Below are 144179 nucleotides of genomic sequence, written 5' to 3' on the forward strand. Positions count from 1 at the left end.
AGGAGTATAGCCAGGGCAATGTCTGGCCTGCGGGCTAAACACCACAGAGTTAGGTTATCATCTGTGGTGAGGGACGACCTGATGATTTGGTCGTGTTTCTTGCAGGAATTCAATGGCTCTGTGCTGTGGCGGGCCGCTAGCACTTCAAATGCTGATCTGGAATTGTTCACTGACGCGGCCGGAAGTATTGGCTTCGGAGCAATTTTGGGTTCCAAGTGGTGCATGCGGCACTGGCCTGATGACTGGGTAGAGCGAGGTCTGACTCGGAACATTTCCTTTCTAGAGTTGTTCCCCATAGTGGTGGCATTGCATTTGTGGGGGGAGATGCTATCGAACAGGCATATTGTATTTTGGTCTGACAGCATGTCAGTAGTGATGGTGATCAATAACCAGAGCGCAACCTGCGCATGGGTGCTTCGTCTGTTAAAGAACTTGATCATGAAATGTTTGAAGCATAATGTCCATTTCACAGCTAGGCATGTTCCCGGTGTGGAGAATAAAGCGGCTGACGCACTGTCTCGTTTTAAGTTAACAGAGTTCCGGGCACTTTGGCCGCAAGCAGAATCGACAATGTCAGCCTTTCCAGCGGAGCTATGGAAGCTTGGTGCCCCACTGCCTCCGAATTGATAGCAGCATCCGTGGCTCCCAAGACGAAGAGTATGTATCAAAAATCTTGGGAATGCTACATTTCGTTCTTAAGGGGAGCGGGACTGGTGGAAGTCTTTGGGCCGCAGAGCGTGTTAGGTTTCATTGTACAACAGAAGGAGAAAGGAAATTCGGTGGCCTGTATGAAAAGGCAGTTATCAGCGATAGCATTCTATGCGGGTTTACAGGGAACCCCTGACCCAACGAAAGATCAGAGAGTAAGAAGGGCAGTGAAGGGTTGGGAGCGCTTGGTACCTGGGGCAAAGGATTCTAGAAGGCCTATAGATGTAGGGAAATTGGTAAACATACTGGACACATTGCCATTGGTTTGTTTTTCACCATATGAGACGCAACTATTCAGGGTGGCATACGTGTTAGCTTTTTGCGGCGCTCTAAGAATCTCAGAATTACTCCCAGCATCGAAAACAGATAGTGAGGGCGGACTAAGGTGCTCCGATGTGATAGAATCAGTCGATGTACTGAGACTCAGGGTGCGAAGGTCGAAGACGGATCCTTTAGGTAGAGGGTCTTGGATACAACTGGGTAGAGTGGAGGGGGAGTCTTTCTGTCCAGTTCGTCTGATGAGAGAATTCATGCGAGTCAGGCCCCGTGGGGCTGATGATAGAGTGCTGATTCACATGAATGGGCTGCCCCTCACTAAGTTCCAATTTACAAGGGTGGTTAAGCTGGCCTTAGCAAGGATGGGGTCGACCCTTCCAATTTTACATCCCATTCTTTTCGCATCGGGGCAGCAACAACAGCTGCGGGCCTGGGGTTACCCGAGCAGGCGATTAAGAGGTTGGGTCGTTGGAAATCTGCTTGTTACGAACGTTATGTGCGTCCACAGTTAGTTTAACAACTGTATCATTAATGTTCTGTCCACCTCTGCTTCATATCGTCTCACCATGTCCCTTAATGTTTGCTGTAGGTACCCCCCCTAGGAGAGTCCAAATATGTTGGTGCGGCCATTCCTTTATTCGCAGGGCCGGAGCGATCTTCAAGGAGACGCTCGACAAAAGGGTGCACATGGTGCAAGGATGTGATCATCATTGGGTGGGGATAGGCGGCCAGCTCCTAGCCGATGTCCCCAAGGATTTAAAGGCGGCATTGGCCAAGGGCATGCCATATCCGGATGTATTTGTGTTGCACTGCGGTGGCAACGATATGATCCCAGCAGGAAGGAGAGGAGTGAAGGAGTTTTTGTTTTCAACTTTAGCAGCGGTCAAAAAGATTTTGCCCGAGGCTACGCTACTGTGGTCTGAAGTCATCCCGAGGTTGGTATGGTCGCGGGCCGCACCCACGAAGGCAGTTAATAAATTGGTAAAACGGTTAAATCAGGCGGTGGCAGAGATCTTGCGGAGGTCCAGTATAGGAACGATCCGTCACAAGCTGATACAAACGTCCAGGCCCGATTTGTATGCGGAGGATGGAGTACACCTGTCAGAGGCGGGCACCGAGATATTTTTAGAAACAATTTTAGGAGCTATCTCCGAAGCTCTCGAGCGCGGGGGGGAGGTCGAGCCCGCCAGTAAGCGCCTCGCCCTGTGGCGGGGTTTCCGGACAAGAATAACACGGGAACTTCTTGTCCAGTGACAGTTCTTTACCTCTGATCAGGTTTCTTAGAAATCATTATGGACTCCGGGCTGGCGGGGGAGTTGAGGCTGACCTGCTGGTGGCCTTGGCTTCTCCAGCCCTACCCTGGAAGCCGCTGGTTGCCCAAGTGGGGGCAGATAATTCACCTGCGGCTCTGTTGACCGGAAGGGGGTTAACGTGAAGAGAGCAGGCTATCTGGGTTGTGGCCTGCTGGCGCAGCCCTGAAGTTAAACCAAATGCTCATTGGAGAATGGGCGGTAAAAGACTATACATGTAAATAAGTGTGCGTTTTTTAATGCTGTGGTATGAAAAAATAAGTTGGATTTTTAAATAAAGAAGAAATGCGGTCAATGAAGTAATTGACCAGTGAAGTTAATTTTAATAAACATACGCACTGCAGAAAATCGAGCAAGACTCCCGAGTTTAATTGTTCTAAGAGGCCTCTTGTCGATGCATGCATGGGGGCGGGTGAGAGTGCACTTTGTTTGCCATCTATGCAAGGCGCCACCCCCCTTCGGGGAGTGGCGCCGTTAGTGGTAAACAGAAGGGCCGACCCGGCTGGCCTTTCACTTCCTGGTCGGACGACCCGGAAGTGGACTTAGACGTAGTCCAATGGGATTGGGGCTTATTAGCGCCCCGGAAGTAATGTGGGGGCGCGAGGCTTAAAAGCCTGCGTCCATCTTAGGGCGGCCTCTTTGTCCACTGACCATCCTGGGAGCCGGACGTCCGCGAAGAAGACACCCACCCACCCAACCCTAGATTTAGGCTTTTGGGCATGTTAATTGCGGGGTTTCCGGACAAGAATAACACGGGAACTTCTTGTCCAGTGACAGTTCTTTACCTCTGATCAGGTTTCTTAGAAATCATCATGGACTCCGGGCTGGCGGGGGAGTTGAGGCTGACCTGCTGGTGGCCTTGGCTTCTCCAGCCCTACCCTGGAAGCCGCTGGTTGCCCAAGTGGGGGCAGATAATTCACCTGCGGCTCTGTTGACCGGAAGGGGGTTAACGTGAAGAGAGCAGGCTATCTGGGTTGTGGCCTGCTGGCGCAGCCCTGAAGTTAAACCAAATGCTCATTGGAGAATGGGCGGTAAAAGACTATACATGTAAATAAGTGTGCGTTTTTTAATGCTGTGGTATGAAAAAATAAGTTGGATTTTTAAATAAAGAAGAAATGCGGTCAATGAAGTAATTGACCAGTGAAGTTAATTTTAATAAACATACGCACTGCAGAAAATCGAGCAAGACTCCCGAGTTTAATTGTTCTAAGAGGCCTCTTGTCGATGCATGCATGGGGGCGGGTGAGAGTGCACTTTGTTTGCCATCTATAAGGACACGACCGTCCTCCCTATGACTTAATATCATGTCAAATACTGATAGGGAGGAGAAAATAGAGGGGGATAATGCAAAGCCAAAGGATGCTCACCGCTCCGTCGGTGATACTTCCGATCAGACAGGGCCCTGGACTGTTTGGCTATTAAAACGGTGGTTGGAGGATTCTAGTAACAGCAGACAATCAGAGCAAGTACAATGAGCAGCTCTGTATGTGAATAGGTTTGAAGAAGTGATGCATGAGAGTGGTCAAAAGTCCAGAGATAAGTTGCCTGCTTACCTATGAATTTTTATCTCCGTAGTGCGAGATATACTGAGGTGAACAAATACAACGTGGGACACTCCAAGAAAACCTTGAAAGTGCTGTGATAGAAGATCTGGAAGAGAGAATAATAATGGAGGGAGGAGAATCTCAATTATGCGTGATAAACCGCATATGCAAAGTGGACTGGTTGCAGAGACATGAATTTGTATCTCTATCTGTCGGGGAGCCAAAAGATGCTTAAAAGTCTACTTTTACATGGAAATCGTAATAACGATGTCCCAAACCCATAGTAGAACCATACGTGGAGGAGTGATTAACAGTAGGTCTGTATTGCGAGATAAACTGAATATGCAATGAGTTCTGATTGCAGGAAAAATAATTTTTAAATCTATGTGCGGGGAGCAAAAACATGCTGGAAAAATCTACTTTTCCATGGATATCGTGATGATGGTAACAATGGGGCCGTAAGGCACTGGGTGACACAAAGTGATGAGGCGAAATAAACATGAGGGGCACACACTTACTTAAGGTTATCAATCAGTGTGTCTCCACGGGTTTCTGGACGTCGGAGCCATATTAATGTAATTATCGGAAGGAGTAAACCCTCAAAAAAAGGAAATAGCATTGTAGTATCTAATAATCTTAAACGGAGAAATGGTGATAACTACATGAGCCATCCCGTTGAGTGTGGGCTGGAAATACGTAGCTTACTTGGTTATTTAGACAGGTGCATCCGCATAACAGCTCTCCGTTCTGTGTGCCGAGTGAGGCCACAGTGATCACTTCCACCGGAAGTGAATAAATATGAAATCGAAAGGGCACTAGAGGAGCCCGGATATTAGAACGCTAGAGTGTTAATCTGGTAGTAATTGCTGCGGCGTCCAGCACTCATGAAACGATGGTTCACAGATGTGAACTTGGAATATGTTTATTGGAGGTAAAAGAGCTGAATAAAGCTCAAGTGGTTCTGTCTGATTTCATGAAAACGGGAATAATTAGTAATTATGTCGACCGTAAAATTCTGAATAGACGTGGTAGAGAGGGTCTGTGTTGTTGAATGTAACAGACAGGTGTAAAATCAGGCATGCTGGGCTGGTGTCCTATTAGTCAACCTCCAATGAAATATAGGAAATATAACCAATTGAATGCATAATGGAGCAGCCAGGGCCAAGTGCAACACAGATCAACAACCCCCCAAACCTCCAACAGCCAAGATGACCAGCCAGAGTCCCAGGGGAAGAGAAAATGCAGATTCAGGCTACAGTTATGAAACAAGGGGCATGACTGGGAAAAACCAGAGATGCATCACTTTTCATAGCGCCCTCCTTGCAACACCATAGCAGCCAAAACATTGAAAGTGGGGACTGTTCCAAGGGCCCGGATGCTTCACTGGGCCTGCATTTGTGACCCGGAGTGGAAGGCATAGGTGCTGTGGAGTTTCTGGGCCATGCTGGTAGACACTGAGGCGTCAGCGATCACCCTTACGTGGTGGTGAAGTCTGGCAGGCCTCATGGAGACACATTGCTGACCAATGTGAGAAGACCGCCCGGAGCACCTTGGAGCGTTGAATGGTAGAGGCAGTCCTGCGCACCAACGTAAGGCGGTCTGCATCGCATACCAGGCACCACCACTATAACAGGGCACACAGAGAAGATTACCAATGGTGGGCATCGCCTCTCTGCATCACAGACCGGAGGATGTTGTGCTTGCTGGATGCTGTGGAGGGTAAGGCCCCTGAGCTGCATCGCAGATTTGGAGAGAGTGCACTGCATTGAACCCTGGTGTCAATGTCTAGGTAAGGAGATGGTGGGATGCGTAGCAGAGTTGGGCCCAGGGCTAGTGCCTGTTGGTTTACTCACACTGTGTCCTGAGCAATCCCTGCGCTGCACCTGAACTACATCACCAGGGGCATCGCATGATACTGGTGGGGGACTCCACTAACTGGCTTAAGTCACTGAGATTGGTGACGGTGGGTGCCAGGGGCATCGGGGCCGGTTCTGGCCCAGGTCCTTGGGTATGCAGCTTGATCTGCCATTACTCGCTGGGGAACTGAGGAACACGGAATCTGGTCTCCACTGTTAGATCGGACTGGACAACTGGGTGGTGCTGCCTTTCTTTGGCCCCTGTTTGTTTGCTTTTAGGTGTATTGGGGACTAACCCTTAGTGGACTTCCTCTTCCCGCAGCATTGAGCCATCTGGTTGCGGCTACTGCTCTCCCCATCTGTTGCTGCTGGTTCCTCTAACCCGGAGGTCAGGTGTTCGAGTCCTTCATCCACCCACATGCTTCTGCCTGCGCCTCATCCCTTGTGGTCCAGTGGTAGAGCATCACTGCTCTGCAGCTTGACTCCTCTCCTGTTCCGATTTCCTGCTGTTCCTGTTCATCTTTCTGCTCTTCTCCATTGCTTTTCTACCTTTGGCTTTTATTTTCCTGTGCTTTTTTGCAGTTCCTTTTTCCCTATCCTCTCCCTCATTGCTACTGCGATCCCTTATGTTCCCACCCCCTCCAGTGTCCTTTCCTGCGTCTCTTGTCTCCCAGCTGTCTAGCCCACATGCAGCACTACTTAATGTTGGACGCTGTGCAGCCATGCGCAGCAGCTGTGCCCCTCTGAAGGTAAGCCAAAGGCGAGCCGTCTGCGTTTGTCCACCCCTGTACTGCACCCAGCACCAGTGACCCTGCCTCTCGGACACTCCACCACTACGACGCCAGTACCCTCCTCACCCTCCAACCTAGGCGCCATGCCGCCTGCCATACAGCATCACCGAAGAATACCCTTGCACCCTGCGCCTGCCGAAACTGCAAACGCACCTCCTGCCACATCAGCACACCAGTGCCTCTTGCTGCCCAGCTGTCCAACAGCACACCCAACTGGCTCAACTGCATCCTCCTCAACGTGCGGGCCCTCCACAAATACACCGCTGAAATCTGGGACCTTCTTGATGCCACCTCTTCAGACATCGCCTTCTTCACAGAAACCTTGGACCAATCTCTGCTCCAGACTGGACATCGCCATCCCCATCCCCGACAGCTACAAAATCACCAGCAAGGACCTCCCCGACTGTCCAGGAGGAGGCACTGCCATTGTCTACAAAAGCACACTCCGACTGACCATGCACTCTAATGACTCTACGGTGACCATGAAACACCTCCACTTCCAGATCTGGACCAACTCCAACAACACCCTCGTCTACATGCCCCCTGGGCCATGATCCCCCATTCATTGAATCCATTGTAGACCTCATTGCACCCCAGGCTCGCCCATCCACTGACTACATCCTACTTGTAGACCTCAGGTTTCACCTGGACAACCCCAGTGACCAGAACACCAACCCCCCCCCCTTTGGGGAACCTCGCCAACATCAGACTCAAACAGCTTGTCACTGCACCAACCCACATAGCCAGACACACTCTGGAGCCCATCTTCTCTGCCAGCGGGAACTTCAACTACAGCCACACAACAGAACTCTCCTGGACCCATCATCAGTGTATACATCAAGCCTTCCCCATGCCTACCATAAACCACTGCCATCATCACCCCTCCCCCGCCACAGCTGGATCACGACCACAGAAGAACTTCTCATGAACTCCCTCAGCACCACCTCTCCGCCAAAGCTTTCGGACGTCAACACTGCAGCGCGCAACCTCCACCAATGGATCTCCAACTGCGCCGGCACCCTGGCACCCCTCAAGAAAAGACCAGGCAAACAACAGTTCGAGAAGGTCAACTGGTTCACTCCCACCCTCCACTAGTCCAGACGCACCTGCAGATGTCTTGAGTAGAGGTTGAGCCACAACTTCAATCAACTCCTCAACACAGTCACCCTTGCACCATGGCGCAAGCGTGCCTGCGTTGGCACATGGCAGCCATTTAGTGCCATCGTAGGGGATAACGACAGGGAGGCTTATTCCTCAGCCCCTTCCTGAAGTTTAATGTCAATGATGTGTCATTTTCCTGGGGTACTTGCTGCTTGAATCTTGCACCATGTTGCGCCGTATTTTTAAAGTGATGCATCTTGGCATATGGGTGACTTTGTGAAGACCTGTGCCACATTATACCTCCAAACTAAGAACAACTAGGGTCGGCTCATAATCAGCAAGGCTGAGCCACAATTCTATAACAACAGAGAGAATTGCCTATACTGATGTTTGGTTAACCAAAAGATTTACCACCAGAGCAGAGAAAATTTGCAGCGAGGGTGCCAGACCCACAGCAGGGACCCCCAGCACCCATATTAAACCCCAGGTCAAGTAAGTAATGGTCACCAGCTTGGAAGCTCTGTTAATTCTTCAGTATTTGTCATTGATCTCCACGTGTGGCTGGTTTGGGTCTGCCCCTGCATCGTTCCCGATAACTCGCACAGAGGCTGTTTCTTAAAAAAAAGTGTGTTGGATTCTTTTCCTTATACCTCCGCTCCTGTTCAAGGACGCATTGTGGCACGACCATCTGGCTCGCCACTCCACTCTTACTTGAACACGCAACCTTTACAGACGTTACTAAGGCTCTTCCTTTCTTCGGATATTCTCCATAGTGAAACTTTTGGCCCTGACGAAAATCCCTGTCAAACCCTGGGGATTTGAAACGCGTAGGCCATCTTACCTTCAGTGTCTGCTTCTTTCACATTTGTGTTGCCCTGTAGTGTGAATAGAGTGACACATTACTGGCTTACAAAAAAACGATGTATATAATGTTGTTGATTTGACATTTAACTCTGTTGATTTGCTTTTTGAGTTACACTTGTAAATATAATTGTATATATAGAACTGTATAGACTGTAGCAGACCTAATACATCACACGACTATTTATTTCCATCTAGCCGTGGGTGTATTTGTTTTCATATGTATTTTGTGTATGACTGAAATGGTATGAATGTGATATGACTGGGTTTAGAATGTATGTTGAATTTTAACATTCCATTGAGTTCTTTTGTCCACAATTTCTTTAGTGTTTGTTGCTTCCGTTCAAATTGTATATGATTGATACAAATATACCCTTGTGTTTTTGACTAAGATATTCGAATAAAAGGCTACTTACAAGCATATCCCAGCTTTGATAAATTTTCTCTGCTCTGGTGGTAAATCTTTTGGTTAACCAAACATCAGTATAGGCAATTCTCTCTGACATTATACCTCGGTCAGGTATGATGTTTGCAGGGTGGGCATTCCCACACAACAAAACCTTGTAGAATTGGAGCAGTGAAATCTCTCAGATTTCACTGCGACAATCCTAGGACGCCACTGTGTGAGAACCTTACGCATGCCTGATGGCAGACTTAAGGGTAATGCAATGCCATAGGGATAGGTTGGCCCCATACATTAGTGGAATTGCATCATGCTTGTAACACAACCGTAGCAATGCATGACTTTAGTGCTGCTGGATACGTCAGGATTCCAGACATATCTGTCATTGATTGCGACATGGAGCGCAATACTTTGAATACAGCGCATCCATGGTGTCGCAAGGAGAGTGCAGTGAAAATTGTTGCATCACTGTTTTGTTGCAGCGATGCAACACTTTTCATGAATGGGGCCCAGGAATGCACCCTATCAATTAGATCCTTTTGTTTTGGCACAGGGCAGCATTGCAATTTTCCTTGCAGCACTGTCCAGCACCCAAACACGCAAAGCCATGAACTCCATCCACTCAGGATCACCGTCAGACTCCTGCCCACACCACATTTTCAACAAAGCGGACGCAACCATCGCACCCCAACTACGGAAGGTCATCAACATCTCCTTCGACGCAACAACATTCCCGGAAAGCTGGAAGCATGCCGAGATCAACGCCTTCCTCAAGAAGCCCAAGGCGAACCCCAAAGACCTCAAGAACATTCGGCCCGTCTCCCTCCTCCCCTTCCCGGCGAAGTTCATCGAAAAAATCGGTAACTCACAGCTGACCCACCACCTCGAGAACAACAACATCCTAGACCCATCCCAGTCCGGATTCAGACGGAACCACAGCACCGAGACAGCCCTCATCGCCGCCACAGACGACATCAGGCGCCAACTGGACAACGGCGAAACGTCAGCCCTCATCCTCCTGGACCTGTCGGCTGCCTTCGACACTGTCTGCCACCACACACTAAAAACACGCCTCTAAGAAGCCGGAATACAGGAGAAAGCCCTGGACTGGACCACGTCCTTCCTCTCCTGCAGAACTCAGGGAGTTCGCCTCCCACCCTTCTGATCCGAAGCCACCAACATCATCTGCGGCGTACCCCAGGGCTCATCCCTCAGCCCGACCATGTTCAACATCTACATGGCTCCACTCGTACAAGTGTCCCACCAGCACGTCCTGAACATCAATTCTTACGCTGACGACACCAAGCTCATCCTCTCCCTCACCAATGACCCTCACACCGCCAAGACCAACCTCCACGAGGGAATGAAGGCAGTCACCGACTGGATGAGGAGCAGCCGCCTGAAGCTGAACTCGGACAAGACGGAGGTCCTCATCCTCGGCCCCAACCCCTTTGCATGGGACGACTCTTGGTGGTCGACCACACTGGGAACAGCACCGACACCCACGGACCACGCACGCAACCTAGGATTTATCCTCGACTCCTCACTCTCCATGACAAAGCAGGTCAACACCGTCTCCTCCTCCTGCTACAACACCCTCCTCCTGCTATGCAGGATCTACAAGTGGATCCCGACCTAAACCAGAAGAACAGTGACCCAAGCCCTCGTCAGCAGCAGGCTGGACTACGGCAACGCACTCTACGCAGGAATCCCGGCCAAACACCTGCAACGACTACAACGCATCCAAAGCGACTCCGCCCGACTGATCATCAACGTCCCCCACCGCAGCCACATCACCCCCCACCTCAGAGACCTGCCCCGCTCCCCGTCAACAAGAGGATAACCTTCAAGCTCCTTACCCATGCACACAAAGCACTCCACAACACCGGACAAGCCTACCTGAACACCAGACTCAACCTCTACACCCCGCCCGCCAGCTCCGCTCTACCAGCCTCGCCCTTGCCGCAGTCCCACGCATCATCCAACATACATCCTCTGGCGGCAGATCCTTCTCCTTCCTTGCCGCCAAGACCTGGAACTCCCTCCCCACCCATCTGCGGCAGATCCAAGACTTGCTCAACTTCAGAAGGCTCCTCAAAACCTGGCTGTTCGAGCAGTAGCAGCACCCACCCCCCCTCAGCGCCTTGAGACCCTCACGGTTAAGTAGTGCGATTTACAAGTTCACTGATTGATTGATTGAAAGATTGATTGAAACACCTAATATGTGGACCCAAGTGTTTGCACCAATTCTAAGACCAGCTATTTTCTGGTTTTAAAAAGCTTGACATAGAGGCAGTTTTGGGGGATTATAGCCGTATGTGAATTTCATTGTAAATATCGCAAAGTGGGGTTAGCTGCAGTTTTTGCACGGTAATGTCCACCTTGCATCTCATTTTCCGCTAACAGAAGTGTTGATCTTAAAAATTCACGTTTACGTCGGAAAAGTGCAGTTCACTGCAGTGAGGGGCACTTTGTAAATAAGGCGGTTAAAAATAAAAACTGCCGTAACGTCAAAAAAATTATGTTACGGTGGCGTTAAGTTCTTGTACATATGCCCCTAAGTTTAAAGTAATATTATATTTAAGTGTAGTAAACATATGTTTTACCTTAAATAAAAACCATAGAAATTTACTTACAAAATGCAAAGGTTAAAGAAACGCTATAGTTAGGTAAATTCTTCAGTTAAACACTAATGTTTTGAACTACGAAAACCACAGAAATTAACCTATTATAGTAAGCAGGCTAACTATAACTTGCACCCCTCATGCACTGCTTATGACATGTTCTATGACATCATTTATGACATCTCAAATGATAGGAGGGCGCATTATTTCCTATGCTGTCTGTAGAAACAAGGGATTGTGGTAAAACAGGTTCTTAGGATACTGTCTGTTTGACCTGCAGCTGCAAAGAGAGGCTGTACAGCATCCTGTCTAGATGAGTGTACAGGTTGTAGGGCGGCGAGTAATAGGAATACTCTCTAGTGGTCGAGTAGAGTGTGTACCAAATATCGGACAAGGACCAATGCAATATCCACATGGATAGGTAGGACGCAGTGCCAACTATAGGAGAAGAAGTCAATGAGGGATGGGAGCAATCCAACTGCATGTCCAAAATGCAGTTGAAGTCTCCGCCTATCATCCAAGGGCAAATGGGACCACTATAACAGCAGTAAGAAGAGGTGTGCCTGGAATTGCTGTGTCACGTTTGGAGCATAAATGCTCCCCAGTAGGATGTCTCTGCCATCCAGCTATCCCTCTACAAAACCAGACCCTCAGGATCTGCTTCAACTCTTCCGTTCCAGAAAGGTACTGAAGGTCTAATCCATCTGAATGTTCCCCTGGTGAACCTTGAGTAAGTGATGCTATAACTATTCAGCAATCTGTATGAAATCTTGCATCAATGAATAATATGTCTTTAGATGGAATTAGAGTGGACTCTTAACAGTTTATGAGGAGCCCATGTCTTGGAGCACTGATAGAATTTGAGCATTGGACTGTAAAAGATCAATTGAAGGAGCCTGTATCAACCATGAGCCTATACCAACCAGTCGAGTTAAGAGTGAAGAAAATTCCCACTGCAGGTAATAAAGCCCCAGGGAAGCTAGCAACTTTGTAAAAACTATCAGGGAAAATTTCAAACCAAAGTGGAGGACTCTGAATTGATAGTGGATGTTGCCTACTGCTAACCTTCTGGAGATATCCATCCTCTAAATCTATAGATGCAAAATAGCTGAGATTGAGCGTGAAGCATTAGCAGGTGGAGATGATCTGAACAATGAAGAATACAAAAAGACATTAGAGGAGTGCCATGAAGTAGCAGATAGTGAGGTCAAACACATGGGAAAATATGCAACAGCTAAAACATACGGGGAGGGTGAGTGACCTGGGGCGACACTGGCAGCACTGCAGTGAGGCATATGGGTGACTGCAGGAGTCTCTGAACTACACTCAGTGACAGGTGAAGAAATTAGAGACCCGGCAAGCATAGCTGATAGATTTAGCCAATACTACTTTGAGCTGCATTGCTCCAAAGGGTCTACTTATAACGCAGCAATACTAGAGTACCTAGAACGTATTAAACTACTGTGGCTGGCAGACGTTCACAGGGAATACCTTATGAGATCCCTGGAATTTTGGGAAATTCTAACCGCTTTGAAGACTATGCGCTCTGGTAGTGCTCCGGGTTTAGACTTCCTCACTGTAGCCTTTTACAAGGAGTTTAAGGACATCTGCTGCTGCACTTCACTACCTGTTTGGGGAGCTGGACGAGCACGGGGAGATGCCCCCTCTATGTGGGAGGCATTGATAGTAACTCCCAAAACTGAATAAACCTACTAGCAAATGTTCCTCATACAGACCCCTCTTGCTTCTCAATGTTGATACTAAACTATTCCCTAAAGTGTTGGCTAATCGCTTAGCCCCGCTGGTTCCACATCTGGTTGGGCCTGAGCAAGCTGGATTTGTACCGGAGCGCACTCTGATATACAACTTACGTGCAGTGTTTGGGTGATACAACACACAAAACCAGAGATTAAGACAGCAACGGTCTTCCTGGATGCAGAGAAGGCCTTTGATTCTGGAGAATGGTCATTCATGTCAGAAGTATTGCGGAGGATGGGCTTAGGCGACGTCTTTTTACAATTAGTGGCAGAATTATATCAAGCCCCTTCAGCCAGGATCAGGGTCGGAGATCTGGTGACAGCCCCGATTAAAATCTCTAGAGGCACTCAGCAGGGTTGCCCGTTATCCCCACTTCTTTACGCCTTAGTAGCTTAACTGCTGGCCTGTGCCCTTAGAGAATATCACAGGCATAGGGGGATTAGGTTCCCAGGATATAACCTGATTGTACCCGCATATGCCGACGACACACTCCTGCACATCAGAGATCCTGAAACAAATCTGTCCCCAGTTCTGAGGGAGGTTGTGCGCTATGGGGACTTTTCTGGTCTTAAAATAAATTGGACAGAGTCCACAATTTTTCCACTGTAGCCCATTGAATTGGAATTCCCTCTTCCTTGGACTACTAACTCGGTTTGTTACCTGGTAATACAGATGGAAACGTCTTCAGAAACAGTTTTCACAGAAAACTATGGGAAGGTAATTGCAAAATTGGAAGATAAGGTGGAGCGCTGACTTCGCTTACCTTTGTCGCCCCTCGGTGAAAATGGTGATGCTACCCATATTTTTATTCTTGTTCCTCAATGTACCTAAGACCCTCCCCTCACATTTTTTTAAGAATGTTAAATCACTATTGGTGTAATTGGTACGGGCAGGTAAACAGCCTTGCGCCCAATGGAATGCTCTCATTCTCCCTTATTCCAAGGGGGAATTAGGGGCTCCAGATTTAGAGCTTTATTACAGGGTGGTGCAATGCTCGCATGCCTACCACTAGGTGCATCATTATTATACCCTGTCTCACCTGAGGATTGAAAAGGTGTCAGCTTGGCCTGCCCCCTTCCAAACCTACTGTTTAACGCTCCATCTAGGAGAGCGGGTCTATTGGACTCTATTAATACCACAATACATGCTTGGCACAATCTACTGAAGAGACAAGTGAGTATAGCATTACCCTCCGCTGACACTGCTGGAGTGGTGCCATTGGTTACCAATCTATGGGGAAAAAGAGGTTGTAGGTGCACTAGGAACACTCCAGATAAGTAAAATAGGTGACTTGTTTCAGGATGGCCTGGCTTGTAAATGGGCTGAGATTGAAGCAGAAGGTCACAATGTGACTCCGCTAACACGATTTAACTTCCACAGGGTTAAATATGCCCTCCATGAATTACTCGGGGTGACATGTTGGAACCTCCAGAGTTCACCCCTTATCTTTTATTCTGTGAGCTACGTTCCCCAATAAGATAGTGACCATAATCTATGAAATAATGCAAGACGAACGTAAAATTGTATATACCTAGATGAGGCTGGAATGGCTAAATGACCTAGACATGGCCCTTGACGATGTCACATGGAGTTACTGTTGTGAATCCACGCAGTGCGTTTCCCTGAATGGTAGACATCGACTAATTCAGTTCAAATTTCTAAACAGAATATATTACACTCCGGTACGGCTCCATAGATGTCGCCTCCAGGAATCCGCTGAGTGCGAGAGATATAGAACAAATCCAGCTGGGTTCATGCATCTAGCCTGGATATGCCGGGACATTGCTAATTTCTGGAGGTTGATATTTTTAAAATTCAGTGACATTGTCGGATTCCCCCGCACCCCAGACCCAACGCTGGCTCTCCTTGGGCATTGTAGGCAGCTTAGGAAGGATGCATGGCGCCTGGTAGACATGGGCCTCCTGGTAGCGAAACGCAGAAAAGCAATGGGATGAGCCAGGGGCCCAGTTCCTACTATAGCAGACTGGACTAGGGACATAATCTTTTGTAACACGCAATCTGATCTGTACAGCAAGCTGATCCCCCCCTCAGAGATGCCCCAAGTGCTTCTGGAGTTTATGTCAGAGTTATTTAGCTGGTAGTGAGTTAGAAACATCATGACGAAGGGATCCAGTACTATTTTTTCTTTTTTTTATTCTTTTTTTTTTGTCCTCATTTGCCTTACCCTCAATATGGCGATACCAACCACCTTACACGACCCAAGGACCCAAGTTGTTATATTGGTGGCAGATATGTCCCAACAACAAAGAGGCTTTCTTTGACTCCATCTAGGTGTATTCCAACCTGCAGGACCATAATCGTAACTAGGCTAAACCCGGTCCAAGGAGTGTTCATGGCATAATCATAGGACCCGGGGAAAAAAAAAAATACGGGATTATCTCCATTTGATCAGCAGATCCCAGAAAGCCAAGTTACGTTTACTACACGATCTATTGAGGTCAACTTTAAATGTTTCATATAGAGACGAAAGCCACCCAGAGTGTGATGGGGCTGTTTTGTCTACCCAATGTATACAGATTTGCCTTCTTGCCAATAAAATTGCATAGAAAAGGAAAGATCTTGCTTCGCCTGTGATGTTGTCTTCCAGCCCAAAGATGACAAGTGGTAGGGTTATTGACAAAGACACCTTTAGGATAGAATTTAAGGTATTCTTCACTTCTTCCCAAAATCTTGCAATGTCAGGGCAATCCAGGAACATGTGAACATCACAGTCTCCTACAAAATTACATTTATTGCATTTTTTGTCGGGGAGAAATTTAGAAAGTGTTAACGGTGTTATATATGCACGATGAGCTGAGAAAAGATGATTTCGTCTTAGCCATGATGGGTTCACGATTTTATAAAGTAGACCGAAGGAGTTTAGCCACATCTCCTCACATTGAAGACCAGTCGCCTCCCCCCATAACTCATTTGGAAGAAGAAACTCCCCATCAATTTCCTCCAACAGCTTCCAGTACCATGTGGCTACTTCTCTCCCTCCCATTGGTCGTTCCACTAACCGTTGCTCCAGTATGCTAATCTTCCCAATGTGGGCGTCCATGCGGCGCTGGGATCTCACCCAGCTTTCCAGTTGAATATATTTAAATCTGGAAAGCCCAGGGCCAACGTGGTCGTATAACTCATCCCAGGCTATTATTGATCTTTCCTTAAATAGCTGACCTCATCTTGTGATGCCGGCTTGTTCTATTACACACAAATAATTAGGAATAGTCTTCGATATTTCCTTGGAAATCCCTGCACGTTTTAGCCCAGCATGTACTCGCTGCTGGATAGCCTTGTGAAGCCTGCTGATGATGAGATACGTATAGAAGCTGGAGGCCGGTATTGTAATGCCTGTAGTGTTATATAAGATACGTTTGCTATGTGAACCATCTTAAGTTTGATGGCTTGCAATGTATAACATGATTTGATTGACACCGATGTACACTGTGAAGGTAATTTCAATATATATCCATTTTGGGATGTTCCCTTTTTTACTTTGTTTTCTTTTCGCTTCTAACCCAAATCAATAAAGCATTTTTTTTTAAGTTAATAAATTGTACTGAAACTTATGAAAAAAAAAGAATGTCTATAGATGAAAAATATCTCCCGGCTTTATAATGGGGATTATGGGTAGCAAAGTTACCATGTGAAAGTGAAGACAGTATTCAGACAAAAAAAAAAAAATCCCCGTACCAAAATATCGAGTCTAAAATATGCTATGGAAACAACGTCCGCAAGAATATCGATGTCAAGAATATCTATTTTAAGGTAAGCAATTTCAATGTGTAAAATATTGAACTCATTAATATTGTTTGCATAAATATAGTTGTTTAAAATATCATTTTTTAATTATTGATATGTATTTTTGTATATCTTTTACATGCATATGACGCCATATCAGGTTTTGGGGTTATGGGGATATATTGTGGGAAGTATTTTAGTTATAATAAATGAATGATTATTTTGTGTTTATTATTAAATATTTAATCGATAATTAATTTTGTTAAATGTGCTTTCAATATTGATTTGCACATTTTATTTGTGGGGTGTGGGGTTTATAAGGGTAAAGAGAGGGAAGTAAGTTTATTTTATTCAATAAATAATTAGTTCTTAATTAATATCAACTAATGGATAAATAATTATGTTAATCATATTTTTATTTTAGGTGTGGGTTGTGGGTTTAAAGGAGTAAAAGACGGGTAGTAATTTATTTTGAATTATTTAATAAATAGTTGTTAAGGAATATTAATTAATTAGTTTCGAATAAATTGTGTTTTTTGTGCCATTATGAGGGTTGAAGTTTTTATTGGGTAAAGAGTGGACAGAATGTATTTTTAAATAATGAATAATTAGTTGTTAATTAATAATATTTTATTTATTGTTAATTAATTATGGTAAATGTTTAATTAACAAAAATTGAGGTGCAGGTTGTGGGGTTTATAGGGATTAAGGGGGGAGTAAATTACTTTTAATTAATTAATATTTAGTTTTTATTAATATTTAGGTATGCTAATTGTGTAATTAAATGTATTTTCTTAGATTGTAGAAGTGGGTTGTAGGATTTGTATGGGGTGGAAATGTAATTATTAATTATGTTAATTGTGTAAATTGTTTTCTTTTAAATTTGATGTGTGTTGTGTGTTTTGTGGGAGTATATTTTGAGTAGTACATATATTATAATCAATTAATAATTAATATTGAATTAATGATAGTTTGAATAAAAAATAGCTAAGTTAACGACCGGGCAGAAAAGCGGCAGGCGGTCTTCCTGTCCGCGCAGTCCCCCCGCCATACTAATATGGCGGGGGAAATGGGTGGCAGGCAGGCTAGTATGTAGGGTGGTAAACAAATTGTTGTTCCCGAGCACAGCACAAAATATAATAAGTTCATGAGAAAAGAGAATAAATCAACAATTTATCTGTTTTTAAAGTTCGATCAATAAATTCCTCTATTTTTCTTTCTTTTCTCTTCACAATCTTGGAGTTTTCACCAAATAGTAATTCTCCTTGTTATGTTGATTGGAATCATACAAAATGTAGCCAGAAAGCCAAGCTGACACGTGTTTCGTAATGGGAAACAATCACCCTATGACTTCATCAGGGCAACAACAGAACAACAAAAGGAAATATTGTATACAGTAGATTCAAATCATACAAAACTGACTTTTCTTTACCATCCCCAGTAATAGAATGGGAAAAGTGAAAAGAGAATAATCGGAGAAAAAGGTCGCAAAATCACCATTGAATCACCCAGTGTAAATGAATAAATGAATAAAAATACTGTGACTCTTCAGAACTTGTCGCGGAGAAAAGGAGGCGAAGGGTAATCCTAAGTTTGAGAAACAATATCGGTATTCTAGGAGACCACAATGATTACAAAAAAGACCCATATGTGCTCTAAATTAATTAAATCCTAAGTAACAAGTAACAGGCCAGAGTTTACTACACCAAAGCGAAATACGCTAGGATGGCCCTATACAGCATAAAACTACTAGTTATAAGCAAAAGGAGATATAAAAATATAAAAATTATCTTCCATGACATATATAACCCACTCTCCAAATATTCTAAAGAGCTGTTTCTATTAACTCATCACAACCAAGGTTCTCTTTATTAGCCCCGGTGTTCTAATATAAACGATAATATAAATGATAGTACAATTCTATGTACCCAGGTAAAATCGATTCTCCTCATGAAAGTCACGTGTCCATCAATCATCTATTCAGATATAAGATCAATATCTGTAAAAGAAAATATATCCATAAGTTTCTGACATCAATATTCATATTAAGTATAGTCAAATACAAACTCTCATGATTGTGGTCATACACACGTGAGATATCGGTCTCACTTAATTTAAAAAATATCTCTACGATAAGATTTGGGTCTAGTTAAGAGTAGTCCAGAGACTTGGGGAACTAAGGACTGTCATAGAGTATTCTGCTATAGAAAGAACTCATTCATAGAGTCAAATTACCTCCATAAATTCATATATTTGATGCAATCCAAAGGAAAAATAAATTGGTTTCTGAAATTAAAAATAAATATATACGATCACTAAACAGAATCGCTAAATACTCAGACATAAAATAAAGACATGCATATAGCAATCAGAAATCCTAAAATAGCGTTACTAATCTTACGCTTAGTCCTACATTTCATATATTTAATGATCAATACAGCTCACAGATATTAGCGTCCTCGAATAGGCTAGAGTTATAACTGACTCCATAGTTCACTTTACAAAGTATCGGTGGCGTTTACAAATATATGCACAAGCCTGACTCTGAGAAGAAAGAGACCATGAAAAAGCAGATTATTCCAGCATTAATCCTGATATGGCAAAACAAAAATAGTTCCTCTCGTGAATAATCTGACGACAAAACTTTCGCACAGTCATGATTGTTAAAAACACACATGCACTGAATATCTGACGAACAGATGATCATGTCACATTATGCAAATGAATAAAAACCTAGTCATATATTCAAGTGAAATAAGAAACCAATTCTAAATTACCAATGCATCCTACCATTATCTCAAATATAATAAAAGTTAGCGTGCCTCGTACAAAAAACACAACATAGCAGTACGCCCAATGTAATATGGATACCGACCACGTTAAAAACTAACATCAAAACAAACCCTTTTGTCCCACAAATAACCTTACCTAGAAGCGTACTCCCATCATCATCTTCAGTGATTCAGTAGAAGGGCGAACCGAAGATGCACAAACGGGCGGTAAAATACCCGGCGCCACTGCCCACTTTCCGCTTCAAACATAGTAGACCGACTCTATTACTGGACTAGAATCAAGAATAGGCGCCATATTGGAGTGGTAAAAAGCCCCCAAAATGCAGTCTTGAAAACGTTGAAACAAACTTGATATTTTCAATGACATCCAACTAAGGAAATACGGCAGATACAGTCTAAGTGCTATGTAATATCGTCTTGTATAAAACTTAATAATCGATTAGAAAAGTGAAAGCTGACTAAATCGTAGGTCAAAAGTCATTAACAGACACCACATTAACTTAGTTGATAGCGTCCAAAATATAATCTTAGATAAATATAATTAAACTATCTCATAACTATCTCCTCACGTAGTTTCCGAATCACAATTGTATCATATAAGAAAAACGGGCACATGGACCATTATATATACCACAGGTTCTTTTTGAGGAAAAACAGCCCAGTTTCAGCTAATATCGATTGAGCAATTTTAATTAACGAAAAGGATATTATATATTCAGGAAAAAGGAAAGGCAAAACGAAGGGGAAAAGGAGAGGAAGGACAAATACCACACCATGTACAGCTATAATTTACCTTCCTTCACATATATATCAGTAAAAGACCGATAAAAAAACATATATTCCTAGTAGATACAGATTAACAGTGGGTGTGTACCAAGTTACCTGACTTACAGGCCAGGAGACATATCATTGTTCATAAATAAGAGCCTCAATTTAAATGAGGTACACAATATAATTCTAAATTCACATGTCAACATTTGCACCAGTAGCATAAACACTGGAAATTTACCAGAATAAATGACTTGCAGTCCAAAAACCATCCTTGTCAATGAATAGAAACCTCAATTCATATAAGGTACACGTTACAATTACAGATTCAAATGTCAATATTCGCATTAAAAGCATAGGCAAAACATTGATATTCAATTACATAGAGAGCATTCACGAGATGTATATTCAGTTAAGGAAAATAGTGCAGTTCCTGATCAACATTAATTACGCACTCTACAGCTCAAAGCCTAAGAATCCATCGGGCTTCACATTGTCTAAGTTTATGCTCTCTATCTATGCCCCTGGGATCACTATATACAACTTCAATACCATGGAATTGAAATCCTAATTTCTTCTTTTGTTCAGGGCAGGTTGCCGCATGACATCCTATCGGGTATCTAGTGTCTAGGTTTTTAAGAGCACGAAAATGCTCAGTCATTCTTTCCTTTAACTGGCGAATAGTGCTGCCTACTTAGTTTTTTTTACATTTACATACAATCACATACACTACATATTTAGTTAGGCAGTCTATATTTTGGCAGACCAGAAAAGTTCGCAAACCATTATATCCAAATTCCTTGACTCCTTTCTTAGCCATACTGCAATTTCCACATACATGGGATCCAATATTCAGTTCTCTTAGCCACATAGTTTTTGCCCTTGTTTGTGTTGGGTAACTTGGACTTATCATACTTTGAATCGTTTTACTCCTTCTGTATGTTATACTAGGGGAGTTGGGAATATGTTCTGACAGAGCTTTATCAGCCATTAGGAGAGGCCAGTTTTGTTTGAGTATCATAAACAGTTTGTGTGGCCACGGATGGTAATTCGTCACCAGATGGACTTTATTGTTCTTACTTTTTCTTGCTGTGTTAGCAGGTTGCAGAATGTCTGAGCGTTTCAATTTTAATGTTCTCTCTTTAGTTTGTCTTATTGTCTCACCAGAATACCCCCTGGTGTGAAATCTCTTTTCGAGATCTCTCACATTGGTCTCAAAATCCTCATCTATACTGCAGTTTCTACGAGCCCTCAACATCTCTCCATAAGGAATAGCATTAATCTGACTTTTTGGGTGAGAACTATCTGCGTGCAGTAAAGCATTGCATGCTGTTGTTTTCCTATACATTCCACTTTGTATTTTACCCTCACAATGAAATATTTCCAAGTCAAGAAAGACAATACTATTCAAATCCGATATCATTGTAAATGTAATATTACTCTGATTATTATTCATATGATCGAAAAAGTCTGATAAGTCCTAATCAGTACACGTCCAGATCAACAAACAATCATCAATGTAACGACAATAGAATAAGATGTATTCCTGCCATTTTGTCCCAGATGGGCCCCAGATATGCCCCGCCACAAACCATCCCATAAAGAGACAGGCAAAAGACGCAGCAAATCTGGAACCCATCGCAGTACCACAGATCTGTAGGTACCAGTCGTCATTAAAAAGAAACGCATTATTTTTAAGAATGTGTCTTGACATATCAATGATCATCTCAGAATGTTCCAGTAATTCCACTGGATGTCGAAACACATAATATTTCAAGGCCTCTAGTCCATGGTTATGTAAAATATTTGTATACAACAAACTCACATCCGTTGTAATAAATCTCATATCCTGATCCCAGGTTAAGGCATTTAGAATATTAAGGACATGTTTGCCATCTCTAATGTAGGATGGCAAAATGGTTACATAAATCTGTAAAAATGTATACACAAATTCCGCTATTTTTCCGTTGGTCCCCCAATTCCCAATATTATCAGTCTACCAGGGGGCACAGTCAAGTTTTTATGAATTTTTGGCAGTGTATATAAACACGGATAACATGGTTTTTCTGTCTTCAGGAATTGAAACTCATTATTTGTTAAAAGACCATGATCACGCCATCTTGTGAGTTCAATATTAATTGTCCTTACAATTGCAAACATAGTGTTACTATCAAGTTTTCTATAACAGGACTGATTGTCAAGTTGTGACATAATTTCTGCATCATATTTCAATGTGTTCATTACACCATGTTGCCCCCTTTATCTGCTTTTCTTACTATAAGATCAGAATCTTTAGCTTAGGTAGCAAGGGCATTCCGTTCTTTATATGTCAAAATGCGTGCTTTTGGCGTAAAGTTGTGTTTGGTAATATGTTTCTCCCACTTATCTATCTCCATGATCACTTTTTTGTGGAAAAGAGCAATATTGTTTCCACTCGTAAGTTGTGGGGTCCAATGTGATTTGTTCTTTAAGCCACTGTCTTCACTCAAATTGGTGCGATGCTCTAAATCTGTTGCCACTTCCAACATTTTAACAGGAGCATCCGCATCTTCGTTCAATGATAATAGTGTTGTAACATTATAAATATAATGAATAGACACATCCCCAATAATCCCCTCACACACTTTAGATACGACAGGTTTTGGGTTGCTTTCCAAAAACATTTTTAATTTCAAATGTCGCACAAATTTGTATATATCAATCTTGATATCTGTGACATCATACATCATTGTTGGACAGTAATTCATCCCTTTCTGTAATGCCATAGTTAATTCCTTTGACAGACTTTTACTTGACAGATTAACCACCTGTATCTCTCCTGCGTCATCATCAGTTATTGCCTGTTCTTGTTCCATGAGCGGGTTTGTACCCTCTCTCTTTCTTTGTTTCTCCTCCCTCCCCTTTTTCATCTCTTTGTTTTCCCTTTGTATCCTGATTTGTTCCTATTTCGATCCCTTTGTTCCCCATTCTTATCCGTTGCACTTCCCGTAAAAAAGAATTGTTGGGTAATGTAGCAAGAGTGCTAGTACTTGTACCTTCCTCCCCACTACTCGACAAGTTGCAGGATGAACGGGCACTTGTGCAGCTAGATATAGAAATCTTATTATCTGGTCTGGGTTGATCTTTCTTAACAATATCATCGAATCTTTTCGCAAAGGTAAATATCCTACCATTAGCATAATCTTCAATGTTAAGATCACTAATTTCCTTCTCAAGTATATCTACTTCCATAGCTGTTTTATCACTTTGCGATCTGCATTCTCAATTAGAATATTCATCAGTCTAAGACCATTGTCATTAAGTTCTTTTTCTCAGGCCAGAAGTAAATCTGCTTTTAAGTCGTCATATGTGGGGAATATTTGTGCTCGCAACCCCCATGGCACCCTATTCAGTTTGATATATTGTTTCAGGGTTGCGCCATCCCACCATTTTGAGATTTCAAATTTTCTAAGTGTTTCCAATTGAACAAATTTAGCTTTAAGGCCCTCATTAATCTTTGGGGCTCCCTGAGTCACTGCTCTATTCACAGGTAATCCTGCATGTAGGATCTTAAAAAGATCCTCTGCGACCTTCTCACGATGAAGTCTAGAACTCATTTTTCAAGAAATATAATAAACAGATAGTACAATTGGCCCGCAGCAAAACCCAAGTCCAAAACCCAAGTCTCTGCACTACTCTTAACCTAACCCAAATCTTATCATAGAGACATTTTTGAAATTAAGTGTGACCAATATCTCACGTGTGTATGACCACAATCATGAGAGTTTGTATTTGACTATACTTAATATGAATATTGATGTCAGAAACTTATGGATATATTTTCTTTTTCAGATATTGATCTTATATCTGTATAGATGATTGATAGAAACGTGACTTTCATGAGGAGTATCGATTTGATGAGTTTCATTTCCTGAAGACAGACAAACCATGTTATCCATGTTTATATACACGGCCAAAAATTCATACAAACTTGACTGCGCCCCCTGGTAGACCGATAATATCGGGAATTAGGGGACCGATCGAAAAAATAGCGGAATTTGTGGATAGATTTTTACAGATTTGTGTAACCAATTTGCCATCCTACATTAGAGATGGCAAACATGTACTTAATATTCTAAATGACCTAACCTGGAATCAGGATATGAGATTTGTTACAATGGATGTGAGTTTGTTGTATACAAATATTTTACATGAACATGGACTAGAGGCCTAGAAATATTATTTGTTTCGACGCGCAGTTGAATTACTGGAATATTCTGAGATGATCATTGATATGTCAAGACTCATTCTTAAAAATAATGTGTTTCTTTTTAATGACGACTGGTACCTACAGAACTGTGGTACTGCGATGGGTTCCAGATTTGCTCCGACTTTTGCCTGTCTCTTTATGGGATGGTTTGAGGCGGGGCATATCTGGGGCCCATCTGGGGCAAAATGGCAGGAATACATCTTAAACTATGGTTGTTACATTGACGATTGTTTGTTGATCTAGATGGGTACTGATGAGGACTTATCAGACTTTTTCGATCATATGAATAATAATCAGAGTAATATGACATTTACAATGACATCGGATTTGAATAGTATTGTCTTTCTTGACTTGGAATTATTTCATTGTGAGGGTAAAATACAAAGTAGAATGTATAGGAAAACAACAGCATACAATGCTTTACTGCACGCAGATAATGCTCACCCAAAAAGTCAGATTAATGCTATTCCTTATGGAGAGATGTGGAGTGCTCGTAGAAACTGCAGTATAGATAAGGATTTTGAGACCAATGCGAGAGATATCGAAAAGAGATTTCACACCAGGTGGTACTCTGGTGAGACAATAAGACGAGCTAAAGAGAGAACCTTAAAATTGAAACGCTAAGATATTCTGATGCCTGCTAAAAAAGCAAGAAAGAGTAAGAACAATAAAGTCCATCTGGTGACGAGTTACCATCCGTGGTCACACAAACTGTTTATGATACTCAAATGAAAGTGGCCTCTCCTGATGGCTGATAAAGCTCTGTCAGAACATATTTCCAAATCCCCTAGTATAGCATACAGAAGGAGTAAAACGATTCAAAGTATGATTAGTCCAAGTTACCCAACACAATCAAGGGCAAAAACTATGTGGCTAAAAGAACTGAATATTGGATCACATGTATGTGAAAATTGCAGTATGTGCAGGATGGCTAAGAAAGGAGTCAAGGAATTTGGATATAATGGTTCGCAAACTTTTCTGATCCGTCAACATATAGACTGCCTAACTAAATATGTAGTGTATGTAATTGTATGCAAATGTAAAAAAATCTATGTAGGCAGCACTATTCGTCAGTTAAAGGAAAGAATGGCTGAGCAGTTTGTGCTCTCAAAAACCTAGACACTCGATACCCGATAGGATGTCATGCGGAAACCTGCCCTGAACAAAAGAAGAAATTAGGATTTCAATTCCATGGTATTGAAGTTGTATATAGTGATCCCAGGGGCGGAGATAGAGAGCATAAACGTAGACAATGCGAAGCCCGATGGATTCTTAGGCTTCGAGCTGTAGATTGAGGAATTAATGTTGATCAGGAACTGCACTATTTTCTTTAACTGAATATACATGTCGTGAATGCTCTCTATGTAATTGAATATCAATGTTTTGCCTATGCTTTTGATGCGAATATTGACGTGTGAATCTGTAATTGTAATGTGTACCTTATGTGAATTGAGGTTTCTATCCATTGACAAGGATGGTTTTTGGACTGCAAGTCATGTATTCTGGTAAATTTCCAGTGTTTATGCTTCTGATGCAAATGTTGACATGTGAATTTAGAATTATATTCTGTACCTCATATAAATTGTAGCTCCTATTTATGAACAATGATATGTCTCCTGGCCTGTAAGTCAGGTAACCTGGTACACACCCACTGTTAATCTGTATCTACTAGGAATATATGTTTTATTACAGGTCTTTCACAGATATATGTTATGTGAAGGAAGGTGGATTATAGCTGTACATGGTGTGGTATTTGGCCTTCCTCTCCTTTTTCCCTTCTTTTGCCTTTCCTTTCTTCTGAATATATAATATCCTTTTCGTTAATTAAAATTGCTCAATCGATATTAGCTGAAACTGGGCTTTTTTTACCCAAATAGAACCTGTGGTATATATAATGGTCCATGTGCCCGTTTTTCTTATATGACACAATTGTGATTCCGAAACTACGTGAGGAGATAGTTATGAGATAGTTAAATTATATTTATCTAAGATTATATTTTGGACGTTATCTACTAAGTTAATGTGGCGTCTGTTAATGACTATCGACCTACGATTTAGTCGGCTTTCACTTTTCTAATTGATTATTAAGTTTTATACGAGACGATATTACAAAGCACTTAGACTGTATCTGCCGTATTTCCTTAGTTGGATGTCATTGAAAATATCAAGTTATATTTTAACGTTTTCAAGCCTGTATTTTGGGCGCTTTTCACCACTCCAATATGGCGGCTATTTTTGATTCTAGTCCGGTAATAGAATCCGTCTTTAATTTCCGAAGCGGAAATTGGGCACTGGTGCCAGGTATTTTAATGCGCGATTTGTGCATCTTCGGTTCACCCTTCTACTGAATTACTGAAGATGACAATGGGAGTACTCTCTTAGGTAATGTTATTTGTGGGAGCAAGAGGGTTTGTTTAGATGTTAGTTTTTAACGTGGTCGGTATCCATATTACATTGGGTGTACTGCTATGTTGTGTTTTTTGTACGAGGCACGCTAACTTTTATTATATTTGAGATAATGGTAGGATGCATTGGTAATTTAGAATTGGTTTCTTTTTTCTTTTGAATATATGACTAGAGGCCAGATGTAGGAGCCAAAATACCGGTTGGTAACGGCCGATTTTGGCCGTTACCGACTGGTATTTAGGATTTGGCATGTAGGGGGCATGTCATTTACAGAATCGGTAAATTTACCGATTCGGTAAATATACAGAATCGTAAAATACCGAATCTGTAAATTTACCGATTCTGTAAATGAGATGTAGGGGGCACTTCAGAAAGTGCCACAGGCCCTTAAGAGTCGGTATTTTACCACCCAATCCTATTGGGTGGTAAAATACAGAATACAGGTGTGCATGCACATCTGTGCATGCACACCTGTGCAATGTGACAGACAGACATGCCCTTAGGGCATGTATGTGTGCCACATGTTAGACGTGCCTGTATTTGGGGTGCTAGAGGGTGTCAAAGTGACACCCCCTGCACCCTTGCAGGAATCGATATTTACCGAATCGGTAAATACCGATTCGGTATTGCCCATTAATTCCTATGGGCTTCAATAAATACCGATTTTTACAGATTCGGTAAATCAAATACAGATTTTACCTACATCTCCCTCCTTCTATTTTACCGATTCATAAATACCGAATCGGTAAAATTCGGTATTTATGAGTCGGTAAAATAGAATTACCTACATCTAGCCACTAGGTAATGTGACATGATCATGTGTTCGTCAGATGTTCAGTGCATGTGTGTTTTTAACAATCATGACTGTGCGAAAGATTTGTCGTCAGATTATTCATGAGAGGAACTATTTTTGTTTTGCCATTTCAGGATTAATGCAGGAATAATCTGCTTTTTCATGGTCTGTTTCTTCTCAGATTCAGGCTTGTGCATATATTTGTAAACGCCACCGATACTTTGTAGAGTGAACTATGGAGTTGGTTATATCTCTAGCCTATTCGAGGACGCTTATATCTGTGAGCTGTATTCATCATTAAATATATGATGATGTAGGACTAAGCGTAAGATTAGTAAAGCTATTTTAGGATTTCTGATTGCCTTTTGCATGTCTTTATTTTATGTCTGAGTATTTAGCGATTCTGTTTAGTGATCATATATTTATTTCTCATTTCAGAAACCAATTTATTTTTCCTTTGGATTGCATCAAATATATGAATTTTTGGAGGTAATTTGACTCTATGAATGAGTTCTTTCTATAGCGGAATACTCTGTGACAGTCCTTAGTTCCCCAAGTCTCTGCACTACTCTGAACTAGACCCAAATCTTATCATAGAGACATTTTTGAAATTAAGTGAGACCAATATCTCACGTGTGTATGACCACAATCATGAGAGTTTGTATTTGACTATACTTAATATGAATATTGATGTCAGAAACTTATGGATATATTTTCTTTTTCAAGATATTGATCTTATATCTGAATAGATGATTGATGGAAACGTGACTTTCATGAGGAGAATCGATTTTACCTGGGTACATAGAATTGTACTATCGTTTATATTATCGTTTATATTAGAACACCAGGGCTAATTAAGATAACCTTTGTTGTGATGAGTTAATTGAAACAGCTCTTTAGAATATTTGGAGAGTGGGTTATATTTGTCATGGAAGATAATTTTTATATTTTTATATCTTCGTTTTACTTTTCACTAGTTTTATGCTGTATTGGGCCATAGACAGGTCATACCTGGAATGTGGTGTATTTTTTGGTGAGGATTACTTATGGTGAGTAATTGGATGAGTTTTCCATTTATGATACAATAGGACCGGGTTTCAACTATCCTAGCGTATTTCGCTTTGGTGTAGTAAACTCTGGCCCGTTACTTGTTACTTAGGATTTAATGAATTTAGAGCACATATTGGGTCTTTTTTGTAATCATTGTGGTCTCCTAGAATACCGATATTGTTTTTCAAACTTCGGATTACCCTTCTTCTCCTTTTCTCCGCGACAAGTGCTGAAGAGTCACAGTATTTTTATTCATTTACGCTGGGTGATTCATTGGTGATTTTGCGACATTTTCCTCAGATAATTTCTCTTTTCACTTTTCCCATTCTATTACCGGTGATGGAGAAGAAAAGTCAGTTTTGTATTATTTGAATCTACTGTATACATTATTTGTTTTTGTTGTTCTGTTGTAGCCCCGATGAAGTCATTGGGTGATTGTTTCCCGTGACGAAACACGTGTCGGCTTGGCTTTCTGGCTACATTTTGTACGATTCCAATCACCATAACAAAGAGAATTACTATTTGGTGAAAACTCCACGATTGTGAAGAGAAAAGAAAGAAAAATAAAGGAATTCATTGATTGAACTTTAAAAACAGATAAATTGTTGATTTATTCTCTTTTCTCTTAAACTTATTATATTTTGTACTGTGCCCTGGAACAACAATTTGTTTATCGTGTATTCTCTGTGTTTACACAGAGGATTACGTGGAACATAGGTGGCCGTTGCCTTTCTGTTCTCTTAAGCAACTTATTAAGAGATTTGTTACCAATGCATTGGTTTTGCGCAAGATATAATCCAGCCACGTCTCATAGCTTATTTTAGGATGTAGGGCGGATCGCCACCGCCATGCGGGCGGTAGCGATCCGCCCTACATCCTAATGGGCCCCTTAGTATTACCATTCAGAAGTGAGTCAGACTGAGAGTTCAGCCTGTAACTGTGTGTTAGTCATGATGCTGTTAACTTTTCCACAGCAAAAACGACAATTTGGCAGGTCTAACAATCTGGGCCAGTACCACAGTACACACTGCGCTACTTCTCCTAATGAACTGCTATCTTTCTCTCTGAAAGGAAGAGTGTTTTAACCGAAGCAAACCCATGGTCAGACTACACCTCTAGCAGAACCAATCAGGTATAAATCATTGTCGGTTGCAAAGACCTGCAGCTAGAATGACGTCTGCTGATAAAAACTTAGGATACATTTCTCTTGCTTTTGTTTATGTGTGCGTTTTCATTTTTTTGCTCATCCAGGACACTTTTTCAGTTTGCAGCTGATGTAACAAGCATTTACAATGCAATGGTTTTGCCTTTGTTAAAGTTAGAGCTATTGGCATTGCTCTTGACATTTTTATTTATGTTTTTTTTAACATAAATAAATGGCATTGTCATTTACAATGCCAATAGCTTAATCTCTCGCAAATGCCAAACACAAACACCCACAGAGAGCCCCCCCACACACACAGAGCCCCCCCTACACACACAGCCACACAGAGCCCCCCCCACACACAGCCACACAGAGACCCCCAACACAGATCCCCCCCACCCACACCCACACAGAGCCCCCCTGTCCTGTCCCAGTAGCAGTCCCAGGTGGTGTCCCGTGTAGACGTACCCTTCCCGGAATCTGGTCCCCATACCTGAGCGTTCCCATGTCTGAAGTTCTTCCCGAACCCTGATCTAGGTAAATATGATAGATAGGGATTAACCATATTTTTCAATGTTTTCAGGTGTACGTGCCTAACCAATATTTGCTTCCTCCTAGGAAATGTCATTATATGTTTTCCTGCATATTATAACTTTTGAGAATCCATCAGTGCCGGGGTATGGGACCCAGGCTAAAGTCGGCCTGTGGAGGACTATGATGCAATCTTGCTTGCCCCAAAGATAAGGCTGTTTCATGCTAAGTACAAACCGGCGGAAGCGCTCTCCCATTTTCCCAGCTAATGGACCTCCAAACACAACCATTTCGGCACAACAAAGGAAAGAGGCAACTTCTTGATAAAGAAAATACCCTAGGTGGTCGAGGGCACACCCACTGCATTGCAAATGTAAAAAAACGTATGGGGACAGGAGGGGGCCCAAATACAATGGTGTGATTAATTTATATTCACATACTGCAGGGTGCGTGAAGAACGCAAAATCGGTAGCAACCGGTTCCTTAATGTATTGCACCTTTTTTCAACAGGATATGGGCGTTACATTCCTTTTGTCAATTTACCTAAAAATTCAACCGGGCGCCGGTAAAAACACAGCAGCAGAAGATGTATTATCTTAAAATGCACAGATTGGATTATTATGCCGAAGTTTTCCTTTAAAGAGTACTAAAGGCGAGAATTATCATAATTTGTTCGGCCTCATTTGAGTTTTAAAAATGCACAAAATCCTTCACCAGAGAAAAATAGAACGTTCACAGAATGTCCTCCAAAGTAAAATATAAATTGTCAGGTTATGCAAATATATCACCCGAACAAAAAGTTATTAATTCCGTAAACATGCTACTCTTGCATATCTGATCAAAGGTACTTGCTTTACGTAATACAATTCTAAAGAGCAGCAAACTGTATGTATGGCCAGTTTTATAGTTCGTTAAACTTCAAATTTAATTAAGTTGACTAACATTGCAAGCGCCACGGAAGGACTCGACAGTATTCGTGCTGCAGAAAAATAATCAGCAGCCCAGCCTCACATGAGGATTTCCTGTTTCCTTCACTCGAGGCGCATTGACCCCGCTGCATACATTTTGTAATATAGATCTTTCCTCCAAAATCGGGCTGCTGCGGAACTTGGAAAGGGATAATTCCATTAGACAAAACGTTATTTGTTTCAATCACAGAAAGTTACACTTATTTTACAGAGTTTAGAAGAAATGGCTCAGTGTGCGGTTGTCTTCAAGCATACAGAGAAAGTACATTCCTGCCTAATTTTCTTGCCTCTCGGGTCGTTTGCTTCCATGTGTCTAAAGCCAGGTTTCAACGATTCGGACTTCTCCACCCTCTTTGAGCTTTTATTCCTTAAATGTATGAGTTTTAGAGAAAAGAGGGTCTATAATGACCCAAAGGAAGACAGAAGGAAACACGGTCAAAAAGTGTCCATGTGTGATAACTTTTGTCAATCCTGATATGTTAGTCAACAGAACTTTGCATGTTGGGACTTGTAGTTTCGCTTTTAACATCGCACTGTGTCAATATTTAAATGCGAAAATGCTACAGGCTAAAAAGGTTCACTGGCACCGCCGCATATAATAGTGGGCATCTAACCCGCATGCACACACTTGTCGCCTCTTTAGACGCACTTGGTTGTGTTGAGTAGGCATTAAACGTGAGTTGAAGGCAGGGGGATCTCCCCCACCCCTCTGCCAACTGGACGCAGCAGCCCAAGAGACACACGTGGCCATCTTCTCTCCACACACTTTGCTTTACAAATTAACCAGGGCGGGGTCACATGCGTTAGGAGATTACGCCCCCTCTCCCCAAGTACTCCAAACACATACTGCCAGGACCGACCTTAAGAAAATATTGATGCAAACGCAGATTGTAGCGAATGCATCTGATGTTCCATCACACCCACCCATCTTCGCACTGTACTACTGCCAGCCCTCATGCAGGACCCTGCTTGGATTCTGCTATGTATGTACCGACACTACACCCACCTTAGTATCATCCAAGCACCTCAAGGCTGCCGACATCAGTAGCAACCGGTTATTCACAAACGTCAGCATACTACCATAATTACACCCTTGTGTTCCTGATACTGTACGGAGTAAAGGAGGCTGCGTAGGGTTCAAGACAGGATCACAGACACTCAGCAGAACATTACACACCTCAGCAGTAACAACAGACACTCACCTGCTCTTCCTGGAGCAGCAGAGGGAGCTCGACTAGGCACAGATGCTCCGGTAAATTCCAGTGCGTGGAGGGAGTTCAGTTGACTGTATCAGTCTGTCCGCGCTTCACCCGCCTGCCCTACCCCGGCTGCTCTTAGCGCCAGCAGGAGTTTTGACCCCTGCGGATCGCCGTCTTCCCCCTCTCTCTGCCTGCTTAGCTTCACTGGGGCGTTACCGGCCGCCGGGCCGGCTTCTCCTCCGTGCTGGGGAGATTCAGTAAGAGGTCAGCCCTCTGTATGTCCTCCTGTGCCCCGTCCCACGTTGCTCTAGGCTCAGTAGGAGTCCACGTTGCGTCTGTCTATCTTCCCTCCTCTGTTGCCCAGCACCAGGACCTCTGAGGCAGCAACAGCTTCACATATCACAGGTGCATTCTGGTACACGTGGTCCAGCTGCTCGCTGTTAAAGCCTCGGTACACCTGGCAGAGGCGAGGCTGCAAAGTTGGACATTGGACAACACAGCGTATTGGTGTCACCCCATGTGCTGGTGCGGTCCTCATCCCCCAAGTGACGCCACTGCTACTACCGTGGGCTGACAAAGGAGAAATCGTACAAGTTCTACTTCGGACTTAATTTCCGTTACGTCTTTTTGTTAAGAGTGGCAACACAGGCTATACATTTGATATTGTAGAGCGTGTTGATTGTTGGCACAGAATTGAGACGCCTCCGGCCCCCACATACCCTCTACTAGCCCTTTGACCCTCCTACATTCTCATTTCCTGCCTACCACCTACAACCACGTTAAGGGCTCTTCTCTTGACATTGTGATGAGTGCCAGCGTGGAGGGATGAGTGGCGCTAGGACTATCTCTGCAAGAATCTAAGTCGGTGTCACAGAGAACAAATTAATCAGTGACACACACACAAGTTTGCAGTCTGGTGCAAAGTACGATACTGCACAGCATGTTTACAGCTAGAACGTCAGATAAAGTAGGTTTAATGGCCATTTATAACTTCAGACCGATAACCAGCAAAGGAGACAATTTCATGTGCAGCAGCTGGATCGAGGGAATCGACTTGAAACAACAGAATGGTCGGAAAGGTTTTGTAGCACACGGACAGCGGGAGGGGGGGCGGGAATGGACGGCGGGAAGGCAGAATGGTCGGAATAACTTGGTAATGGTACCTTTGCTGAGTTCGCAAGGACTGACTTCTAGAAGGTCTTGAGCACTCTGGAAGCCGGCGCTGATAAGCTTCACTTTTACCGCTGGGGGAAGCGGGAAGCTGCCGACGTCCCTCTGCATGGTTCAAGATAAGAAGGTCCCACAGAACCTACTAATGACAGCGAAGCTCTGACATACAACACCTCCCGCCATGGCACAATTTGTAAACCGAGCATCACCGAAGCCGTGGAAATAGAAGAAAGACTGCAAACGAACAGAACTACTGAAGTAGTCTCTGTGAGTAAACAGGGCTGCCATCATGGGGGAAAAAATGTAGAAGATACATAATGGATGCAAGGTGAAAGCTGTTGTAAATGACAATGCCATTTGTTTGGGGGGGGGGGTATTTTGCGTCTTCCGCTCCTGTGCCAAGTAAACGTGCTCGGGACTGGAGGTAGGCGCAGGGGCTACCGATCCTCAGCTGCCCAAGCAGCAGCGCCGCCTCCGTGTCCTGCCACTGCGCTTATTGTACCTGAGGCGGCTGGGAGTCAGAGCATATCTGCAGAGAGGAGGCGGGCCAGGATTCCGCTCGGCTTTCCCCTCTCTGCAAACTCACCGGATCCGTCAGCTGGAGGAACACAGCTCCGCTCCTGCCGTCTCTTCCCCCGGGGCTCCCTCAGCACACGGGAGCCCCGCACCATCCAGCACTTCTCCATGCGTCTCCGGGCGGGGGCGGGACTTCCGGCCGGCCGGCCAACCACTTCAGAATTTACGGCGGCTGCAATGAGGGCGGGTGCCGTCAATCCCGGACCAGATTCGGGGGCGTAAGCTGTCTACAATTTTGCCATTTGCAGTGTATACACCATAAAAATTCAGGATTAGAATTTTCAGAAGTCATACATAAACAAGTCAGGTCCGGGGCCGCGCTGTGATTGGCTGACGTCACGGGGGTGTCCCGGGCCGGCAGCCAATCACAGCGCGGCCCGGGAATTACGTCACGGGGGTGTCCCGGGCCGGCAGCCAATCGCAGCGCGGCCCGGGACAAAGGGGCGGGGCTTAAAAAAAGCACCAGAAACGCCCCCGAATCGCGTTTTCAAGAGAAAGCGCGATTGACAGCCTCTGTCTCCCAATGGCTAGCCTCCATTTATGGAGCTAGCCAATGATAGACAGAGGCGGGTCATCACCCGACATAGAACTCAAGAGGTTTTGCTAGCGCATGCGTACTTCGTACGCATTGCTAGGCAAAACCTAAAAATACGGACTGGTGAAGTGGAAACTTGAGGCACTGGGATAAAAATTTGATTTCAAGGAACGTGGTGTTTGCTTTCAAGTAACAATGCAAAAACAGAAATATGAATAACCAAGCAGTAGTGGTCTAATTGAGGCGATGGAAGAAAAGGAAGCATCAACAGAGCCAATAGGTCTGGCATTGGCGTGTTAGTGCAATTTTCAAGTTTTTCTACATTATTTATTGAAAATATACGTCACAAACACAATAGAAAATGGACAGCCACATAAATGTGGATACCATAAGCTTACAATGCAAATGTTAAATTAAACAAAAATCACTGATGTTGCAGTTTTAATAGTAAATTCTTTTTTAAACTAAAGAAAGTTTTTCAGCCGTGTCAGATGTGCATTGAAAGTGAACAATGTATACAGGCTTTGTACATTCTCTCCAAGTGAAGATAGTCAATACAGGTTAATTGAGCTGTCTGATTGACCCTTGCAGTATGCTGTGATGGGCAGAAGCAAAATATGAATGACAATTTAACTGCCAATGTATTAAGCCCATTGGCCAAAACCCCCTTTGAATATATCTATGTAGGTGAGTTTTTGGGACTCAATAGTCTGACGAGACAACTAAAGCTATTTTAAAAACTAGACCTCAATATAAAGGGGAGATAAAATGCAATTTGATCATTAACAATTTGAGAAACAAAATAACAGTAGAAACGTCTAGATGAAAACAGCGACTTTATGGATGAAAAGGCATTCAAGCTACCACAGTACTTCAATCATACTGCACTTATAGATTATATTTAAAAACTATTAAAACATATGAATAAGTTGAAGTGGCAGGTCATCGCCTGGGCTAAAACCAAACCGAAACCGTTGGTGTTTAGAAGAACTGTGACATTTTCATTCCATCCGACAATGGTATAGGTAAGGCGATGCAAAAAATTAAAGGTAAATGAAAGCTTTACATAATGAGAAAAAACATAAAGAAGCCGGGAACAGTACTGGGGATCTAGGGGCATATTATCAAGCAGGGCAATAGGCAATTATCGCAGCTTTTGCGGCCGTTTTCGGCCGCTAAGCTGCGATAATTCTATCGCCCTATTAGCAAGCTGTCGCTAACTGATGTTAGCGATAGCTTTTAGGCGTTAGCGAGCGGTTTGGGGCCCGCTTTGCATGTCAGCGATGTTTATCGCTAATGACATGCAAAGTGGGCATACCCAACCAGTTAGCGACTGAAAGCAGTCGCTAACGTCGCTATCGCCTATTAGCAAGGCAGGCGTAGCGATGGAAATATTCGCGCTAAGCGCGAATATCTCCAAATACTAACACCTGCCTAGACCAGTTTTTAGCCATGTTATCCAATGGGAGGTGGATAACATGACTAAGAGCATTTTGTCGCTAATGTGTAAATATCCCTGTATTCTCAGCGATATTCACGCATTTCGCCCCTATCGCTGGATATTTTAGCACAATGGAGAAAAACGTTGCTAATAGCTTGTTTTCTCCGCTAACATATTCAGCGATAGGCAGCGATTTAAAAAAATGCGCTAAGCGCATTTCGCGATAAATATCGCTATTCCTTGGTAATATGCCCCCTTGTGTGTGAGAAAAGTGCAGGCTGCCATGCCTCTTGGGTGATGTGAAAAGACGGATAACATAGATGAACTCGTTTTACTGGCATCCAGATGTCTGTTTTTTTGCTCTTCTGAAAGATGTACTTTAGCATTATAACTGCTTTCATGACACTGTGTGCATTCTCCAAATTCAGTGGAGCTGAAAAAATGTGAAGGGTACTTCACAAAACAACTGCTGAAAGACCTTGAGCACAAGAAGCCCTTAACTGAAGGGTGCTGGCCCTAAGCTCCTCTCCATATACTGTTGTTTGCCAACAAGAAGTCTCTTTAAAAAGCTAAAGATCAGTTTAGTCAGACCTTAAAATAGGGTCGCTTAATAACTGTAGAGGCGTATGTTTTACACTGCATACACCAACGAGCATGCTCCGGAAATTTTAATCACTGTAATTAATCCCTAAAGTTCAACAAAGTGCATACTGAGAAAAATATCACAGTGTAAAACAATGGCATTCATTCTTCTGCAGGGATAAATCAGACCTGCTGTTCCTGAACATTGCTTCATATCTGTATGCACATTTTTTATTCAAAAGACTTCACATACTCCATTACAAAAAACTTTAGACCAAAAAATCTAAGTTTTGACCTGAAGTTTAACTTCAGACCTGAAATCTAAATTTAGACCTAAATTCTAAGTTTGGACTTCAGGTCTAAATTTAGCCTTCATGTCTAAAGTTATACTTTATGTCTCAACTTTGTTAATCGGGCCCTATATGTTTATTTGGTTTGTTTGAATTTCAGAGGGTATCTTGGTGCCCATCAACAATTGCCTCTATTCAGTACAAGCCATTTTCATTCTTGTTAGACCTAACACCTTTGGCATGGTATTTTCCTAGGCATTTTGCCTCCGCTACCTTGCTTTTGCAGAACCAGTTTTTGATGACATTAGGCTCTATGCACTTTAACTCCACTAACCAGCAGTAAAGTGCTTGTGCTCTATGCTTTAAACATTGCAAAATTGGTATCCACCTAATTGGCACATTTAATTGACTTATATGTCCCTAGTATATGGTACTACATTAATTCTGAGCCTGTATATAAAATGCTGCTAATGGGCTGCAGCACTCATTGTGCCACCCACTAAAGTAGCACTGTCCAGCATGTTTCAGGCCTGCCGCAGCAGCGTGCAGTGTAGTTTTAAACTGCCAATTCGACCTGGCAAAAGAAAGCTTTTACAAGGCCTAAAATTGCTTTTTAATACTTAAAAGTCACCCCTCGGTAGCCCCTAAATGCTTGTAGGGCAGGGTGCCTGGTATTTAAAAAGTATGACATCTGCACTTAACTTTTACATGTCCTGGCAGTGAACAACTCCCAAAGTTGTTTTTCACTGCAGCAAGGCGACCTCTTCCAAAGACTGCGGTACAAAAGGGGGTGGTGATGGACGGAGCATCTGAATCAATCAAACTCTCACACCCAGTCAAAAGATCTGGGTTTAATCCATCACCGTTCTTTAGCCCACTCTGCACCCCAGTTTAGACATGGCTATATGCAAATGAGTCTGACCCTGTGCCTCATGGGAACAGTCCAGCCCGAACTGCCAAGCCATGTCTTCCCTCGACCGGAAACAAGCTTCCGAGGACCGGTTTCTGGCATTCCAGCCGTCTTCAGCCCGGCTTGCTTGAATCCAGTGGCAAAGTGAGCAAGGGACTCACGTCTGAGCATACCCTGCCACACTTATGGCGGCCAAAAGCGGTACAAAAGGGGGTGGTGATGGACGGAGCATCTGAATCAATCAAACTCTCACACCCAGTCAAAAGATCTGGGTTTAATCCATCACCGTTCTTTAGCCCACTCTGCCACCCCAGTTTAGACATGGCTATATGCAAATCAGTCTGAACCTGTGCCTCATGGGAACAGTCCAGCCCGAACTGCCAAGCCATGTCTTCCCTGGACCGGAAACAAGCTTCCGAGGACCGGTTTCTGGCATTCCAGACGTCTTCAACCCGGCTTGCTTGAATCCAGTGGCAAAGTGAGCAAGGGACTCACGTCTGAGCATACCCTGCCACACTTATGGCGGCCAAAAGCAGTACAGGCAGTTGGGCTTGGCAGTTCGGGCTGGACTGCTCCCATGAGGCACAGGGTCAGACTGATTTGCATATAGCCATGTCTGAACTGGGGTGGCAGAGTGGGCTAAAGAACGGTGATGGATCAAACCCAGATCTTTTGACTGGGTGTGAGTGTTTGATTGGTTCAGATGCTCCGTCCATCACCACCCCCTTTTGTACCGCTTTGGCCGCCATAAGTGTGGTAGGGTATGCTCAGACGTGAGTCCCTTGCTCACTTTGCCACTGGATTCAAGCAAGCCGGGCTGAAGACGTCTGGAATGCCAGAAACCGGTCCACGGAAGCTTGTCTCCGGTCCAGGGAAGGCATGGCTTGGCAGTTCGGGCTGGACTGTTCCCATGAGGCACAGGGTCAGACTGATTTGCATATAGCCATGTCTGAACTGGGGTGGCAGAGTGGGCTAAAGACCGGTGATGGATCAAACCCAGATCTTTTGACTGGGTGTGAGTGTTTGATTGGTTCAGATGCTCCGTCCATCACCACCCCCTTTTGTACCTCTTCCAAAGACTAACACTGGTTACCTTATTATATTTAATATGTGTTAACTTCAGATTGAGAGCAGATAGAGAAACACTTCTTCCAATCATTTGCATTGTAATTTTAAATCCAATACAATTGTAAATTCATATTTTAATGTCCTATTCTAAAAATGGCCTTTGTTGAAAGTAGGCATTGTTTTGCTTACACCAATTGTGACTTTCTGCCAGTGTCTAAGGTCACCTGAGTGTAAAGGCTCTGCTGTGGTGGGATGTTTTATTCCTTCCAGTCAGAGAACAAAGGGACTTTCGGTGTGGAGAAGGGTGTTCCTCTGCTGAGCTAGATGGCCTTGATGTTGCACTCAACTGTTGCTGAACTTCAAATTGTAGCTGGAGAGATGAGCACACCCCTTCCAGACTTCTGAAGCTTCCTGCACTGTCACTGGCAAATGCAGTTGATATCTGGGCCTACCTGCCCTTTCTTTCTCTAGACAGATTGTAGAAAAGAGCAGAGCAGAATTGAACAAAACAACTTTAGAGCAAAAACAGCTTTAGAGCACACACAGCTGCTCACGTGTTGTACAGAAATATAATCCAAATATATTTTTAGATCTTCTGATCGCTTTGTCTACATTAAAGAACAGTGCTCCACTAAAATCATATTTCATGCACCTTTGCATCCTGTTTAGAAGCGAACATTCTGAAGCTGTGCTATTGTTAAATGTCCTTAATTATTAGCAATACATAATAACATGGAAAATTAAAAATGCTTCATGATTAGGGGAGTTTTTTTGCATCATGCTTATTTATAAACAAAACAAAAAGGCTGCAAAACCCGAAAAATCATCGAACTTTATATTACTAAGGAATGTGCTTCTTCTGTGAAGAAAAAAACGTGCTTGAGGTTCTTGATATGCCTATGGTGACACTGTTTGTCAATACCCTGCTTCCACTGTCTAACCTATAGAAAGCCAGCCTCTATATTTTGCTTTCATTATCTTCATGTTCCTTACTCTAACCATCTTTAAATTGTTTGGCCTGTGCTCCACTAGCTCCCACCAGAAAAGATAGTTCTAAAACATAAACATATTTTCATTTTTTTGTGGAGTTTTACATAGCACAAACTCACCTCGAAGGTATCTGAGTGCCTCATATGAGCGCAAATTGCTTTACAGACTAGCATGTTACTTTTGTTAGGTGCGGGGAGATTAAGTGGTTTGCCAAGGATCATAGAATGTTGAGCGTCCATGCCTGAGACTTGAACCCCGTTTGCCAGCTTTGAGGTCAACCGCTCTAGCCGTTAAGCCACATCCTCAAAGACTATACATACTAAAAAGGGAAATGTAGGCTTCTTCAATACTATAGGAGTCGTTATGTTCCGCTACAGAAACAATATCACAGAAGGACTTACAAGCCTTCCCTAGAGTTTAATATTATTAAGGAATGTCTATTTCCCCGTGAAAAAGTGGTGTTTTAGATTGTGAAAATGGGTCTGGGTATGCACTCTGCAGATCTTACATAAAGGATTTTAGGTCCGCTGATGCTCTCCCCAGTCTTAATTTGTAAAATAATGAGTGCCAGTGCCCAAATCAATGCTCAAAATCCCATGGCTAGCTATATAAAATGTCAGTGCACCCAAGACCAATGCTGTATAGTCCGGAATTCACCTTGGATGTCTTTAATTCATTCCCTTATTTCAATCTTGCAGGTTCCTTCTTTCTCGTTCAGTGATTGTTTTGCTGTCTTTCGCATACTCCTTCTTTCCTGTGTAGGTTTCCCATGTCCTACTCTTGGGAAATGACTGATGAAGAAAAGTAGGTGCCAGCCACCAAAAATGAGTGCCGGTTGTTCCTACCAGCAGCAACCGGCTCAACTAAAGCACTGGCTGAACCATCTCCTTTATAGAGCAGTTTTGCCTATGCTTTGTTTTGTTGCTCACAAACAGGTCTGTGCTTATTAAGATTTGGTTTTTTTTATGTATCAATTTATTATTAGTAAAAATAAGAATTGGGAAAAAAGCAGCAAATACATTGATTTGCAAGTCCTTTGTATACCCATTTAGAGATATACACATTGATTATAACACATGCACCAATAGCAAACAATACTTATATATAAATTTGAAGAGAGCTAGGAAAGGAAAGAGAGGCGTGAGAGAATAAGCTATAGAAGGAAGTAAAGAGAAGTAGGGAAGAAAGACAGAGAGAGAGAAAGAAGGGCAGGAAGACGGAAACTACAAAGCAGGGAAGAAAGCGAGAGGAGTGGGAGAGAAGGGTAGTGAGGAGCATGATGGTAATGAGGAAGAAGCAAGAGTCTAAGCAAACTATGATGGAAAGTAGGGACATCTGCAAAAACGGGGACCATTTAAGAAGAAAAGTTTCTGCTTTTTCCATTAAATTGTAAATGTTCTTTCCATATGATTGTATATTTCCACAAGCCTTTCCTCATGTGACGCAATTGTGGAGAGCTACAATGTCACAAAATACAGATTTTGGCATCTGTAAGAGCAGTGACTAGTAATCAATGAGCATGGCAGGTCAATAGGGCCATGACAAAAAGTTGTGGAGAAAAACTAAGGGGTGTGGAAGTGGTGAGGGGAAATACATAGATTCGTGGAGCGTAGACTCTACTGACATCCCGAAGTCAAGCAAAAAATTGAAAATATCGCAGGATGCATGATCACATCACCAACAGGCAGAATGAGGGAGCAACCCTGCAGCTTGGTGCCACGCCGGGGTCCAGTGCCAGCCCTGAAGGATCTTAAAAAGACTGAGTGGCATATTTACAAGGAGCTATCGCCACCGCAGCATCAATTTTCTGACACTGCGACACCTTTTTTTTGTGCCATAGTTACAAAGTGACTCTAGAGAGTGACACTTTTCCACCTACAGCACCTATATTTTTCAACACCAAAGCCCCTAGCGGCAGTTTTCGCTAATGATATGCAATGTAGGCATTCCCCCTTTAAAAGCATTGCTAAGCTAAGCCGTACGTACAATGATTTTGGTACATGGCTCTACTTTTGAAAAACAGGTGCAGAGTCCCAATAGCGGCAGTTTTTTACAGCTAAGGAAAATCAGGCGCTAAAATGACTCATTGACACTGGTATGAAAACAGAACATATCAAAATCAATCTGGCAAGCTCAACTATGCTATGGACCTACTACTATTTCAGCTCAGAGCACCAAGAAGACCACAATGGAGGAGGCGTCGGAGAAGGGAGCGGACATACAGCCAGAGGATTACCCTCTTTGACCTCAGGGAGGAGGAAGTCTTTGCCCATTACAGGCTCAGGAGGAATCCATTGTCAACCTCTGGCACCAGGGCTGCACCCAACATTGCAGCGCTGCACCAAGATACCTCTGCAGGCCAAGCTACTGGCTGTCGTGCGCATGCTGGCATCTGGAACTTTGTAACCAATCATGGCCAGAGTGGCCGAAGTATCCCAGAAATCAAGGTTCCGCCCCTCTGTCCTGGATGCCATCATAAGCCTCACACCCCAGTACCTCTACTTCCCCAACACAGCGAGCAATAACAGGAGAACAAGCAAGGCTTTTATGGCATTGAAGGATTTCCACATGTATTGGGGGCAATGGACTGTACCTATGAGCAACTTGTTCATCCAGCAACAATATCACACCTCTACTGCAACAGGAAGCACACCTATTTAATGAACGTGCAGGCAATCTTGGGCCATCTGGGTCTCTTCATAAATATCCTTGGAAAGTTCCATGACAGTTCTCATGATCCCTTCATCTTCTGGCATTCCATCATCAATGAGCCCTTCCAGAATGGGACATATGGGAATGGTAAGTAATAGTTAATTTTGTAGGAATATATTTACAAATCAGTCTAGGGTTGTATAAGACAGTATATAAGTAGTTGGTATGGGCCTACATACTTGCAAAAAGAGTAATTGATGGACAGAATGCAGAACCATGTCATACATTCACCCCAGCATAGAGATCTGGGGCTAAAAGCATCTTTTTTTTGCTCACTGTGCCATTCCAATTTGGACCCAGCCATATGCAAATCAGTCTTGACCCTGCGCCCAATGGGAACAATCCAGCCTGAACTGCTAGACCAGGTCCTCCATGGACTGGAAACAAGCATCCTAGGACCGGTTTTGGCTTTCAGCCCTCATCCGTCAGGATAGCTTGACTCCAGTGGCCCGGAGAGCACAGGACCCACGTCTGGGCATACCCGTCCCACTCGGGGTGACAAATGCAAAAAGAACAATTGATGGCCAGAATGCAGAACAATGCACCAATTGTTTCTTTTCCATATGTCACCCTAAGTGGGAAGGGTATGCCCAGACGTGGGTCCCGTGCTCATTACACCACTGGATTCAAGCTAGTCTGGCTGATGAAGGGTGATGCCCTGAAACCTGTCCCAGGATGCTTGTTTCTGGTCCAGGGAGGACCTGGCTTGGCAGTTCGGGCTGGCTTGTTTCCAAAAGGAACATGGTCAAGACTGATTTGCATATGGCAGGGTCCAAACTGGGGTGGTGTGGTGAACAAAAGAATGATGGATTAAACCCAGATTCTTGTGACTGGTGGTGAATGTTTGCAATGTCCTGAATTCCGTCCATCAATTTCTTTCATTTGAATATGTTGCCCTAAGTGGGGAGGGTATGCCCAGACATGGGTCCCGTTCTCAATACACCACTGGGTTCAAGCTAGCCTGACTGATGAAGGGTGATGCCCTGAAACCGGTTCCAGGATGCTAGTTTCTGGTCCAGGGAGGGCCTGGCTTGGCAGTTCAGGCTGGACTGTTTCCATAAGGAACAGGGTCAAGACTGATTTGCATATGGCAGGGCCCAAACTGGGGTGGTGTGGTGAGCAAAAGAATGATGGATTAAACCCAGATCCTTGTGACTAGCGGTGAATGTTTGCATTGTCCTGCATTCTGTCCATCAATTGTTTCTTTTGCCTACATACTTGTGGCATACTATATGGCAAATTTGCAACACAATCCTACAATCACACATGTCAAGAATGCCTGTGTCACTGTGGGACAGATGTACAAATGTACTGTGCTGATGGAGTATCACTTTTCATGATGCTCTGGTGGAGCAGCTCCCCAAATCATATCACTGTGACAAGGTAAAGTCTGTCTGCATGACATTGCATGGCATCATAGGTATGTAGTAAGGCAAGCCACAGCAAAGTGCAGAATTCCTTCATTAAGGATGTGTACCATGGACCTTGCTGTGGCCTTTCCCATGCTACACCAGTGAAGATCTCACACATTTCCACACATTCTATTTTCAGGGACCCTGGGCCTGTGTGCAAATAGTGTGCCTCCCAACAGTAGGTGAAATGTGGATACATATTCACATGTCTCTTTGTCATGTCCAATTAGAATATGTTCCGCATTCCACAGGACACATAGAAGGAGGGAATTGCAAAGATTGTGTGATTTTGGTGCTAAAATACCCTCCTTAAAGCATGACGTCATATGAGGACACTAAGCTGACACACGTGGACCATGGGTCATGGGGGGGGTGATAGCACTAGTCAAAACCATGTTATGGTGTATATGCAGACAAATTGTGGATGTGCTCTATGTTAGGACCATAGGCACATTCTAACCCTTCACTTTGGATGATGGTCAGCGCAGCCATATTACATCCATTCATACACCTTGTAAAATTATGCAACCAACCACCCTGTTGAAGCAAGGCAATCCCTCTCTCTAATCTGCATGTTTACATGTCAATCCCATGGTCATAAGGCATGGGATATATAACAGACCTGTGAAACTGATAAATATTTTCATATATGAACCTCACAAAATCTTGTCTACAATGCTACATTATATTACTCGTCACATACACACATCACATCCTATGTGCACACCATTTTGTAGTGCGCAAACCACTCTAAATATATGAACAACATTACCACTGTGTATACATTTTCATTCCATAGTCACAGTAAACATCTAAACATTCACATTTGACCAGCTACTAAATGTCACACAGACAATATATGTAGATATGTGTAACAAATAGCATTGAACATCATCTGGTACAAATGTAATAGTGTGCATACTAAATACCTGTTGCAAAGAATCCTCCATTGTCAGCCACAATTAATATAGAATGGTGATGTAAATAGTGTGCATTGACTGTGTGTGTCCCTCCGGCTGCTAGTCATTTGCACGACCTCATACCTGTGGATGTTAGTAGAGGCCACTCATAGTATGATGACTGTGAACTGTTTCGCATAGTATGTGATGGGGACACAGTCCCAAAACTACAGTCTACATATGCGACATCGCTAACTGTATCCACATGTGAAATCAATTAGGTGATCTCATATCACACATACAAATAATACAGACTATACTTTGTTATTGCAACTGTGTTGTATGTGAACACCTACTGCTATGCACAAGCAACACCGCCTTGATGCAGAGTGTAGTTATGGTGCGTTTTACAGTCTTACTACCAGCAATATGTAGGAGGTCACACCAAGGCATCCATGGTGATCCAGCATAGCATCATTAGCACGAATGAGAATCATGTTTGGTATGACCCTCGGATATGAATGGCAAATACTCGAACAATCAACTTGCACACACCCTTTTGGATGGGTGCAGCTAATCTCTGCACACTCCCAAATTTCCACAGAGCTGGATGCCTTCACTGTGGCACACAGCACTGTTTGGCAGTAGGCTGCACTCGTATAGAATGGTGCCCCCATGGCAGTTATAGTCTGTTGCATCCCGGGGGGAAGCTATTACAATGTCAATGTGTGCTAAGACTAATTTAGCCCAAAGGGCACATCTGGTGTGTTGTACCCTTGTACTATCACAGTATTTGGGTTCTATGCGTAGTATGATCCCTGAACAACATGTACTCACACATGTTTAATGTCAACACACATAGTAAACACATGCAAAGACTATAAACAGGTCAACTCCACTATTCACACCCAACACTGCGGTTCCTGTACATTATTACATGAATTGCACATCCCAATACACCAAAAACACACTTTTGTCCTATTGTATCAAAAGAAATGTTGCATGACCATTAAGCATGGTTTTTTCAGCCACAGCAGCAGCCAAAATTGAACCTTCCCAGCCGACGCATACAAAAAAACACATTGTACCTTGTCAGGCATTGTGTGAAAGCAACACATTGACAGGTAGCATAAAAAAAGAAAAACTATGCATCGGCTGATAATGTGATGCATCCACCCAGGAAGTGAAGTAATGGATAAAGAGAAGTGATGTGATGATCCTGCATGCTGCAAACCAGTAACTGTGATGTTACTTTCCTTTTCATTTTAAATCACAGTTTTACTGCTTGAGCTTGGGAGTGGTTGTGTTGTGGCTATGCTGGAAATTGTTATGTTGTATTTGGAGCTAGTTCATCGTGTCTGCTGTTCATATTTTGGTATATATTTGGTGGAGGTGTAGTAGTAGGTTCTTGAGTGTTTTGTTGTGTTTGGGGCTTAATATTTGGGTGGGATCATGATTGGGAAGAGTCGGCTTCACCCCATGAACAACGGTGGGAGAGTGTACATCCCACATGCTGATGCTCTTTAGAATGGACCACAACGCCCATCAGTTCACGGCCCCCCGCGGCCCCGGGAACTGCCACCCCGGGCTTGTTTTTCTTTTTAAAAAAAACCTTTGGAGAGAGCTTGAACCCCCCCCACACGCCCCAGGTACCGCCACCTCCCCGGGGCTCTAAATATTAAAATTAGGGGGTACAGGACCGACCCCCAAGCACCGGGGACCACCACCCCCGGTGTTTTGTAAATGGTGGGAGATGTCATCAGTGATGTCATAAGTGATGCCACTGACCATGTCATGAGTGAGGTAATATGTGACGTCATCAGAGGTGCATTGCGGGTGTGTGAGTTTTAGTTAGCTGAACTAACTACAACGGGGGAATTTCAATGGGTTTGTACAAGTGAAATGTGCAGCTAACTAGAACGCCCTGAAACCTATGGTTTTTTCAGTGAATATATATATATATATTACCTACTGGCGGTCGCCAGTAGGTAGTTATAGTTAGGATTGATTTCCATAGGAAATCCGCAACATTCTACTGGGAATAACTTTGGCACCGGTGGATGAATCTTCGCAGATTTCTCAAAGAAGATGGCCCGCTCCGCTCTGCTCCTTCCCTGAAAGTTTGGGGGGGATTTGTCAAGCGGGGGCCGAGATACAAGGGGGGTCCCAAAACGTGTTTCCCATGTTAATTTCCATAGGGCGGTTGGACTCACTTTTAGCCCGAACGGCTGAATGGATTTCCACAAAACTTGGCAAAATTGTAGGGACTGGTAGCCCGATGTGCCTTTGCTATGTCTCAAGATATGTGCTCCAGTTGATTTTGAGTAATTTAGGTTCAAAAATATATATATATATCTGTGCGGAGCCTAACCACACATCTGATCTGATTGGCTGTCAGCACTTCATCCAAGAAGTGTTGGCAGCCATCTTGGGACCAATATACATGATAGCACCTCATTAAAAAGCATTGTAGTTAATAGAGGGTTTTAGGGCTTTAGTTACATTATAAATCATTTGTTGATGGTACCATACTCATTTTAGGAAATGTGGTGTGTTCTAAGGTGATTTTACCATGTGAAAAAGCCTTCTGCTGTGATCTCATGAATCATGTTTGAAAGAAAACTAATATCTTATGATGTTCCCACAGTGGTTTGGAAGGGGATCTATAAGCTAAACTGAAAGCATATTTTCTGTAAATTCACATTATCTTTCTCGGTCATGTGAGAATGAAGTCTGACATTCTCAGTAAAACATGTACATCCAACAAGGACAGAGACTGTCAGTTGATTCCTTTGTGTTCTACTGCAGCCTCCTAGAGTGTTCTAAAGAACAACTAGAGCGCTAACAGTCCTACTTATTACAAAGGTATAGCACACCTGAAGCCATCGTGATGGGAATAAAGTGGTAACTCTTAAAACATTTAATTTAAAAAGGAACAAAATGAGGGGGTATATTATGCCATAGAAAGTATTATTAGTGCTGCAAAAAGAAAAATTAGGGCACATTTTGAGTGACTTCTCAAATCCTATTCTATTTCATTAAAAAAGTCTGACATGCAGTCTCCCAAGATGGCCACCAGAGACAGAAGAGCCCAAATGTAGGCCAAATATCACCCAGATGTAGCCCAAGTATAGCCCAATGACAGAATGTCCCAGAGTGTTCTAAAGAACAACTAGAGCGCTAACAGTCCTACTTATTACAAAGGTATGGCACACCTGAAGCCATCTTGATTGGAATAAAGTGGTAACTCTTAAAACATTTAATTTAAAAAGGAACAAAATGAGGGGGTATATTTTGCCATAGAAAGTATGATTAGTGCTGCAGAAAGAAAAATTAGGGCACATTTTGAGTGACTTCTCAAATCCTCTTCAATTTCATTAAAGAACTTCTGACATGCAGACTGAAACATGCACTTTGAATACCAGCAGCAGACTTCCCTGGTGAGCAGTAGCTTTACTACAGTGATCTAATGAGCAACTAGAGTGCTAACATTCAGAATTTATGGCAAATGTGTGACACATCTGAATTCCTTCTTGATGGAACCAAAGTAAACAAGCATTGAAAATGCAATAGATCTCGCCCTCGTTTAAGTTAAAGCCATTCTGTTTGTAATGAGGTGGCTTTTTAGCTTTGCTTTTATTAGTGTTTTTTAAACTTTCATGTAAATAACATGCATCTGTATGCATATATGTATATGTATGCATGCATTTATATTTGTATTTATATAGATATACAGATTATATATGTTTATATATGTATGTCTATACATACACATACATATATATAAATGCATATGCATATATATGCATATATATATGTGTATATGTGTGCGTGTAGAGAGAGGTAGAGGTGTAGAGGTAGAGAGGTAGAGGTAGAGAGGTAGCGGTAGAGAGGTAGAGACTAGTAGAGAGAAGTAGAGAGAGGTAGAGAGGTAGAGAGTAGAGAGTGAGTAATAGAGAGTAGAGAGTGAGTAGTAGAGAGTAGTAGAGAGCAGTAGAGAGAGTAGCAGAGAGTGAGAAGTAGAGAGTAGTAGAGTGAATAGTAGAGTGAGTAATAGAGAGTAGTAGAGAGTAAGTAGTAGAGTGAGTAGAGGAGAGCAGTAGAGAGTGAGTAGTAGAGAGTAGTAAAGAGTGAGTAGTAGAGAGTAGTGGAGAGTGAGTAGTAGAGAGTAAGTAGTAGAGAGTAGTGGAGAGTGAGAGAGAGAATAGTAGAGAGTAGTAGAGAGTGAGTAGTAGAGTGAGTAGTAGAGACTAGTAGAGAGAGAGTAGTAGAGAGTGAGTAGTAGAGAGTAGTAGAGAGTGAGTATTAGAGTGAGTAGTAGAGAGTGAGTAGTAGAGAGAGAGTAGTAGAGAGTAGTAGAGAGTGAGAAGTAGAGAGTGAGTAGTAGAGAGTAGTAGAGAGTGAGTAGTAAAGAGTGAGTAGTAGAGAGAGAGTAGTAGAGAGTGAGTAGTAGAGAGTAGTAGATAGTGAGTAGTGGGGAGTGAGTAGTAGAGAGAGAGTAGTAGAGTAGTAGAGAATGAGTAGTAGAGAGTGAGTATTTGAGAGTAGTGGAGTAGGAGAGAGTAAGTAGTAGAGAGCAGTGGAGAATATTCCAAAGTTTGGCACAGCACCACTTGCACAATAAGTCCAATCAAATCATATCACTTAGAGTCCTTATTGAAGCGCTGAATCTTGGTGCATATTCAAATGCTTTTATTTTCCTTAAGTTTATGTACCACAGCCAGCCGAAACGTTTTGTTCTGTACAACAGAACTTCTTCAGGGCGTTCTTATTTCCTTCAAGTTATGTCGGTATCCTGTTGTCATATAACTAGATATTTCTTCCAAATGTTAGACAAGACGTAAGTACATTCTTATTCAAAGTGACTAGGTATCAATTTTACCCACACAATTCGGGCAGACTTGAGTAATTTATAGCATCCTCAAAGTCAGTCTTTCAAAAATTCCAAAGTATAGGACATGATAATCCAAATCCAAATGTTTCTCAAGAAAAGTCATTTTCAATCGTTCGGAATATCGGTGTTTGGGCAGATATGACCCAGGGACCCCCAGTATGCAAGGGGAACTAGTTCCCCCTCTTCAAACATGCATGGGGGCTGCGTTGCAGAGAGGTGTAAAATGGGGCGTGGCTTCATTACACCTCTCTGCAATGCAGTCCCCTGGCACATACTGGAGATTCCTGGTGGGCTTTCAGGTCTTATATAGTTAGGAATTAGCATTAAAAAAACCTTTGAAATTCACTGAAAAAAACATAGGTTTCAGGCCTTATATAGTTAGGAATTAGCATTTAAAAAAACCTATGAAATTCACTGAAAAAAACATAGGTTTCACACCAGTTATAGTTAGCTGGAAATTTTACTGACATAAAACCATTGAAATTCCCACGTTATAGTTAGTTGGACTCACTATAACTTGCGCGCCTGCAATGCACTGCTGATGACGTCACATATTACATCACTCATGACATGGTCAGTGACATCACGCTGTGCCACATCTGTAGTGTGAGCATGTAGTTATACCTACTCGGAGGAACTTTTGTTTCGAACAATGTAACATGTGTATGGTGCTTAGAGGGTGTTATACAGGGAGTGCAAATGTAAATTTGCGTGTATCAAATCAAGACGGTATTTGTGAAGTGCAAACTACTCAGTCCTACGGGTCTGTTAGCGCTGGGGGCATAAGCTGAGCTGCTGACGGACTCAGGGTAAAGTCGCTGAACTACTGACCCCTATCGGTCTGAAAGTGCAGGGGTACGGAAATTAAGTGAGGAATTGCCTAGAGTGTTATGCTGTTAAATTGAGCTGCTGCTGGACTCGGGGGTGAAACCGTGAGCCTCAACTGTGTGTTCTATGCTGTGAAGTCATGCCCTCTGGGCGCTGTGCCACACCTGTCCAACTTTTATGTGGTGCTTAGAAGGTGTTGTATAGGGAGTGCGAAGGTAAATCATTACGGTATTTATAAAGCGGAAACTACTCACCCCTATGGGTGAGTGGAGTTGGTGATTAAAGCGAGAGCTCTGTGCTGCAAAGTGAGATGGTGTGGCCGCTGCGTCACAGCGGTGTGGAGAATACATTTTGGCGAGGGTCTGGGAGTTGCCGTTACCTGGCCCTAAAATAGTGGGCGTAACTTTTAAGTTATAGGGTGGCTCTAAAAAGAGCCCTTGTGTTCATTAGATGGAGCTACATATACGTGTGGATGCACCCCTTCAAGTTATTCAGGAAAACTTGATTTCCCTGATCTGTGAAGTGTACTCCATCACTTCTGTAGATATCAGCCATATCAAAACGTATGTTGTTGTTGTAGATGGACCCCATTTTGTGGTATCTAAGGTATGCAAACACAGCTTTGTTGACTTCCTTCCTAGATTTTACAAACTGAGGACAACATTATTTAGACCATTTCCACTTCTGTCTTTGGCATATATTGGAATATACAAAGACAGTTTGAGGCAAAAGTAACATCAGTTGTCCAAAGGTGTCCTTCATAAGCATTTCCAAACCTACCCCAGGGAATGTGCCTAGGTCGTTTCCACCACAGTGCACAATCATGAGGTCAGGGTGTTGGGGATGCAAACAGGTTTTAACCAAAGGCAATAATTGGTGCCACTTCAATCTTCTCTGTGGAAATCATTTAATGTCCACATTTTGTAAACCTAAGTCTAAGTCAATACGTCTCTGTTATGCATACCTCTTGCACGAGAAAACATAGCTATGTCCTATGATCCACACTAGCATTTTAAAGGTATGGCTGGAAGGTATGGAAAGATGTCTGTAGCTCATGCAGTTCCTTCGTAGAATAAGAGATATGTTTAAAGATGGGGAACTAGTTTTTTTCACATACAAAACGATACCTGATTGGGAGATAAAAAATCATTGTTTTTAAAAGTAGGGTGAAAGTTTGTTTTGTGGAAAAGCATCTTTGTGATTGGTTAAGAAAAATAAGTTTGAACGTGAAGTACATATTATAGGATAAAAGTTGCTCAACTGAACCACACCTGCTACTTGCATTTGGAAGGCACTGTTCGAACTTAAAACAATCGTGAACTTTTAACCTGCACGTGCCGTTAAATGTTTGAGAAAATGTTGCAAAAAATATCGTTAGGTTTAAAGAAATTGATGAACTTTTAACCTGCACGTGTTGTAGAATGTTCTAGAAAGTGTGTTTATAGAATATGTTGCACTGCTGACTTCGATGTGTCGTTGAATATGAAAAAAACTGTTTATATGGAAAATTAAAAAGAAATTAATAGAGAGAAGTTTTGAAATGTAGAAGACTCACGGAAGTATTCTAATTTGTTCTTTACATGTATTTATGTGTGGAGGAGCAAAATTATAGAAACAACAGCAGCAGGAAGAGGAAGAAGCAGGGAGTGGGGGGACGGGGAGATTGGCACAATGGCACACATGTTTAATCAAGTACAGCACAAGTATAGACAAACAATGGCTAAAATGAAACATACCAACAAGGAGCATAAGTCACACAACCCAGCAACATCACACCACTGAACGAGCATAGAAGTGAAAACCACGCTGCATTCATACAGGATGTGTACAAAGGCCGGTCGTGGGTGTTGTGGGATATCTGCTACCGTGGTCATCATGGATGAGATGTCCGGCACGTGGCACATGGGCAGGTTCACTGTGTGTTATGTTGCTAAACAGCTGCTCTGCCCTCCCACAAGCCCCCACACTTCTGTACGGTGCGCTGTTGTATCTCCTGCACTCGTACGGCATAGCATTGTAATGCCTATTCCGGCATGTCCTGCGGCATTCGAAGCACACCATGAGAGTGCCGCTTGGTGGTAGTGTATGCCACTTTACATCATCGTATGCTGCGGCCCTTGTGGCAGGCCACATCAAAACACAGAGACACACTCACAGCACTTCCTGCACACAGACATGTACGAGACACTCCATTTCCCTTGCCGGTTAGGCACACCCCTGCGCTGACCTGTGTAAGCCGGACCAGTACATGTGTGTTGTGCTTGCAGGAGGATGCGTGCATAGCTAAATGTCCAGGGTCACTGCCAATGCTGAGGTGACATGGTAACGTCTGCTGAAGACAGCACACTGTGATGTTACAGGGCCCATGCCTATTAGGCTAACACAATGACCACATGGATACACTTGCTCAGATGCGGGTTTGGGGTGCGATGGTGGTCCTTGGGTTGTTGCGAGGAGTCTTGTGGCCCTCATGGGTATCCCTGTATCGTGCTCATTGACTCTATGGCACCTGAAGGTGTTCTGGTGTGGCTCTTGGCTGTGTTTCCTTTCATGCTGCAGATAGATGTCCTGCTTAACACCAGCAGAAAGCAGGTGTAAAATTCCTGGTGGTAATGTGGGTTATCGCTGGAATTTAATTCCGCATTGCAGTTGTGATGTCATTTTTTTTCGTGTGCAGAACAATATACGAACTGGGCAGTGTATCCCGTCAAGATCCAGCACCTGACGCACTATTCCTAATCAATATAAATACAATGATATTTCTTCATTGATTTTGTTTGTACACTGTAAGTGCAGGCACTACCTCAGTGCAATTCAATACAGGATTTTAGTATTTAGACTAAATTGCAAAGGTGCACCTTGTGTTTTTTTTTCCACGGGCATGGCTACTCTGCATTTCATTATCAACACGTTAATGCAAGTAAAGTTGAGATAAATCTAACACAGCATTCAGAAGTTGGTGCAAACTGCAGAGATCACCAGTATTCCCTGGATAAGTGCTCCATAATTGAACACCATGGTGGATACCAGCAAATAACAGTAATAAGAACGAGAAAGAGTCACATAGCAGTTAAAAAAACAACCGAAAAGGTTAATAATTTTTTTTGTCAACCTTTCTTTTGTTATAAACCATAAACTATTTTTAAATTAGATTTTTTTATTAATATTTATATATATATAAAAAAATAAACCAATAAACAAAATTTAACAAAAATAATAGAAAAAAACAAGGTGGTAGACTCCTGTGGAGACCATGGATGTCATTGACAGAGCCTGAAAAATAAAGCACAAACTAATGGTGTGTGTAATGCGCATATCAAAGGACTGAGAGAGAGAAACAGAAACAGAGAAGGAAAAACAAGCCAGAGAGAAAAAGATAGGGAAGGAAAGAAAGGGAGTGAGAAAGGGAGAAGGGAGAGAGAGATGGAAGAAAAGGAATGAAGAGAGAGAGAGAGAGAGAAGGAAAGGAATGAAGAAAGTGAGAGATAGAGAAGAGAGGGAAGTTAGAGAGACAGTGAGAGAGAGACAGAGAGAGAGAGATTGTCGCCTCTGTGCATCCATGAGCAAATAATTACCTGGTGCCGGCGGAGTGTGCAGCAGTGGGCGGACTGCACGTGCCCGTCAAAACCCCGCCGATCTCAGATGTGTTGCTGAGTCCTGAGTCCTGAATGGCAGGGACCACATCAGATACTCTGCCGATCTCAGATGTGTTGCTGAGTCCTGAGTCCTGAAAGGCGGAGACCACATCAGATACTCCGCCAATCTTAGATGTGTTGTTGAGTCCTGAGTCCTGAATGACAGAAACCACATCAGATTCTGTGCGGATCTTATAGATGTTGCTGAGTCCTGAGTCCTGAATGGCGGAGACCACATTAACTGTTCTGTGGATGTGACAAATGTCGCTCAGTCCTGAATGGTGGAGACCACGTTAGCTTCTCCGCGGGCCGGCAGATCTCACACATGTCGTCCTGAGTCGTCAATGGCAGAGACCAATTAGGTGTTCGGTGCCGCTAAGCCTGGAGAACTCAAGTTTGTGCCACGTGGTGGTAGGCTCCTGATGGGCACATGAGTTTGGGTTGGCACTAACTCTATGCATATGAAGTTCGTGCCAAGGGGATGGTAGGCCGCTGACGGCCATACTGCTGAGGGTGCGACTAACCTTCAGAGCAACATTTCATGAACTCTTTTTGGTTGAGACTCGTGGAGTGTTCCCCAGCTAGTCAGCAACGGCATTAAAGGATGTGACGTTTTCGATCTAATATATTTGGGGGGGTCACATGGCCTGTGCCGCATGTGCTGGATGGGTGGGGTGTGTGTGCAAACTTGCCCTCAGCGAGTGGCCATGAGATGTTGAGAACTAGACCACTGACCTGCACACCAACAGCGAGTATGCCTGCGACAGGTAGCTATGTGGGACCAACGTCGGAATGTAATCGGAGTGGCGTGGAGTGGCGTGCTGTGCTGTACGACGGAACAGGGCAGGGATAGACATAATGATGCGGACGGCTCATAGTACTGCATCTGGGAGTCGAGCGGACGGGCCCCAGCTGCCCTTCTGCGAGCCTGGGTCCGAGCTGTTCATAACTCACACTACATAAGTAGTGAAAAACCATTTTGCGATTCAGTTCGTCAACTGGCATCTATCGAAGGCATTTGTGAATAGATATCGGAGTTATTTTTGTGAGTGATACCCCTTTGACGCTCCCTTCCCCCACATTAGCAGGTAACCTACCATCTTCCCACATTACCAACATGCCCCCAACAACCTTCTTGGGCCCGGAAGTTTCCCTGTGTGGTTGGAGAAAGAAGAATCTTAGTTATGTATAGATTTACATATAAAAAACGTTATTTAAAGAAAAGAACAACAAATAAGACTGATGAAAGTCTGGTGTTGTGGTCGCTGGCACAAAGTTGTGGTCACTACCGTTCAAGAGTCAGGTCACAGTTACACATGTGGGATCGGTTTGTGTTAAACAGCGTTAGTGGTACAAGAGGCATTGAGACTGTATGAGCCTGTGATGATGGTTGATGTGGACGGGTCGCAGTGGGAGCAATGTGTCTTGCCAACAGAACTGCGTCATGTGGAATTGGGACTGTATCTGAATTGTTAGTCCTGCTGACCATAGTGTAGGCTAGAGGTAGAGATGAGGAAGGACTCGCAGGCATGTGCATACATTGGTGGCCCCACCGGCCTGCATAGTGTAGGTTCAGTGACAACACTTCTCGGCAGACTTCAATCTGTAAATACTCCTCACAAATTGAGGGGAGTGAAGAGGGTTAGTGGGACTATGTGTCGACGGCTTTGCATATCAAAATATGCCTCACTGATTGAAGGGAGTCTGGTGCTGTGGTCGCTGCCACAGACTTGGGGTCAGTGCCTTTCAGGACTCGGGACACATTTACACATGTGGGATCGGCTTGTGTTGAAAAAGTTAGTGGCATCAAGTGTCACTGCCGTTGCATGTGGATATATGCCTCACTGATTGAAGGGAGTCTGGTGCTGTGGTCTCTGCCACAGACTTGGGGTCAGTGCCTTTTTAGGACTCAGGACACAGTTACACATGTGGGATCAGCTTGTGTTGAAAAAAGTTAGTGGCATCAAGTGTCACTGCTGTTGCATATGGAAATGTGCCTCACTGATCGAATGGAGTCTGGTGCTGTGGTTGCTGCCACAGACTTGGGGTCAGTGCCATTTAGGACTCAGGACACAGTTACACATGTGGGATTGGCTTGTGTTGAACAGAGTTAGTCTCACGGAGTTGGGGGTCACTGCTATTCAGGACCCAGGACACAGTTACACATGTGGGATCGGCTTGTGTTGAAGATGGAAAGTGGCACCATGTGTCAACGGTCTTTCACAGTATAGGCCAGAGGTAGCGGTGAGCAAGGGCCCATAGCCATGTGCATACGTTGGTGGCCCCACCGGCCTATGTAGTACAGGTTCAGTGGCACCACATGTCGCTGGCTTTCCATATGCAAATATCCTTCACTGAATGAAGGGAGTCTGGTGTTGTGGTCGCTGCCACGAAGTTGGGGTCGCTGCCATTCAGGACTCAGGAACCAGTTACACATGTGGGATCGGCTTGCATTGAACAGGGTTAGTTGGCACCAAGTGGGGAGAGGCGCTCAACCTCGGACCTGGGGATCTGGGTTCGAGTCTCGGTAACGATGCCAAAACCTCCTGTGATTCTGGGCAAATCACTTAATCTCCCCGTGCCTAAAAATGAAAAAGTGTGTCCTCATGTAAAACGTAACTTGTGCTATGTAAAGCGCTCTGATACCTGATTCGGTTCGGGTCTAGTTCGCGCTATATAAAACTCTACAAAAAAAAAAGTGTTGCCGGTCTTCCACAGTGCAGGCCAGAGGCAGAGGTCAGGAAAGCTCAACAGGAATGTGACGTTGACTTGAGCTGCACAGATTGGAAGCATTTAATCTTCTTAACCCATTATAGTCTCTTGCACAATTTGCGTCGCTACTAATCTTGAATTGTGAACCGTGTAACCTCAGTGTAGGGCACAGGCAGTGGTCAGGATGGGCGCACAACCACATGGCGTTGATTTGAGCTCCACAGTTAGTGGCACCTGGAGTACTTGGCGTGTGCGCACCCTGTGATGATACGTGGTCCCGGCGGGCCGCCCAGGGAGCAATGTCTTGCCTTGATAAGGCCACGTGGAGATGGCTTATGGTGCAGTGAGTTAGTAGCACCTGAAGAACACAGCGTGTGCACATCCTGCGATGATGTGTGGTCCCGGCGGTCCGCACTAGGAGCAATGTGTCTTCTGAACTAGACTACGTCATCTGCAATTGCCAGTGCATCTGAATGGTGAGCCCTGTTGTCCACAGTGTAGATGGAAGGCAGTAGTTACCATAGACATCGAGGAATGCTTTTTGTCACTTCTTCTTGACAAAATCCGAGGACTTAGAGTACAATTCTCTGTGCAATTAATAAATCAAGGCTGAATTCAAGTTGTGAACCCTGCTGTCCGCCGTGTAGATCGAAGGCAGTAGTCAGTACAGACATAAGTCTGTGGTGCTGTGGCACAGGATTTGAAGGGGGCTTGTGTGAAGGAGGCCCGGGTTCATGATGGCAGCCACATGCCAGGGTGCGGGCCGTCACTCTGGCAGACTCATTGGTCTTCCCAGAAGTCAACCACGCTCAGGGCCTGGCCTATTTATTCATACTCCTACGCTGGAGTGGCATACGTTGGATCAGGCCACCACGCGTCCGCTTCCAGGGGGGGTCAACACAGCTATATGACCGAGATCTTCCACACTGCCTGAGGTAATATGGTTGCGTCCACTGTGCACTACACTACAAGTATCAATAGTATATCTCCACATTGAGACGTTTGTGCTTTGCATAGTGAGGTCTGTGCAGCACATCAGCGTTACACTTGGCATTGTGGGTATTATTATTGATGGGTGACTTGCCTTCTTCATATAGTTGGTTGCCACATCTCCCAACATTCAGCTATTGTGCGGCTGAGGGGCCATGGTATTTTGGGAAGGTCTGTTGTCCTGTTTTGCGCTGCTTCGGTGGTAGTAGCGGGGGGATGGTCCGGGAGGAGGTTCTGGTGGTGGCACCGGGTGTTGTAGCCTTGTTATGTGTCGGAGCTGCATGATCAGCAGCTCTATCACATGTTGGTCTTTAGATGTGGCTGTGAGTTGGGTCTAATTCAACCAGTAGATAGTCTACCTCCTTACACCAGTTAAAGGTTGATGCTAATTTGTTACTGGTAAGTCGGCTTATCGTCTGCTTTTTGGATCGCATTGCAGATTTGGCTGGTTGTTTAAAATATGGGGAAGTGGTGTTTAATTGTTTTTTTTCACAGGAATGTCTACTTTGCATATCATTAGTGTTAGTTGTGGCTCTCGTTTGTAGCGATTTTGTTGGTGGAAGGTATCAATGGAAGAGTGGTGAGATTTGCAGTTTTTACTAGGTTGAGAATGAGATGATAATTAAAAAACACAGAAAAAAGATATGTTTAATGAACATTATAATTAGAAATTAGCATTTAAAAAATCTTTGAAATTCACTGAAAAAAACATAGGTTTTACAGACATTATAGTTAAGAATTAGCATTTAAAAACCTTAGAAATTCAGTGAAAAAAGAATAGGTTTCAGGGATGTTATAGTTAGTTGGACATTTTACTCATACAAAATGATAGAAATTCCGCTGTTATAGTTAGTTGAGCTAACTATAACTCACGCCAATGAAATGCACTGCTGATGAAGTCACATATTACATCATTCATTACATGGTCACTGACATCACTGATGACATCACTGATGACATCTCAAATGACATCACTGATGACATCATCCAGTGACTATGTGTTTCTATAAAATTTAAATATTTTTCTATATATGTGCCAAGGTGTATTGAAGAATGAATGGGTGTATAAGAGTCCGGATGCATGATTAAGTAAGTGTGTGACTGACTGTATAAGTGAGTGATTATTTTTGTCTTACGTAATGCATGTGTTAGCGACTAATACAGACATAACAGCGGAATTTCTATCGTTTTGTATGAGTGAAATGTCCAACTAACTATAACATCGCTGAAACCTGTGTTTTCTTCTGTGCATTTCTAAAGTTTTTTAAATGCTAACTCCTAACTGTAACGTCTGTAAAACCTATGGTTTTCTCAGTAATTATATATATATATATATATATATATATATATATATTCACTGAAAAAACCATAGGTTATAGACCATATATAGTTAGGAATTAGCATTTACAAAACCTTGAAAATTCACTGAAAAAACCATAGGTTATAGACCATATATAGTTAGGAATTAGCATTTAGAATACCTTATTTTACTCACACAAAACCATTGAAATTCCATATATAGTTAGTTGCACTAACTATATATCGCGCACCCGCAATCCACTGCTGATGATGTCACATATTACATCATTCATGACATGGTCAGTGACATCACTGATGACATCACTGATGACATCTCAAATGACATCACTGATGACATCATCTAGTGTCTGTGTGTTTTTGTAAAGTTTAAATACGTTTTACATATTGAAGAATGACTGGATGTATGGAAGACTGAGTGTGTGTGTGGCTGGCTGGGAGGTGTGTGACTCTGTGCATATCAATGTGTACTTGTATCAGTGATTGTATAAGAGAGTAAGTATGTGTTAGTATATGTGTGAAAAGTATGGTGTTCTGTGTTTAACTATAGATGAGGAAATCGAAGTGTGATTGATTCTTCACAGGACTGACTAGGTGTATGAGTGCATATGATAGTGTTCTAATAATAACTGACTGTATGTATGAGTAATTGTATGGGTGAATGAGTGAATGTGTGTGTAGACGTACGAATCAGTGAGTGCGTATGTAGTAACTGGTATTGGTGTGTCATGATGTCATCAGTGATGTCATTTGAGATGTCATCAGTGATGTCATTTCAGATGTCATTAGTGATGTCATCAGTGATGTCACTGAAGTATGGTGTTCTGTGTTTAACTGTATAGATGAAGAAATGGAAGTGTGATTGATTCTTTACAGGACTGACTTGGTGTGTGAGTAACTCCATGGATGAGTGGCAGTGTGTGACTGTCTGCATAGGTGTATGAGTGCATATGATAGTGTTGTAATAATAAGTGACTGTATGTATGAGTTATTGTATGGGTGAATGAGTGAATGTGTGTGTAGACGTAGGAATCAGTGAGTGCGTATATAGTAACTGGTATTGGTGTGTCATGATGTCATCAGTGATGTCATTTGAGATGTCATCAGTGATGTCATCAGTGATGTCATTTGAGATGTCATCAGTGATGTCATCAGTGATGTCACTGACCATGTCATGAATGATGTAATATGTGACATCATCAGCAGTGGATTGCGGGTGCGCGATATATAGTTAGTGCAACTAACTATATATGGAATTTCAATGGTTTTGTGTGAGTAAAATAAGGTTTTCTAAATGCTAATTCCTAACTATATATGGTCTATAACCTATGGTTTTTTCAGTGAATTTGCAAGGTTTTGTAAATGCTAATTCCTAACTATATATGGTCTATAACCTATGGTTTTTTCAGTGAATTTCATTGGTTTTTTAACAGCTAATATCTGTAGCTGTAAAATGTATTCTTCTTTAAATCCAAAAATATATTTTATATGTTTATGAATAATTTTTTTTTTTAATATTTTTTTTTCTTCGTTCCCGCTTCGCGAATCGGGAAGCTTCCCGTTAGCTGACCTTGATGCCGCGAAATAGACCGCGAGCCGGTAAACGTTTCTTTACCGCAAGTGCCGCGTTAGAAAACAACATCGTGACGCCTCCCGTCCGCATGACGTTTCACGTTGTCGCGTGATACGTCATATGACGTGCTACGTTAGCGAACTGGTACGCGAAGCGAGTCGCAAAGCGCAGGTTTCTGGAAGCAAACCGGGAGGCCCTGCAAAGCGCTTAACGTAAACACAGCAAGTCATGTGACTTGGTAATAACACTTTTCATTGGTTCATTTCACTTTTGGTTTCCTAATGATGTAAGACTAGGTCATATAATCTAAAATGAACACTTTTGATTGGTTGAGAACTCTTGTTTTTCCCAAATGATGAAAATCCCTCCTTCTTTCCTCACTCTGACTTTCATCATTGTGAGAGAAAGACCCTTTGTGATCACTGAGCAATGGCTTCTTTAGTAGCTTCAGCTGGTGCTTCCCCACCACCTCCACCACATCCAAGGAAGAGTGGACCACCTGCTCAAGTTATAATTCAGCAAGAAGAGGAAGAAGAGGAAGACGAGGAAGAGCAGGAAGAGAGGCAGTTTTTGCCTGAGGAACCCAGGACGTCTCACCGGAAAGAAAACTTCATTTGGCAATTTTTTAAAATTCCCAAAGGTCAGAAAAAAGTAAATGCAAGATACGTAACTTGCCTTATATGTCAAGATAGACTGTCCAGAGGAACCGAGAAAAAATACAGTTTCGGAAACTACACAATGCATCGCCATATGACTAGGTGGCATCCTAACAACTACAGTGCTGCACAGTTTCGGAACGACCTAGATAATCTCCCTATTATGGCCAGAAGATCTGTTGTACCGGAAGTAACGGGACCAGAGGGCAGGGAGATGGTGCCAAATATACAAATGAGATTTGGTGAAGTAAAACACATCTGCGTATTTTGCGATGGATTCATTTGCTACGGAGAAAGAAGCATCACTCTGATCAACAGAGCTATTGACTATCATATGCAAGTTTGTACGAAACGCCCAAAATAATAAATACTTTTTTTTTGTTTTGTTGCTCCTGTTGAGCCCTTTACAATGAATCGTTTTCATTGCCCCCTCCAAGAAAAACCCCAAAAAATATAAAACTGTTCAGAAAAATTCAAAAAAAGTAAAAAAATGTTCTGAAAAATAATTAAAAAAATATAAAACAACAAAAACAATAAAAAAAAAGTTCTTTTCAGAACTACCTCCCCGTTATTAAAAAATTGGTACAATATTTGGAACTGTGCCAACCTCTATTTCTCTTAGTTCGCTTCCCAGTTCGCTCGCCGGTACGCGAACCGGAAGCGAACCAAAAACAGTAAGTATAAGGGAAGGAAACAGACACTTATGTTAAAAGAAAGACAGCTATAGGGGAGTAAACTAGAGATACTATTACCCGTTATCCACTGCTGATGATGTCACATATTACATCATTCATGACATGCTCAGTGACATCATCAGCAGAGGATTGCGGGTTTTTTGGCAACGTGCCTTATCCACGGTTTAATAACGCTGCCTTTTGCTTTATATAAGTTTTCAAATTGTATGAAATATATACCAATAGGTCGTTATGAACCTTTAGGTAGTGCTTTTCTTCATGAGGTCTGGTCGCTTCCATACACATACAGATGTTTCAAAGATGATCAAGAAGTTTATCTGAATGGAGAGGAATGCACTGAGACGCCAGATCATTCACTAATGTGTAGGCACATACAGTTACACGGTTCATGCAACAAACACCGACCAAATATGGCTTGCGTGTTGCAAGGCACGCCAGTTCCTGCTATCATCCCCACGTTCAAGTTGTTGGAAAATGGTAGTTATTTGATGCTCAATAATGAAGATTGTTCTGAGTTAATTAAAAGTATTCCTTTTATCGTAACAGTAAGTGAACGGGTTATTTGCTGCAGAAATGTTCTATTTTCTCCCACACATGAACATAGGGAGTTTTCAATCTGGCCACAAATACCAACCTTGGGAGAGATTTCAACGGCATGGCAAGAATAAGAGCTCTTTTGTCTCAGAGAGAGGTGGCCTTGAGTTCGGCCCGTGAAACTTTCGTGCTTCACATAGCGAACACCCGTACAGAGGTGCAGACCCTTTTCAATTCAGATTTGCCTTTCAATTTCAGCAAGATGGTTCGGACTATCTTTAACGCATCCTCCACAAAGGCCCTGGCGCACTTTTTTAAAGTTGTTACCAGTGGTCTCGTGACTTCATTTGAGAAAATCTTTGGAGTCATCCCTGCTTTCTTTCATTCTATTTTCTCCACTCTGCTTCGTGGATTGGCATTTTTACTTGCATTACCAGCGGACGCTCTTGTGCTTTTTTACATTTTTAAATATGGATGTCCCTCCTATGCAACCTCCCACCCTGCAGCTGCTGACACTGTTCCGCAATCGCATGCTAGAATATTATGGCACAATGCCGTTGGCGATATTAAGCACGGCATATGGATTATCTTTTCGATTCTCCTACTTCACCTGTGTCCAGCCTGTATTTCACTGCCTGACCTGTGATTTCGATTGGGCCATTGATTTGTGTCTCTGCGGACCGGTTTCTCCTGACGTCGACTTTAATCAGCTGATGACTCCTATCATTACTCACGAGTTGGTTTGTCCTGGCGAAAGGATTATGGCTGTGGCATTGATGCATGGACTAATTGGTCCCTGGAATTTATTGGCGGCAGCACAGTCTTTCTTGGAACAGAGCTTTCTTGAAAACCCACCGAGCTGTCCTCTGATGGTGATAGAGGATCCGGTGCTGGGAGAGCACGTATGTTCTTTTCCGCTTTTAAATTGGATGGCTGAACTGTTTTCGGATGAAGACGGTGACTTCCTATTGGAGGCTGTTGCAGCTTATTTTGCATACACAGTTATGTCATAGACCTTTTTCATGTTTGATATGCTGAGTACTAGCATTTCATTGACAATTCATTGACTTATTTGTCAAGTTTTTATTATTTACCTTGCCTATTGGCTTAAGACTCGATAAAGTACTTGGCTGTTTTATTTTTCTTTAGCATTAAATTTTCCTAGTTTTTAATGCTTTACCTTGCGGACCGTCCACATATAAACTTGCAATCTGCTCTCATGAGATGGCACTTCTATTATCTTATTCAGTTTGTTTCCGGATCATGGGGAGGTGTCATCTAGGTCCTGGATATCTTTACACCGTGTTAAGTTAGCATGGGCTCATTACCGGTTTAAACGCCATTTTTCCTTTTTTGCAACTTCTGCACACGACACTTAGTTGTTGCTTTAGCTTTCCACCTAGTAGTTCATCGTGGTTTACATGAGAATAATATGTTATTGCTCTACTATCTGCTTTGCTTGTTAAACTATATCTGTACAGCGAGTGCTAAAGTTTCAAGAACAACACGATACAGAATTGTTATGAGGTCTGATCTCCACGACTTCATACTCATAACATAAGTGCAACTTCTGCCAATTCTGGGCATGAGGCGGGTTTTATATTGCTTTGCCGAACACACATACACAACAGTTGATGCGGTTCACATGAAGAGAGAGCTGGTGTATGCTGATGTGATTCCTTCAAATCTAAGACACTAAAGTATGGGCACGCCCTAAACCAACACAAAGAGACCTTCTTAGCAAATAATATAATATGTGTATTAGGGAGGGTGAGATATAAGCAGCCGCGGGCCGTGGAGGGAGTTACGGTGAGGCAGGGAGGCGGGGAGGGGGAGAAGCAGGGTGGAGCCCTCTCTACCCTGCCCCTCCCCCTCCCCGCCTCCCTGCCCCACCGTAACTCCCTCCACGGCCCGCGGCTGCTTATAAGTGTTGCTAACTCTTATTCATTTACAGCATGTTAACATACTGTCACCATTCGCTTTTTATGTACTAGTAACTATGCTGGTAATTTTGCTACTGATAATATGTGTACTTGTATTCTCCACCCTGCTTCTCACCCTCCCCGCCTCCCTGCCTCACCGTAACTCCCTCCACGGCCCGCGGCTGCTTATAAGTGTTGCTAACTCTTATTCATTTACAGCATGTTAACATACTATCACCATTCGCTTTTTATGTACTAGTAACTATGCTGGTAATTTTGCTACTGATAATATGTGTACTTGTATTATCTAAGATACTACGCCTGAGAAGACGGCATTAGTAAATAAACATTTCAAATACACATGTGTTCTTCTTAACTCCATGTTCTGGTTTCTAAGAAATATATAACGACCGACTGTTCATGAGTTCCACGTATCCTGAGGTACTATAAGTTCATATTCTGGATTGTCTAAACATTGAGAGTTTGTTATATCCAATGTGACACTGTACCTAGCTTGCTAAGGAGTTTTTGATTACTAACGTGAGTTTTGGGACACCCTAATTCGCCGAGGTTCCAATCCTCTGTCCACAGTTCTGTGTGAGAACAGAAACCCTGCGACAGGGGCACCCCCGACCCTTGCTGGAGCTTCATCACACTTGCGATACAACTCCAGCAATGCGCCACCTTTACGGCACAGATACATCACGCATCTGTGCTGTTTTTGCCCCATGATGCGCCGCATTGTAAATGCAGCACACCATAGGTGACGGAACAGCGGCACAGAATGACTAACACATCCCTGGTGATGCGCCAGTCATCATAAATGTATCCCTATGCTTCTTATCTTGTTAGAGATGAACCGCCATATGTATCATCAAAGTTTTTTGCATTTCCTAAATAGCGAACTTTAAGGAATAAATAGCGATTCTTTACCATTCCTAGTTTGCGATTAGCTATTTGCTAATTACAAATTACCCATTCATTTCCTTCATTTCCATAGGGCGGTTGGACTCACTTTTAGCTCGAACGGCTGAATGGATTTCCACGAAACTTGGCAAAATTGTAGGGACTGGTAGCCCGATGTGCCTTTGCTATGTCTCAAGATATATGCTCCAGTGGTTTTTACGAAAATTAACTTTGAAAAATATATATTGGGCTACATTGGCCTATATATATGTTGGAGCCCAAATGTAGCCCAATGTAGCCCAATGAAGCCCAATGTAGCCCAATGTAGCCCAAAGATGGCCGCCAGACACACAAAAAAACAAATGTAGCCCAAATATCAGCCAGATGTAGCCCAACTATAGCCCAGTGACAGAATGACCAATCAGCTTCGCAAACCTCCGTTACGCGAAGCGGAGCGCTGTTACAGATATATATCTTTTTTTGAACGTTAATTTCTCAAAATCCACTGGAGCACATATATTGAGACCTAGCAAAGGCACATCGGGCTACCAGTCCCTAATATTTTGCCAAGTTTCGTGCAAATCCATTCAGCCGTTCGATTATTATTATTATTATTTTTTTTGCCCCGCGGAGCCCTTTTAAAACCTCCACATCAAACCTAGGGGGTCAGCGAGGATCTACTATGCCCCCTTATGGTTATTTCCCCCTTTGTTTTGGCCTCCTCTTGTCTCTCGATCCTACCGAGAGACAAGATGGCGGCCGCTACGGACTTTTTGGAATGTTGACAGACGCCAGAGAACCAATCAGCTTCGCTTCACAAAGCTCCGTTGCGCGAAAAGTACGCGTCCTGGGACGCTGCCCGGTCCGCTGTTACAGATATATATCTTTTTTTAAACGTTAATTTCTCAAAATCCACTGGAGCACATATATTGAGACCTACAAAAGGCACATCGGGCTACCAGTCCCTACAATTTTGCCAAGTTTCGTGCAAATCCATTCAGCCGTTCGGGCTAAAAGTGAGGCCAACCGCCCTATGGAAAACTCAATGTTAAAAACATGTTTTGGGACCCCCCTTTTTTCTCGGCCCCCCCTTGACGAACCCCCCCCAAATTTTCAAGGGCTGCTCAGAAACAAAATGTGCCATTTTCCTGAAAATTTCAGCCAATTCCGTCCACAAACGCCAAAGTTATTAGACATAGAATTTTCAAAAATCCCATAGAGAAAAAATCCTAACTATATATACCTACTGGCGACCGCCAAATTCAAAAAAAGTAAAAAAATGTTCTGAAAAATAATAAAAAAAATATAAAACAACAAAAACAATAAAAAAAAAGTTCTTTTCAGAACTACCTCCCCGTTATTAAAAAATTGGTACAATATTTGGAACTGTGCCAACCTCTATTTCTCTTAGTTCGCTTCCCAGTTCGCTCGCCGGTACGCGAACCGGAAGCGAACCAAAAACAGTAAGTATAAGGGAAGGAAACAGACACTTATGTTAAAAGAAAGACAGCTATAGGGGAGTAAACTAGAGATATTATTACCCGTAATCCACTGCTGATGATGTCACATATTACATCATTCATGACATGCTCAGTGACATCATCAGCAGAGGATTGCGGGTTTTTTGGCAACGTGCCTTATCCACGGTTTAATAACGCTGCCTTTTGCTTTATATAAGTTTTCAAATTGTATGAAATATATACCAATAGGTCGTTATGAACCTTTAGGTAGTGCTTTTCTTCATGAGGTCTGGTCGCTTCCATACACATACAGATGTTTCAAAGATGATCAAGAAGTTTATCTGAATGGAGAGGAATGCACTGAGACGCCAGATCATTCACTAATGTGTAGGCACATATAGTTACACGGTTCATGCAACAAACACCGACCAAATATGGCTTGCGTGTTGCAAGGCACGCCAGTTCCTGCTATCATCCCCACGTTCAAGTTGTTGGAAAATGGTAGTTATTTGATGCTCAATAATGAAGATTGTTCTGAGTTAATTAAAAGTATTCCTTTTATCGTAACAGTAAGTGAACGGGTTATTTGCTGCAGAAATGTTCTATTTTCTCCCACACATGAACATAGGGAGTTTTCAATCTGGCCACAAATACCAACCTTGGGAGAGATTTCAACGGCATGGCAAGATTAAGAGCTCTTTTGTCTCAGAGAGAGGTGGCCTTGAGTTCGGCCCGTGAAACTTTCGTGCTTCACATAGCGAACACCCGTACAGAGGTGCAGACCCTTTTCAATTCAGATTTGCCTTTCAATTTCAGCAAGATGGTTCGGACTATCTTTAACGCATCCTCCACAAAGGCCCTGGCGCACTTTTTTAAAGTTGTTACCAGTGGTCTCGTGACTTCATTTGAGAAAATCTTTGGAGTCATCCCTGCTTTCTTTCATTCTATTTTCTCCACTCTGCTTCGTGGATTGGCATTTTTACTTGCATTACTAGCGGACGCTCTTGTGCTTTTTTACATTTTTAAATATGGATGTCCCTCCTATGCAACCTCCCACCCTGCAGCTGCTGACACTGTTCCGCAATCGCATGCTAGAATATTATGGCACAATGCCGTTGGCGATATTAAGCACGGCATATGGATTATCTTTTCGATTCTCCTACTTCACCTGTGTCCAGCCTGTATTTCACTGCCTGACCTGTGATTTCGATTGGGCCATTGATTTGTGTCTCTGCGGACCGGTTTCTCCTGACGTCGACTTTAATCAGCTGATGACTCCTATCATTACTCACGAGTTGGTTTGTCCTGGCGAAAGGATTATGGCTGTGGCATTGATGCATGGACTAATTGGTCCCTGGAATTTATTGGCGGCAGCACAGTCTTTCTTGGAACAGAGCTTTCTTGAAAACCCACCGAGCTGTCCTCTGATGGTGATAGAGGATCCGGTGCTGGGAGAGCACGTATGTTCTTTTCCGCTTTTAAATTGGATGGCTGAACTGTTTTCGGATGAAGACGGTGACTTCCTATTGGAGGCTGTTGCAGCTTATTTTGCATACACAGTTATGTCATAGACCTTTTTCATGTTTGATATGCTGAGTACTAGCATTTCATTGACAATTCATTGACTTATTTGTCAAGTTTTTATTATTTACCTTGCCTATTGGCTTAAGACTCGATAAAGTACTTGGCTGTTTTATTTTTCTTTAGCATTAAATTTTCCTAGTTTTTAATGCTTTACCTTGCGGACCCTCCACATATAAACTTGCAATCTGCTCTCATGAGATGGCACTTCTATTATCTTATTCAGTTCGTTTCCGGATCATGGGGAGGTGTCATCTAGGTCCTGGATATCTTTACACCGTGTTAAGTTAGCATGGGCTCATTACCGGTTTAAACGCCATTTTTCCTTTTTTGCAACTTCTGCACACGACACTTAGTTGTTGCTTTAGCTTTCCACCTAGTAGTTCATCGTGGTTTACATGAGAATAATATGTTATTGCTCTACTATCTGCTTTGCTTGTTAAACTATATCTGTACAGCGAGTGCTAAAGTTTCAAGAACAACACGATACAGAATTGTTATGAGGTCTGATCTCCACGACTTCATACTCATAACATAAGTGCAACTTCTGCCAATTCTGGGCATGAGGCGGGTTTTATATTGCTTTGCCGAACACACATACACAACAGTTGATGCGGTTCACATGAAGAGAGAGCTGGTGTATGCTGATGTGATTCCTTCAAATCTAAGACACTAAAGTATGGGCACGCCCTAAACCAACACAAAGAGACCTTCTTAGCAAATAATATAATATGTGTATTAGGGAGGGTGAGATATAAGCAGCCGCGGGCCGTGGAGGGAGTTACGGTGAGGCAGGGAGGCGGGGAGGGGGAGAAGCAGGGTGGAGCCCTCTCTACCCTGCCCCTCCCCCTCCCCGCCTCCCTGCCCCACCGTAACTCCCTCCACGGCCCGCGGCTGCTTATAAGTGTTGCTAACTCTTATTCATTTACAGCATGTTAACATACTGTCACCATTCGCTTTTTATGTACTAGTAACTATGCTGGTAATTTTGCTACTGATAATATGTGTACTTGTATTATCTAAGATACTACGCCTGAGAAGACGGCATTAGTAAATAAACATTTCAAATACACATGTGTTCTTCTTAACTCCATGTTCTGGTTTCTAAGAAATATATAACGACCGACTGTTCATGAGTTCCACGTATCCTGAGGTACTATAAGTTCATATTCTGGATTGTCTAAACATTGAGAGTTTGTTATATCCAATGTGACACTGTACCTAGCTTGCTAAGGAGTTTTTGATTACTAACGTGAGTTTTGGGACACCCTAATTCGCCGAGGTTCCAATCCTCTGTCCACAGTTCTGTGTGAGAACAGAAACCCTGCGACAGGGGCACCCCGACCCTTGCTGGAGCTTCATCACACTTGCAATACAACTCCAGCAATGCGCCACCTTTACGGCACAGATACATCACGCATCTGTGCTGTTTTTGCCCCATGATGCGCCGCATTGTAAATGCAGCACACCATAGGTGACGGAACAGCGGCACAGAATGACTAACACATCCCTGGTGATGCGCCAGTCATCATAAATGTATCCCTATGCTTCTTATCTTGTTAGAGATGAACCGCCATATGTATCATCAAAGTTTTTTGCATTTCCTAAATAGCGAACTTTAAGGAATAAATAGCGATTCTTTACCATTCCTAGTTTGCGATTAGATATTTGCTAATTACAAATTACCCATTCATTTCCTTCATTTCCATAGGGCGGTTGGACTCACTTTTAGCTCGAACGGCTGAATGGATTTCCACGAAACTTGGCAAAATTGTAGGGACTGGTAGCCCGATGTGCCTTTGCTATGTCTCAAGATATATGCTCCAGTGGTTTTTACGAAAATTAACTTTGAAAAATATATATTGGGCTACATTGGCCTATATATATGTTGGAGCCCAAATGTAGCCCAATGTAGCCCAATGAAGCCCAATGTAGCCCAATATAGCCCAAAGATGGCCGCCAGACACACAAAAAAACAAATGTAGCCCAAATATCAGCCAGATGTAGCCCAACTATAGCCCAGTGACAGAATGACCAATCAGCTTCGCAAACCTCCGTTACACGAAGCGGAGCGCTGTTACAGATATATATCTTTTTTTGAACGTTAATTTCTCAAAATCCACTGGAGCACATATATTGAGACCTAGCAAAGGCACATCGGGCTACCAGTCCCTAATATTTTGCCAAGTTTCGTGCAAATCCATTCAGCCGTTCGATTATTATTATTATTATTTTTTTTGCCCCGCGGAGCCCTTTTAAAACCTCCACATCAAACCTAGGGGGTCAGCGAGGATCTACTATGCCCCCTTATGGTTATTTCCCCCTTTGTTTTGGCCTCCTCTTGTCTCTCGATCCTACCGAGAGACAAGATGGCGGCCGCTACGGACTTTTTGGAATGTTGACAGACGCCAGAGAACCAATCAGCTGCGCTTCACAAAGCTCCGTTGCGCGAAAAGTACGCGTCCTGGGACGCTGCCCGGTCCGCTGTTACAGATATATATCTTTTTTTAAACGTTAATTTCTCAAAATCCACTGGAGCACATATATTGAGACCTACAAAAGGCACATCGGGCTACCAGTCCCTACAATTTTGCCAAGTTTCGTGCAAATCCATTCAGGCGTTCGGGCTAAAAGTGAGGCCAACCGCCCTATGGAAAACTCAATGTTAAAAACACGTTTTGGGACCCCCCTTTTTTCTCGGCCCCCCCTTGACGAACCCCCCCCAAATTTTCAAGGGCTGCTCAGAAACAAAATGTGCCATTTTCCTGAAAATTTCAGCCAATTCCGTCCACAAACGCCAAAGTTATTAGACATAGAATTTTCAAAAATCCCATAGAGAAAAAATCCTAACTATATATGCCTACTGGCGACCGCCAAATTCAAAAAAAGTAAAAAAATGTTCTGAAAAATAATAAAAAAAATATAAAACAACAAAAACAATAAAAAAAAAGTTCTTTTCAGAACTACTTCCCCGTTATTAAAAAATTGGTACAATATTTGGAACTGTGCCAACCTCTATTTCTCTTAGTTCGCTTCCCAGTTCGCTCGCCGGTACGCGAACCGGAAGCGAACCAAAAACAGTAAGTATAAGGGAAGGAAACAGACACTTATGTTAAAAGAAAGACAGCTATAGGGGAGTAAACTAGAGATACTATTACCCGTAATCCACTGCTGATGATGTCACATATTACATCATTCATGACATGCTCAGTGACATCATCAGCAGAGGATTGCGGGTTTTTTGGCAACGTGCCTTATCCACGGTTTAATAACGCTGCCTTTTGCTTTATATAAGTTTTCAAATTGTATGAAATATATACCAATAGGTCGTTATGAACCTTTAGGTAGTGCTTTTCTTCATGAGGTCTGGTCGCTTCCATACACATACAGATGTTTCAAAGATGATCAAGAAGTTTATCTGAATGGAGAGGAATGCACTGAGACGCCAGATCATTCACTAATGTGTAGGCACATACAGTTACACGGTTCATGCAACAAACACCGACCAAATATGGCTTGCGTGTTGCAAGGCACGCCAGTTCCTGCTATCATCCCCACGTTCAAGTTGTTGGAAAATGGTAGTTATTTGATGCTCAATAATGAAGATTGTTCTGAGTTAATTAAAAGTATTCCTTTTATCGTAACAGTAAGTGAACGGGTTATTTGCTGCAGAAATGTTCTATTTTCTCCCACACATGAACATAGGGAGTTTTCAATCTGGCCACAAATACCAACCTTGGGAGAGATTTCAACGGCATGGCAAGAATAAGAGCTCTTTTGTCTCAGAGAGAGGTGGCCTTGAGTTCGGCCCGTGAAACTTTCGTGCTTCACATAGCGAACACCCGTACAGAGGTGCAGACCCTTTTCAATTCAGATTTGCCTTTCAATTTCAGCAAGATGGTTCGGACTATCTTTAACGCATCCTCCACAAAGGCCCTGGCGCACTTTTTTAAAGTTGTTACCAGTGGTCTCGTGACTTCATTTGAGAAAATCTTTGGAGTCATCCCTGCTTTCTTTCATTCTATTTTCTCCACTCTGCTTCGTGGATTGGCATTTTTACTTGCATTACCAGCGGACGCTCTTGTGCTTTTTTACATTTTTAAATATGGATGTCCCTCCTATGCAACCTCCCACCCTGCAGCTGCTGACACTGTTCCGCAATCGCATGCTAGAATATTATGGCACAATGCCGTTGGCGATATTAAGCACGGCATATGGATTATCTTTTCGATTCTCCTACTTCACCTGTGTCCAGCCTGTATTTCACTGCCTGACCTGTGATTTCGATTGGGCCATTGATTTGTGTCTCTGCGGACCGGTTTCTCCTGACGTCGACTTTAATCAGCTGATGACTCCTATCATTACTCACGAGTTGGTTTGTCCTGGCGAAAGGATTATGGCTGTGGCATTGATGCATGGACTAATTGGTCCCTGGAATTTATTGGCGGCAGCACAGTCTTTCTTGGAACAGAGCTTTCTTGAAAACCCACCGAGCTGTCCTCTGATGGTGATAGAGGATCCGGTGCTGGGAGAGCACGTATGTTCTTTTCCGCTTTTAAATTGGATGGCTGAACTGTTTTCGGATGAAGACGGTGACTTCCTATTGGAGGCTGTTGCAGCTTATTTTGCATACACAGTTATGTCATAGACCTTTTTCATGTTTGATATGCTGAGTACTAGCATTTCATTGACAATTCATTGACTTATTTGTCAAGTTTTTAATATTCACCTTGCCTATTGGCTTAAGACTCGATAAAGTACTTGGCTGTTTTATTTTTCTTTAGCATTAAATTTTCCTAGTTTTTAATGCTTTACCTTGCGGACCCTCCACATATAAACTTGCAATCTGCTCTCATGAGATGGCACTTCTATTATCTTATTCAGTTCGTTTCCGGATCATGGGGAGGTGTCATCTAGGTCCTGGATATCTTTACACCGTGTTAAGTTAGCATGGGCTCATTACCGGTTTAAACGCCATTTTTCCTTTTTTGCAACTTCTGCACACGACACTTAGTTGTTGCTTTAGCTTTCCACCTAGTAGTTCATCGTGGTTTACATGAGAATAATATGTTATTGCTCTACTATCTGCTTTGCTTGTTAAACTATATCTGTACAGCGAGTGCTAAAGTTTCAAGAACAACACGATACAGAATTGTTATGAGGTCTGATCTCCACGACTTCATACTCATAACATAAGTGCAACTTCTGCCAATTCTGGGCATGAGGCGGGTTTTATATTGCTTTGCCGAACACACATACACAACAGTTGATGCGGTTCACATGAAGAGAGAGCTGGTGTATGCTGATGTGATTCCTTCAAATCTAAGACACTAAAGTATGGGCACGCCCTAAACCAACACAAAGAGACCTTCTTAGCAAATAATATAATATGTGTATTAGGGAGGGTGAGATATAAGCAGCCGCGGGCCGTGGAGGGAGTTACGGTGAGGCAGGGAGGCGGGGAGGGGGAGAAGCAGGGTGGAGCCCTCTCTACCCTGCCCCTCCCCCTCCCCGCCTCCCTGCCCCACCGTAACTCCCTCCACGGCCCGCGGCTGCTTATAAGTGTTGCTAACTCTTATTCATTTACAGCATGTTAACATACTGTCACCATTCGCTTTTTATGTACTAGTAACCATGCTGGTAATTTTGCTACTGATAATATGTGTACTTGTATTCTCCACCCTGCTTCTCCCCCTCCCCGCCTCCCTGCCTCACCGTAACTCCCTCCACGGCCCGCGGCTGCTTATAAGTGTTGCTAACTCTTATTCATTTACAGCATGTTAACATACTATCACCATTCGCTTTTTATGTACTAGTAACTATGCTGGTAATTTTGCTACTGATAATATGTGTACTTGTATTATCTAAGATACTACGCCTGAGAAGACGGCATTAGTAAATAAACATTTCAAATACACATGTGTTCTTCTTAACTCCATGTTCTGGTTTCTAAGAAATATATAACGACCGACTGTTCATGAGTTCCACGTATCCTGAGGTACTATAAGTTCATATTCTGGATTGTCTAAACATTGAGAGTTTGTTATATCCAATGTGACACTGTACCTAGCTTGCTACGGAGTTTTTGATTACTAACGTGAGTTTTGGGACACCCTAATTCGCCGAGGTTCCAATCCTCTGTCCACAGTTCTGTGTGAGAACAGAAACCCTGCGACAGGGGCACCCCCGACCCTTGCTGGAGCTTCATCACACTTGCGATACAACTCCAGCAATGCGCCACCTTTACGGCACAGATACATCACGCATCTGTGCTGTTTTTGCCCCATGATGCGCCGCATTGTAAATGCAGCACACCATAGGTGACGGAACAGCGGCACAGAATGACTAACACATCCCTGGTGATGCGCCAGTCATCATAAATGTATCCCTATGCTTCTTATCTTGTTAGAGATGAACCGCCATATGTATCATCAAAGTTTTTTTCATTTCCTAAATAGCGAACTTTAAGGAATAAATAGCGATTCTTTACCATTCCTAGTTTGCGATTAGCTATTTGCTAATTACAAATTACCCATTCATTTCCTTCATTTCCATAGGGCGGTTGGACTCACTTTTAGCTCGAACGGCTGAATGGATTTCCACGAAACTTGGCAAAATTGTAGGGACTGGTAGCCCGATGTGCCTTTGCTATGTCTCAAGATATATGCTCCAGTGGTTTTTACGAAAATTAACTTTGAAAAATATATATTGGGCTACATTGGCCTATATATATGTTGGAGCCCAAATGTAGCCCAATGTAGCCCAATGAAGCCCAATGTAGCCCAATGTAGCCCAAAGATGGCCGCCAGACACACAAAAAAACAAATGTAGCCCAAATATCAGCCAGATGTAGCCCAACTATAGCCCAGTGACAGAATGACCAATCAGCTTCGCAAACCTCCGTTACGCGAAGCGGAGCGCTGTTACAGATATATATCTTTTTTTGAACGTTAATTTCTCAAAATCCACTGGAGCACATATATTGAGACCTAGCAAAGGCACATCGGGCTACCAGTCCCTAATATTTTGCCAAGTTTCGTGCAAATCCATTCAGCCGTTCGATTATTATTATTATTTTTTTTTTTGCCCCGCGGAGCCCTTTTAAAACCTCCACATCAAACCTAGGGGGTCAGCGAGTATCTACTATGCCCCCTTATGGTTATTTCCCCCTTTGTTTTGGCCTCCTCTTGTCTCTCGATCCTACCGAGAGACAAGATGGCGGCCGCTACGGACTTTTTGGAATGTTGACAGACGCCAGAGAACCAATCAGCTTCGCTTCACAAAGCTCCGTTGCGCGAAAAGTACGCGTCCTGGGACGCTGCCCGGTCCGCTGTTACAGATATATATCTTTTTTTAAATGTTAATTTCTCAAAATCCACTGGAGCACATATATTGAGACCTACAAAAGGCACATCGGGCTACCAGTCCCTACAATTTTGCCAAGTTTCGTGCAAATCCATTCAGCCGTTCGGGCTAAAAGTGAGGCCAACCGCCCTATGGAAAACTCAATGTTAAAAACACGTTTTGGGACCCCCCTTTTTTCTCGGCCCCCCCTTGACGAACCCCCCCCAAATTTTCAAGGGCTGCTCAGAAACAAAATGTGCCATTTTCCTGAAAATTTCAGCCAATTCCGTCCACAAACGCCAAAGTTATTAGACATAGAATTTTCAAAAATCCCATAGAGAAAAAATCCTAACTATATATACCTACTGGCGACCGCCAGTAGGTAATATATATATATATATATATATCGATTTTAAATATCACTTGTGATCGTGATCATGTAATTTGAAACTACAACCCACTTCTAGTGAAAAAGACTCGTCGTTTTCTGACATTGTCAATTCAAACACTAAGAAAATCATGTTACTGAAAATACGTCAACAAAATTCATATTTGTATTTCTAGCTGAGAAAAGGAACTCACTCCATAATTACAATTTTACAATTATTTTCAATTATTTAATATGTTTTTCGAATTGAAAAACATGATTATGGTTCAATAAACTTGATCTTATTTAAGATAACACCATTAATTTAGCACATCATATTTAAGCCGCAGTGGGCCACATTCAATTTCTATTGACCATTACATTAGTCCAATAGCTTTGGTATTTATTTGTGGTTAAAGCATTTATTTGCCACGTCCTATTGTTGCCATCATACAACCTAAGTAGGTATATTTCTGCCTGCAATCAAGCGTCAGTGGGCTAATACCCATGCTGAAACATTTTATGAAAACATGTTAATTACCTCAGAATTGCGCCCTAGTGGGCCCCTCCATCATATTGTCCCTTTTTCCCCTGTTGAATTAATTTTGTGTCACTCTTGAGTCTTTATCTATACACCATACTAACACCCTAAAAATAATTTGATACCCTTAAAATTTGATATTCATGAATTAAAGGCAGAATTCTTTTTTTTAATACATTAATTACTACAGATGTGTATACATATCTTCCTCTACATTTAAGCCTTCTGGCTGCATGGAATTTAATTTGATAATGTACCTCAACTCTAATCGTCTCAGTTTCTTTTCTCTGTTGCCTCTGCGTACATTATCTGCCACTGCATCAATTACATAATATGTAAGCCGATCAGGATCCTTTACGTGAAAGCGTTCAAAATGGCGTACGACTGGATATGTACGTTCGCCATTTTTGATTGCCCTAATATGCTGCAAAACTGTTTTGTAAGCCACACGGGCATTCAGGAATGTAGACAGCAAACTCTGTTTTGGAGCTATATTTACCTTTAATATTTTTCAAACCTGGTGTATACAGGTTCATGTTGGTACCAAGTCTGCAAGCCTTGCACTTCGTGCATCTTAGGAATCCCTGACACCGGCTCAGCCATGTTGTCTTTATTTGAGTTTTTTTCAGGGTATTACCAATCCAATCCAAAAATTCTTTATTTCGGCCACATAGGCCATAAAAGAAGCAGTAAAAATACATACAGATAAAAGGCAAATATATACAATAAAAACCGACTGGACCTGCAGTGTTTAGAAAATACAAGGTAAAAAAGGTTTAACCAGACATTTTCTTCCTTATTATCCATGCTGCCATTAAGAATCTGGAAACCGCAAACACAATGTGGCCCAGGGTACTAGTTTTCATAACCCTGTAGGCCTGTAAATAGTTGCTGAAGCCCAGGTTCCGGCATAGAGGGGCTAGCCAGCGCTTCCTAGGGCTCCGGTAGGCATGGCAACAAAACATTATGTGCAAATTGTCTTCCTCCCTAACTTTACAGCATGGGCAGAGCTTGTCGCCCCCTATCGACCATTTATAGGTGAAGACTTTGGTAGGGAGCGTACCAAACCTCCATTGCAGGAACAGCTTCCTCGCCAAAAGAGGATAAATAAAATCCATAAAAGTTTCAAAGACATAAGAATTTTTGGATACTATAAAACATCCAGTCAGGGTGCCACTGTCATAGGCATTGTCCATGTCAGCAAGGTTTTTGTTCTTATAAAGCTGAGCGAGGGTTTTGCGCGATATCCTTCTACATCCTTGAGCAGGGTCATCCCATAGGTCTGGTAATTTAAGGTTAGAACATTCCGACCTAATAAATGCCAGCCAAGGGATCTTGCCATTAACATCCAACCTCATGACGTGTATAAGGTCCTGCCTGTAGTGATGCAGTTCCTCGGTGGACCATACCCGATGCCAGAACTTCAGTGGTTTCGACCGTAGGTCCTCTGCAATTGACGGAAGGCCCAAGTCGAGTCTTAAAGGGAGTAATGGTGTGCCTTGCGGGAGGGCAAGTAAACGCCTAAGGAAGCAATTTTCCACCCCTGCCATGACCTTCCCAGCTTTATGACCCCACAGTTCACTGCCATACAAGGCAGCTGCCTTCGCCTGAGTCCTGTACATTTCCAGGGCCGGACTAACAGGCTTGAAGGTGGACTTGTTAGACACCCTCAGGAGTGCGCCCGATAGCTGGGAAAGTTTCAACCTGGATCTTGCTACCTGGGAGTCCCATGCCAGATTTTCTTGAAGTGAAACCCCCAGATATGTGAAGGTGGAGACCCTTTCAAGGCTAGTTTCCCCCAGTTTTGGATTGGGTCTGGTCTTGGTGGGAGGGTTGAAGATCATGAACTTAGTTTTTCCCGTGTTCACCTCCAACCCATGTTGTCGACAGAAGTGACCAAAACCATCCACAATCCTCTGGATCCCCATAGGTGATTTGGAAAGGAGGAGGGTATCGTCGGCAAACATTATTGCTGGGACCCTCCTTCCTGCCAGGACCGGGGCGTCATTGTCCCCAACAGCGTCTAGATGTTGAATGACGCTGTTTATGTACAGACAGAACAGTGTTGGAGCCAGAACACAGCCCTGCCTGACACCTCGGCGGACCGGGAATTTACCCGAGGGCTTACCATCCCTCCCACACCTCACTACCGCAAAGTTGTTCTCATGCAGCCTAATGATGATTCTAAGGAGGTGGGGGGGAACTCCTAGCTTCTGCAAAACCTCCCATAACTTCCCCCTCGGGACCAGGTCGAAGGCTGACCTCTGGTCCACGAAGACCATGTACAGTCGACCTCCCTCTAGCGTGACCGTCTTCCAATACAGGAGAAGGAGGCGAAAAATTTGGTCCATGGTCGACGTGTTCTTCCTGAAGCCAGCCTGGAGGGGGCTCATGATGTCATTGACCTCGGCCCAGTCTAGGAGATGGTCCAAAATGAGGCGCGCAAAAAGCTTTTGGGGCACATCTATCAGGCTTATAGGCCTGTAGTTAGAGGGGAGCAGAGTAGAACCCTTCTTGTGGATGGGTACGATCTCTGCCCCCAACCACGACCCAGGGATCGCCATACCTTCAAGAATGGCATTGAAAAGAATAAGAAGGTATGGGCCCCAGATGTCCGGGTGGTGCCTAAATAGATCCCCGGGTAACCTATCCAGGCCTGGCGCCTTCCCCACTGCTAAACACTTGAGGGCATGCTCCACTTCCCCCAAGGATAGATCCATTCCATGCTCCTGAGTACCCATGGGCAGTTGCAGCTCTGTAGCCGGGCAGGAACTAGTATCTTGGTAGAGAGCCCCAAAATGGGCCTCCCAAACCGCAGGGGCTATATTTGGCTCGATCGCTTTACTAAGTTCCCCTGTCCCATTGTTCACTAGGGCCCAGAATTTCCGGGAGTCCCTAACTTTGAGAGCATCATAAAGATCCTGCCAATGGGTCCAATCCCAGTCGGACCTTGCAGCCGCCAACACTGATTTGTGGTACTTCCTGAGGTCACGTACTTTAGCCTTATCTGAGCCCTCTTTTATTGCTACAATGAGCTCCGATTTTGCCGCCCTGCAATCTTGAGTGTACCAGGAGGGAACCACGGTCCTTTTCTTCCTGGTTGGAACCTCCGGATGGAATACCTCGGCCAGGTCCCTCACTAGATCCTGGTGAATGCTTCCCAGTTTCTCGTGATAATCTGGGGTTCTTGGCTCATTCAGGAGAGCATCCACGTCCATAAAGCTGGGAAGTGCCAGCTCATATAGTTTCTTGATGGACTCTTCCGAGCTCACCAGCTTTCCCCACTTGACCCGGCGCCTGTTTGTAGTCAGGGACAGACCCCCCAGATCATCCCCTTGACCAGCTGGGGAAGGGTCCATCATGGGCAGAGGGCACAAGATGTTTAGGCAAAGGGCATTGTGGTCGCTGTCTGACCTCTTAATTACCCTAAAGTCAAGCACTTTGGGCCAAAGTGAGATGTCCACCATGATGTAATCAAGCCTCGACTCATGGCCCCTCCTATTGAAAGTACAGACTGAGGGGGTATCGGAAGGGGTACGACCATTACACGCCCTCAGTGCGCAATTCAGGGTAAGGGACATGAGCTGTAGTGCTAGATTGGACCAGGCTTTAGGGTGGGGTGAGGACGAGGGTGGAACCCCCCAGTGGTCATCCTCGGCCGTTAAGGCACCATCCAATAAGCCTTCCAGAGGTTCAAAGTGGCAATTGAAGTCTCCTCCAAGCACCACCTTGAGGTCACCCGGAAGTTGGCCCAAAAATGAGGCCAGATCAGTCAGGGTAGGTGATTCGTTTGGCGAGGCCACTGGACGCGAGTAAACGTTGACAATGGCCCACGAGGATTTGTCAGGCCAAGTGAGCCGCACACACTGGATGTCCTGCGAACATGTATGTACTTGCTCCGCCTGGCACCCAGTGTGACTCGCAATCCAGATTGCCAAGCCCCCAGATGGCCTCCCCCTCCCAGCCCATTTGGCAGGAATTTCGAATACTTCAAACCCTCTCCTAGACTGAGCGGCCCTCGCCCAAGTCTCCTGGAAGAGGAGTATATCACATCCACCTACCAGGCAGTCCCATTCAGGCGTGCCTTCCTTGTTCGCAATACCTGCCACATTCCAGGAGAGAATCCTCAATCCTGGAGCAGGTGATAGAGTGCCCTGGGCTCCAACAGGAGGTTGCAGGGTGACCATGGGTGATCCAGCGTCTAGGGAACCAATTCCGCAGACAGCAGTGGCAGCAGGACCGGCCCGCTCCACTGCCCCTGCCTGCAGAATATGGGCTGATCCGATGTCAAGTGGGGGACCCAGTTGGCTCAGAGTATCGTCCATGTCAGCCTCGCACTCGTGAGCGGTGTGCAGCCGGGCTGATTCCAGCATGGGGACCACACCCGGTCCCACACAACCCTGCACATCCACCACCATCCTCCCAGGACCAGACAGGATTGACCTAATTTGTGGTCAATCGACCTGGTCCAGACAGGAAAACCTGTTGTGATGTGTGAAGTTTGCCTGGGCAGTTAGTAGGGGGTGCCTTGGTCTATAGCGGGAGCCATCTACAGCAAAGCCCACCCTAGTCCACCCCTTCTCACTCCCTCCCACCATGTTGGCGCCACTAGGATAGAAATAAGAGAGGGGTACAAGTTCTATTTTGGACTTGTCAGGCCTTACAAGCCAGTTGCAGATGTAGTTTGCAACATGTGGGCTCCTGAAACTTAGGACGATGCAATCCCCTGACCTATTCTTTGTAGTAGGGCCAATCCACGGGATCCTCCTTACCATCAGGACCTCACCCTTCAAGTTTGGAGGCAGCGGTCTATTTATGCTGAGCCAGCTTATAACCTTATTGCGGAGGGAGTCTTGAGACTCCCTAACGCCACCAGTTAGTTCAGGAACTCCCACCATGATTGCCGTAAAAGGGACAGCCTCTGGGGGCAGGTTGACCACCCTACGTCTATCAGGGGGGGGGACAAGACCATCGCTCGGGGCATTTACAGAACCCACTGTCGCCCTTGTCCGCGGCGCGAGTTGCGGCGCAGGGGGTAACTTAGATCTCCTGGGGGCCGGAACAGGGGGCCTAGGTGCTGGAGGTAGCAAGGTGCACGTCTGAGGAATGGAGGCGCCATTTGCACTAGGCAATACCCTACTGGAAACCTGGGGCAATGTGGAGGAAAGTAGACTATTCCCAGGAGGTTCCCCGATAGCTATAGGAGCATTTGTAGCTATACCAGGGCTAGTCCTAGTATGGTTATTATCCCAGGACTGGAGTAGATTTTCTATTGCCTCTAATCTAGCTGAGATGGGGGTTAACAGATTCTTAATAATAGCTGTAAGCGATGTAATTACTAAATCTGAACTGTTTGATGATACCCCACCAAAGATAAATGGGCCCGCCGCCGCTGATGGTAGGACGGAAGCTGGCGAGGCCACATGATCCGACCCAGACCCAGATAGAATAAGCTCTGGGGAGACTGAAATATCTGTGCTTTCTTCAAGGGATGAATCAGATACAACAGTTCTTGCCCTTTTTACCCTCTTTATTTCATCCGGCCTTTTCCTTTTTAAAGGCTGAACCACCCCACTACCTACAGGGTCTGGTAGCAGGACCGCTTGGCCCGCTTCCAGCGTGTTTGGACCCATATTGTCCAGGACAGCAGAGTGGTCGGAAATCCCCAGCGGCTGAGGGGAATCCTGATCCCTCTGCGATACAGGAGTTCTTAGCTGCCGAAGCACCGACTCAATAGTCTGGTCAATGCTGTCCAGTAAAGACATGTGGGTAGCGTCCATAGTGATGGGAGTACTGACATCATTTGAGGCGGATTCCCCAAGGTCCAAAAACACACTTTCAGGGCCCATCTCAAGGTGAGAATCCATGGATGAATGACACTTACTAATTTGGGAGCTCGCCTTGGGGAAAAATGTTTCCAGAGTGCTTGCGCCTTGTTGAACGGACTTACTCCTTAGTGCTCTGGATGCCATACTGGGGTTAGTAGGGGGGCAATTTAACCAGGGCGTTAGAGGGGGGGCCCGGTCCGGTCTCTACCGGCCTCTAACGGCCTAGAACGGCCCGCTCTTTGCCCGGTCTTCGCCCCGGTGACCGCCCCGCGCGCGTCCCGCTGCGCGCGTGAGGAGGTTCTCCTAAGTATAACAGGGGGGCGTGTCACTGGGAGGGGGCGCGAGGCGCGGCGGGAAGAGGAACCAGCTGGCGCTGCCAGATGGACTGCTGGTCCTCGCAGTCCCGCTCGCCTCCGCCTCTCACCTCCACTGCGGCCGGACTTGCAGGAAGTAGTTCCCCAGCACAGCGTAGGCTCCCAACCACTCCTGTGGCGAGCAGAAACGAAAAGCAGAGCAAACTCCTCACTCGAGCGGCCCCCGCGAAGCGGGGGCCGCGAGGAGTTAAGAGCACTCAGGCACGGGGGCGTGGCACTGGGAGGGGGCGCGAGGCGCGGCGGGAAGAGGAACCAGCTGGCGCTGCCAGATGGACTGCTGGTCCTCGCAGTCCCGCTCGCCTCCGACTCTCAGCTCCACTGCGGCCGGACTTGCAGGAAGTAGTTCCCCAGCACAGCGTAGGCTCCCAACCACTCCTGTGGCGAGCAGAAACGAAAAGCAGAGCAAACTCCTCACTCGAGCGGCACCCCTAACTATTACTAACAAGTGCTTGTTTGAATGATCTCAGACGTCTAAAGGTCACTTGGGGTCTGCGTGGTACCACCTTTCCAAGAACTGGATCATGCTTAATCACGTGCCCGTGTTAGTTTAAGATGTTCTGCAACATCCCATGCTGTATTCTGTAGGTTGTTATCATCGGATACTGGTTTCCTGTCCCCTTCCTTTCCTTTTTATCTTTATCTTTTAACAAATAGAGTATCCTCTCTTTTTCTTTTTGAAACTTTGCATATTGCAGTATTTGCCCATTCTTCTGGAGAACCTCTGCAAGCTAATCTTTCAGATTTATAAGTTGTGTCTCAGTTTTAACTTCCTCACTGCAATTTCTCTTGGTTCTTAAACATTCACCAAACGGTAGACTTCGTTTCAAGTTGGTTGGATGAAAGCTTGTTTCATGAAGCAACATATTGCCAGAGGTCGGTTTCCTATACAGCCTAGTTTCCACCTTGCCATCTTTGACATAAATTGTGAGGTCAAGGAAATGGACACTCACTTTACTGACTTCAATTGTGAAGCCTAGGTTCAGATCGTTGTATTGGATCTTACTAATAAACTTCTTCACTTGGCCCTCAGTGCCCTTCCAGACTCAAAACAGATCGTCGATGAAACAACTCCAATGTAAAATATTCTCTTCCCACTCCACCTTATTTTATTTTAATTTTATTTTGCATTTGTAGAGCGCACTGCAACCCTAAGGGCATCCTGGCACTGAGACGTAGGGAGAGGAGGCTGATGTGGAGAATTACATGGCTAGGTCAGAGGGTCATACTATGGGGAAGAGCCACGTCTTGACTCTCTTACGGAACAGCATTAGGTTCTCTATAGTCCTAATTTCCAGTGGAAGAGGGTTCCAAAGAGCGGCAGCTGCCATGCCAAAAGCTCTACCCACCAGGGTTGCTTTCTTTATCCTGGGAATCCTGGCAAGGCTGACAGAGGATGAGCGAAGATTACGTGCAGGTTCATACCATTGGAATCTGTCTTGGAGCAGTTTAGGCCCCTGTCCATGAAGTGCCTTGAATTCTATACATAAGGATTTGAACAGAATCCTTTGAGTCAGTGGAAGCCAGTGCAGCTCCGCCAGCGCTTGTGTCATCGAGGAGTGGCGTGCTCGGGTCAGAGCAAGCTATGCTGCTGCTGCAGGGCATTACAGTAATCCAGGCGGCTCAGTATGATGCTCCTTACTACCGTGGTTCTTGCCTGGACTGGCAGTAATGGTAGCACTTTCCGGAGTCCTCGGATGAGAGTATAACAACCTCCCACCAGTTTGTTGACGTGGGACTCCAGATTTAGCTTTTCATTAAAACTGACCCCCAGATTGCGTACTGTGCTCACTGATGTCAGAGGACCATCTGTGGTTATTGGCCAAAAATCAGCTGGTAGTCCTCGAGGGATCCCACCCAACTTACAGTGTAGAATCTCTGTTTTCTCGCTGTTGAATTGAAGTGAGTTGTCCCTCAGCCATTTCACAATTTCATGCATACATGCATGAAAGCTTTCCTGGGAGTCCGTACGGTCGCCGCCCAGTGACACCATAAGCTGGGTATCATCGGCATAGTTGACCATGCTAATGTGTGTTTTCACAATCTCCAACAGTGGTCGCATATATGCATTGAACAACTTGGGGCTGATTGAGGACCCCTGAGGTACCCCGTGTTCATTTTTTTACAAACTCAAATTGATACGGGGGAGCACTACCGCTTGCCATTTATCAGATAGGTAAGAGCACATCCATCTCAGTGCAACACCTGTCACTCCCAAAGTTTCCAGTCTCGAGAGGAGAATAGCGAGACTGTATCGAATGTGACGGACAGGTCTAGCAATATTAAGGTTGCCGATTGTCCCCTGTCTGCCCGCATTCGTAGGTTATCTAAGACTGTCACCAAGGCTGTCTCCATTCCGTGACCGGGCCTGAACCCATATTGCTCATCTTTCAGTTTATTGTTAGTCTCCAGGAAGAGGGACAAGGCCCTACTTACCAAACATTCCAAGATCTTAACTGGGAAATTGGCCTGTAGATCTTATGGCAACCTGGGTCCAATGTGGGTTTTTTCAGGAGCGGAGTAATAATAGCCTGCTTCCAACTGGGTGGCACCACTCCACTATTGAGGGACTGGCAGCACAGCTGACGTAGGATGGGAAAGATCTCTGATCCGAGTTCTTTCACTATCTTGTGGGGTACCAGCTTTCTGGAGTTTAGGAAGGCCATTAAAACCTACCTGTTCCCTACACCATAGTCCCTCCCTCTCGCCTTTCCGTCCTGTCAGTCGTGTTGCTGCTAGCGTCAGGACGCCCCTTCGCTGGGGCAGCTGTTTTGCGCTTTATAATTTTTGCTAACATAACATAACATAACATAGGATCCAAGGGTGACCCTGAGGAGATTCCTAGGGCCACTCGGGCAAGCTCCTCTTCCGAGGGCATCTTGAATTCATCCATAGTGAGCTTGGGGTTAGCTGGGTTAGAATTGTTATCCCAGTTGAGGTTGTTCTTAGATATCTCACCCTTTTCCTGGTCTAGAGGACCAGATGGGGTCACATCTTTCAGGCCTTCCATCATCTTATTAATTTTTTCTTGGAAGAAGAAAGCTAACCCATCGCACAGCTCTTGAGTTGGTGGGATTTTACTGTTTATACAGTCAGGGTGGGTCATGTCTCTTACTATCCTGAAGATGTCCCTGGATTTATTGGATGATTTAAGGATGGTGGAGGTGAAATATTCTGTTTTAGCAGTTGCTATTTCTCGTTTGTATTTTATTAGGGTAAGCCTCTAACTGACTTTATCATTTTCCACGTAGTCCTTTCTCTACTGACTTTCTGCCATTTTACAGACCAACTTAAGATTCCTTAATGTCTCTGTGTACCATGGAGCTGAGGGTCTGCCTCTTTTCCTAATATCTTTTGAAGGGGCAAGCTGGTCGATCTTCCTAGTTAAGTGCTCGCAGAGGGCTGTGTAGTTCTCTGTTACCTATTTCTCAGGATTAAACAGGGTCCCTGTGTGAAATAGAGGGCCCATTTTTGCCTTTCTTAATATTCCTTTCCATTCCCTACCACAATAGGCCCTTTCTTCCCTGTTCAGGGGCCTCATCTTACTTATAAGTGATATGCTGAAGTTGGCCAGATAGTGGTCCGACCACCCCACTGACAGAATTTTCCCCATAGTAATAAGGCCTTCCTCAGCAAATATTATATCTAGGATATGGTCTTCTATGTGCGTTGGTTCTGTCACCCATTGTATCAGGCTCATGTTTGCGCAGGATTGAATGAGGTTGTTAAATGCTGTGTCAATTTTTCCATTAGCCCACAGACTGATGTCTCCCAAGACTAAAAGCCTGGTGTGGGTAAGGGCCAGGTTAATAATTATCTCAATCAATTCCTGCTGCTGTTGTGCGTTAGCTGGCCCCGATGGCCTGTAACAGACCATACCCGTGAGAGAGTGTCCCGTTTGATCCTTAACGGAGAAGCCCAATATTTCCACTCAGGTGATTTCATCTATATCCAGCGGGATAATATTCAGGGCCACTTTAAAAATATTTCCAATTCCACCCGACCCCTGGATCTTGGTTTATGGAAGGCCTTATATACCGCTGGGCAGGCCGGTTCCAACTCTAACTCCAACCCTGCCATGGTCCATGTCTCTGTCATGATCAGAGAATCAAGCTCATGTATCTCTAGCAGTAGCTGTATCTCTGTGGAGTGCTTAAGCAGACCACAGTTTAATCCATCATTTTTCAAAAAATCAAGCACAGTTTGTCTAGCACTCTTACACATTTGCCTATCTCATATAATTGTTCCCTGGAATATCTGCAGCTATTATTGTCCAGCACTCCTTTACATAAACCGGCAGCATTTATGGCGCTGTGCGCTGCCGGTGAGCGGACGGCGCAGACGGGCTTGCCTTTGGTGCGCCAGCGGCGCACTCGCTGCCCTAGTCCGCAGCCTGTTCGTGAGCACATCGGTCTTTTGAGGAGGATTGGGTATCAAGTCCCGCCGCCCCGACCGGAAGGGAAGTACTGCAGAACTTAGCCCTTCCCTCCACGCAAACGGCACACAGCCGGGGTGTACCAGGGCGTGTAAAGGAGGAAGGAGGAAGTTGAAATGTGCAAAGTTGGAATGCGTAAATTACAAAAGGTCAATGCAGTTTTTAAAAAAGTTTGTTTAACTTTAAAAAAGAATAAACATTAAAACGCCATCAACATGCGGCACAACAGCAATCTCACTGAGTCTTTCTCTGTGCTCGCATGCGCATCGGTCTTTTGAGGAGGATTGGGTATCAAGTCCCGCCTCCCCGACCGGAAGGGAAGTTCTTTAGAACTTAGCTCTGCCCTCCACGCAAGCGGCACACAGCCGGGGTGGACCATGGCGGGTAAAGGAGGAAGGAGGAAGTAGAAATGTGCAAAGTTGGAATGTGCAAAGTACAAAAGGTCAGTGCAGTTTTTTAAAAGCTTGTTTAAGTTTAAAAAATAATAAACATTAAAACTCCATCAACATGCGGCACACCAGCAATCTCACCAAGTCTTTCCTCCCCTAGTACTGCGTCTGGATCACCTGCTCCTCCCACCAGCCCATATGCAAATTTGCATAGCTGGGAGCGAAGCTGGCGCCTATTGCAGTACCGCAGACCTAGTGATGTTGCTATTTAAGCACTTCTCAACAATCCTGGGTATCATCTCCGTATGTGCCCACATGCTTATAGGTCGTGCCTCCAAGAAATGTTTTATAGCTCTAAGGCCATCTGTATCCCTAATGCTTGTATACAATGTGGATACATCTATAGTGATCCTCCCAGGTAGATCATAAATTATCTTCCAAAAATCACTTGTGTCTTGTATGTATGAGGGGAGCAATCTGACTAGACTTCCTAGAAATGAATCTACGTACTTTGAGGTAGGTTCCAGGGTGCTACCAATAGCTGAAACAATTGGCCACCCTGTTGGATCCACTATGTTTTTATGTATTTTGGGGTTTAAATAAAATACCAGTGTAACAGTTTCTTAATTTTCAAGAACAGGTATTCATCATGATTAAGGAGGCCCCGTTCGTACCACTGATGTAATTTTAGATTGTATTCCTGATGGCTTAACATCATTTGCTTATCTGTGATTTTAGCATAACACAATTTGTTATCCAATTGCTTGTAAGCTTCTATTAGGTACTTTTGTTTGTCTCAAAGGACTACATTGCTCCCTTTATCTGCATTCCTCACTCTGCATTCACTGTTGTCATTTTTACCAAAGCATGATACGAATTTTGTTGCTGCATGCTAAGTGAATTGTTATTCTTATTTTTAATTTTACTCGTGTGAATACATAGGGTCTTCAATTCATTAGTTACAAGGTCATTATAGACATCGATTGCATCTTTCGCAGTCATTGGAATGAATCTTGAATTCGGTCGAAATCTTGTCGGTGCTTCTTCCGTTACATGAAGGCCTTGTTCTTGTGCCAGTCACAAAACTTCCCCACTGTTCTCCTCAGGATCATCTCATTGTCAAGTTCTTCTAATTCTACCAATAGATTCATGTCATCAACTGGTAATGAACCTGGATTGGTCACATGTGGTTGTGGTGTAGCCTGTTGTCGTGGAAATTGATTCAAAAGGAAATGTTTCTTCAGTTTGAGCATCCGAACCAGCTTGAATAAATCAATTCATGTTTGGACATAGTCCAAATCAGCTTCCGGGCAAACAGATAATCCTAACTGCAAAATCTCCTTTTCTTGACCTGTGAGGACAATTTGTGTGAGATTTACAATTGCTGTTTAATTATTGTCCACCCTTGCTTGTTGTCTTTCTTTTTCTTTTAGCTTCGCTTAGTGGTGCCCTTCAGCCTCTTCCGCCTCTGCCTCTTCCCCTTCTTCTTTGAGGATTTAGTGTTTGTATTTGTAGCCTTGGTCTTAGATTGAATCGTCGTTCCTCTAGTAAAAAAAAAAATCTTCTGTGACTGTTGGAAATGGTTTCCCAGCAAGTGCATTTGTATCTTCTTCTACTCTGTATCAATTTCAGAACTTTGTAAACTGCCCTCTAAGTGCGGGTTTTGCATTGGTCTGCTGGCTTTGGTCACATTTTGCCTTCTCAAGGTGTCAAACTTTTTTGCAAACGTATAAATCTGACCCCTGGCATAGTCCTGTTTATCCTGCAGAAACTTCTGCGCTTTTCTTTCTTTAATGTTTATTTCCAGCTTTCCCAGTCTTTATTTCATTTCTGTTTTGAGTTTGGTTATTTGGTCCTGATCTGCTTCTTTACTTAGGGCATCTAGGATTGCCTCTATTTCTCCAAGGATTATCTGCCTATCAATATCGACATATTTAATCTGCGCGAGGTATCATTATTATTTGCTGCCCATTCATGAAGGATCTCTGGATTCTGTTCCTCATAACTGGGAGCTACCCTGATGTGTAGCCTCCTCGAGACACGTTGCACCTCCAAGTATCGTTGCAGGGACTTGGACTTCCACCATTTTGAGAGTTCAGTGCGGTGTAGTTTTTCTAGTTGCTTTAACCTTGCTCCCAAATTAGATAATCTGTCTCCTTTATTCACTTGCCTCAAGGAGATATTTGCATCAATGCATACATCATTAAACATTTGTAATGCTGCCTCTTCTTGTTCTCTCACTTCCGTGGCTGACATCATACCAATTTTCATGAGGGGAAACACCTCACAACTGCAACCGTTTACTGCTGCTTTCTGCCGTTCTATTTCCGCCTAAGCACCATTAGACTTTACTTTCTTCTCCGCCGTAAATTGTAAATAGCCTTACCTGGATGCTCAAGCGTCTCTCCGTGGGTCCCCCGACTCACCGGATATCACTTCACACTCCAGCGCTGTTTTCCTCCCAATTCTTCAGCTTGCCAGCTCCCTCCAGCTGTGAGAGGGGGTCAGCGGTTAAACAAAATCCTCCCGTTCTCTTTTGCGTAGAGAAAGCTGTCACCAGACCGAGAGTCGCTTCGCCTCACCGGACCCCACAAAAGTAGGTCCCTCCAATGGAGTTTGACAACTGCACATGGCGTTGTCATCCTTTTAGAGAGGATAAAGTGGCTGTATTGGATATATATATATATATATATATATTACTTACTGGCAGTCGCCAGTAGGTAGTTATAGTTAGGACCTATTTTCCTTAGGAAATCAGCAACATTCTATTCCCAAAAACTTTGATGCCGGTTGACGAATCTTCGCAAAATTTTCAAAACTTTTGGCCAGCTCCGGTCCACTCCTATCCTGAAAGTCTCGAGGTGATTCGTCTAGCGAGGGCCAAGAAAAAAAGGGGGTCCCAAAACATATTTTCCCCATGAACTTTTTCATAGGAACCTTTAGTCACAGCTACAGCCCGAACTGCTAAATGGAATTACACTAAATTTGGCAAAAAGGTAGCTCTTGGTTCAGAGTCGTGCCTTTTGGTTAAATGGTGTAAATCCATTCAGTAGTTGCTGAGAAAATCAAAATTAAAATCACATATATATCTATGGCCGCGGATGATCCCCTTACCCTAAGCGCATCCTGCCGAGCACGAGCTGTATGCTATTTGGCTGTCAACACTCCAAACCAGGAAGTGTTGGCAGCCATCTTATGCCTCGGTGGAACCGAGGCACAAAAAACCTAAGAAAAAACACGCAAAATGCAAAAAGGGGGCAGGGTAGAAACATCCTGACCCCCTAGGCCTGCTTAGGGGGTCCCACAAGAACCCCCAAGGCCAAAAAATATATATATACATTTTTTTAAACTGTAAGATCCGCGCAGGGTGCACGGATCCTGCTATAAAAAAACAAAAGCGCGGGCTCCCGTGCTTCGTTGGTAATTAGCCCCCAGAGAGGCCAAGTCCCGGGGTTTGATCAAAAATGTGTGGAGGGGCAATCCCCCCACACTGCCCCGGGAACCACCACCCCCCGGGGCAAAGCATTAATAGTTTCAGGGGGCACACAGTCCCACCCAGCCCCGGGCACCGCCACCCCCGCGGCTTATATAATGAAGGGGCCTCTAAGGCCCCCCTTAGCCCCAGGGACCGCCACCCACAGGGCTTTATTTTTTTTACCTGCTCTCTCTTCCAAATAGCAAAGCAAATTGCTTTTCCACAAGGGGAGCTGCATGTTAGCGGGACCGTGGGGGGATTGGGGACCCCCCACTGTCCTCAACGGAGAGGGCCAGCCCCAGGGGTTGGGGTCTCTGGGGCTATTAGTGGCCCGGGAAGGGGCCCCCCTCCTCAAATAAACAAAACAGGAAATAAATAAATAAAAATAAACAAAGGCCGGCCCCGGGGGAAGGGGTCCCTGGGCCAAATGGCCTAAGGAGGGGGTAAGGCAGCCCCACTCCCAAAAAATAATTTTTAAAAATGGCCATGACCCTTTTCTTTTCTTTTTTCTTTTCTTTTTAGGAAATAGGGGGCAGGCCCTGGGGGATGGTGTCCCCAGGGCAAATAAATTACAAAAAGAAGGGGGGCCACACCACCTCCCTTCTTAAAATAAAAAAAAATAAAAAACCGGCATTGGTGCCGGAGGCTACGCCCCATCCTTGAAGCACTCTGCAAGCATGCCCCCTGGCGCATTTGCAGATGGGGAACAAATTCCCCTAGAATACTGGGGGTCCCTGGCGGCCAACTAGCCCACCAAGAACCTCCAGTATGCACCAGGGGGCTGTGTTGCATAGAGGTGTTCTGAGGCCACTCCCCTATTTACACCTCTCTGCAACTCAGCTCTGTGGCACTTAGTGGAGGTAGCTGGTGGGCTAGTTGCACCCTAGGAACCCTCAGGATTCAAAGAGAGTTAATCCCCCAAGATAAAATGCAACACAGGGCACGTTTGCACAGTGGTGAAGGGAGGGGTGGGGCCTGAGTTGACATGTGTTCAAACACGCCCTCTGGTGTGGTTTAAGTTGGGGAATTAATTCCTCGTCAATCCTGAGGGTCCTTGGGGCCCAACTATCCCACCAGGTACCTTCAGTAAGCGCCACAGAGCTGCTTTGCAGAGTGTTGTAAAAAGGGGTGTGGCCTCTGAACACCTCTCTGCAATGCAACCTCCTGGCGCATACTGGAGGTACCTGGTGGACTAATTGGCCCCCAGGGACCTTCAGGATTGAGGAGGAATTAATTATCCAACTTAAAACGCGCCACAGGGCGTATTTGCAGACATGTCCCCTCAGGCCATGCCCCCTTCCTTCACCATTGTGCAACTGCGCCAGTGGTGAGTTGTAAGTTGGGGAATTAATTCTCTTTCAATACTGAGGATCCTAGAGGGCCAACTAGCCAAACAGGTATCTCCAGTATGTGCCAGGGAGCTGCGTGGTAGATCGTTGTCCAGAGGCCACGCCCCTATTTACAGCTCTCTGCAACGCAGCTCCGTGGCGCTTACTGGAGGTAGTGGGCTAGTTTGAGCCTAGGGACCCTTAGGATTCAAGGGGATTTAATCTCTCAACTTAGAACGGCCACAGGGTGCGTTTACACAGAGGTGAGGGGAGGGGAAGGAGCCTGAGGTGGCGTTTGCAAACACATCTCTGTGGTGTGTTTTAAGTTGGGGAAATAACTCCCCTTCAAACCTGAGGGCCCCTGGGGGCCAACTAGCCCACCAGGTGCTTCCAGTAAGCGCCACTGCACTGCGTTGCAGAGAGGTGAACTAGGCCGTGCCCCCTTTTACACCTCTATGCAACGCAGCTCTGTGGCGCTTACTGGAGGTACCTAGTGGGCTAGTTGGACCCTATGGACCCTCAGGATGCAAGGGGACTTAATCTCCCAACTTAAATTGGCCACAGAGCGTGTTTGCTCAGTGGTGAAGGGAGGGGACGGAGCCTGGGGTGACGTGTGCAAACAAGCCCTGGGGCGCGTTTTAAGAGGTAGTTTTAATCCCCCCGCCCTATTATATTCTAGGGGCTTATAGAGGAGGTCATGCTAATCACAGGGGGACCCCAATGCATAGTGTTCCCTAGTGTATGTAGGTGTTTTTACTGAATTCTAAGTGTCTTTCAACATAGCACTGGCTCTAGGACTGGTTAGTCAGACTCCGTTACCACCAGTATCCGTCTGAAAAAGTTGAGGATACAGGATGATTTTGCAACAAGGCTTCTTTCTGCTCTGCTGTTTGTTCTTTCTGCACGTTTTCCTTCTTCCTGCACTTTTCTTCATCTTTGAGGAATTCTGTTGCTTCTTTCTGCATTTATTTTTTTTCTTACTGGGCATTTTCTCTTCTTTCTTCACATGTCCTATCTCTGTAGGCATATTTAGAAATTATCATTTGAAATTCACTGAAAAAAACCACAGGTTTCAGCCACGTTATATTTAGGAATTAGAATTTAAAAAACCTTAGAAATTCACTGAAAAAAACATAGGTTTCAGGGGTGTTATAGTGAGCTGGACATTTCACTCATACAAAACCATTGAAATTCCCCCGTTATTGTTAGTTCAGCTAACTATAACTCGCGTGCCCGCAATGCCTGCTGATGCCACATATTACATCACTCATGACATGGTCAGTGACATCACTCATGACATCACTGATGACATCTCAAATGACATCACTGATGACATCATCCTTGTGATATAGTGGCAGACCTCCTCTCACCCTAATATAACCTTTGATAGACACATACAAAAATAGAAACTAAAATTTTCAAAACAATGGACATACCAATACCAGTTAAAACAACCTATTCAGTAATTCTAAGATCTACATACACACCCACTCATTCACCAACAGTCCTATATAGTCACTCATTCATTGCTCATCATATGTACTCATACACCTATACATCCTGTTACACACCGCCACTCATCCATAAAGTTACTCACACACATAGTCACTCATACTAATGAAGATTCAAACATCCATTTACTTGCATACACAGTTATACACACACCACCACACTTACTTCTACACATACTTATTGTTTTGAACAATCACTTATAGAAACACATACTTATTCATACAGGAACTCTTCCAATCTCTCACTCTCACATATACTCACTTATATACAACGATACTTACATATAGTTTAAAATATATGTAGTCACTATTGAGACAGTCATTCACTCACTAACACGCCCATACACACACTCATTCACACATACAGTGCTGCACACATACTGTCTTCAAAACATACAAATAGTGACTCACTCATTCATGCATGTATGCACTAAGTAATACCCCCCACTGAACCATACAGACACTCATACTGATACTCAAAAAATTAAGTAATAACCCATATAGACACTCATGTAGCTACTCACCAACCCATGCAGCCACTTATACACAAAGTGAGAGACTGATACAGACATTTACATATTTAAACATTACTCACTAACCCATGTATTCACTAAGATACACTTAATCAGTCAGTTATACAATGAATTTTACAAATAAAATCATCTATTTAGACACTGATATATACCCTTTTATTCTTCCATCGACATTGAGATATACATATATAAAACATATTTAATTTTCAGAAAAACACACATTCACTGGATGATGTCATCAGTGATGTCATTTGAGATGTAATCAGTGATGTCATGAGTGATGTCACTGACCATGCCATGAGTGATATGTGACGTCATCAGCAGTGCATTGCGGGCGTGCGAGTTATAGTTAGTTGAACTAACTATAACAGGGGAATTTCGAAGGTTTTGTACGAGTGAAATGTCCAGCTATAACGCGCCCTGAAACCTATGGTTTTTTCAGTGAATTATATTTTGATCAAGGAGTTGTCCCCGAAACGAGTTGGGTCTTGGCGAAAGCCAATAATAAATACCGCTTTGCAACATTTGTGTCTACGGCGTGCTGTTTGAAATATGTTGAAATATATATATATATATATTTATATATATATATTTTCAAGGTACATATATGTTGAGTTATATATAGTAAAACTTCACTTACTCATAGAAAATGACCTTCATGATATTCTTGTCCTCGTTATTTTATTTTATTTTTTTATTTTTTTTTTAATTGAGATTGTCAAGTTGCACATACAAACAATAGGAACCAAGGTTCCAACTAAAAACCCAGCCAGCACATCAGCACATGTGTACAAAAGTCATCATAGTACATAGAATAGGAATGTTGCAAACATAATAGAATAAATCCAATAAGTAGCATGCACAGTCAAGGTAGCAATACGTTCATACAGAGAACCAGAATCTTTAGCATAATTGGACACATAATGCAATATCATATACAGTATTGGTAGTGACCAAACAGCAGGAAATAGCCAAACACGTCCTATCAGAGTCCCTTGTGTGGGAGAGTCTGAAATCACAAGTCACTCCGACACAGTGGCACGAGGCATCGCAGCACTAGGCAGACGCGCTAGGGCTGAAAATAGGGAAGTCAGATTTATTGTGCGCCCAACTTAAGAACGGTTCCCATATGTTCCGAGGCCTCGAGGTCGGGGGCATTAATTCCCAGAATACACCAAGTTGATTGTGACCATACATCACATCAGTCAACCAATCTCTGAAATCAGGTACCTTTTTCCTCCCCCACCTGATAGCTACCTGTCTTCTTGCATATAATAAGAGAAGTGCGTGCAATTTGCGCTGTTTTGGTGGTGTGTCTTTCACATAGCCCAAAAGGCCCATTGCAGAGGAGGGGGCGTCCGTTCTGCCGACCATCTGGTTAACCGCGGTAAAGATCTCCTGCCAGTATTCAAGAAGCATTGGGCAGTCCCAAGCAATATGTAAAAAGGATGCCGAGGCATACCCACATTGCCAACATCTATCATTCTCCCTAAGCTTTATGCGATAGAGACTGATTGTCGTTCTGTAATATCTGTGTAAGAATTTAAAGTGGATCTGGTGCAGCCTACAGTTTGGAGAGAGTTCGGTCAACTGTCTACAGCAGAATTCCCATTTTTCTTCGGCACTATTCCACTGCAGTAAAGACTTTGGCTGCACCACCAGGGCTGTGGCTTGCATACTGGCATACAGACGCGTGACTAATTTACATGGGGAAGATGACTTCAGGAGTTGCTCTAGAGTCAGCAGTGTTGGGGGAGCCTCTGGAAATCCCGCCCAGAGTGAGCGACATGTAGTTTTCAATTTGTGATATAAAAACAGTTCTGTGAAGGACGCAGCGCGGTCTTCAGTTCCAGCCGGTGGGGGCCTAAACTCCCCATTCGGATATAGGTCAGCAAACGTGTACAGATTAATTTCCTTGAAAAGGGTTTTACTCACCCCATCTGCAATGCAGGGCAACATGGGGTTTTGCGCCAGCGATACAGACGGCGCATACAGCAGAGGGACATTATCTCTCCTGTGAAGTGTAGCCCACGCCCATCGCAGGGTGCCCGCCGTATCCACATCTCCCCTGGGACGGCATGACTTCTGATACAATGCCACCTCAAGCGGCACAGGGGCCACCGTATCGATTTCAACAGCCACATGAGGCTGATATGGCGTCCTATGCACCCAGAAGTGAAGGAACTGTGCTTAGGCGCAGATAGCATATAACTGCATATCCGGGGTGCCCAGACCACCCTGTCTCAGCGGGAGAGTCAATAGGTCCTATAAAACCCTTGCCTGCCCCCCTGCCCGGACCAAGCACAGCAGTTGCGATCGTACGCGTGAGAAAAAATGTTGTGTAAGGGGAATTGGCACGTTAACAAACAAGTATAAAAACGTTGGTAATATAACCATTTTCGTCAGCGCTATCTTCTCAGCAATGGACAGAGGCAATTCAGACCAGAGTGTGACCTTGCTCTCCAGCCATGTGTATGCCTTGCCGAAATTCAAATTCCAGATTTCCTGCAGGTTCCTGCTTATCCACACCCCTAGATACTTTACAGCCCCAGCCTCCCATCTCAGGGGGAGTCACCATGGGAGTACCGTCCGTCAGTGGGAAGATTACAGATTTTTTCGAATTAATGGAGACACCCGCTAGCCCTCCAAATCTGATCAATTCCCTAAGGACCAGGTTCAGGTTCTCTTCTGGCTTAAGAATGTACAGTGTCACATCATCCGCGTATAGTAAGATGAGGAGGCTTCGCGTACTAAAACCAATGCCCCTTGCTGTGTGGTGTTGCCGGATTCTGACAGTCAGGGGTTCCATGGCAATGGGAAAAAGCAGGGGCGAGAGTGGGTGTCTCTGTCGTGTGCCACGTGTGATATGGAATGGATCAGATAGTAACCCATTCACACTGATGCGTGCCAGTGGCATAGTAGACAATAATTTAATGCGATTGATAAACTGAGTGCTCAACCCCATGCGTTGTAGTATTGTGAGTGAATACGGCCACTCCAGCGTATCAAACGCTTTTGTAGCGTCTAAAAAAAAGCAGCAGCCTGCACCGCAGGGTGAAGGTAATGAAGTACCGAGAATAAGGTACGCAAGTTGTGACGTCGACCGCCCAGGATTAAATCCCGATTGGTCTGGGAGTGCAATCATTGGAAGGAGCAGTTGCAGTCTGTTTGCCAATAATTTAGCATAGAATTTTACGTCTACATTGATCATAGACAATGGCCTGTAGGCATCCAGCTCCGACTGCCTTCTCAGGCTACAGCAGCGTTATGATTACAGCTTCTCTCATTGATGCTGGCAAAGTATCCACCTTCAATGCCTCCTCATACATTGCAAACAATCTGGGGGCCAATTCCTCTACATGGGTCTTGAAAAAGGCAGTAGTCAGGCCATCTGGCCTGGGGTCTTATCAAGCGGTAGGCTTTTAATGACCTGGGCCACATCGTCCACCGTAATGGGGAGGTCCATATATGTCCTATGTGTATTGTTAAACCACACTAAGGCAATGGCATCTAAAAAATCCTGCATCCCCTGGGGGCTGGAGGTCTGGGTGGCAGTATACAGGGAAGAATAAAAATTGGAAAATTCAGTGAGGATCTCTTCTTGGCCTCTAACAATGCCCCCATTAGCAGTGTTCAGTTCATGCACAAATGCAGTGGGCCTAGAGGGACGGACCATACCTGCCAGCGTGCGCCCGGCCTGTCACCCTCGCCATAACGCATCGCCTCAGCATACTTGCCCAAGAACTTGACCTCTCGCTGCAATTCCTAAGCAAACCTTAGCAGTTTTGCCTTAAGAAGTGCAGCTGTATTAGAGTCGTTTAGAGAATAAAATTGTTTCTCTAAGTCTCTTATCTGACCCTCCAAGGCAATGATAGTGCCCATGATGGCCTTCAGTACCCCGGCCTGCCTAGCAATGCATTTGCCTCTTATGACAAGCTTAAAGGCCTCCCACAGCGATGATTTGGTATCCACCGACACAGAGTTGAGGGCAAAGTACTCCGTAATGTCGGATCTGATCTCCTCCTTAAAGGCCTCATCTAGCAACGCATGGGGGGTAGTCGCCAAGTGAAAGCACACCAGGCAGTCGCAGCTTGAGCAAGCAAGGAGCATGATCTGACAGCGAGCGCACCATGTGAAATACCTCCAGTGTCGAAGTAGCCACGTCCCTCGAGACCAGCCAGACCAGCCAATAGTCCAAGGGGTACCATGCACCATGATGACTAGAAATGCATGTCCCCTCCCGGAGCCCCGGGTGTCCTAGATCTCCAAACATCCAGCAGATCATTATTCGCTATGATATCTTGCAGTGCAGCGCTAGCTTGTGGATGCAAGGCTCGGGCTGAGCCCTGTCTATCTATGTCATCATGCAATATGGCATTAAAGTCGCCGCCCCAAAGCACCGTACAGCAGCCAGTTGCCCTAATTCGTGACCAAAGGTCATGGAAGGAATCCGGAGAGTCCACATTCAGGCCAGTACCACTGATATACCACCCAACCGCCCCTGCAATAGTATGCACCTTCCCTCTGGATCAATGTGCACAGTTTCTTCTCGCCAATCCACTCCTTTTCGAATCAACACTGCAACTCCCCGTACCTAGCTAGAGTAAATAGCTGAGAGTGTGGCCCCCCATCTACTATGTCGCACTCGGTGTGATGGCTTTACATTTAAATGTGTTTCCTGCAGAAACCATATGTCAATGTTGTGTCTAGCTAGATATGTATGCACAAGTCTGGCCTTCCTACCATCATCAATCCCCTAATGTTCCATTTAAGGACATTCAGTGTATCCGCGTGTGGTCAATTCGAAAACACAGCCTCAAAACCATTGCACCCAAACAGCGCAAGCATCTACTAACCCATTTGAACACTCCAAAATTCCCTGTGGCGGTGCGATGGCATAAAACCAAATAACCAAACCCCAATTCCCATCCTCCACCCACTCCAACCCCCCAATTAGGTTGTAGCATACCCATCCCAGTTCTAACCTTTGAACACATCACATAGAGAAAAAGTCGGAGATTTCCCATGAGGGTGAGGTGACGCCGGCGAACTACCCTGTTTGCACAGGGTGACCGGGAGTAATGAGGGCAGGCCTACAGCGGCAACCAGCTTATACTAAAAAAGAGCAAAAAACAGGCATACATGCAACCCTGAGCTACCAGACCCCAAAGTCTTTTCACGTAAAGGCAGCAGGCTGCAGAACATAACAAGAAACATTTTTGGTACAAAAAGGCATAATAGCTTCATATCAGACTATCCCTCCGTTACAAATGTAATGAAACATAGTTCAAATACTACTTCAGTCATTGTCACTGAGCCGGCCTCCCGAGTTCCCCTCGGCGGCTCCGGTGGATTTGGATTTCTTCCCGCCGAAATGTTTGGCAAATTTGAGGGCGGATTTCGCATCGGTAAAGTAATGGTCTGTGCCATCATGCGACACCTTGAGCTTGGCAGGGTAGAGCAGGGAGTAGGGGATCTGCGCCTGCATGAGCATGCGTTTGGCTGGGAGGAATTTTCTGCGTGCCGTCTGCACCACTGGAGTAAAGTCTAGATAGAAGGAGATAGTATTTCCTTTATGAACAATTTGGCCCTTTTCCCTCGCCAGTCGCAAAAGAAGGTCTCTGTATTGATAGTTTAGTAGCTTAGTCAGGATCGCCCTCGGCGTACCACCAATCGGAGGCTTTGGCCCAGGGATTGATGAGCCCTTTCAATCACAAAAACTGTTGACAAGTGACGATGGAATAGCTCATGCAAGAGATCCGCAAAAAATACCTCCATTTTGGAAATAGCGGTGGTCTCTGGGATTCCCGTAATTTGGAGGTTATTTCGTCTAGATCTCGCCTCCAAATCATCGTTCTTGGCCCTAATAATTCCCAACAGTTTATCCATATTCAATAGTTGTTCCCTGGTATCCACCTGGAATTCATGGAATTCTGTGTGTCTGTTTTCCAGACTGTCCAGCCTGGTTTCATGGGTGTTTACCTGATTTTTCACAGAGTCCAACTGCTCGGTTAGGGTATCTAGCTTCGTGTTAATGTTCCGCAAGCTGGAATGCATTTCCAGCATCAGTGTCCGCAGATCTTCACCTCTATCCTCTATCTAGGAACCGTGCTGGGAGCCACTCTGTGCATCAGGGTCAGAGTCCGTATGTCGCGTAGAACGTTTGTTCTCAAAAGTTAGTTTGGGCTGCTTGGCGCCAGTCTTACCCATGCCTAAAACAAGCAGTGGGCAACACAGGGTCCGCAAATCTGGTCACATGTGCCCCTTCACCCCCACAGGCAATGTGAAATCAACAGGTGCAGACTGACCACAGGTTGCCAATCACCTCCGCTTCAGCAGCACACTGCACTGAGCCCAACCGCCCACCATCCTGGAAAAAATTGCATCAGGTGAACTTGTGTGGACGCCACGTACGCAGCCTCAGTGTTAGGAACACAAGCTCGCCACATTCAATAATCTGATTTAACATGAAAAACAACAGGGCCCGTCATGCATATAGTGAGCTGAGGTCACCACCACCAGCAACCACCGCCCAAGCACCCAAACACCGGACCACAAGGGGGAAATACGGTCCCGCAGTACTCCCCAGTTGCTTTTGCGGGTAGACATCAAATACAGTGGTGTAATTAACCAGCATGTGGTATTAGCGTGCGCTCCTACTTCTCAGAGCACTACAATGTCCTGCACCGTCTCCCAGTGGAGGTGCTGCTAGGGTGGCCCAAACTACTGAGGTGGGGCTGTAAAACATGTAAGGCTCCCAGTGAGGCCTCCACTCTCCTCAGCTGTTTGATGTCCTGTGGGCACCCTAGCACACCATCCACCTCAGATTATGTAAACAGAGAGGCGGGCAGGGATACTGTGAGGCACGTCTCACCCGGTGTCTTTAATGGGCAGTCTTCTCCCGATGGTGCCACTTTGTCCCTTGTACCTGCGGGTGGTTCTGTGTAGATGGCCTCTGCTCCTGGATCCCAGCCTCCGAGCTCTTCCTGCAATGTTCAGGAACTTGGGCGCACCAGCCACCACTGTCTCCTCAGCGCCCGCGTTCACACCGCAACCCTCAGAATGGCGGCTACGACCCTGCAGCAGTGGACCCGCCGGGTTTCACTTATGGGCAGCTGGCTTGTAGGAGTGTTGCCTTGTCCGGTGTGCCCACTAGGATTGTTCAAGGGCATCCGCCACCTTTAACTCCACACTCCAACCGCCGCCGTCCACCAAATCACCACAGGCTCCGTGGGCCTAAACAGCCGTGGGGTAGATTAGAAAGGCAGCCCGGCCGCCACAGGGGTCGAGCTCCAAATGGCTCCCCGCCTCATAGCATGATCGCCAGCAGTGTCTGCAAATGAGGCACTGTCGATGTATGCGCTGGAGTCACACCCGCCCTAGGGGGTAAGTGCTGTGCCGTTTCGGCCCCCCGTTTGAAGGATTATCGCAGGATTTTCTCCCTGCCGGCAGAGCTCGGTTAGGAAGCGGTCATTCCGCGGCTTGGCTAGCCACCCCCCACCTTGTCTTCGATATTTTTGACATGATATTCTGTCCCATGATATTTGTGTTTCCAATATTTTGTCCAAACACTGTCTTAAGGGGGGTGGGAAGGTTCATGTTTATCATGTCTTGCTAAATGTGCAGAGTAAGATAGGTTAAGTTAAGGTAGTTTTAGATAGCATTGTAGGATAAGTTAGTGTAGGTTAGGTAAGATTAGTTAGCTAGCGTAGATAGTTTATAGTTTTTAAGATTTCTGTTGACATTAAATGTCATTGTTTGCTACATACAGGTTTACAACATGATTTACTATGTGGGAGTTAACATATGTGCTCATGTATTGTTATGTCCATGCACTTGTCTTTGCTAGCAGTGTTTGGCAACATGTGTGTAGGTGTCTTACCAACGGACAGGGATCTGTCAGGTTGGCTATGGCTTCACATTGTCTATCTGAGCCGTGCATGTGGCAATCGTGATAGAAATAGAACACAGTGCATTGTGTGTTCACATATGAATCCTTTGTGTGGATATGCCATGCAAAATGCTTTGGAGGGATGTTGTGATCAATACATTTGGACAAATTGTAGTATTTTGGACTCACACTCCTTGCTGCCCCACACCAACTAGCACTTGCAGTGTTTACTTTTCAGCCCAATGTTGTTTGCTTGCTCGTATCCATGGGTAGACCTGGCACTTGTGGAGTGACTTCATTCACCGTTAACATTTATTATTATTTATTTAGAAGTTTTATATAGTGCTGGCTGGACCCAGAGGTATCAGAGTGCTTTGCAAGGGTAGGAAAGAGGTCACATTGCGGAACAATAAATCAACAGCATGAGAGAAAAAAAAACATGTTAAAAAACTAGAAACTGCTTAAGTCAACAAACATTGCAGAACACCAATAGAGAGAGCTAGGGCAATATACATCAGTGATATCAAGACGTGGGAGCTCATGTTTAGAGTGGTGGCGTGAAAAGGGGAAAGGCAAGCAGACAACTGGGGGTGGGAGATTAGACAAACAAACTGGGAGGAGGGAGGCATAGGGGAAAACTTTGGTGGGAAGGGAATGGAGAGTAAGAGAACTGAGAGAGTTAGAGGAGTAAGGAGGAGGGTAGGAGGGAAATCGGCGCCAGTAGGATGTGGCGGCAAGGGGATGGGGTGGGGGTGGAAGGAGAGATAATGTTAAAAATTAAAGGGGAGGCCAGGGAGATTAGATGGGGAGAAGGGTGAGTTTAAGACTATTGGACATTGGATCAGGGTGCAGATTAGACACCCCAAAATGTATAGAGGAGATGTAATTTGAGTTACTTTTTGAAGCTGGAGTAGGAGGGGTTACAATTAAGTATGGGCCGAAAATTTGTTCCGCTCGCGGAATTTGCGGATCTTCTGCAATTTCGCGATCCGCGAATCTCGAGAAATTGCAGAAAAATCTGCGAATCCGCAAGCGGGACACATTTTTTCCAGGAAGCACTTACAGGGTTACAGCAGGTTCACAAGTTGAAGCAAATTTCTTTGTATTCCTCCATAAGGAAGCAGGTGCCGGACTTGAAGCTCAAATTCAGTAACACATTAGGCCCCAAATTAATTTGTCTCAGTTGAGGCTGGCTGGGCAGGTGTGCTTTCTCCCCATAATCTACAGTGGTGAACCGGAGGGTGCTGTGATGAACCAGAAGGTGCAGTGGTGAACCAGAGGGTCGGAGTGGTTAACCAGAGGGTGGCAGTGATGAACCAGAGGGTGGCAGTGGTGAACCAGAGGGTGGCAGTGGTGAACCAGGGGGTGGCAGTGGTGAACCAGAGGGTGGCAGTGATGAACCAGAGGGTGGCAGTGGTGAACCAGAGGGTGGCAGTGATGAACCAGAGGGTGACAGTGATGAACCAGAGGGTGGCAGTGGTGAACTAGAGGGTCGCAGTGATGAACCAGAGGGTGGCAGTGATGAGCCAGAGGGTGGAAGTGGGGAACCAGAGGGTGCTGTGATGAACCAGAGGGTGGCAGTGATGAACCAGAAGGTGGCAGTGATGAACCTGAGGGTGCTGTGAAGAACCAGAGGGTGGCAGTGATGAACCAGAAGGTGGCAGTGGTGAACCAGAGGGTGGCAGTGGTGAATCAGAGGGTGGCAGTGATGAACCAGAGGGTGACAGTGATGAACCAGAGGGTGGCAGTGGTGAACCAGAGGGTGGCAGTGGTGAAACAGAGGGTGGCAGTGGTGAGCCAGAGGGTGGCTGTGATGATGGGGTGGGGGTGGAAGGAGAGATAATGTTAAAAATTAAAGGGGAGGCCAGGGAGATTAGAAGGGGAGAAGGGTGAGTTTAAGACTATTGGACATTGGATCAGGGTGCAGATTAGACACCCCAAAATGTATAGAGGAGATGTAATTTGAGTTACTTTTTGAAGCTGGAGTAGGAGGGGTTACAATTAAGTATGGGCCGAAAATTTGTTCCGCTCGCGGAATTTGCGGATTTTCTGCAATTTCGCGATCCGCGAATCTCGAGAAATTGCAGAAAAATCTGCGAATCCGCAAGCGGGACACATTTTTTCCAGGAAGCACTTACAGGGTTACAGCAGGTTCACAAGTTGAAGCAAATTTCTTTGTATTCCTCCATAAGGAAGCAGGTGCCGGACTTGAAGCTCAAATTCAGTAACACATTAGGCCCCAAATTAATTTGTCTCAGTTGAGGCTGGCTGGGCAGGTGTGCTTTCTCCCCATAATCTACAGTGGTGAACCGGAGGGTGCTGTGATGAACCAGAAGGTGCAGTGGTGAACCAGAGGGTCGGAGTGGTTAACCAGAGGGTGGCAGTGATGAACCAGAGGGTGGCAGTGGTGAACCAGAGGGTGGCAGTGGTGAACCAGGGGGTGGCAGTGGTGAACCAGAGGGTGGCAGTGATGAACCAGAGGGTGGCAGTGGTGAACCAGAGGGTGGCAGTGATGAACCAGAGGGTGACAGTGATGAACCAGAGGGTGGCAGTGGTGAACTAGAGGGTCGCAGTGATGAACCAGAGGGTGGCAGTGATGAGCCAGAGGGTGTAAGTGGGGAACCAGAGGGTGCTGTGATGAACCAGAGGGTGGCAGTGATGAACCAGAAGGTGGCAGTGATGAACCTGAGGGTGCTGTGAAGAACCAGAGGGTGGCAGTGATGAACCAGAAGGTGGCAGTGATGAACCAGAGGGTGGCAGTGGTGAACCAGAGGGTGGCAGTGGTGAATCAGAGGGTGGCAGTGATGAACCAGAGGGTGACAGTGATGAACCAGAGGGTGACAGTGATGAACCAGAGGGTGGCAGTGATGAACCAGAGGGTGGCTGTGATGAACCAGAGGGTGGCTGTGATGAACCAGAGGGTGGCAGTGATGAACCAGAGGGTGACAGTGATGAACCAGAGGGTGACAGTGATGAACCAGAGGGTGGCAGTGGTGAACCAGAGGGTGACAGTGGTGAACCAGAGGGTGACAGTGGTGAACCAGAGGGTGGCAGTGGTGAAACAGAGGGTGGCAGTGGTGAGCCAGAGGGTGGCTGTGATGAACCAGAGGGTGGCTGTGATGAACCAGAGGGTGGCAGTGATGAACCAGAGGATGACAGTGATGAACCAGAGGGTGACAGTGATGAAGCAGAGGGTGGCATTGATGAACCAGAGGGTGGCTGTGATAAGCCAGAGGGTGGAAGTGGTGAACCAGAGGGTGGCAGTGATGAACCAGAGGGTGACAGTGATGAACCAGAGGGTGGCAGTGGTGAACCAGAGGGTGGCAGTGGTGAACCAGAGGGTGGCAGTGGTGAAACAGAGGGTGGCAGTGGTGAGCCAGAGGGTGGCTGTGATGAACCAGAGGGTGGCTGTGATGAACCAGAGGATGACAGTGATGAACCAGAGGGTGGCAGTGGTGAACCAGAGGGTGGCAGTGGTGAACCAGAGGGTGGCAGTGGTGAACCTGAGGGTGACAGTGATGAACCAGAGGGTGGCAGTGATGAACCAGAGGGTGGTAGTGGTGAACCAGAGGGTGCTGTGATGAACCAGAGGGTGGCAGTGATGAACCAGAGGGTGACAGTGATGAACCAGAGGGTGGTAGTGGTGAAGCAGTCGTGAACCAGAGGGTGGCTGTGATGAACCGGAGGGTGGCTGTGATGAACCAGAGGGTGGCAGTGATGAACCAGAGGGTGGCAGTGATGAACCAGGGGGTGGCAGTGGTGAACCTGAGGGTGACAGTGATGAACCAGAGGGTGGCAGTGATGAACCAAAGGGTGGCAGTGGTGAACCAGAGGGTGCTGTGATGAACCAGAGGGTGGCAGTGATGAACCAGAGGGTGACAGTGATGAACCAGAGGGTGGTAGTGGTGAAGCAGTCGTGGACCAGAGGGTGTTGAGATGAACCGGAGGGTGGCAGTGATGAACCAAAGGGTGACAGTGATGAACCAGAGGGTGGCAGTGATGAACCAGAGGGTGGCAGTGGTGTACCAGAGGGTGCTGTGATGAACCAGAGGGTGGCAGTGATGAACAAGAGGGTGACAGTGATGAACCAGAGGGTGGCAGTGATGCACCAGAGGGTGGTAGTGGTGAACCAGAGGGTGACAGTGATGAACCAGAGGGTGGCAGTGGTGAAGCGGTGGTGAACCAGAGGGTGCTGTGATGAACCATAGGGTGGCAGTGATGAACCAGAGGGTGACATTGATGAACCAGAGGGTGGCAGTGATGAACCAGAGGGTGGCAGTGGTGTACCAGAGGGTGCTGTGATGAACCAGAGGGTGGCAGTGATGAACCAGAGGGTGACAGTCATGAACCAGAGGGTGGCAGTGGGGAACCAGAGGGTGCTGTGATGAACCAGAGGGTGGCAGTGATGAACCAGAGGGTGACAGTGATGAACCAGAGGGTGACAGTGGTGAACCAGAGGGTGGAACCAGAGGGTGGTAGTGATGAACCAGAGGGTGGCAGTGGTGAACCACCAGAGGGTGGCATTGATGAACCAGAGGGTGGCACTGCTAAACTGCCCGGGAGCCCTGTGGGTGTGAGCCCCCACGCTGCTGAGCTGCCCAGGGGTTGTGATCCCCCGCGCTACTGAACTGCCCCGGGCCCAGTGGGTGTGAGCCCCCGTGCTGCTGAACTGCCCCTGAGCCCTCTCAGTGTGAAAATCATTCATGCTCAATTGCCTGGGAGCCCTCTGGGTGTGAGCACACATTGTGCTAAGTGCCCCCTGCCCCCAGTACATATATACCCGTACCGCACAGCACCGTAATGCTCTTGCACCATTGAAGTCTGGTGCCTGGATGCTCCTGATCCATGTAGGTGGTACCACCGTCTGGTGCAGTCAAAATGTAAAGTCATAACTTGCTACACAGCACCAATAAACACGTGTCCCCCCTGGCACTGATTTGCGCATGTACCAGGCGTGCAGCACCCACATGCCACTGCACCCTACTGCCCAGAGCCAGCACATGCCTGTTTGGGGCAGTTTAGTATGAGATGGGACATTGTCCAGCAGCAGCAGCTGCATGCGCCTGAACCCACTGAGCAGGATCAGAATGGCTTTGTACCAACACGCGCAGCAGAGCTATCTTGGACATCTGAAGGATTCTGGGGTCCTGTGCCAAACGTATTTTTGCATCCATGAGTTTCCCGAGCGCCATCCCGTGTAGCTCCTGTGACCAGGAGGCTGCTTTCTCCTCATCTGCTGCTCTACTCGGTCTCTGACCCTTCATAAACAAGATGCATGTGAACTCGCATAGAAGCCCCGCCCGTTTGGCCCCGTCCACCATACACTAGCGGTATGAAACGTCTTCCCGCCCACCCCCACTATAATGGCCAGCTCACTCAAGGGACCTCGGCGCCTTTCGGCGCGCTGGCAAAGTTACAGGCACACGTGGTCACATATTTGTGCAAATGGCAAAAAATCTGTGAGTTTGCAGGAAAATTCGCGAACTCGCAGATTTTTTTTGCCATTTCGCGCGTATTCGCGGACCGCGAATTCGCAAATTTCGCCCATACTTAGTTACAATGTAGGTATTTTGGGAGGGCATTCCAGATGATTGGGGCGTTGCAGGATAAGAAACAAGACTGAGTGGATTTATTTTTTAGTAAGGGAGGGACGAGGAGAGAGTCAGAGCTTGTTTGGTGAGGTATGTCGGAGTATTTTGGTGGACTTTATTTATGATGCAAGCAGTTTTTTAGGTGGACCAGCCTTTGATGGGGAGCAATTTAAGGGTTTTGAGGGCAGGGGAGATGTGGTCGAAGCGTTTGCAGTTGGTGTTGAGCCTTGCTGCAAGGTTGAGAACAGTTTTAAGAGGAGCAAGGTGGATTTTAGGGAGTCCGGTGAGGATGCCGTTGCCGTAATCAAGATAGAACAAGAGATTTGACAACTACTTTGAAATCTTCAGTGGAGATGAAGGGTTTAATCTTCTTTAGATGACGGAGGGTAAAGAGGGCTCCTTTAGCAGAGTTTTGATGTGAATATTGAGGGTTAGGTTAGTATTGAGGGAGATACCCAGGGATTTTACTGAGTTGGCAAGAGATTGGGGGCAGTTGAGGGCATTGAGGTCGTAGATCCAGGATTGAATGGGGAGGTGGTTGTTTTTATGGGAGAAGACAATGATTTCAGTTTTTTTGAGGTTACGTTTGAGATGATTTAATTGGAACCATGATCGAAGCTTGGTGAGGGTGCTATTGAGGTGTAAGATATCGGTGTGGGTTTTGATCTTATGGTAGATTTGGGTATCATTGGCATAGAGGTGGTATTTGAACCCAGCTTGTTTTAGAATGAGGGTGAGGGGGTTCCATAAATAGGTTAAAGAGAGAGGGAGAGAGAATAGATCCTTGGGGAACTCCCAGGGAGACCGGAGTGAGGTTAGATAGGCAGTTGTGTATTTTAATTAGCTGTGATCGGTGTTGGAGGTAGGAGACAAACCATTTATGTGTCGTGCCATTAGGGCCGAAACAATCTCTGAGAACATTAAATAGAGCGCATGGTTGACCGTTTTGAATGCAGCAGAGAGATCAAGGAGATTAGTAGGCAGGTCTCGCCATTGTCAAGGGAGTGGTGTATTTCGTCGACGATGTTGAGCATTGCAGTTTCGATGTTGCAGCCTAAAGCCAGATTGGAGGGGGTCCAGGAAGTTGAATTTATCAATGTGTTTATCTAATTGGAGTAGGGCACATTGTTGGAGGGCTTTGGAAAGCAGAGGGAGGTTAGAGATGGGGCGGAGATTGTTAAGGTCATTGGGGTCAGCCGTAGAGTTGTTAAGAATGGGGGTGATTTGTCCAAGTTGAAGGGAGGTGGGGACACAACCAGAGGCCAAGGAGGAATTACTGATAGAGGTCCAGGATGGGGTAATGATGTGTTTTAGGTCTTTAACTAGGTTAGAGGGGAGGGGGTCTTTGGTGTGGGAGGAAGGTTTAAGTTTAGAAATGATGTTACAGATATCGTGTTCAGTTACAGGGTGGAAATTATGCCAGGAAGCATTGTTTTTTTGTTGCAAATTAGTGTGATTGGTTTCAAGAGGAGTAGAAATGGGTAAGTGCGGGGAGAGATTATGGGGGGCTTTATAGATGAAGTGTGTAAGGAGAGGTGAGGGTGGGGAGAAGGAGTAAGCTGGGAAGAGGTGTGAGTAGTGTGATCCGGGGGTGCAGGGAAAGTGGAGAGAGTTATAGAGGGGATGTCTGGAGTAATTTGGTCAGTGGAAGGGATCAGAGTTGAGAGGAAAGATTGTTCAGTCTTTGTGATTTTATCAGAGAAGAAATGAGCAATTCCTTCACATCTGGAGGTCGAAGCCAATTGTGTGGGTGGTGCGTAAGAAGCTTGGTTACGAACAATGTTGAACAGTTCTCTGGGTCTGTTCTTTGCCCGACCGAGTTGAGATCGGAAGAAGGATGATTTTCCGTTAAAAATGTGTTTCTTGTAGGATGATCTGGCTAGTCTGTGTAAAGCCAGATATGCTGGAGAGGGATGCTGTCTCCAGGTGCTTTCCGTCAATCTAAGTGTACGTCTTTCTTTCTTGAGCTCTGAGTTAAACCATGATTTGGACGGGGTAGTTCTTTGATTTTTTAGTTTCATCGGGCCAGTTGGTCAAGGGCATCTGTGGCGGCTTTATTAAAGTGCTTAGTAAGCTCATTTGCGTTTTGTAAGGGAGGGATGAGGAGAAGTTGAGCATAGAGTTTAAACTTGAGTACTGTAGGGGGGATGAGGTTAAGATTTCTGATCAGTTTCCTAGGTTTTAAGATTTTGGTGGGGAGAGGAGGTGCCATGGCAGCTATGGTGAGCAGGACGAGATGATGGTCAGACCAGTCGATGGGTACAATATTGGATAAGAAGGCCAGGTCCTTATTAGTAATGATAGCATCAAGGATGGCTCCTTTGGAGTGAGTCGGGGATTGACATAGTTGTATGATGTCGTTGATCTCGGGAAGATTGGTGAGGAGGGTGATAGTGGGGTCATCTGTATCATTCGAATGGAGGTTAAGATCTCCAAGGAAGAGATTTTAGAGTTAGATATTGAAGATTTTGTTAGAAGGTTGGATAGCTCCTCGACAAAGGGTAAAGGGTCTCCAGTAGAGTGGTAGATATTATGTAGGCGAATAGGGTGGGAGCCTTGAACTTTAGGTTCAGCTTCAAGATATTCAAATGTGGAGTGTTCGGAGTTATTAACAAGAGAGATCTGAATTTCATCTTTGAAAATGATGGCTAAACCACCAACTATTCTGTCAATTCTTTCTGTTCTAAGAATAGAATATCCTGGAGGGGAGAGTAAGTCAAGGATGCTCGTAGAATGATTGTTAAGCCAGGTTTCCATTAGGAACGCAATATCGACGGATTCACTAAGGATAGTTTCAGAAATTTCGGTGGCATGTCGGACAGCGGAACGACAGTTTACAAGCATGCATGTGAGTGGTTTGGGGTTGCATTTGGGAGGAGGGCAAGAGTGGATGGTGGTTAGTTGAGGCGGGGTTCTGGGAGACCCGGGATAGAGGTAAACTCTGTTAGTCCCCAATATAACAGGGATGTTGGAGTAGGGGGGTGTAAGATTATTGATTGGAGAGTTGGGGCTGGAGGAGTTGCATAGGTCTCTCAGGTCGGCCAGGGAGAGATGGATGGAGATGCGGAGAGGTCTCTGCAAATGGCAGTGGAGAGGAGTTCTTCTCCAAGGTTTGTCGTTGGAGCTGTTTTTTTGGCCAGTCCAGTGGGCGTTCACCCTATAAGGGAGGGTTCTGGTCCAATGGGCATGGAAATCTAGTCTAAGATGAGAAAGATCCCTAGAGAATGTGTAGATGATGTGTTCAATGCTGAGTAGAGATTGGGATATAAGAGTGAGATGGGACATAATCGGAAGGGAGGGGGTGATGGGGGAGTTCAGTATTGGCTTTGGGAGGGAGTTTGTTAATAGGTATTGGTGAGAGGGCCATGGGGGGGTAGGTCGAGAGCTATGGTTGGAGGGTGAGAGAGGATGTGTGACAGGGCAGGAGATACGAGACCTTAGGGGCGAGGGAAATGATGTTGGGAGGGTGCGACTGGTAAGGAGAGGGATATCCTCAGGGGTAGGGGCGATAAGTATTTCTGAGGGTGAGAACAGGCTTTCAGAGGGGGAGATGAAGGGGCCATAGGTGGAATAGAAGTGGAAGGGGATGAGGGGAGCAAAGGAAGGCATTCATGTTGAGTGGAAAGAAGTGAAGGCAGGGGGTAAGGAGTTGGAGTATTAGGAGAGGGGGAGGATGGGATGTTAAAATGCATGGGGGATTTGGAGCATGGATGAGTAGAGGGAATAACAGGATGAGGAAAGGTCTGTAAGGAGGGTGGAAAAAGGGAGGGCAGCAAAGGAGTGATGTTGGCAGGGGAGATATCAGTGGAGGGGGAAAGGGGAGTTTCTGCGTGGGGGATGGTGTAATCTGGGGGGAAGGGGGGCAGAGGAGTGTGAGATGCAGGGGAGAGACTGGTAGGTTGTTGAGTGGATAAGAGGAGGGAAGGTTAGGAGCTGATTTGTAGAGGTTGAGGGTTAAGGTGCTGAAGTGATGTTCAAAAGTGGGGAGGTGGAATTCAGCACCTTGGATGAGGATGTTGCCCGTTTTAAAGATGGAGATGTCAATTTCACCAAGAACGGCATGTGAGGGGGTGGTAGATAATTTGAAGCCATAAGGAAATTTGATTGAGTAGGTGACTGGGAGATGTTGTAGGAAGATGTTTTTCCATTTGGAGGGGCGTTTAGAGTAAAAGATGTAGTTGGTTTCAGTGGGGGAAGTGAGGCTGATGTAATTATCAATGATAAGTATTTCTGGGTTTCGGATGAGTAATTTGTGTTTAATTTTTTTTGCCATTTTATGATTGATTCAGGGGGTAAAGAATGGACCATGAGTTTGGGCCATCTTTGGAGAGAGAGGGGTCGTGGGGGATAAGGGTATGATTGAGCGGGGCATGTTGAGGGGAGAAGAGTGGGAAGGTAAGGTAAGGGAAGGGGCAAGAGTATCTATTGACAGTGTGTGAAGAGGTCAGAGGACAGGAGTGAAGTAAGCGCTAGATGGGAGAGGTGTGGGAAGGTGTGGTGGGTAAAGGGGAAAGAGTATACAGTGACAGTGGGGGAAAAAAGGAGATGGGGTCAAAGCAAGGGAGAAGAGCGGGGTCAGAGCAAGAGAGGAGGGGGGACAGGACCGTGCGTCTCAGAATGAGACGAAGAGGGGATTAGGCAATCCTCAAAGGCCACAAGGAGGTATAATGTGAGGTGAAAAGGGGAATAAATGAGAGGAGGGGGGGCATGTTAGGGGAGGAGAGATGGGGTGGGGATGGTTGAGGGAATTGTAGATGGAGGAGTAAGGGCGTGAGAAAATTGGGGTGGCTGGTAATGGGTGGGAGAATTGGACAATTAAGCAGTAGGTGTATAAAAGTGCAAGTATGAAGAGTGTGTGGATAGAGAGAGCCAGTAGATAGGATAGGAAACGTCAGAATATAAAATATAACACAATATACAACTACAATACAATAATTTTGAGCTGTAGGAGAATAGAAGTGCAAAAATGAAGACGGTATATGCATAGACCAGTAAATAAATAGCCCCTAACTGGGATAGGTGTAGTGTTTTTCCCCCTGTAGATAAGGGCTTGTGGGGGGCGTCAAAGTTCAGAGGGCAGACCTCAAGTCTGAACTTTCAGCATAGAGTTCAGCACCTCAGTGCGCACAAACTCGTGGGTTCAGAATTGCAGGGGGGCAGCGCAGGTTAGATAGACGCAAAGCATCAGAGATAAAGATGAGGTGCATTATTGATTGGTGCATTCATGGAGCACAGTCATTCAGGAGGGCAGCAAGAGAGAAGTTGAGGGGTTAAGCCGTGCTTTTGGATCATGCAACAAACGTCACTGACAGTATATAGGCAGCCCGGTAGGGATTGGAGACGGTAGGAGTTGAGTTAATCAGGTGTCGCAATTTTAAAACATACAATCCTTGGGAGCAAAATCCCCAGGGCCTAGCCCAGCAGCGAGCAGCGTGATCTTAGGGTCAGAGTCCTGTGAGGAGCAGCGCACCACAGGGGTCTCACCCTGGACATGAAGCAGCAGGACCCTTAGGCGGCCAAGCAGTGAGGGAGCCCGCTGCAGTGTGGGGCCACTCCCAGAGGGTACAGGTCCACAACTCCGAGGCCCAACACCGCAATGCAGGTGTAGGGCTTGCACAGTTCAGATCCGAGCGCAAAATGTCAGCAGGCCCAGACCTGCAGTAAAGTAAAGCAGTGCGGCCCCAGGTGCACAGGTCTGAGGGCCAAATGTCAGTAGGCCCATAGCTGCATTAAAATAAAGCAGCACGGCCCAAGGTGCACAGGCCAACATGGAAACCGCACACCACTGGAGGACGGGCCCAACAGTAGAGTCACACGGCTCTTGGGGGCATCCGATCCGCCATGAAGCAGCGTCGCCCATGTTCAGTGAAGTCCCAAACGGGGAGCACATAGGCGGCCAAAGAGTGCGACGCGGCCTGGAGGAACCCGACCTGCAGAAAAGCAGAGCAGCAGGGCCCCAGGTGCACAGTCCAGCAGAGAGCAGCATTGACTGCCTGACACCAGTTGAACTTCATGCTTATAACCTTGAGTAACCACTTGCTAGTCAACACACACATAGAGGTCACCAAATGTGTCTCCCTCTCACTGCCTATCATTGTCCCACTGGAGCACTGTGATTGACCTAGGGGAGGGGAGGAAGGCAGCATGCTTCTTGTTCCTGCCAGAGGCAGGAGAGCAGGAGCAGATCGAACTGTGTAGAGGCCGGGCCAGCAAAAACGTAGGTTTTAATTTTTTAATGTTTTATTATTGAACTCCGTGCCATCGCCTTCCCCCCACCTCGGTGACACCTCGCCTGCCCCTAACCCCGCATGACCGTGCACCCGCCTCCCCACCAGTGAGCCATGCCAGACCGACTGTTCAGATATCTTTCCAGCGCAAATTTCGACCTGGACAGCAAATCAAAAATAAACATTTTGCGCAGGTGACACACACCCAGCACAACATTTTTATAAATGTACCCTCAGGTGTAACTTCGAAATAACTGCCTAAGGCCTGAGTAAAGTGCTATGAACAAAAGTGTTTGCTCTGTAGTAAGTATATTAGCCATTTTTTAATACTGATATTTACAACTTCTTTACTTCCGGTGATACTCTCCCCGAACATGTTCAGTGCTGCTCTTGTCTTGGTTCATAAGCTTGTGGGGAGTGTTCACTTTCTTAATTATGAGTTCGTTTTTTTCTTTTGGTGAAAGATGTTTAATAGCGAATATGCTTGTTTTCAACAGGTTCCTTACCAATGGGAATGTACAAAATGGCAATTTTGTTTTATTTATGTCTCCACTCTGAATCTGAGGCGCTCCACAAAGAAGATTTACAAGTGTACCTGACATCTTACAAATAAGCAGAGCTAATAAGATGCAGTCACAGCCTTAAATAAAAGGTTCAGCTTCAAAATAGGACCACGTGACCGAGGAAAGCACCTCAATTATACTACTCCCTTTCCATCACAGTGACAATGGACTGTCATTCTCCCACTAGCGGAAGCTATTTTGCCTCTTGACTTGAGTGTGCTATATTTCGCACAGTTCGTTCTCTGTTTGTTTGCCTAATACCCATGAAAACGATACATTGTAATAGTTTTCAGATGTTGCTAATAAAGGGTCTATTGGAAATAAATAGAGTACTTCGGCGAGGCAAAATGTGACCGAAACGCTTGCTTTGTAGATTCCTGGTAAATAAAAAACATAAACATGCTAGATGCCAACAATATAGTCAGCATTGATTGTGGTTCTTTCTGAAAAATGTCCGCCCAATGTGTGTTGTAATGGTGTATTGGGTATTCTATGATGTGAACATAACCCGTACTGAAAAGAAAGTGGATTTGAAGGTGTTTTAGAATTTTATCTAGTGGCATGTGCATACATTTACATATTTAAATCCCAAAGTGGATGCTCTATCAATAGCTCCTCACTTGGAACAATCCTTCATCTCCACGTATATCCCGAAATTGCCTTTCAAACGCTGGAATTCTCCTATCGGCTGGTATAAGTTAGCTGGAAGATCTAAGGAAGGCCATAGCTGTTTGTCTCCTGTTTTGCCCCTGGTCTCATCTCTATGCTGAACATGGAACTAGAAACAGCATCAGGAAAACAGCCAAGAGTAAACGAAATCTGCTTTCAAATTATTGGTAAATTCAATAGAGAAAGAAGTCAGCTAAGCACACCATGCAACCATCAACTCCTCATTGGGAATTTGCAGCATCTCCTCGCATATTGGACTTACTCTGCTTCTCGGGTATGAATAGTATAAAAGCTAACTTGTGGCATGTGTAGAACTACAGACAGGAAAATCTACCACTTCACCCCTAGCAGTAGCTGTATTAACACTCTGCAACCACAGCTGATATCTTGCAAGGTATCTGCTTTCTCTGTGTTTTCCACTTTCCACCGTGGATCACGCTCTGACACTTGTGACTGAACCCCGACTGGTTGTCAACCTTATGTCTAGTTTTTGCACTGCCATAGATTTAATTTCCATTTCGATATACCCCTCAGCACTGTCTAGGTGGACATTTGGTTTTATGGTAAGACAAATATACCTCATCCTTTTCCTGAGTCACTTGTTCAGCGGTTCAACCACTATCTTCATCTCTGTATTGGTTTTTTTAGTCATTAAACACCGAATTAAAGTGTCACTTCAGTACCTCTGAACTGTGACTCAGTCCATTGGACATGACAAGGAATGATATTTTTCTTAAGATTAAAGTCACACAAGCATAATTACTAAGCAGGGAAAAAGGCCTCCACTTTGTACGAGCTCAGTGAAATAACATGTTGGCCAACAGGCATAGAAGCATGCCTAACACTTACTAAAGCAGTCAGTCATTCGGCTGCCAGTATTATCACTGGCACCAAAAACAATTATACCATCAGATCATCCCAGTTTCAATATCTTCACTAGATCCATCTGAAAGACAGAATAACATGCACTGCATTACTTACATTGTCTAATAGTTAAATAAGACAGATGTCCTAACAACAAGCATTAAGGGATGTGGAGGATCCAAGAACCTGATAAGCTCACAGAACCTCACCCTCATACTCAAGAAATGTATCATCCAAAAAACAGCTTTACAAGTCTTTCCTGCAGGAGTGATATCGATGTGGAACATACTGCCAGTAGAGATCATGCTGTTTAAATACTTTCTGATTTTTCAATTAAAACAGAAGACCTTCCTGTTTGGCTTTACAACTAAGTGAACTGTTATGAAACTCCTCTCACTGTTACTTATCTCACCCAGAACATGCATCCTCGCCAGCACTTATCCACGCCTGCTCCATTCCCCACTGGTCCTTGTATGAGATGATCCCCTGTTGTACCTCCTACCTTTTCCAAAAGTCACTCTTCTAACATCCACTTCTCCTGTGATATTATCTGTCTAATTTTAACCCTGTTATTCTTGTCATCTCCCAACCTCTGCATTGACATACTTTCATTTCATGATACATAAGTTACAGGCAATAGATACTAACAAGGAAAGTCAAGACTCCTCCATTATGAGAACAATCTTTATGCTTCATAACATTCCACAAAAACAAAAAGGCAGCAAAAGTGGAAATCCGTTTCTATTTCTTAGCGCTACTAGGAATGTTCTCTTCTCAATACAATGAAAATAATCGTTTGCGATTGTGAAAATTAGTCTGTTTATGCAGCTATTTTACAGAGGAATGTGAGTTTGACTATGTTCATCACAATGTGTCCTTTGGAAAAGCTTAACTTTTATTCCATTTTCATCATCTCAACAAACAGCTGCTCACTGTGCTACTCAGAATTGTCATGCAGAAAAATTTGGCGATCTTGTAATCATTTTGCCACATTGAAGAACAGAGCTTCAATAAAACCATAATTCATACTCATGCCTTTGGCACCCCTTTAGGTGCAAGCATTCAAAAAAATTGCTATTCTTTCCTTTCCTATATCAGTAGCAATTGATAATTACATGGAAAATGTAGAATACTTCCATATTGTTGGAGTCTTTTTTCCACTACGTTCCTTCTACCAACAAAAAGTCTGCAAAAGCTGAAAACAATTGCTAGAACTTAATGTTACTGAGGAATATACTTCTTCTGAGACGATGGAAAAAAGCTATTTAGATTGTGCAAACAAATGTTAGATAAGCTTATATTGTACGGAGGATTGTGGGTGCCCACATGGTCATTCAATGCCTTGCTTCCACTGCCTATCCTGCAGGAAGCCAGTCCTATCTATTGCTTTAATCATCTTCATGTTCCTTAATAGAATCATATTTAATGTGCATGCCCTGTGCTCCATTAGGACCCATAGAGAAAAGATCATCTTGAAACATACACATATTTTAATGTTGCAAAGACTATAGAAACTAACAAAAGAAATGTACTCTCCAGTACTATGGGAGTCTTTATGCACTTCACAGAAATAATAAGCAGAATTAGTTACAAATATTTGCTAGAGTGTAATATTGTTAAGGAATGTATTTGTCCTGTTAGAATGTAAAATTAGGTTTGGGATTGGGCAAATGATGTATTTTTCCTGTGAAAATTAAGAAGTAGTGTTTGAGATTGTGCAAATGATTTTGGATATGCAGATATTGTGTAAATAATTTTTGATCAGCTGGTGTTCTGACAATGTCCTGCCTGTAGTATCCCCCTTAGAGAGCAGACTTGCCTATGCTTAGTTGGCTACAGACAATTCTGTGTTTATTGAGATTGATTTTAATAAGGCACAGATAAAGCATTTAATGATAAAACATATTCTCTTTTTCCTTTTACACTGTTTAAGAAAAGGGTCTCAAGGTCAAAATTAGACATCTAGAAGCATTCTGCGACATTAATGTTATATGATATGTATTTGTAGAGTATATTGGCATTGAGCAGGTGTGTGTGCCTAGCCATGCCTATGGATTGCTGGCTAATTGAAAAGCCAGGCCTTTGGCTTCACGCAGAATTCAAGAGAGAGAAGAAGGCTCTGATGGGGAGTGGCAGGTTGTTCCTTGCTTTAGGAGCAATGTAAGAGAATGCCCGCCCTCCTGATGTGGTTCTGTGTATGTTTGAGATGTATCTGAGTAGGAGTCTTGCAGAGCTGAGGTGTCAGGGTGGTTGGTGGAAGCAGATGCAACTATTCAGGTAGGTGGGGCCTAAATTGTGTAGTGCCTTGAATGTTTGTGTGTAAGGGGTTTGACATGAGTGTGTTGGTGCATTGGGAGCCATTGGAGGTCCCTGAGATGTGGTGTTATGTGAGTTCTGTGTGGGAGATTGAGGATGATTCTGGCTGCTGAGTTCCGTATGGTTTGCAGTTCTCTGGTGAGTTTCGTGGCGCTCCAGATGTAGAGGGTGTTCCTGTACTCCACTTGCTAATGACTAGTACATGGGTGATAGTTTTTCTAGTGGTGCTTGAGAGCCATTTAAAGATCTTCATCAGCATCTTCAGGGTGGGAAAATGGAAAAAATGCAGTGTTGACTTGTTTCACCATGTCCTGATTGTTATCGCTGATGATTCTGATGTTCCTGGTATGGGTGCTGAGTGTGGTTCCAAGGTCATCCAGCCACCAGTTTGAGTGCCATGGTGAGAGGTTCTTGCCAAAGATCACTACTTCTGTCTTGTCAGAGCTGTAGACCGTAGTCTTTCATCCACTTAGCAACTACGGTTATGCAGGAGGTAAACTTGTTTCTTGTGTTGGGGTTCTTGTCTGAGAGGGAGAGTACGAGTTGTGTGGCATCGGTGTAGGAGAGTTGGTTGATTTTGAGTGTGAGGATGACATTGGCCAGAGGGATCATGAATGCATTGAAGAGTGTGGGGTGGAGCAGTGAACCTGGAAGCACTCTGCAGATTAGTTTGCATGCTTCCAGGAGTAAGGCATCAGGCTTACTGCTTGGGTTCTATCCGTCAAGAAGGAGCAGATCTAGCAGAGAGCAAGTCCTTGGATGTTAATCTCATGCAGGTACCTGATAAGGATGGGGTGTGAAACTGTGTCAAATGCTGCAGAGAGGTCCAGGAGAATTAAGGCTGCCGTGTTTTCCCTGTGAAGGATCATATGGATGTCATCTGTGGCAGAGATGAGCGCTGTTTCTGTACTTTGGTTGGGCCTGAATCAGGACTGTTCAGCATGGAAGAGATGGTGTTTCTTAATTTGGTCAGTGAGGCATTGGTTGATTAGTTTCTATAAGACCTTTGCTGAGTATGGTAGGAGGAAGAAGTGTCTGTAGTTGGAAAGCATGGCTTCATTAGCGGATGGTTTCTTCAGCAGGAGTATGATGGCGACATGATTGCTGGAGTCCAGTAACCATTAGCACACGTTTGTCCAGTTCAAATATTGATGCCATTACTGTAGTCGAGTAAAAAGACCATGTATGCTCGAAATCAGGATACCCCAAATATGGCACTGTAACCTACATCAAATATAACCTGAACTGTGAGAGCTTCCTCAGCTTAAAATGCTGTTTCCATTGTAGTAAGTAAATCAGCCATTATTAAATGCTGATATTTACAACTTCTTTAGTTCCGGTTTTACTCTCTGGAACAGGTACAGTGTTGCTCTTGTCTTGGTTTGTGAGTTCATGGGAGTGTTTTCTTTCTTAATTATGAGTTAGTTTGCTTTTAGTGAATGATGTTTAATAGCGAATATGGCTGTGTTCAACATATCACTTCCCCATAGAAATGCACTAAAAGGCAATTTGATGCAATTTATGTCTCCACTGTGAGTCTAAGGCGCTCTTCAAAGAAGATTTACAAGGGAACCTGACAACTTTCAAATTTAACTGCAGAGCTAATAAGATGCAGTCACAGCCTTAAATGTAAAGTTGAGCTTTAAAATAGGGCTACGTGACTGTGGAAAGCAATGTCTTTCTGCACCTAATCTTCAAAAATCCATTTCCATCACAGTGACAATGGATCGTCATTTTTCCATTAAATTAAGCTGCTTTGCCTTTTCATGTGACTGTGGTATATTTTGCACTGTTGGTTCTATGTGTGCTTGCCTACTATACATGACACATGTCATACACTGTTGCTGTGTCCATACATTGCTGATTAAGGGCCAAATTGCCAGTCTGGACTCGTGGAGGCGCGGCAGTGGCGGTCCAGCTTGCGCTGAATCAGGCAAAAACAGTGTTCACCCCAGACTCTCAGTTTCCCAAGATGGTGCAGTCCTGTCACGGCGGGGCCACGGTGTCAATAGATTAGAACCAAATGCATGAAGCTTTCACAGGACACACTTGGCAGCCATCCGGCCTCCGGCCTTCTCTGACAACTCGCCTTTCCATTCAAGGATTGTAATGTTTGCCTGACGCGTTTCAAGACCTGTAGTCTCTTTGTCAAAGGCAGCATCTTTCACAGGAGTACGAAAGGCTCTTATTTATTCAAATGTATTCATGCCACATGATTGGCTGTTGGACCGCAGTTGGCTACGCACAGTTTATGCAACAAGGCGATGCATGATGGGCTTGGTAGTCTGGAAATCAGAGTAGTACTTATTCCCAAAATTGGCTCCGTCATCACTGAATTAATTGGAAGCAAATTATTTCCTTAGCAGGATCCTGAATGTATCATGTGCATGTGCAATGCTTAGTAGGTTGCTGCTTTTGTCACAGAGATGCATTTGTTATTCTCAGTTTATAAGTTACAATCATTATCTGGCACAGTGGGCTATGAACTACTATCAAAGCGCTAGATGCAAACAGTATGGTACAGGTAAGAAAGTTATGTTTTTCCCCAGTCTTTGACCATCCTAATTTTACTAAAAAGGGTTTGTTTGGGTAAAAAATAAATTGTTATTAGCAAAGTCAACCCTAACCACTATGTTACATTGCAGAAGTGGTATTTGTCTTTTAAGCCAATTTATTCCAAAATAGTGCTTTAAATTCTCTCTTGCATTCAATTCTTTCAACATTCTCTCAGGGACGGCAGGAGGGAGCACCTTCTATCAAAACCTTACTTGAAGAAGGTTCCCTTGATGAAATCTAGATCAGGTATTACATCTGGCTTTCAGCAGTGCCAGTTGAGGATGTCGGTAGATACAATACAGTAAGTGAGTGGAGCCAATGGAGGAAGTGGGTGGAGCCAGGGGACGTTGGTGTGGTCTCCTAAACAAAATTGAGCACCTGGACTTAATATTTTACAAATTAAGCACTGGTCTTTCCAATTGCTGCAGACTCTTTTTTACTTCTGCATCGGCACTATTATAGCGTGCATGTGTCTGAAGTACCTCTCCCTCACTCCTGCCCTGCTCCCACTGTCTGCCGTTTCAACACCCCCTGCCCTCCTCCCGGTGTCTGCTGTTCAGTGTCATCTCGCCCCAGGGGCGGCTCTAGGCTCATGGTGGCCCTGGGCAGGGAGTGTAGGTAGGGGGCCCCGGAGAGGGAGTCCGGGCGGGGCGGAGCGCGGAGGCCAGTGAAGGGGGGGGTCACGGTTTTTGGAAGTGGAACAGAGCCGGAGGCCGCCAAATCCCTGCCAGGGGCCACCACGTAAATATGTATTCATCCTCAGAGGATTATTATATTAAGGATATATATTGGTGTGGTGGCCCCTGGGGTTTGGAGGACCTGTGCAGGTGCACAGCTTGCACATGCCTAAGGCCGCTCCTGCTCGCCCCTTGTCCCTTGTTCTCCCACCCCACACTCTTCCCGCTGCCTATTTACTATTCAACCCCCTCCTCACTGTCCATTGTCACACACTCCCAACCCTATTTCATGTCACTTGCCTCCTTCCAACCCCTGATCTTTTTATTTTTACCTATTGCACAGGAAAAAAGTGATATGATGTGCTTAACGCTGGCTGCATCGTAGCATTTTTTCAAAAAACGGTAAATCATGTTACGCACCAGCTCGCATGGCTTTGCAACATATAAAAAAGCATCGACAAAGCCAATTTATCGCGCATAAGTGAAACCTATTGGAATTGCCAATGCATGTTCTGTTCTTTTTGGGGGCATTTCAGATGCGCTTTTCATTTAAGTGCATTGTCAAAATGTTTTTCTCAAGCTTTGATTTGAAAAAAGACGGAAAATGTTACCTCTTTTATTTAGATTTTCTGTACGAGATCATTTTCAGAAGTGGAAATTCTATTTATTGAAATGTGTGAAGGGTCTCCTGACACAGGCAGTGATATATTAATGTTAATAAACATCAAAGAAGATCCCCTGCTGTAGAAACAGAGGGTCCTGATTATGCCGATATACTTTTAATGAAGATGTATATTTCAAGAATGAAGGTTCCTTTTACGCTGAATAGAAGATATCTTTAGACGTTTCAGTTCCCTTTTTTTGTTACTATTGCATAATATCTCGCTGGCAGTATATGCTTTTTGCGAGGAGTTAACATTTCATCAGCATTTGATAAGATGAACACATATACATCCAAATTTAGACTTCTTGTCATCTGCAGATGACAGTTCTGCCCGGCTAGAATCAACATTCTGGACTCTTGTTTGTGGTACTTCACATCTGCCATAGTACACCGACGTCTTAGAGTGGAGATTCGGAAGGATACCAACATTAAAACACAGTGGGGCATATTATCAAGGACGGGCGATACATTATCGCCGCTTTGATCGGCAGGAAACTGCCGATAAAGCGGCGATAATGGGCTTGATAATATGCTTTATGAATTCCAATCGAAGCCCATGTTAGATGTCTTCACATCTAACATGGGCTTCGATTGGAATTCCGTAGAGCATTGGCGCTAGGCAGCACATTGTGCACCAGAGCAAAGAAAATACAGGAATGTGCTGTATAATGTTAAATACGGCACCTTCCTTCCCTTTCCCTTTCACACAGTGCTAACACAACAAGGGGGCTTGCTGTGTTGCGGTGCACTGCGTGATTTCTTGATAAATGTGCCCCAATGTATCTATTCAATACTCCCTTAAATCGTAAACTGCAATGTACTGTCAGGAATGGGTTTACGGATCGGGGTCGGACAAACTCATTAAACCTACTCTGCTTAGATCAGAAAAAAAACAGTTATGACAGAATCACTGCTGCCCCCCTGGTAGGTATAACACAAGTAGTAAGCAATTCCCAGAGAAATATGCTTAAATTTGAAAGAAGAAAACAACACAATAAAGTACCCAAACTGATTCAGACAAAAAGAGAAATCTATAAATAGTAAAAAATACACCAAGCTCATTAAAAATAGATGAAGTGGAAACAGAGATGATTTAAAAAAAATATTTAGCACAAGTGGCAAGAAAAATAAGATAAAAAAAAAAAAGAAAATGATAGCAGTTGACTTAATCTCAATTTCAGGCCAACCACAATGGTGTGGAGGTGGATACACTAAGCTGATCGCCTGATCAAAGATTGTACCATGGGATTTACCCTTTGAAATGGATGTCAGAACTTTCCTATGGGGCAAGGACCAAGGTCTGGCCATCCAGGGTACAGCGAAGTTGGATATGTCATCATCGAACTCCAGCTGAAACCATTGGGTTTGGTAACAATAGCTTAGAGTAAGAACACCTGTCAAAGAGGTCACGATTCATCTCTCATACATTGCTGCCTTGCTCTAGTGCAAGGATTTATCTTTGGAATTACTTGCTTTTTGGGAGGTCCAAATCCAAGGCTGGAAGCGGCAGCTGGGCAGGGATTCACAAGTCCAGATACCTTTGCAGTGATGTACAGCTGTACACGTATTCAGAATGGCAAAAAGCTCTGAGTGAGAATCTTGTTTTGTTCCTCCTTGGATGTAGCCTCCCACTGTAAGCCTCAGTATCTTGCCCAGTCCTCTGAAGTTGGAAAAATGTCTAATTCCCAACTTTTCAAAGGGCTGGCTGGAAAAGTTACTTCTGGTAGGTTCTGCAGCCCCTAGCTCCTACAGGCAGGCTTCTAGGCACCACAGGCCTCTCTCCAACTAAGTCTCCTGCAGGGTCACAACCTCTATAGTCAGCAGGTATGTCTTGGATTCAGGAGTCTACTGCTTTTTGTTTCCCAGGAGAAGACAAACAGGAGGCCAATTACTTGACCCTTGGGAACACTTCCAGCCCCTTTGTGTCAGAAGGATTCAAGAGACCTTCAGCCCTTATGTGAGTCCTCTTTTTCAAGCAGGCGTCAGGAGTCTTCTTCCAGTGGGGTGTTCTTCTGCAGATGGTCTTCCAAGGTCCAGGAATGGTCCGAGGTGGTGGTGGCTGAGGTGACAGCTTTATATCATGCACTAGCTAGTGATTGGAGAAATTTTACCACTCACTCCTAATAATGTTTTGGCTGCCTCCTCCTTTTGCAGTATTTTCTCTTTGCCTTACTGTAAAGTTACACAGAAGCCCCTGTTTCAAAGATGGCAGAACCAATCTTCCAAGGGGCAGAGCTGTCTTCGGATCCTTAGCCTCCTCAAGATTTAAATAAGCTGTCCCCCCGTGTAACAGGGGCATAACTGGTCCCCTTCCCCACTTTGACTTGAGCTTGCCTGTCAAGAATAGTCCTGCGTATAAATAAAAGAAGCCCTCACTGGCTTTTCCACGTCAAAAGAGGTAGGCTAAAGCTGTCCATTTTTGTTCTTGCAACTATTTCTGCTCACTCCCAGATTGCTAATATCTGTTAAGTGGTCAGCAGTTAACACCCATCTGTTGTTCCTGGGATCAGTAGCAGTCAGTCAGAGTTGTGAACTATCCCGACCAATGATGTGTGTTCCTGCTCTATAGGAGTGGCTGAACTGGGTTTAAGCCAGATTGATTGTATGCTTTTTGAAATATGGCAAATTCCCTCCTTGGCAAGCACACCAGGAGCACTAGAACATCAGGAATAACGCATATTTCATGACAGTAAAAATTGGAAGGCATCAAAGAGTGTTAAAAATAAAATAAATAACTTGAGAACTTCTACACAATCTGCCTGACAGTCTCAATGTTGTAGAGTTTCTTATTTTCAAAAATGCATGTGGGCGAAACTTGTCTGGATTGGTACAGTGGGAAAAAACGACTGAATTGAATGCGGCCCAAACTAATTACCAGTGGCTAAGACTAACTTAAGAATTCTCTTATTTTTCTAGTTTGTTAAATAGTCATTCCTTCTTGTCTCTGGCATAGATTTTTAAGATACGACAGGAATTTTGGCAATAATATTTATGAGAACATGGAACCATTGATACACAAATACAACTCAAAGTAAAGTGATGGATCATTTCAATGCATAGTTTGAAGAATCACAAGATGTTCGTATTGATCCACTACTTGCTTCAACACATCATCTACTAATATTCACTAATATAACTCAACCCACGGGTCTCATTTATCTTTTAATGAATTGAATTCATAAAATGTCAAACAAAAATGCACGTTTTGAACCCATTTTTTGGTGGGAAACTGTGCTTACTAATGCCCTTGTAACATAGCGATATGACTTAGTTGTACTATGCAACTCAGCTGGGTGATGTGCTCAATATCATTTTCGCCAGCTTCACCAGTGGTAAATACTCCCCATTCAAGTCCATCAGTCCCAATTCTAAAATACATTTGTAAATATGTACCACCAGAACTTGTTACTTTCATAGGTGAAGATTGAAATGTACCATAGACACTGTTTCGATAAATATAATATGGGAAACGTTCAGGAATAGTTACTTTGGGGCAAGGGAAGGGGATTCTCCATGTGTGTAGGGGCACGTGCACCTACGGTGCATTTTGCATGGCAAACTGTCTTTTCATGAGTGCGAATTCACCATTAATTTGCCCTTTAAAAAAAACATTACTATATGCTCCACACTACGTTAGAGATGTTTTCTATCCATTCCAGTCTTGAAATGAATTTATTCTGGCCATTCACAGGTGTAAATATTTAACTTTTTCGAGGGTGGCAAGGTCATCAAAAAGTTTTTGAAACACCACAGACACATTCATTAGGGAAACTTTGAAAGCCACCTATGGACCGTCCTCTTAATGCAAAGTAGTGCAAAACGCTGCTTAGCATTAATTTTTAGTCAACTTTACAGTGAAAAACATGTTTCCCACAGAGATTTTTTTTAATAACTTTATCGTTTTAGCAAAATGTAAGACCGATCGGGATTACAAATACACTGTCAGTGATATAACAGCAAAAAAAACTCTTATCACAAATCAGACATGACATAGGCTGCTCAGTATCAACAATATAGCAAGTTATTAAAAAAGAAGGTAAATTCTACATACCGTAGCTGCAGGTGAACGGCAGCCAGCCTCAATTTCCTACAAGGTTCCACAAACGTAACGAGCCCTAGAATCAGGAGGGGCCTCACACTGTGGGGGGCAGGAACAATATGTAGTGCAGTCATTGAGCGGAGATATGTCCTTCACCCCACGCCTTCTGAGACTATACTCTGCTTCGATTGAGATCTGGAGGCTTGCCGCCTGGACTCAAGATACGATATGTAGGGACCCCAGATGTCTTTAGGACGGGAAGAGCCTGGCAGCAGACTCGCATAGACCTCACAGTTGATATTACAATAAGCCAGGCTGTGCAGCCCGCCCTGTAAGGTAGGAGCGGACTTGTGCCTCACAATAAAGCTATTTCTCATTTGGCTAGCCGCAGACTAAGGGATGTGAAACGTCGAATATTTTTGGGAAAGTTCATTGTGTATCCCAATAGAGCTACTCCCGGAGTGGGAACAAGGGTCAGCTTCGTCATGGCCCCTAGTGTGTAGTGTACCTCCTCCCAGTATGAGCGGAGTCTGGACCAGGTCCATGTGAGGTGAGCAAAATCAGCATGCGGGGTTGCGCATTTTCGACAAGTATGCGGCCTGGTCGGATCGAGTCTGTGTGCTTTAGCTGGGGTAATGTAAATCCTTCGTAGGAACTTGAAATGGAACAGTTTATGTCTGCTGTTGAGAGAAACTTGCTTTGTCACTGCACAGCGTCTAGCCCACTGATCGTCCATGATGGGGCGGCCTAAGTCCATCTCCCAGTCCATGCGCACCTTGTCATCCTGCACAGTCCTCAACAAAGCACATGCTTTGTATAGTTTGGAAATTAAACAAGCCCAGATTGGACTTTCAATTATCAGTGTGAGAGGAGCAAACAAGTCTGGCTCTAGGGGGAAACCAGGCAACGCAGCACGCAATGCAGAGCCGATATGACTCAACACAAACCTGTCCATAAAGGTGACGTCTTAGAAATGGTCATCTTCCGAAGGGGAGAAGATATGTCCCTCTGGGTAGAGGTTTCCCATTGTGGAGACATCAAATTTGGTTAAGGTGCGCTGTATTAACCGTTCGCCAGTGATAAGCAGCCAACTAGAGTTTGGGACTGGTAGGGCAGAAGAATACAATATGGAGGCACCAATGGCCCATCTCAGCTTTTCCCAAGCCCAGCTGGTGGTAGAAACAGTCTGTATAGGCATAGCTACATTGAGCCACCAAGTAATACAGTTGGGAATCCGGTACTCCTTATCCTCCTCTGTCGTAGGGGAGGGTAAGAGTTTACTAAACACAGTCCCACTAGGGAACAAGGGTCCAAGGGAAAATATTTACCGACCCACTTCAGATTTAATCCCCAAAACCATACTACTTCAAAAACACAAAAGGAATCTGGTGGTCAACAAAAAGGACTAGGAAAACAAAGATTAAGAGGAAATGTAATTGCTGATCATACGGCTCCCTGTAAAATGTGTTACATCACCAACATTTGTTCAATTGAATGAACCCTTTTGCAACACAAGAAAGTGGCTCTTGGATTTCCCTCAACTGCCCTTCGTGGCCAGTGTCATCATCTGGAATTTCAGATTCCCTGTCACAGAATCTCATAAACCCAGGAGGTGACTCTGTGAAATGAGCATACTATACAGAGAACAGGAAATCATTAGGTCGATAGTATAGACATCATGCGCCTACAATCCTATATACAAAGGCAAAACAATGGTAAAAGATGCAGTGCAAATCAAGTGAAGGTTTAAAAAGGATATGGAGGCAAACAACTACTTTTATTAGAGTATTGCTTCCAAACCTATTAAAATAGTGCAGGAACGGCTTTTAACAAATATGCCGCTGGTTTTTGGTCTACTAGTTTCAGCCAGATAGGGCTTTTCGCCCTGGCTTTCCTCAGGACCCTATAAAATCTTAAGCTACTGCAATTAGTGAAAATTAAATCATAAATATACACAAACAGTGATGAATCAAAATACCTCCATACAGGAAGGGTGAGTTTCACTCCTGAAAGAGAAAATAACACAAAAGAAAAAATTGTATACATAAAATGAACATTAAAAAACAGCAAATTGCATGCCTCTGCCCTCTCTGTAAAGTCCTAGGACAGATTCACTCACCTCTCCCGTGCGAGGTATTGGCCTCACCTCACCTGGTACCTACTCAGGTATTAAGAGACCCCGCCCTATGAGAAAAAACACAACTGACATTTCTTTCAGTAAGGGTCTCTACGGCCAAAAATTGCAGGAATTTTCTGTGGTCAAGCGCCCAGTCTCCACACGCCTTATGGTCACTGCCGCCTTGTAACCTCATTGTTGTACCTTGTAACTACACCTGGTGGTCTTAAAAATATAGGTTGGTTTACCTAAGTGCTCCATTTGACACAGTCTTTCTGATGAATACAGGGGTGTCCCTCTGTCTTCCCATGGTTGAACAGTGCTATGTGTGCAGAGCAAAAAAAATATTTCTATATAAAATAAATCTCAGTTTGTAATAGATCCTATTCCATCTAACATGAGAACAGCCCTGTCAGACTGGCAACGTCATTGAACTACATATACCACCAGAGAAGGAGGTCATTTTGATTCATACAGGAAAATGCTGAGACCGACCTTTTGGTAGGCTGTAAATATGTATTAAAACCACCTTGAGGGGGCAAACTAGAGACATTCCTGTAGGGTCCCTGAATATATTGGTGTTACAGGTTGTCAAGCCCAGTGAGAAGTCCTGGCTCATTATCAATGTTTATCAATGTTTATAGTAGGCCTACATCTTTTAGAGTGTCTTCCCCAACTCTAGAGTTTTATTAATCATTATGTTAAGTCACATATTGTCATTGTTGGAGGTGATTTTAATGATACATTCAAGCCTAGTGCATGTTTCTCAGAACTAATAGCTGAAGAGGATTCACCTTGGGGCGTTCCTGTCATAGAGGCATTGTCTATTCCTCGATTATCAACTGCAGTCCTGCAAGTCGCTAGTATTTGTTGGGCCGAGAGCTTGCAAAGGTCAATCTAAATCAGATGCCTCGCTGTCTCCCACTTTCTACAGAGTTAAATATAGAAGGAGAATTGAATACATTCTCTTGGGTGTTAGAGTATGGGAGTTCTTAATTGATATTGCAATTCTCCAAGATTTGAAAGCAATACTTTTCCTCTTGTTTTGGACTTGGGCCATGGGCAGCACGGGAAGAGGTGTCGAGTAATGCTCCTGATCGAGTAATGCCCATCTTATTCCCCAAAATAAATCCAGTAGCTTACAAGCTAGACCAAAGCGACCTCCTTCCAGCTAGCCATATGACTCTTTCACTAAACATAAGAAGATTTGTTTTGAAGGATTTTAAGTCTGCTAGAAAACTAGCTAAAACTAATGTTTGGTTCAATTCTGCAAGCAATGTAGCTAAGCATGCTTTATTGAAAGCCATCAAAGAAGGGGTTAGAAGGGTGATCCTATTAGCCAGAGCAAAATATAAAACTCCACTTAGGGCAGCACAAGTAAATTGGAGTGATGATCTATGGGACAAATATATAAATGAGGATTTAGTTAAGATGCTAATAAATGTTGGCATATTGTCAAACATGACTTTTCACACCCAGCAATGCACCCAGAAACCCACAATCAGGGCGTAGTGTGGGAGAATCATTTAAAATCCCTGCATGGAAACAGTGCCCCTTGATTTCAGAAGCAAGCAAAGCTGTAGCCACTACCAGCAGTGTTATGGCAGAGTGTAGCAACTGTCCTCCTGAACCATTTTTACATTTTTCTCTAACTGATGCTGGGAGGGCTGTGGCTACACATAAAGGGGAATCCTGCTGGCTTTGATAAGATCCCTGCCCCCCACTTTTGATTAAATCTGGGTGTTTGGGTTCCCTATATTAACACAATCCCGTACGTCATTCTAGCAGGTGGTCCTATACCTCAAACTTGAAACGATGCAGAGATTGTTCCATTATATATAAAAAAGGACCCAGGGATTTGCAGCAAAACTATCACCTGAATATGATAGATTCAATTAAATAAATCTTCTGTAGACAAATACTCAATAAACTTAATGGATGGTAAGCCAACAGCAAAGTGATAATCCACTTTCAAGCTGGTTTCTAAGATAATGTGGGGACTGTTGGCTAAACCTTTAGATTCTCGGTCACCAAGAGTAAGACAGTGACAATCAGTGCCAGCAACTTATTTGTTGCCTTCGTGGATCTTCATTCCACCTTGGACTTGGTCCTGAGAGAGAAACTGTAGGGCGTATTGATGGAGCAGGGCATGCCCCATGACATTTTACACATGCTGGATTGCATGAGGGCACTTATACCCAGGTTAGTTGGGGTCATAATGGGGAATTGAGGGGGTACATTCCCGTAGAAAGGGTCCACCGGGTTGGTGTCCTGGCCCCCACCATGTTTTATTATTTATTTGTGGTTTTGCAGATCTGTTACTTAATTGCCAGAATTATTCTCCCTTTTTAGCTGGAACTAAGGTCCCTGCTCTGTTGTTTGTTGATGACAGCCTCCTGGTGTTAAAAGACTGCCTGGGGGTTGTCAACTGTGTTGCAGAGATTTTCCCTCAGTTGCGGCCAGCGTGGTCTTGAGCTTCATACAGCCTAGACCAAGTGCATGATCTTTAACCCACATAAACATTTTAGAAGGAGTATATTGCTGAACAGAGTTTTCATTAATAGAGTGAGGGGCTTTGAGTTTCTCAGCATCAGGGTGTCAGATGTCAATTAATAGGCGGCCCAGTATAAAAAAGAGTGTTGCCATATTAAAACACAGGGCTGGGGACTTTGTTTAGATTTGCAAAACCAGTCAAGTCTTACCCCATTAACCCGCCCCTTCAAATATAAGGAGCACAGGTTTTAACTGCAGAACTAAATGTAAGTACATTTTGGGCCTATTCTGATTTGAATAACCCTGGCTGCAAGGAAAATAAGTTTGTGTGATCATTACTGGTACTCCACCAGAGCTGTCCCTTGTTCTCTGTACCACGTGATCTGGGGTTAAGGCCATTGGACCTTTTATACTAGTTATGCCAATTAGCTTATTGACTGCATATCTAGAAGCTGAATGCACTGAAAATATACAGGGAGGGTCTTGTTGACATCCTTGGAAGACCTGGTGTTTTAAGAAAGATCTCCTGGTTAAGATCTATCAGGGCAAACGTGATGTAGCTTGGCCTTGAGAATCTTTGGAACTTGCCTGAACATATTGGCCAGTATTCCCTGGAATTATTAAAAGTGAAATTCTGGCAAAGGCACTATGCTAAACCTATGGTCCCTGGAGCTGGAGGTGTGTTAAGCTAATCTTTTTTAACTTTTAAAGTGTCTTTTTTAATGAAAAGTTCTTAGATACAATTTGCCAAAATTGTGTTATGTTATTCTCCCTCTCGCAGCATTTTCAAGCACTAGGGTAGCCAACTCAGGGAGCACTGCGACATGCTGTGCCTACTCCTATTATAGGGAGAACGATGAACACTTTCTCTTTTTTTGTACAGCATACTCAGCAAACCCCTCTAAATGGATTACCCAAGCATGCCATAAGCTGTGCCTTTTAGATCAGTCAACTGCATTATTGGCTTTTAAGAAGGTACAAGACCTATATGCTGTATGTGCTGTAGAGAAGTTCCTTCAGAGTGCATGGTATAGGACATGTCTTTTAGTGTTATCTTTTTTAAATTGCATTACTGTTGCACTTTCCAGTATTTTTGCACATGCATTTTCCCTTTAGAGCTGATATGCTGCTCAATACCCACCTGTCCTATGTGATAACCCAATATTGAGCTCTTATTTCGTCGTCAGTTTTATAATGTTTTAGCTCTGCATGGTTTTTATCATGCATTACTCCGATGAATTGTATTTGTTTTATTGTATTGTTTTATTATGTTTTGAACACTTTAATGGTTTGACAAAGCCAAGACATTTGTCTTGTATACTGATGTGATCACCCCTTGACATAGCCAAAGACATGCTTTGTGTAATGATACACTCACCTTTTGACCGAGCCAATAGAATTGTCTTAAACAATTATGTGGAGGCCCCTTGATAAATTCAATTGGATGGTCTTTATGTTTAAAATAACCCTACAAATTTGCTGAAAAAACAAAGGTTCAAGTGACTTTTTAGTTAAGTCTAGCAATATTGTCTTACTTTTTTGTTTAAGTTTCTTTTATTGGGAGTTTTTGGGATTTTGTGGTACATTGGTATACAGTCTGCATTAATGCATGATAAACGTTAAACCAGTTATCAGCCCATGTCAACATGTGCAACATATTCATCCTACCATATAGCCTGGAGCTCTAACACAAGATGACAGCATTCCATGGATACTGCATCTCCAGCGGACAGGTGGGTGTACAACTGGGCTGACCAATGTCCAATGTCTACATGTGTGAGTTTCCGCAAGGATACAAGAGAAATTCTAGTCCCCTACTCTACTCCTGCATACTACTGCATTATGCGGCCCTGCTTGAGTTCCCACTCCTCATGAGCCCCTGCCGGATGTGACAGGGGAGTAAACATATAACAATTAACTAGAGGGAAAAAAGGGGGGTGGAAGGGGGGTCAGGGGGTCTGCGCTTTGTGTTGTGGAACTCCTCTATCCCTTAATTGGTTGCATTACGAGTGTATGGTATCTGTTACTGCAGCTGATCAGGGTGTGAATCATCCTAGGCACGCCACCTCTCCTCCGCTGAGACAGGTCGCCAGTCTGGGGAAAACATAGTATATGGTCGTTCCTCCTCCCCCTCCGGCTAGGATGTGTCAGTGTTGCCTTGTGCCAATGGGGACTGGGGTGGGGTTAAGGATTGGGACTGAGTAGCTCCAGGGGAACCATCCTGCGTAGTTTCATGTGCGAATTGGAACATGAGTTGTGCCCATTCCATGGAGATGGGATGTTTATGGACCGCCATCATTTCCTCCTCCCTTATCGCTTCTTCTTCCGCCGCCCCCAAATGTGTAACGGTGCCTATCCAGGCAGCTTCCAGGGGGCCTGCCGGTACCCTCCAGTGCATGGCTATGCCTCGCTTTGCTAGGAAAATGACCAGGGACCCGAATCTGCACTGCACCTTTTCCATCATCCGGCTGCGGAAGACCCCCAGGGCACATGCCTCCCATGTGTCAATATTCGTGAGGCGAACTGTCGCTTCCAGTAACTGATGGACCCTACCCCAGAAAGATTGGATTGTGGGACAGTCCCAAAACATGTGTTTGTAGTTCGCCTCAAGCGTGTGACACCTGGGGCAGGCAAATTGTGTATCTGGGAAAAAACTGTGAAGCTGATGCAGCGTTAAGTATGCGCGTTGTAGAATATTGAATTGGATGTTTTTGAAGCGTGCGTTTCTTGAAACCTTTTTGGGGTATTCTAAAGCCTTTTCCCATTCCTTGTCGTTCAGTACTCTCCCGATCTCATCCTCCCATTTCTGACGCAAGCTTTGTAATGGGGTTGTAATCAACTCCCTGATCGCCTTGTAATGCCACGTAACCAAGTGTCTGCCCACCCCCATACGCCGGACCGTATGCAAAACTGGGTGCATCTGCGGTTCCCCCTACGTGAGGTCCCAACACTGGCGGACGCTGTCTACTAATCGCCTATGTACCAGGAATTGTCCCGGAGGGAGATCGTAATGATCCATCATTTGGTCATATGTTTTCAGTTGCCCGTCCTCAAACAGGGACTCCATTTCCGTCACCTCGCACTCTGTCCACATCCGGAGAACTCCTGCGGTATAGTAGTGTTCCTGGAGCGGGAAACCAAATAATGGGAGCAGCGGAGAATAGGGGGGATGACCCTTTGACATGCGTTGTATGCGCATCATGCATTTGCGGACGATCAACACTTGTAGAGGGTGTGTACGTAAAGGCCTAGTACCTGACATCAACAGTCTTCGGAAAGCCGGAAGTGGCACTCGACACTCATTAGTGTATGTTTCCTCTGTATGCCGGTCAGCTTTCCAGTGCGACAACCATTGAAGCTGTGCTGCCAGGAAATAGGCCTCAAAGGAGGGGCCCCCCAAGCTCCCTTGTGTGGTGGGTAAGTAGAGGGTTTGGAGGGCTACTCTGTGTCTGCCACCACCCCATAACAGTGTTGCGAGCAATGTTTCCAATTCCCAAAAGAAGGAGCGAGGTGGTATCACTGGGAGATTAGCAAAGGAATATAACAGTCTGGGGACCATAATCATCTTCGCTAGGGCTACCCGTCCTATGGAGGCTAAGGGTAAGGTCTTCCAAAAGGAAACTGCCTCTCGTAACCCAGCTAATTTCTTGCGGTGTTTCCCCTCATATAAGTCCTCGGGCGAATGGTATAATCTCACCCCTAGATATCGAGGCGCCGCCGTGCTCCACCGAGGGTGTGGGGTCCTATCGTTATTGCCGACGGGGCGAGGTGAGGGCTAAGGGGAAAGACCGTTGATTTTCCCAGTTGACTTTAAGTCCTGAGACTTCTGCAAAGCTTTGTAGGATTACCCAGATTGGCGTTAGATCGCTAGTGATATCCTTCACATATATCAGGAGATCATCAGCGTATAACGATACGCTGCGTACCGTGTCCGCAATCGGAATACCCCAGGACCCCCCCCCCCTGCCGCAACCTAATGGCCAAGGGTTCCACCGCTAGGGCAAAGAGGAGGGGTGACAGGGGGCAACCCTGTCTTGTCCCCCGCTCCACCCGAAACGGATTTGAGAAGTACCTCCCCACTCTCACCCTGGTGGTAAGGCCCCTGTAGAGGAGTTGTGTGTACCCCAGCAGAGTCGGGCCAGCCCGTACTTTGTGGAGGACCTCAAAGAGATAAGGCCATGATAGCGTATCAAAGGTCTTTTCGAGGTGCAATATTAGGCAGGCTGCTTATGGGAAGCGTTCTCGTGCACTATCGTGTGTGTGGAAGAGTCTAAGTATATTTTGCGACACGCTGCGCCTAGGGAGGAAACCATTCTTATTTGGGTGAATTAGTTGAAGTAGGACCTGAGTATATCGATCTGCCAATATCTTCCCCAGGATCTTACAATCCGCGTTGAGTAACGTTATGGGCCTATATGAGGCCGGGAGAGCGGTATCCCTGTGCGGCTTAGGAAATATTACCAGAGTAGATTCCCTGAGAGATCTAGGGAGCTCCACTCTCTGTAACGTATCCTCATACATGGCAACCAGTCGGGGGGTCAATTGTCCAGAGAAAGTGGAATAGTATTCAAGGGGAAAGCCGTCCATTCCCGCGCCTTATGTCATACCAGGGCCCAGATTGCATGAGTGACGTCTGGGGACTTTATCTTGGCCTCCAACGCCTTCCCTTCCTCTGGCAGAATCTCGGGCAGAGGAAGAGAGTGAAAAAACTGATCTAACACCAGTTGTCAGACTGGCGGCGAGGCAAGATATAGTCCCACATAATAGTCTCAAAAAATGCCCAGGATATCTGTTTGTGACTGTTTAAGGGTGGCCGTCGCATCCACCAGTGCTGTGACAGGTTGCATATCCGTGTCTTGCTTCGCGAGCCAGGCTAAAACTGTACCCGCCCTGTTCCCTTCCCGATGCACCCGGGCAGCATATACTCTGAAGGTATACTTGCGAAGGTCTCTCTCCATTTCCGCATATGCCCTTTTTGCTGCCGCCAACTGTTCGGGGGTTGCATTACATCGATCCGTGCTCTTCATTAGGTCTGCCAGTCGTGTTTCTGCGACTTGCAATGCCTGTTCCAGCACCCTCCTCACTCCCACTATGTGTTGAATGCGGTGTCCCCTTGCCTCGACTTTATACGCATCCCAGTCCACCAATCGTGTTGCTGCTGTGCCTGCAATCAGTGTAAAGTGTTCCTGAATATGGTCGTCGTGTGTGCTACAGAACGCCTGATCCGTGAGGCATTCGCGGGGCAACTTCCACGTAGGTATCGGGGGGGCTCTCCATCTGAGGAGTATGGTGTGTGCATCATGATCCGACAGGACTCTACCTATGTAGTCAGTATGTTTTATCTGGGGGAGCAACGTTGCTGAGCATAGGAATCTGGTCAGCCTCACCCTACGATTGTGCGGGGTGTAGAAGAAGGAATATACTTTGGTAGTCTGTTTTTTTTCCTACCATACATCAACCAGTCCCCAATATGGAGTATCTGCCCTACTTATCCACTAGTCTGGATTGCTCTCAAAAGGGGACCCCAGGACTGATCCAGATTAGGGTTCCCTGGGCAAAGGCAGAGTACGTTGTGGCACAAATTAGCCCCCGCCACTTTCTACGTAGGCGATCCACCTCTACTGTCGTAAGGTGTGTCTCCTGGAGGAGGACTATCTACGCCTGTTGCCGCTTCATATAGGTATACACAGCATACCGTTTGCGTGCTGTGTGTATTCCTCTGACATTTAATGTAACTACTTTCAAGTCTGTGTTAGGGACCCTAGTCTCCATTACGCCTAGTGTTGGGACACTGGTTCCCTAGCTGTGATGCCCCTTGTGTTATACGGACTACGCACCCAACCAACTGCCTATTCCTGCTCACCAACTTGACTTTCTGAATGTTGCGCGTGCCTTCCCCTTGGGAAATGAAGTAACTATGAAATGGGGGTGGTGTAACAAGGATCAACGGGAAAGCTTCCCAACTAACAGGATCTATCGCTCGAAGAGATACGTCCAAACTGCACATTATGTGCTAACTCTAGTTCATTCCTTATGGGGGAGGTGGTTGTCGGCCGCCACCTGCCGCTGCAGCGGCCCACTCATCGCCTGTATAGTAACGGTCCCTAATTATTTTCCGGGTAGTCGACGCTTGCTGCTGTAGTCCACTAACCAGTCCGGCCCTCGGGCCCATCAAGATCAGGATTAGTCTCTGGGGCACCCCGCGAGCGCCGAGCCGGCCTCCATTGTTCCAGGAGTCAATCGGGCTCCAGCGATCACCCCCCACATGAGTACCCTGGCTCCAATTGGAGGTGTCAAATCAAAGTGTCCACTGTCTGAGGAGTCACTATCGGCGGTGTCAGTGAACCATCTCCCAGAGGGTTGACGTCATTACCCTCCTCTTCTGACGTGAAGATGTGCGGGCCCCTCTCACCATCCGAGCCGTCTCCCAGGGGTCCCAGCTCTGACCCCTACTGAAGCACCCTCCGGCGTTCCGCGATTATTTGCATAAGATCAGGAGGGTTTTTGTTAGAGGAGTCCGACCGTGAGCTGAGCTGAGTAAGCATGACTTTTTTCTGTGGTTGGCATTGGCGGCCCGCCGACCCCAAGGGCTGCGCCTTCCTCGAATTGTGCACATGTGGGAGATACTGTTCAATCCAGTTGTTAGCTTCCGCAGGGTCTGAGAAAAAATGCGTGCTCCCATCATGCATAATCTTGAAGCGAGCCGGAAACAGAAGAGCGTACTGTACATTCCTCTGCCGCAGTGTGCGATTGACCGCCAAGAAGGTGGAGCGTTGTTGCTGGACCGCTCGCGAGTTGTCTGGGAATAGCATTGCCTGCTTGTCCTCCACTCGGATTACTCATTGACGTCGGGCTGCTCTAAGGATAGCATCCCTATCCTGAAAGTGGAGCAGTTTAAGGAGGAATGAACTGGGTGGCGACCCCGGAGGCGGCCTACGGGCCAGCACCCGGTGCGCCCTTTCAATAGAGAAAAATGGGGTCAAGTCCTTAGCCGGTGTGAACTTCGCGATCCATGTTGCTATGTAGCTGAGAGGGTCTGCCCCCTTTACTCCTTCCAGAAGATTAATAATGCGGATATTGCTTCTCCGGGACCGACCCTCCAAATCATCCGTTCTAGTGTCCAGGAGCTTTACCCGTGCCTGCAGGTCTTTTAGGGTGTCTTGCTGTTGTTGTAGTTGTGGTTCCACATTGTGTAGCACTTGTTCACCTTGCTTTACCTTTTCTGCCAGCTTTCTATGGTCATCTCTGAGCAGATTGAGGTCCATGGCGAGCTCCTCGAACTTCTGTTCCATGGTGACTCTTGATTGCTCAATTGCTGCTAAGACTTTATCTAGTTTGCTCGACATTGAGTCTGAGCCTGCGGACTCCCCCCCCTGGCCGCACGCTGGTAGGTGCCGGGGATATTGTTCTTGGGTGACCCAGAGTCTGCACAGTGCCCACCACCCGTTGTCGCCCCATGGTGAGCAAGCCTCGCGCCGCCACTACCGAGGGTCTTCTACGTCTCACTTCGCTACCAGACCCCTGAATGCCCGAGGCGTGACCAGACTCCTGTGGTATCCTTTGGGATCTTGCAGCCTGAATTTGAACGTGTATTCCCGTTGTTGCGCAGGATCCCACAGGTGGCTTCCCCCATATCTCCCGGACTGCAACTCGGCAGGACCAACCAAAAGTCGGGATGTCCACTCACCCCTCAGATTCCACTCCTCCTCGTGTCTGTGTGAGCCCACTGGCAAGCCGGGCACCCAACCTCACTGCGCCCGTCTTCTTGCCACTCCCCCACAGTCGCAGCTTACCCCAGAAGGTCCCGCCCCCCGCACAGGCGCTTCCAGGAATGTGGGCCCCCTGCCCTGCCCGCAGCACCTCAGTCCCTGCAATGCTCTGGTCTCCATCGTGGGTCCGCAGTCCGCACCCAACCTACGTTCAATAGGATCATGGGCAATCACCAGCAAGGTAGTCCATCTGTGGCTCGCGCATGCCCCCGTGCTTGTCACTAATCAGGCCGCCGATGCGCTCCCCAACACCTCTTCACAACACCGGTCAAATTGGGGAGGTCGTCGTCACAGAGTGGATGGCAACCATTTTGCCGGCCGTGCTTTGCTCTTCAGGACCCCCATGTGTAGCCCGCCGCCACGCCCGGATACTTCTTGCACCTTTCCCAGAGCACCTCAAAGCCTGATGCCGTGCCGGGGGAGGGGGTATGGATGTGCTGCGAACTTCTGCCCGGGTCCGGTGTCACCGCAGGCTGAGGTCCCTCCCGCGTGAATGTTTCGGCACCAGGGAGGCCACCGCCAACCATCGCAGTGCCCTCACCTCACGTCCCTTGTTCTCCACCTGTTTGGGAGCCACCAGGTCAGCAATTGATCAGTCCACTGGGCCCCCAGCGTCTACCGTCGGCCGGCCTCTCTCTGCGCTCTCTCCCCCGCCTTGGGGTCATTCAGGGCCCACCGGCCGCCACCATGCTGTAGGCCTAGCTCCGATCCTACATTCCGCACGGAGCCATCAGTAGCTGGCCGTCCACCAGCACGGCCGTGCCCACCAGCCGCCACCGGGCCTCCAGGCAGGAGCTCTTCAATGGCCCAGGCGACAGAGTCTCGCAGTTATTCCCAGCCACTCCGGCTCAGCGCCCACCGGGCGCCGCCATTTTGTTATCCTGTCTGCAGCACTGGCAGAGCTCCTGGTGCCTTCACGTACACCTCTATAATTGTGCCCTCAGGACTGTCGGGGGCCCACTGCTTTCCACTGGGGTCGGCGGGCACCGCATACAGGTGACGGTGCCGGGTCCTGCAGTCTCTCTCTGCCCCTTTGATGTTCGCACGGGAGCGCTCAAAGCCCGCCGGGCGCCGCCATGGTGTGAATGCAGCCGCGGCCCCGGATGAGCTTCCCGCGCCACCGCGAGCACCTCCGCAGCCGTGTACCCGGGCCTGTCAGACGCTCCCCGCCTTCATCTGCTTCTCAGTGGCTGTTGCAGGACAGCAGTGATTGTATTGTAGCATAGCGGAGCGGAGCTCTACAGAAGTGCTACCGCCATCTTGGCCTGCTTGGCCACGCCCCCAAGCAATATTGTCTTACTTTATGTTAAATAAACCCTAGAAATTTACTCAAAAAAGCAAAGATTAAAGTGATGTTATCGTTAGGTCAGATTGTAATATCCTAGTTAGCTCAGTACTGCATGGGTCTTGTTCATTGAATGCTCACATAACCTTTGTCATTCTTTTTACCCTTTATGTTATTTCTCTTCTTCATATCATACAACTAAATAGAAACATCTGAAATTAAAAACAATATAATCGTTCTGCCTTTTTTTAAATGTAAAATAATACTGTTTAACAGTGCAGACTCTTAACACCTTTTGACTAGTCTGCCTTGAGTACTTTCAGTAAAACAATGAGATTGGTGCAAATAATGTTTTAAGAAAACCCCCAATGTTAACATGTTTTATTGCAGAATCAGACTTAGGTCTTTGCTAGACCTAAAAAAGAATAATGTTCTCATCAGTTTAATCGGTATACAAATAGGTGTTAACGTCTGTTTTACTTATTGAAAAAATGTAAAGGTTCACAAAGCATTGGAAAACTTTATAGTAAGCTATTTTCAAGATTTCTTAATATTAAAATATTGGAAATGAGGCAGACAGCCATTCTCTCTCAATTAGCGGCTCACCACCACACTATTAGTACTCAAAATTAATGAATGCAAAGCAGCCCAAGTTTTCTCTCTTGTCACCAATGATCTCTGAACAACACTCCTTAATAAGGAATGCAGGATCTGTGCAACAGATGTACTCCATGACTGTTTTCTGAAAGTGCACTTCCCTTTACTGTTAACTCATTGATGAGCCACGAAGAATGCGTCTTTTCACCAGGGTGTAGTTCCACAATTCTTACAAGCTGGAAAGGTTAAACCTCTCATAAATACAATATCACTGTATCCATATTGTCTATCCCAATTATGTCCCTTCATTACTGTTATTCTTCTGTAAAATATTGCAAAAATCTACTGTGCCCATATCAATCCTGGTTTTCTTTGGCGGTTGCATAGCTATTGCAACTCTGTCTGCATGTGATTGATGTTTTGTACTACTTGATGGATTCAGGGCGTTGGTTGCCTCCACTGTTGATAGATCCCTGATCTTCTTTTGACTCTATCCATCAAGGAGTGTTTATGGACATCTTTTATATCCAGGTGCACTTTGGCAGTGATTTATTGGTCTGGGTTTCTGGGCCATTCTACCTCAGAGTGATGTTTCTCTGAGCGATGTCATGAAGTTGGGGATACCAGAAAATCTTACCATATTAAGTCAGACTATCCTGAATTCAGCTCACACCCTTGGCCAGCAAGCAGTGGGGGAACATCTGGTAAATTGTACTAATCAGTACATGAACACAGAGTCAAATATCCCTGCATCAATTTTGAAAACTACACAAAGTCTAGACTTAACTGTGAAAATGTCATTTGTGCCCTCATTGAAAGCAATAGAGAAAGCCTTAAAAAACTAAAAGGTTTTGAATGCAGTGGCATGATGCGCCACAAGAAAAATATTCTAGAACATGCGCTGGGACTCGCCACACAAGTCACATAAAGTAGTATGTATAGCACATTGTTCCCATGCTATTTTTTTCTCAGGAAAGTCTGCTACCGTGTACATCCATGTACTCAATTAAGGTTTGTTTTACATCGTCCAACAGGACAGTCATCAGTGCCAAGATTTGCTCTTTGCTTTATCCTTTTTTTTAATCTTGATTTTTATTTTATCAAAGACAATTAATTTTGAATTATGATGCACTTTCTACAAAGAAACTACACATCTCCTCCACAAGCCCCAAACAATGAGTTTATTTAAGCTCTATGCTTTTAACATTGTTTTCCTATTATGAACCCCTTCTGGGTAGCAATCTGACTATATGTTGAAACCTACACTGTATATCATTGGGGGAGTCATTTAGCTGGTCCAGTATACCAGGTTGCTCGCAGACATATAACATGTTCTAAACGGCCTGGGTATCGATCCAAATACATCATATACTGATTCAAGTCACAATTAATAATTCTTATATGGAGTTTATCAGATACAGGTGGATTCAGGTACAAACTGTCAAGCTACTCACTAATGTTCCACCCCAAATAGGGAGGGTATAGGTGCACAGCCATATTGTGATACCACTGGGGTCCTGAATATTAAGTGGGTGGTGTGTGATAAAAGGTACTGGTTAGAGAATGGGAGGTGAGAACTTGCATGTAAACTTTAAAAAAGGTGAAATGGGCTCTCTAAAGAGAGTGGGGGAAGATGGAGAGTAGCATTCCATATCTACTGATGGGGAGAACGAGGCACATTCTTATGGGCTGTGAATATGTAATAGGTGAGGAGTGTAACATGTGCTTGTGAGACGGATAGGGAGGGCAGAAGCAAAGGAGCCTAAGAGGGGGGCCAAGAGTGGTGCAAAGCTTTTTTACTTGGCTGTCAACGATCCAAACCTCTTAAAATGTTTCAGTGTTTGTACATAATCATCATGACATAGTTGTTAGACTTGTCAGCCTTAGGGTAGTGTTCCCCCAAACTTTTTTTTTGCTTTTTCCTGCCACCTTTTGCTGACATTTGTTTTTGTTGCAAACACAAGGAGATGATGGATAGAGCGCTAAAACTTTTCAGACACTCACCCCCAGTCACAGATCTGGGTTAAATCCATCATAGTTCTTTAGCTCACTTTGCCTTCTCAGTACAGATCCAGCTATATGCAAATCAGTCTTGACCGTGTGCCTCATGGGAACAGTCTAGCCTGAACTGCCAAGCCAGATCTTTCTTGAACCGGAAAGAAGCATCCTGGGACCGGTTTCGGGGTGACACTCCTCATCAGCCAGGCTAGCTTGAATCCTGTGGGAAAGTGAGTAAGGGACCCACGTCTGGGTATACCCTGCCAACATAGGGAGAACAAAGCAAACAAAAGGAGATGATGGACGGAGCACGAAACTTTTCAGACACTCACCCCAGTCACAGGTCTGGTTTAAATCCATCCTTGTTCTTTAGCTCACTTCGCCACATCAGTTCAGACCCAGCTATATGCAAATCATTCTTGACCCTGTGCCTCATGGGAACAGTCCAGCCTCTGTCCATCATCTCCTTGTGTTTGATTTGTTTTTGTTATCCTTAGGACTCTGTGTACTTCACCACTGCTAACGAGTCCTAAAGTGCTTGTGCTCTTGCCCCTAAGCATGGTAAAATTGGCTTACAT

The sequence above is a fragment of the Lissotriton helveticus genome, chromosome 5_1 (assembly GCF_964261635.1).
Source record: "Lissotriton helveticus chromosome 5_1, aLisHel1.1, whole genome shotgun sequence".
Lineage (NCBI taxonomy): Eukaryota > Metazoa > Chordata > Amphibia > Caudata > Salamandridae > Lissotriton > Lissotriton helveticus.